Genomic DNA, 144,179 nt, shown 5'->3' on the forward strand with positions numbered 1-144,179 from the left:
CATGTGCAAAACTTAATACACCAAACAGCCAAAACATTACAGATGACTTCTGCACTCATTGTCCATTATATCAGCTCAACTGATCCCCCACGTGCACTTTGTAGTTCTACAATTACAGACTGTTGTATTATTAAGTCGGTACTCCCACAGCACCATTTCAGTGCATGTAATATCGGAATGAATCATTGTGTGTTGCACTCATATGAGTGGATCAGACATTGCTTGAGTCCATCAACCAAAAATATCTACTACTGCAATCTTTATAGCAATAGAAGAATTAAGGAAGCACTGAATTTAAAATCTCCAGCAGCACTGCTGTGTCTGATCCACTCATGAGCACAGCATACACTAACCCACAGCCATCACCTCAGTGTCACTGCAGTCCTGTGAATGATCCATGGCAATAATACGGCTCTGTGGCGGTCTAATGAGTGCAGGATGAAAAGGGGCTTAAAATGTATTCAGAAAAACAGGGGGACTACAGTCTGTATTTGTAGAACCAAGCGCACACACACATATATATAGTCGGTGGAGAGAATTAAATGGACAAATGTATTATCTTTGTATTGTGTATCTATGTATTAGTGTACAAACAATATTATCTTTTTTGGTCATGGTCAACTGGTGTTTCAGGTTTTGTTGTACTGCCATCTATCGCTTCACAGAGATATTGCATGCGTTGTGTTATTTTGTGTACACTAAAAACACTATGGGGCACGTCTCATTCTGTCACTCAGGTTTAAACATCTCACAGCATTTAACTGTATTTTCAATTTTTCGTGGTTTAAACACCATTTCCAAGGGTTAGAAGTACCACTCTGGGATTACCGATGCAATTTTAGCACTACACGACCACCTTATTGTTTTGGCTTTGATTCCTACATTCAATAACAATGGCATATGACATGAACGTGGCTTTAACACCAAAGAATTTGAGCTCGTTGGCTCAAAAAGCTCCTTTTGTTGCCGTGCTCTCCATGTGGCGCTTTCTACGGAGGAGAAGGAGGGCGTGTTCATAAATAATTCAGGAGGCACGGGGTCGGACCAATCACAGGTCCGCTTTTAAGTCGAGCCTCCGTAGAAGCGGCCAATCAGAGTGCGGAAATAGGATCCCTGCCTTGGCCGTGCATTGCAATGCGCGTCATGTGATGGGGCCTCGGAGAAAACGCCAACATGGAGCCGAGACGAGGAGGACACGCTAACGGACAATAACACGGGCAGAGAGCCGCGGGAAGACGCCGTTGACCGCGCATTCACTCGCCGGGAGTTCTATCTAGATCCCATTTAAGGTAGTATAGCATATTGTATGGTTTTTTCGCGCCTTTTGGCGCTGCACGCGGGACGTTGGGGATTTAAGGGCAGTCTGAGTTGACCCTAGCGTCAGCGAGGGCCACGCTAGGGGCTTTATTTACTTCACATGTTCTTTACTCAGAGACATGTTTAGTTTGGTGCTGGACTGAAAGCGTGCTCAGAACTGAGCTATTTTTCTGAGGTTTGCCTATACCGCTGTTTCTTTTACGCTGACGCACTTTTCATCAACATGGCAACCTCGCTCGGGTGTGTTTTCCCGTGCTAAGATACAACTCCCCAGTTTTAGCGCGTATAGTCTATACATCTTTTTTGTTTAATTATTTTGTACGTTTACGTGACAACCTTGACCTCATAAAATAAGTAAATTAACAAACAAATATAAAAAACTTAATATAAACTTGTCAAAAACTTTGTTTTTATTATTTGCTACTCGTCTTTTTAAGCACCTCAGAAATACCTCAGATACGGCTGGACTGATAATAGTTCACCAGAGTCAAATATACTGTAACATATACGAGAAAGTAGGGCATTTAAATTTATGGTAAGTTGATTTTTCTTCTCTGTTACATCATAGACTTTATTAAACACCATTCTAAGCCTGTTTTTCTCTTTCCTTTTCCCCCAGTGGGTTTCTAAGCGTGGGCTTGTAGTGGCCCCTCTCCCCTCTTCCTCCAGCAACATTTTATTTTTTTTTATTTATTTCTATAAAAATCTGGACGTATGGTCTCCATAAGTGATAAAGCAGTGACCTCTGCTCATGATTCTCTTAGGGACCAGGTGATGGTCACCTTGCCCTTTGTGGACATAGGTGGTAGCGAAGGGGGCAGTTCAGCCTCCTGCTCCAGCCCAGAAATGGGCGACGTTGGCACTTGTCTTGGTAGCAGCACCGGAGAGGAAGAGGAGGAGGAAGGGGTGGGTATGGAGGAGGCTCTGGATGAGGCACAGCTTTCGAGGTTGCCTGATTTTATCTCACAGGTCTCCAGTACTTTCTCCCCAACTCTTGAGGACATTGAGGAATTCTTAATGGAGAAGATGGAGCTGGTCAATGAGGCTCATTTGAGCCCAGAGGAGAAGGCTGTGGAGACCGTTTCCGAGGAGCAGTCATCTTCCCCCAGTAAGCAGAACGACACAGAAGCTGGATCTTCCACAGCAAACCCCGGGAGTCAGAATGCTAATACTACTGCCAGCTCAGCTCCTGTGCTCGTTGGCGCTCCACTGGTGCTACAGATTCAGCCAGTATCACTCGGAGATACTCCACCGAGTCCCCAGATTGGAGCAGCCAATGGGCTGCGGGTGGCACACCTGCTCCTGGGAGTCCAAGGTGGTCAGAACATCACTTTGCTTTCTCCACAAGTGCCCTCCGCAGCACTCCTGCCCATTGTGGGGGAGCCAGGCAGCCAAGATCAAAAGTATGTGAAAATTGCCCCTTTGCCTATCGCTGTGCGAGCAGTTGGCATAACTGGCACCAGCCTGGTCAAAGCCATCCCTCCACGCCCAGCCAGACCATCCACAGAGACTCTGCGGGTGCACAAGTGCTCTCACCCAGGCTGCGAAAAGATGTACACCAAAAGCAGCCATCTCAAGGCCCACTTCCGTCGACACACAGGAGAGAAGCCGTATTTGTGCAGCTGGCCCGACTGTGGCTGGAGGTAAAGTGTTGAATCTCATATTTCAGTTTGTTTCATATTATTGTACTAACATATTTAACTCTTAGAAATCAAGAGTTATTGTTTTTCCTACAATAATGTATTGCTACATTATTTCGCTTTAGTTATTACAATTTTATTACATTGCTCTGTGAATTAGATTTTTCATTCTATATCAGCAGACGGTTTACAGTGTAAAGAAATAACAAACAGGGCACAATTAGTTGCTCACAACATGCTGCCAGCCATTGCAGGCATCTGTCAGCTGACAGTCCTCCAACACATGGGGCAGTTTAATGATGGAGCATTAGGGGCAGGGCATAAAGAGATGGCAGTTTACATCACATATTGTGAAAGAAGCACTTGCCTGTCGTCCTGGTGCTGATGGCATTGTGTGTGATGGGAGTCCAGTTAAAATCTTACAGCGAGGAATTGGAGGCAACTAATAATTTGGTGAAAAATCAGCAGAAATTGGTGTGTGGAATTTTTTAAAAAGGAAAAAGAAAGATGTAAAAAAGTGACAAAAATACACTATTAATTGAAAACAACTAACATTTAATTAGAATTAATTGTACTTTTTTTTTACTTTTAAACATAAATGTGGTGTGTATTGAAAGTTCTGCTTGTTGACAGATTGTTTCAATAAAGTACAAGTGAGAAACAGTTGTGGTTAATTACTAATCTGACTGCAAATTAGTGTTTTTTTTTTTTTTTTTTGTTTTTTTTTAAACCTTCCACCATTTTAATGGCTTGAGTGTCTGGGCAATGTCAAAGTCATCGGAAAGTCTTTTCACATAGCGTCCAATTTGGAAGTGCCCCAGGGCAGTTATGTCCAGTCATTCTAAACCAAGCTCCTATTTCTTTGAATGGGGAGAGACAACTGATCCTGGAAGTTGAAAGTTCTTATGAACAACAATGACTTACAATGATCCTGGCTGTGCCATTTAAAGAAGGACAGTATGGTCATGAGTGCTGGCTTTTACAGAAATGTTGTCATTTTTAGAAAGCTAACTTCTTAAAGCACTATTGATCTGTTTATATTGCTTTTTCGCCTGTGTTATGGCCACAGATTCTCACGGTCAGACGAATTGTCCCGCCACCGTCGGTCTCACTCTGGAGTCAAGCCTTATGAATGCACGATGTGCGACAAGAAGTTTGCCAGGAGCGACCACCTGTCCAAACACACCAAGGTGCACAGGAGCCCTCGTGCCAGCAGACTAATCCGAACCAGCTTCTGACGCACTGGGAACCCCCACCTCTCCCACTCATATCAAACCTGGAGCCCTGAGGCTGACAGGCAACTTTAGAAGATCTAAAGAGACTCACGAGCTACAGTCTTCCTTCATTTTTCTTCACTCCTGTTTTTTTTTTTTTTTTTTTTTTTTTTAATGGTTTATCCAGATGTGTGCTTTTCTTGGTGCTACAGTAAGCTAACTCAGATCTCAGGGATGTGATTCAGCTCAGAGCAGATTTGTGGCGATTGGCTAGGCTAAGCCCCCCAACCCAAGCCTAGATGATTGCTATTTTTTCGATGTTGGTGTACAACTGTAGGCCATTTTCTGGAGGATAATGTGGGTCAACTGAGATTTGTTTGTCTTGAGTTTTAACTCAAGTCAACTGAAGAGATTAAGGGTGTTTTTGAAGGCAGTTCAATGCAGAATCTAGCGAGAGGAAGATAGAATGTCTCTATATGTGTGAGTATTCCTTAGTTAGTCCAATCAGGTGGGAATAGCATATCAAGCACGTGCAGTTTGTTTTAAAGGTTTATGCAGCCAAATATTGGGTGGTAGCACAAGGTAGCGCACACTTGAGCTAAATCATTGGGTTCATATACAGTACTGTGCAAAAGACAGAGACCACTCTTCAATTACCAGGCTAAACATTTCACTTTATTTCAGTTTTATTCCAGCATCTATTCAGCAGTATCAATCACTTTTCTTAGGAATGTTTAGACACTTTCTCCCCAGAGTTCAGTCTTAGAGATTACATTTTCTGTTTCTCACGATCTAAGCACTTAATCCTATAAATATTAAATGATGCTGAGGCTTGGGGCAGCCAATCCATTGTACTCAGTACCTCAGTTTCCTAACGGCTTCACGTCATTTCAGACTCAGTGTTGATTTCTCTTCTCACAGTAGAAGTCTGGACATAAACGCGGTAGGATTTATTCAGATCTGAAACCAGAGTGGAGTTTGAGTTACAGTTGAAATCTTTAAGCACTGTGTATCTCATGGTGGCTATTTTGAGTGTAATGGAACTTAATGAAGGGTGCTCAGCACAGTATACCTCCAGGTAAAATGGAAGAATAACAGTGTCTTGTTCAGGTGTTTTGACGCTGAAGCCAAGATTATTCTGGTTCTTTTAAATTGTGGCAATATAGCACTGTAATGTACGTTTTGATAATAATGTGCAAATATCTCTACTATTGTTGAATAGTATCAACGCTTTAGCACTTACAGTGCTTTTCTGCCAAAAGAACTCTGGTTCTTAAACTGGTTTTGTTCCTGATTCTTGGAACCTTGGTTCTTTCCAGTGAAACAGTCTGCAGTCCTACAAGTTTAGAGGGGACCCAAGAATACGTCATCAGCGGCTCTGAACTTGGCAGCATTTACACACGTATTATCTCACTCTGATCAGACTCCAAGGTAAACAAAGAATAAACTCTGACAGTGTTTGTGGCTCTGGTGCTGTATTCAGCCACAACGATGCCCCCCCCCTTGATGATGTATCCTTGGTTATCCTCTAAACATGTAGGAGCTCAGGAACCAAGGTTCCAAGATGCAGGAACAGAACCAAGAGTTATTTTGGTGGAAAAGCACCATTACATTTTGGAGTACCACACTTTGAAATTTGATCCAGGATAAGGTCCAATGCCATTGCATTTTCTTGCAAGTAATATGTTACAACATATCTCTGATTTTCTTTTATACTGGAGTATGATAGACCTGAACTGCTACATGCTACAGCTAATGCTTATGTATTTTCAGCCGTTTTCTTGGCCCAATCACATCCCTGATTGAACCAGAAGATACTTTTCACGTTGAAGTATCTTCCCACGTTTTCCTGTGCCTCATGTGTCTCTGTCTTTCTTTCTTCCTCTCTCTTTCTCTTACTTGGTCAAGAGAAGCTATGCCAAACCAGAGCTCAGTGTTATCTCTGGGACTTTGAGGAACTTCACTACGTTCAAGGACGTACCGCTCATGTACTCATACGTGTACTGTAAAACACACTTATAAGCTATAGGAGCAGTTTCTTTTCTCAATGTAACATGAAATCATTTTGTTTTTGAAGAAAAGCATTGTTCCTTTTGAAGAAAGCTGCTTCCTTATGTTATTGTAGCGTGCTTTGCTTCTGATCAATGCATTAATTGTTTAATACTCAGTGCACTTGACATCATTAAGCTACATTCAATGAGGACAGCTGTACTGTTTTGTTTCCCAAAGGGGGCAGCTGATTGTGTCTATTCGATATGAAGCTATTGGTCACAATGTAAATGATGAATCATTGAAGACTTTTATTCTTTATCCAGATGGCTGTCCTTGAGTTTTCTTTTAGAGGATGTTCCTTCGTTGTTAAAGGAGGAGCACCAGCTAATGATTTGTGCAGCTGAATTATCCGTACTCCCTTGTTTCCTTTGGAAGTCTTCTGCTCTGCTGCCATCTTGTATTTTATCTTTTACCCATCTGTTCTTAAATGTAGTTTTTCTTGTTGAAAATTCAGTGAATGGTGTAGAAACACTAAGATTTTTCAAGATTAATCATAAACACATTCTGTTCGTTTGCTATTAACTTCAGCTGTTACAATGTACAGTGGTATACAGACTTTTCATAGTCCTTGGTCAAATGACAGGTTTTACTGATTTTTAAGTAAAGAATAAGAATATGATTCTTCAGAGACTCCCAGTCTATTGCATATGCTGTTAATTTATGTATTTGTCAGCAGTGGGTGAGAATAGCAGGATTCACTCAACAGAAGAGGTATCTGCCAGAAATAAAGTATACTTTTTTTAATGCACAACATTTTAACGGGTGAATTTGGTGATATTATCAGAGGAAAGCTCAAAATGCCTGTGTTAAAGCTGTCCCACATTGGTTTTTAAATAATATATTCTCCCAGCAGTATGTTAGGCTCATATTCCATGGCTTTTTTTTTGCTTGCCCTGTTGCCACTGTGACCCTGAACCTAGGTTAAGAGGATAATAATTGAGGAGGTATCTTATTTAAAGAGTGCATTCTATAAACACGTTCCTTTTTATATAAAATCAACAAAGCCTGTCATTAGACCAGGAATGTCCAGACTTTTGCATGCAGCTGTAACAGAACTGTAAAATGAATGATGGGTCACAGTGTGGAAAACACTGAAAAGAAAAAGCACGTTCAGCTAAATGCTGATTTTGTCTCATACCTTTTTGGCCATCTTTCAATGTGTTAATGTTGTTTTTGCCCCCATTTTGTCTTCTTTTTGGAAGAGATGTGTACTGCACAGGGATTTGTATTCAAGGGCTGTCCTTCCCCTGGTCACTTGCCTTACAGAAAACACATTAACAAACTAATACTGTTAATTTACAAAGCCATCCAGCATAGCTGCTCGACTGTATATGTGGAGAAGTGTAGGTTATATTTTTTTGAATAACTGAAAAAAGCTATTTTCCTATGTATGACAATAAAACGAGTAAGAAACTATTCGCTGAACGCTAATTTGACATGTATCATCTTGTCTTGATAAACCTAAAGCCACCACAGATCTTTCACACAACGTTGGAAATGATTCATGGATGAACAGGTTTTTGCCACTGAACTGAATCGTCTGACAAACACCGGTTACTGTTTTGATTCTTTTGACAGTCAAAATACAGTCAAATACATTCAAAGTACAGGCATTCAACAACCATCTACACTCTCTTTCTGTAGATTGGGTGGGCTTTCTGAACTTCAGGCTACAAAGCATGTGGGAAAGGAATCTTAGCCTGGGTTATTGAAGCTGGACTGCCTGTACAACTGGAATGTCTGGCCCTCTGTACTGAATTTTTGAGTGTTGCAGTGGGTTTGGGAGGCGTGGCAGCCTCAGGATAACTGGCATGTTGAGAATTCTGAGGCTACTGTAGGTTAAAGGGTAATCTCTGATTTTAAAATTTAATTAAACCGAATCATCTACAGCGATGCTTATAGGAAGCAGACATCTGAAGTATTTGATCCCTCTAAAACTTCCTTGGATGAAAAGATTACTCATGGATGCATCTAAAACATGAAGCAATGCAATAATAACAGCACAGAATAGCTGTTAATTAGGCTATTTCTGTCTTAACAAGAGAGCAAGTGATCCTCACTCAACTCCAACTCAGCTAAACCACTCAAACTCATCACAAAGACACTGTATGGTCAGGATCACTCCAGAGAACACAGTTCTACTGTTCTACCTGGCAGATCAGGGGGTTTTATACCCGTCAAGAAAACGTAATTTTCTGTTTACGTAATGACTGTTTACTTTGGAGTACCTGCACATGAACTGACCACTTAGTTTCATGCTTTTCTATGGACACAGTGTTTGTCATTGTCCACAATGAGTCCATACTAAAGTAAGAGAATTCACTTATTATAAGTGTCTTTAATTTTTTGACAACTGGTGTGTAGGAAAAAAACAAAAACATTTTCATATGAATAAAACCAGGTAAAATAAGTCAGACACTAAATCGTTACTCTATCTGTGTGTTTTTTAGAATAGTTCAACTGATCTGTCTTGGAGAAGTAAATTAAAATGTATTTCCTGAAATGTTTCTTCTTCACTTTAGGAAACAGCCATTATACTGACACTTAGTGGTCTGGGTGAGTCAGAGAGTCTTCTGCTGAACAGACCTGATCACGTTCATGTAGTTTGTGTGGGAATTAAAATAAATAAATCACTGTACAACATTTTGATTGCTATTAAAAATGAAGTGTATATTTACTACATCTGACCTTCCGTACCATTTACACAATACTCTGTTGACATAATGAAAAATTATTTTATGTAATCAAAATATAAAATATATAAGTATTTTAATATATCAATTAAGGTTGTGCCATATTGTATCGTGCGCAATAATATTGCAAAATCAATTTTAAACAAGCAATGTCGTGATAACTTATATTCTGACTTGTTTACGTAGTGACGTCATGCAGTTTCAAGTAATACGGTATACATTTATTACGTGAGTCATTTAGGCACAGCGACAGGTGGAATTATTATTTTTTGTACAATTTCAGAACCTTCGTAAGTTAGTTGTTTACAAAATAAGCAAATGCTTACACATTTATTTGTTGTTCCTTCTGAATGTTTGAAATTGTTAGCTGTGTATGGAAATATAATGTTATATATAAGAAATTAAATATATTATTAATTGAATATAGTTAATATTAATATAGCATTTATTGTGTTGCAATACTGTGTTCTGGAAATTAATACAAATGTTTTTGAGTGTTTTTTTTTTTTTCATATCACGTCAAGAATATCATTATCGCCAAAATACCCTGAAATATCGTGATATTATTTTAGGGCCCTTTAATTTTTTTTATTTATTTATATATTTATTTTAATGTATGGGGCATCAGCTTTAAAATTTAGAAGGAACACGAATAAACTGACATGATTGTTTTAAACGAGTGCCCCGCTCTGGAGCATTAATTGATTTATTAATGGACTAGGAAATGATCTTTCGTCTCATGTCACTGGCTTTTTCTTTCTGTTGGGTGGATATGAGAACATATATCCCACATGGATGCTGTGTAATATATTTTCTTTTTTTACATACTGCATTTTCAGGGTGTTGATAGGGGTCTTGAAAGTAAATTCTCCCACACACACAGACAGACATTTTAACTTCCTGTTTTATAGCCGAAAACACGGGTGGGATTAGCCAGAACTCTTTTAATTCCGAGTTCCACTCTCCACTACTGACCACCTAGCGTTCATTTTATGTGTCGAAACGTGACGAATTAGACTTTCTTGGATGGATCTACTTTGGAAGGTAAGCCAAATGATTGAACATTACAATACCAAACTATAATGTTGTGAGCTGGCTAGCATTAGCTAGCTGCTCCTTTCCTCTCGAGATGATGTACTCGCCCACAGGAGTACTTGTTTTTGTTTACGTTGTAAAAGGATTAGTAAGGTCGTCCCTGAAAGCTTTAGTCTATGAGGTACGTTGAAATAAACAAGCAAACACTTTAGCATGCGAGTAGCTTCCAGCTGGAACTGTTTAACAGAATTAAGTTGCTATTTAGCTAAGTTAGCATGAGACTAAAATTGGCTACTTTATAGAATTTTACGTTCCACCTTAAATAGTGCAGCAGTTACATTATGGCGCCTGAGGCGCCAGAATGTAACTGCTGACGGTTTAAGGTGGAAAGTTTAATTTGAATAAACTGGCGTAAAAAGAAAGCTACTTAAACTACACTAAGCTAGCGGCATTACAACAAATTAAAACATTGAAATACTACGTTTGTTCATAATTTACCAGTATGAAAAGGCGACGTTTGTAAAGAATTGAATCTAAAAGTTGATAGACCTGTGTCATAAATCTGGAGTTATTTTTATTTTGCTGTCTGTTGTATTTCAGGCTGAGCATTGTTTTAAGAATTTTATTTCTTCCCGTAGTTAAGGAATATAACTTTATTTAATAGTCTAGACCAGTTCTTCACACTTTCAGGTCTGTGAATTTATCTGAAATTAAGTTAATTTGTTATTGCAGTGTATAGTTGAACAGTTCAGTGTTTCATAATATACATAATATGCAGAGAGAAGCATATAGTCATGATTAAAAAATGTCATGTTAAACAAAATATTATTATTATTATTATTATACATACCTTAATATTAATGCACATAGGGGTGGACAGTGTGACATAATACATATATAATATTGTGTAAATAAAGTATTTAAAAAAAGTATAATCATAATTTATGGTCACTGTACAATAGTAAAGCGAAATATGACCTCAGTATTTAACCCATCTCTAGCAGTGAACACAAGAAATTGGGCCCAGTGAGAAAACACACACACACACACCCAGACCAGAGGTCATTCAGTGGGGGAGCATTTTTGGCGTTAGGTGTTTATGGATATTCCTGCTGGTTGTGGGGATTGAACCAGTGACCTTCCAGTCCCAAGCCCATATTTTTAACCATTAGCCCAGCTACTATGCAGAATCAGGAGCACATTAATTTTAACATTTAATGTCCTGTGCTGCACTAAACACTTGCTTTGTGGTGACCCTCTGCAGTGCTTTGAATATGTAGCCGAAGTGCTGATTTGTGTTTCACCTGCTTTAGGATTTAGTTTAAATCAAGGAAACAAATCAGAGAACCAGCGAGACCTGCTGCTTCTGAGTGCCTGTGGCAAACTGTGGCGCGTTTTCATTTAATGTATTTCTTATGTAAAGGAAAAGGCTCTAAAACCAGCCGTTCTGAACAGAGCTCTTTAGCCACGGTGAGAGCGATGCTGTGGCGCTTGATCCTTGAATCATTTTTTTTACCAAACCACACCACAGACCCCAGTGAATTGTGTAAACTTGTGGAAATTGGTTATAATAGGTTTCCTTTAAATGTTTCACAGTGATATGGGAATGTGTGATCTTAGTTAAATAATATTGCCGTTTAAGTAATGGTTTAGATTTGATCAGCTCTTCAACTCGGGTGTTAAGAAATAAAAAAAATCACCTGACCAATGAACCTACCAAGCCAAACTAGTCCTGTACCCAGGATGAACAAAAAATTTTTAAAAATAAGCTGTTTTGTGGTGACCTATTGCTTTTTCATCAAATTATTCTTTGATAAATTCTGTTGTCTCCAACCAAGAAGGTTCCTTTTTAAAAGGAAAAAATGCAGAAAAAATAATCTTCAAGGAATGTATCCATTCAAGCAACAGACTTTGTGGTCAAGGGTAAAATGTTGTGGCCAGGGGCCCTGGTCAGGGGGGATTGCTTTAGAACAGTTATTGAGGATGCATTTACTGTGCTCTAGAAGACTTGAGTTTGTGGGGAATGATTGGTGGCTGTGAAGGAAAATAATATATAGGTACGTTAGACTTAATAAAGGTTATGAAACAAGTACATTGTTTCATACAAACAATCCTGGTCTTTGAGCTGAATGTGCACCTGTAGAGCCCGTGTCCAATATAAGATGCCACTTCCGTCTCTATTGTACAGTTATGTCTCAGTTATGCTATTTTTAATGGGTTACATCTCTGTCAGACTGTGTGTGGGTGACTTTATCTTTTTAGTGCGCAGCTTCCAGCTGAGAGTATGGGATGATTCCAGGCCTATTCCATTTTCATTTAAGCCGCTTACTCACAGACAGAGCAATAAGGCTGCAAACTCCCACCACGCCGACAGGATTCGGTTGAAGTCATTATCATGTTGAATTTTAATATGGCATAGAGTTTTGTTTTATTCCATGTATGGCGTTGGCCAGAAGCCTTATGAAAATGTTGGGCTGATCAGACTGGGCATGCACGTTTGGGATTTTTATGTTCCAGGACATTAAAACATGTGCTTTGTCTTGTTCTTTGTACTATACCTGAATGTTAAAGCTTGTGTTTTTATTTTTTCTCTTATATAACCTGTATGCTCATCTGCACTGGGTTGTAGATGAATGGTGGAGCTGCTGAATAAATACAATGTATGAAGTCTTCTGAACCTGTCAGATATATGTGTCTATTTGGAACCCTGTGATCTAAAGTATTTCTGTACTTTTTATGTGAATATTTAATATTGTGAATATTGTCTTCATGCTCTTATTTTGTAATTTAAGGATCAGTGTGGTGGTTAAAAACTTACATAATGTACTTCTTTCCAATCTAATAGTCCAATTTCAGCATTGTGTAAATCTCTTCATTAGAGATTGTGTAAGGAATGTGTAAAGCCGTCTACATTATGTAACAGAGCGGATATTTGCTTTCTTGTTCTATTTATTTATTTTATTTTTTCTAGAGGAGAGCATGGACAGCTCAGTGACCCTGTGGCAGTTCCTGCTGCAGCTGCTCCTGGACCCCAGTAATGACCAGCTCATCTGCTGGACCAATGAAGATGGGGAGTTCAAGCTGTTGCAGGCGGAGGAGGTGGCCAAACTGTGGGGAGCTCGCAAGAACAAACCCAGCATGAACTACGACAAACTGAGCCGGGCCCTGCGTTACTATTACGACAAGGTTGGTCTGTCTTATCGTTTTATTGCATCTTCATCTGGATGGTTTTGAGATCCGTTGTGCTGGGTGATTAGATCATATGTAACTGCAGATCAGTGTTTGTGTCCCACAGCAATAGTGATTTATTCTCAAAGGTTTTGGCAGATGGATATAGATAATTGAACAAAGCTTTAAAAACACACGCACAAAAATTCTGTTTCTATACGGTGCATATTTACAATATGGTGCTAAGTTAATAACATTGTTTGTAAAGGAAATTCATTTTGCATATTTTATACTGGTAATCTGATATACTTGGGAAATCTAGTGATTTTACCGCCTAGAACTAAGGCAGTAACGCCAATGATTTTTTTTTTCTCCCTAAGCACTAATAGAAACACTGAAGTTTTGTTTGTTTTTACTGTTCACTGTAGGACATACTGTCCTCCAATCCTCACTGATAGGTCTTTGTGACCTAATGAAAACCTGGATGTAATTCAAGTGGGTCAAAAAAGGCTTTGGGGATATATATTACTGAAAAGATTAGAGTGAACATTGAATTCTGACGTTTCTGTTAGACTTATTGCACCAGAAGTAAAGTTTAACATGTTGTTTCATTTGGAGTAAATAATTGTGCAAAGATTTACTGACTGTTATTTGGTTATGCTTCTACTTGGATTTTGGCAGTTTTCCAACTCTGTATTATGCAGCTTTATTCAAATCAGAATGTTTACGTTTATGACGGAGTACTGTGGGATAAGCGTGAGCAGGTTTTTGTTGTGTCTTTTGTAAATAACAGCAAGGCGCAAACTTGTTGCACATTCCTTCCACATTCCTTATGGTGGCTAATTTATTTAATTGCATGTTTTGCAAAACTGAAAGAGAAGCGTGGAATAGGGCTTTTCAAATGGTTTATTTTAAGGACCAAAAAAACAAGTGTGTGCACCATCATACTTTTTATATAACATTTGGAATGTTCTAGTTGTTCTTCTGAAGAACTAATGCCACTGAGGTGTACTGTTTCACTGCTTAAGGGCCCTAATTGAACATTTACATTTTTGCTTAGGGACATCCTTTGACTTTCAGTGTTATGTACGAGTTGTTGTAATTCCCGAGGATGTGTAAAAGTTCCTAAGAGTACTACAACAAATAAGTCTCAAACCAAACTGTACATGTGAACAAAAATCTTTTTTTTTTTTAATTACCTTTTATTTTATTTGCTGTGTGTGTTTGTTTATATACAATGTACAATGCGGTGAAAAGGTGTAGCCCCTCAGACTTTGCTTATATTGCTTTTGTTGTGTTCTTTGTTCTTCTGTGGCTTGCAGTGGTAATAGGTAGTGTCTGGAGTAAAGGGGAGAAAAAATACCAACGTTTTTTGGCCCCTGTCATTTTCCTTAGTTTGGAAGGTAATTAAATATATTCTTTAGGTGTGACAAAGGGTAATTGCCCCCTCTAGTGAACAACCCAATTATAGGCCTAATTAGAAGACAGCTGTTGGTCTACTTTAGTACGAAGGTGAAATTTGGATAAGCCTGGCTTCTGTCTAAATTTGACTTTGTCTTTTACCTTTGGCAACTTTGAGGAACATCTTGCATCTTTCATGGAATGTTATTTATTTTAAATATATTTCGATTAAAGTTTCCTCTGCAAAAAAATATTCTTATTTGCTTGAAATTTGATGTAGCCAGTTTATTTTACTGTCAAACGTAGGAGCATCATGTTGAGGTTGAAACAGAGGAAACAGAAACAGCAGAAAACTACGCCAAGAAGAACTAGTATTCTGCTGCTTCTGTTTCATGTGTTCAATACTCAACATAATGCTTCTACACTGGTTTCTCACACACAGGAAAAAATTGTTGTTGAAATTGTAATAATAATTATACGTCCAACTCAGGCCATATACACAAAGGTTGTGAAATTTTACTGTGGCCCTTTTTCATTGTGTGGTACCCACACGTCTCGGCATGGCATCTTTTTTCAGCCCTTATCCCTTTTCCATTAGAAAATCTCTCCGCAAAATGTAGTTGGTGAACCGACGCTTTGAATCCACAACAATGGCAGCGGTAAGGTTAAGCAATGTTTATTTGTATGGTTTTATTTTATTTTTTCATTTTAGATTGAACACAGATCAGCCAAGTTTTTCCGTTGTGTGTACATGTCAACCTCTTGCTGGAGGTTTTTGTTGGCCACCAACCCAGGCAGCATTGGAGCTCTTCAAAATCCCCAAGTGTAATTTTACAAGCTGCAGTTTTGAGTCAGATTTTAAAAAAAATGTGATTGCGGCTGTAGATTTTCCAGGTGGCTAGTTTGTGCTGGAGGTATGGCAGGACAATAATTCAATACCAATATATGGCGCGATATATAAAATATTTCAATAACAATATGATAATATACATTATTGACAACACCTGTCACTGACTGAGGGTCATTTCAGTGCATCAGTTCAACTCACTTAATTTAAAATCCATCCATCCTTCCATTATCTGTAAGCGCTTATCCAGTTCAGGGTCACTGTGGGTCCAGAGTCTACCTGGAATCATTGGGCGCAAGGTGGGAATACACCCTGGAGGGGGCGCCAGTCCTTCACCGGGCAACACGCACACACTCACACAATCATTTACACACTCACACCTACGGACACTTTTGAGTCGCCAATCCACCTACCAACGTGTGTTTTTGGACTGAGAGGAAACCAGAGCACCTGGAGGAAACCCACGCAGACACAGAGAGAACACATCACACTCCTCACAGAGAGTCACCCGGAGGAAACCCACGCAGACACAGGGAGAACACACCACACTCCTCACAGACAGTCACCCAGAGGAAACCCACGCAGACACAGGGAGAACACACCACACTCCTCACAGACAGTCACCCAGAGGAAACCCACGCAGACACAGGGAGAACACACCACACTCCTCACAGACAGTCACCCGGAGGAAACCCACGCAGACACAGGGAGAACACACCACACTCCTCACAGACAGTCACCCGGAGGACACTCTTCGCAGACACAGGGAGAACACACCACACTACTTTAATTTAAAATAAAAATTAAAATATTAATTTGTTCATATTGATATCAGAATTATATCGCACTTTGTAGCAAGTTGTGATAAATGTTCTCTGAGGTTCTCTTTTCTTTCACTTCCAGAACATCATCAAGAAGGTGAATGGCCAAAAGTTTGTGTACCGATTTGTGTCCTACCCGGACATTCTCAAAGGCGATGTCATGGCGAGAACTGAAGGGGCTAGCGAGGGGAGCACTGGCTACTCTTCTCTTCCATTGCCCGACAAAGCCACCAGCACCATGAGGGAAAACAAAGACAACAAAGCAGCAGGAGAGCGTGGCTCTGGAATACTTGGCCAACAGAAATTCTCCAGTCGGAATGACTACATCCACTCAGGTCTGTACACCTCTTTCACCCTGACGTCTCTGCAGTCCGGAACACAGCTTTTCAGGTCTGTGAAGATAGAAAACCCCGGAGAGAAGGTGGTTGAGAAGAAATTGGCTCAGGAGGCAACACAGCCACCCTCGGTCATTAAATTTGGGACAATTCCTCAGAGTAGACCAGTGCAGGCTACAATGAAGATAGGGGTGCCTGTACATCCCCTCCAGACCCCACTCCCAACGTCTGAGCACAAGCAGCAAGCGGTGAACGAGGTGCCCTCAGCCACAGAAACGGCTTCAGCGGCTGTCTCAGGGATCTCCCCTCCACTCCCCTGTCGCTCGCCCTCCCCCACCATACTGACCGATTCCCAGGAGCTGGTGATTGATACAGACATCGAGTCCATCTCCTCCCAGCCGTCTGAGCTGCAGTTGCAGGTAAAAAAAAAATTGTAGATGTTTCTTTAAGGCTGACTGTACGCTTGGAACACAACCGATTGCTTGAAACCTATGTATTCAAACTTAAATTTCATAATGTAGAACATCTTGCAGTTTATTCAAACTCAACTCTCTGTATCTCTGACTTGAAATCAAATTATCTTCCCTACCCTTCACTAAGTTTAAGTGCTCTTAATTGTGAAATATAAAGAGGGCTGTTGTGTACATATCTGCAAAGATTCTTTAGGCAATGCAAGAAATTGATTGAGTGCTGGTGAGACAGGAACCTGTGATCTCACTGTTATAGCAAACAGTGTAATGCTTCGCTGACTTATAATAGGAAGAGTAGAGCCTCTGTCACAGGCTCAGCACAGCAGAAACGGCACTATGTATCTTTCAGAGGTGGGCAAGTAACCGATCTTTCCTTATGTTGCTATAAACATAGTCCCCCCCCCCCTCTTTTCTCTTCTCCCCGTGTTAGGTTCAGCCCTCCTCTGTGTCCAGTGACACCATTCACACCTCAGAGTCGGGGGGTTCTGAGTTGTCGCTGTCTCCAGCACGCAGCCTGAGCGGAAAGTCGAAAAAGCCCAAGGTCCTGGAGCTGATGCCCACATTGCTGGTGACCAGCTCAGACATGAGCCCTCTCAATCTGTCCAGTCCCTCCCTGTCTGCCTCGCTCACACCAGCCTTCCTACAGGTCAGTACCAGGAATGTATCCCATTCAGGGCTTGCACTTAAAAGAACACTATATTAAAATTACAGATTCATCATTGTGATGCTCCACTGACCTGTAATAGTGAGAATGGAGCCTCTGTCTTAGCTACTCTGGGCAAAATAATTGGAATTTTAGGAGGAATGTTGGAAAACTCCCCTCGCTTTTCACTCTCCCCATTGGTTTCAGTACAGTGCTTTAAAAAGTAATTACACTAGGGGGAGCCCCAGGAGGAAAAACCCACATTTTACATAGTGTTCAATTCTTTACAGTGTGTGTGTTAGCTGTAAGTGTGTTTAACAATCAGTATGAGTGTTTATCCTGCTGTTAAAAGGGTTAACTCTCTATTGACAGGTTCTAAGATTACAGAAGTGCATGTTTGCAGTGAAGTTGTGAGCCCTTTCCATGTAGCTTTGTGGATTTGTTGCCCCCCCCCCCCCCTTTGAGAACCCTCTGTCTATAGACAGTAGATGGCAGTAATGCACCAGGAATGGATGTTGCTTTTGCTTGTGGATTTGAAAGCCCCCTCTGGATGGGTACTTACACTGATAGGGTCATATGATGAAATTTGGCTGAATGTAACTTTGATGGATGACCTCATTAAGGCCGCATAATGCCTGCATTTATGAGCAGCTATACACTCAGCTTGGAGGATCATCCTCTGCTGTCTTTCAGCCATCTTTTGAGTTAGATGAAGGATGAGGGGCTGTATTTTCTTTGATTTTTGCTTTGTCATGATGCAGAGATTCCTTAATTTTGAGTTTAGCCTGTCTAAATTTCCACTGTTGCGCAGAACTTTTGTTTAGTAAACTTTCCAACCATAAACCATTGCGGTTCCCTCGGATTGTTTCTTTCACGGTTTTGTGTGTTGTCCTTTAGTGTATTTTTATTATTTCTATGTTTTGCCATAGACACCTCTGCTCCTCACACCCAGCCCTCTGCTTTCCAACATTCACTTCTGGAGCACGCTCAGTCCGGTCGCACCTCTCAGTCCTGCTCGCAGACAGGGGGCGCACACGCTCTTTCAGGTGAGTTCAGCTTCAGTCCACCTGCTGCCTTCTTCCTTGTCAGTGTAGTTTGTCTTTTGTTTTATGTTCTCTTATCTAATTGTCTCTTCAGTTCCCTTCGGTCCTGGGCTCCACCCAGATACCCATGCCAGTGCATAGTTTAGACGGCACCAACACACCAGGACCTCTCTCTCCAGATCCACAGAAGACCTAGAGGGAAAAAAAGACTACTGGTGTCTGTGGGTTTGCATCTACACACATGTGTATCTTCTTCCCCAGCCCCTGCTTTTTGTACATTTTAAGATGCAGGTACAACCTCAGCCTGTTGACCAAAATTGTCCCTCGTGCTAAAGAGGACAAGTATTCAAGATATTACTTGCAGGTGATGGGTTCTCTTGTGTCTGAAAGGGTTATTTTACATTATCTTTGCTCAAAACCATGAGGCAATCAGAACATACATGTCTGTTGGACACACACTTCCCAAAGGATTCTCATTAATAGTTTGGCTGTCCTTATAAGAGCAGAGACTGGATTACAGGGAAGAGCCATACTGATGATATTGTGCTGTAGTTGAGACATGAAAAACATGGTTGGCATTGTTCTCACTTTCTTTTTTTTCTTCTCCTTCTTCCCCCCGACCATGGTTTCAGTGCAGTTCAATGAACACAATATTCAGTCAGGATGCGGATGGAGCGTCTTCTTTGTGGTTCTTTGTTGGTAAAGAGTTCCTTTTATGTATTCCAGAGATTCTCATGAAGTGGGACTTGTTTTCTTTCTTTTGGGTAGTTTTACATTACGAGGTATTTTTGGGGGGGATTTTAGTCGTGTTTTCAGTCAAATCATTTAACCCCTTTTATTTGCCTTTTGGGAGAAATTGTCTTTGCAAAGCCACACCTCCCCTTCTTTGCCTTGTAACGTACCTAGAGTGAGACTTGCTCATTTAGAAACAGACTTTTTCCTTATGTTGCACCCGTTGCCATATTTTTCCAAGCACCTTGACATTACTGCCACAAGAGCTTAGATCAGTCAGGCAAAGGATGCACATACAAAAATAACTGCACTAACACCATCTCAAGGACTTCTAGAAATCTCTTTAGAATGCCTAGGTTAGAGATTACAGCCTATAGGGTCTTTGTGGAGTACCACAGATTTATATGCTTATTTTTATATCTCTAGAAATGCTTTCACGACTGTTCAGTCAATATCTATGTTATAGGAATTACAAAATACTAAATGAATGTGAGCATCCAAATTTAAAAACAGACAAAATCCATGTCATTTACAATTTTTTCCATTCAAAAGCTATTATCATAATTCATCTTTTAAACGTCAAACACCCAAATCTATTTAACCTTAAAATGGTGCTTTTATTTAAGAAATGTGTTAATTGTCAACAAAATCACAGATTACTGCTTGAGTTTAGCTAATATGCGTGCAGTGTTGTCTCTGTTGCAAACTTAATTATTTTCCAGTAGGTAATCAAGGAAATGCCTTTCGTAATACTCCTTTGGCATATGATCAAATACAGGAAATGGATTTGTACTTCTTGCACAATGCAAAACCCTACCTCTGTAACTCAAATTAGGATATCTGCAAGCCATGCTTAAAACTGACAACACTTACTAAGAAATGCAAAACTGGATAAAGGTTACATAAATCATCATGTACATCATTAGTTTCAACCGTCGTAATACACTTGGAAAGCAGTACATTGGGGACAACTCAGCTTTTTTAAAATTCTCCTTTCCGTACTGTGGTCTAGCTTTTAGTGCATTGTGAATGAGGAGGAGTAAAAGGATTTGAAATAAGATGGAAACCATTTAGCATCTCAGAAATTGGTCTCAGGAATTTTAAATATTTTTCCATAGCACTTAGTCAAGCTGCAGAGCTCTTTGGGCACTTTCAGACCTACCTCTTTGGTACGTTCTACGGATCCTGTTGCAGTTGCCTCCTGAGTTAGAACATGTTATTTGAAATTATTGCAGACCAAAGCCCTAACTGAGATGCCCCTAGTGAATAAACAGTGGAATAAACTGCTCGATCGCTTAATGGAGAGGACTGGGTTTGCGGGACTGTTAGGGAAATGTGTGTTGCCACATATAAACAAACTATTCACCTTCTATAGTACAGCCAGAAGGTTGTTGTTTGGCTGTGTTATTCATTTTAAAGTTTGTGGTTTTGTCAGTTTGTTCAAACACATATATCCTAAAATGTAATTCTCGGGTATCTTTCTTACAAAGGGCAGAATCCCTAGATATTTTATTAAAGAAACACAGTGATACAAATCATAATGAGATTGTCTCCCTCTTACAGAGAAGATAGAATTGGATGTTTGTTTTCTGAATAAAGAATCTAACATAGGTTCTGGTCCTACCACTGTCTTTAAGACCAGGTGTGTTTCTTTAATTTGAAATATTTGCCTTGTGCAATTGCAACAATTTAAAGTTTGTTTTAAGCAAAACTCAAACAAGGTCTGAAAACGCCCTCATGCTTGGCTTACACTGTTTTAAATCAGACGTGATTAGTTCTGTCATGAGGAGGGAGCAATGCTTTGTAAACACTTTTGACAAGCTCACGGACCTTTCTGGCAGATTTGCGATGTTTTCGTCACACACCGTCATGTCAGTTTTAAAGTCTGCACAGTGTAAGCCAAGTTTTAGTCAAAATGGTAATAGAGCTGTGAGGATATTTATTCAGGTTAGACATATTTACATCTACCTTCCCAGAAATATTGCATTTAAGGAGGATGAATCTAAAACAGCTTTATTGACCAAGTAATAACTTTTGTGAAATTTACTTTTTATAAAGCACTTTTTGTACGTTTGAAAAATGCAGCTTGAAGTGCTGAAACGAAGACACTTTATAACGGAGCATGGGAGGGGAAGGCAGAAATAAATCAATACAAATGTAACTGCTAAGCCACTGAAGGTGAAAAGTACTGAAAAAGGAAACTGGATAAAGCAGCAAATCCAACAAAACTAAGGTTTAAAAAGAGCGAGATTGAGCAGCTTTTTAAAACTTTTAAGTGGGTGCTTATATAAAGGGAGTGAGTTCCAATTTGTGTCTTGTTTGACTTTCTAATCCGGATATTATTTAAGCTTACACCTTGGAAGTGTGAAATTCAAAACCATGCTAATGCGGTGCCTTAACTGAATCAGTTTTCTGCTGCCAAAAAAAGTCAGGTGATGGAGAGAGAAAAGGAGATTCTCCTTATGCTTTGGGGTCAGGTTCCTGGTCTTTGGTGCTTCGGGGGTTTAAGAAAGATAAGATTACTTGAACGGACAATAGTCATTAGGGATGGGCAGGACAATTTGTTTCATCGATGAAAATGAATGAATTGGGTATTACTTTTTCTACTATAACTCTTTCTCATATCGTTTCATGACTGACCTAAAGCAAAAGACATGCCTATACTCTACGAAAGGGCACTGTAAAAATTAAGGAAAGTACAGAATCCTGGCTATTAGCCAGCATCTCTACACAGAGCTCTGTGGACCTTGCCATGTCTTTGAGCCCAGAGAGGGTGTGTTCAAGGGCAGAGCTTTTTCTGAGATAGCTACATTCTCGCCTCGACCCCGCAAGCACATTGACAGTATTTCTTGACAGAATCGTAAAGCTGTAGACTGGTATATGTTCCTCCAAATGAAGCTACAGACGATGTGGAATTTCAAGTCCTGTTCAGTTAGCCGGTTAGCACAAAAAACCCTAGTGTAGTGTTTATATTAATTGTGTTGTATAAGCCTAACTGTAATGGGTGAAAATTGAAAGGAAGAAGAGAACACGTCCACTTTGCTGTGGACGAACAAAAAAAAAAACAGAACGCTAAGTAAAATAAACGCTAACTTATTTTTCCTTTTGCCCAGAGGTGGGAGAAGGGGGATATTCATCTTTTATTAATTGATTAATGCTGTGAGAAAAAACATATTGTTAAATTTGACTGATATGCCCATCCCTATTAGGAATGTCATGGCTATTATGAACAAAGCTGTAATATATGCTAACTGCTCTGGTTTAAGCTCTGTAGAAACTGGTTGGTAAAGAATATTCCTGTATTAAGTACTACATATAGTTTTTGCAGTGTTGTGGGTCTTTGGGACCTGTGGCAGCTTGCACAAAACATCTTAAGTATTTATCTTGTTGGATGATAAGTTCTGGCCCGCGGTCGTCGTTCCGACTCCTCCCACTGCTCCACAGGCCTGTACTTGAGAGGTTGATCCATCTTAAAAAGGGAAACCTCAAGGCCAAAATTCACTAAAGATGTTTTATGCAGGTGGTCACTGAAGTCCAAATGAAAACAATGCTTACAGATGCTTCTCGTGCTGTTTACCTTGGGACATAACTGTTTAGTTTTTCCCAGTTGTAGTTGTTAAATGGACAGCGCTTTTAAAAAAAATTGTAATATCAGGCCTGTTACGTTCTTTTTTCTCTCTCTCTCTCTTACAACCTGCTGTTCTCCAGAGATGGGATCGTTAAATCCAACAGATTTGAATAAGCGTTCGTTCAGCACGTGTGTGCGCACAGGGCATGAAGCAGTGCGCTGTGCCTACAGATGCCATTCTTCGTGCAGATGTCAAGTTGCTCAGTGCCCTGTGAATGTTAAATATGTTTGTGTGGTGCGTAATGGGAAATAATCAGGGTTTGTGCCTGTGTTGCTTTCTGTTAACGGCTCAGCCGACCATGTTGTACCTTGTGATCGAGAAAATGACCCACCTTCTGACATAAACGAAAAAAGAAAAAAAAAATGGATATTCACATTTGTATTGTTTTTCTACTCTTTTGAAACGGTTGTTCATTTGCTTTGTTTTTGTAAATATTTTAACTGTACTTTCATTGGTCAGTGGTCTGAAGGTTATTTTTTTTCTTTCTATTTTCTGTGATCTTTTCCTTTTTCCATTTGATTCAACTGACCATGGCATTGCCAAACGTCTGTAATTATTTTCTGTGTTTAGCTTAATATTTTCAGTGTTTTCCTATTAGCACTTACAATTATTATAGAATTTTTCAACTAATTCAAATGGAAGACTGGATACCTCTATTTTACTAGGGAAAGAAATAGGAATCTATGCACCTGGTCCTTTTTTTACTGCACAACTGAAGCATTTTCCCACTTTTCTAAGATGTACCAGCAAGAATTGATCCTATATTTTATGGTCCTTGTGCCCTTTAATCAAATAGTAAAAGTATATATTTTCTCCTGCGAATTAAATATTATTCTTAACAGAATAGTTTGAGGAAGCCCTATATATTACTGCAGTGTAGTCAGAGAAAAACATAAATCAAAGTGAACAAAATACCAGCCCCCTGTGGTGGCCAACACTTAAAGAGTTCTGTTTAAGTTCCCCCACCCAAAAAGAAGGATTCCACCTATATTTTAAGAGATTCTGCAGTACACATAAACAGTCATTCAGAGTTGACTAAGGTAAAATGCTCCAATCCAGAGGAAACTACACAAAATCGAAGTTTTCAGTGCTGGTGATGATGATAGGAACCTGGAGGGTGTTCCATGATTGTGTTCTCTCTCTCTCAGCTGCCTATAACCAGGGAGTAGCTTAGAACTGTGTTTCCCCACGATCTGAGATGTTCCCTTCAAGGCCAAAGTCGAGAATATTGCGTAGTATTCTTTCGGTTTGATTTTGAGTTTAAATTATCTGGTTAAACAGAGAAATCCTCATATCCACCAAATATTCAGATGTCGTCAATATGAACTTGCTTCATACTGTGAGTAACCTTTGTAGAACCTTTCTTTTTTTAAGTGTTATTCTGACAGTGGTAAATAAGACAACAGCATGCACCTGTCTCTGCGCCATCTTTAAAATCGTAATCACACAGGTATGAAGCATGTTTAAGACGCAGTTCCATAAAGAACCTTTTTTGCTAATATCTTTAAACGGGTAAAGAACTTTAAGATCACTTTTAAAAGGTTCTTCACACTCACACATCTCTTAAACACGGTTCTTTATGGAAACAGTAGTGGTTCTATGACATCTTTGAAAGAACCCTTTGTAGCACTTTTATTTTTTATTTTTATTAAGTGTACATAGAAAATATAGAAGACACAGGTTGATTGGTCATTTTGGATTGAGGATTTTAGAAGACACACTCTGATTCCTATCATCACCACTGTAAAAAAAAAAATAAATAATAAACAACTCAGGGTTGTTGTCTTTAGAATGAACCGTTTCATAGCAGAGCATTTTGACTGACTTCATTTGTAGCTCAAATGACTTACACAAACATTGAGTTACTGCTGGAATTCTCCTTTTAATATCAGACTTAAACATATCACTTCAGGACAGACCAGAGATGTCCAGCTTGTAAAATTAAAGAAAGGTACGAACTGCATCGTTTGACACACATGCTTTGTTTTTGGCCTGTGTGTTTTGTCTAACAGTCTGCAATTTGTGACACGCAGCTCAGACGTTTACATTCTGTTGATTGGCAGATCTGTTTTACATATTGTGAATGTTAATGAGGATGAAAACGATTAAAGAAAAAGTCTCTAAGCAGCATCTGGGTTTTGTTTTGTGGCCAAAAAAAGGAGCTCTAGCAATTGTGTTAACGTTAGCAGGTTTGACACCTGTGAAAACCAGCCCCAACCGACCCAGCAGCCATTTAATCTGAGACAGGAGGAACATGCTGACATTGCAGAGTCCCATAAGCAGGTCTATCCACCTCTGCTTCAAGGCCAGGGGTCAGGGAGGAGGAGGAGAGGGGGGGGGGGGATCAGTGGACCTGAAGCTACAAAGCACAATGTGAGGAAGCTTTTTCAGGAAGCTAGTAGGATGTCCATTTTATGATCTCCTGTACTCAAACCAAGTGTGCCATTGGCACAGTGACATTCTGGTAGAAGGGATAGCTCTGTTTTGTCATTGCCGTATGTATTTTCAGCCACAAAAAACAAGGCCTGAAATAACATCAGACTTTCCTAGATAATCCTAACTACACCAGCTGAAGCTTCCGGAATTGTTAGAAGCCACAAGTCTGTAGGAGCCTCTGCTCATAGGTGACGGGGGAAAGGCACTTTTTAAATTACAAACTATAGAATAAACCAGAGCTTCTACTCCTGGGTTCTCACACTGAACTGAGCTGTGGTGTGGAGAAAACTGCTGTGGTGTTTGATCCTTGTGGTATTTTGACAAAGCATGTCAGATGCTTCATCAAGAACCCAGAACGGTGTTCACTTGTGATAAAGGGGTAAACTACATCTCAAAGTTGCACCTATTGATCTGTAAATTAATTTAAACACAGGCTGTAAATGAGCAACATCACGACATATAAAATATTTATCACTGTATTTTTATATTTTCACATTGCATTTCATTAGTTTACTCTTTTTACAAGACAATTTAATACAAAAATGATCAACAACTCCAACACTGGAATACAAAAATAAACATCTAGTGCAAAATCTCATTCAGAAAACCGTCAGCTATAACTTTCTTCAAACCAGGTTTCAAACTGTTGTCAGCGGTGAGTTCTGACGTACTGCTCCGGTGTAGGGTGTGTGTGCAAAATACGACAAACGTGGTAAGTTCGTTGCTTTGTTTTGTGGTTTGCGTGACCAAACGACCAACCGTGATCATATGGGCTCAAATATGTGCTCACGTGTCTTCACTGATGCTACATCTGTGACGATATACGTTCCAAGGCAGACTATGGGCAGTGTTCAATTATTTTTGATCTGTTTTGTATTGTATAGTACTGTGCATAAACCAGAGACTGCACCACCGAGTTTGAGAGTGTTCCAGGAGAGACTTTTGAGTAAAACATAAAACACAAGATGTAACTTCTAACAATGAAAGACCTACACTCTTAAAAATGAAGTTTCTTCAATAATGGCATTGTTTCTAGTTAGAACCCTCTAAACTACACAGATCCATTTGAGTGGTGAACTGGTTATTGCGTAATTAAATGGTTCTTGAGATTGATTCATTCTCCATATGAAACAGCATCTCACCACTCAAACAGAACTCCAAATTGTTTCCTCACAAGTGCCTCCAACAAGCGACTCTGAACTCAGTCTCGTCTCCGGTCCTCCTCCCTTTTCGTGGGCACCTTGGTCAGTGTTGATTTGCTTGTTCATCACTGTCTCTCCATCAGTGATTGGCCCCGTTAGCCTCAGACTTCTCCACTACTGAGACTGGACTGGCGGCTGCTGTTCAGAGACACAAATACAGCGTCATCTGTCAGTTTTTAAGGGTAGAGTGCATTGTAATAAATAAATAAATGTTTTCTTCACATTCTGAATCAAGAAATCTGATAGAGACCAGTTATCTACTCTCTCAGTATAAGCACCGTTCCTCTGCTTTCTACAGCGACACATGCTTTTTGGGAAAGAGTAAACACTATTTTTCATGCTTGTAAATAGTTTTATAAAAGATGACTAAGTTGATGAGAGCTGCGGTTGCCAGATTTATAATGTACATGTAAACACACACTAAGACAGTGTTTGTGGGAACCGTAGTCAATAAAAGACATACAAAGTGGAGTACCTCTGCTGTGCGTTTTGTGTATATGATGAACCAAAAGCAGCCCTAGAAAGACTGCAAAGCCCATGACGCCAAAGATCATGCCACACAACAAGAAGCTGTAGCTACCGTGAGAGTTGATGACCTGCGTGAGAGGTGAGAATTACATGTACCCTGTTCAGTCAAGACATAGAAAAGCATTATCACATTCTACACACAGTGATATACTACTCTGTCCTCACCGATCCTACGAGCAACTGCAGAAGCATCTCTCCCATTCCAGCACAGGTCACGAGGACTGTAGTGGCACATCCTTGGAGAAGAAAGGAAGGGTCATTATTTGTGGTGAAATGCAAAGTGACATTATAACTGTACTTCCCCTTACTCTAAATGTACTGTATCCAAAGGTGTGTCTTTTAAAAACACAGACCTTTTTATACACAATCTATATAACGTCAGCAGAAAAGCACTGCACATGGGATGCTCTGGAGCAGCTGCACATGAGCCTAAGGTCACTGCTTAATGCCAAATATGGGACATTGGAGAAGGATACTCTGTCATTTACACTGCTCTGTTTTCTAAAGCTCAGAGGGATTTATTCCACTGACACTGACACTTGGCATGGTGATGTAAGGCTCCGTGCGGTTTATTTTTTTAGACAAGCTTTATTTGGAAACCATATACAGGGGGTCCTCCACTTACGACGTTGATCCGTTCCTACATCGTGTTGTAAACCGAAGGTCCTTGGAGCTGTGTGACCGAGACACCACCTGCCCCCCACCCCCTAATTTTAAATTAGAGTATTCTAATTTTAAATATGTATCAAGTGTGATACAAACTAAATTATGAAATAACAAGGTATTAGATGATGCTCCATTTTAAGTTTTCCTCTGGATATTACAAAAGGTGTGCATTTACAAATTAACGTGTCCACAGTGAACAAAAAGGAGTTCGGTTTTATAACATTCTGTACAATCCTTTGAACATGAACAATAAAAATACTTTGACTCACTATATTTAGGGCTAGGACTGGACATTGCATCCAAAATCTATATCACAATATATTTCTTAATTTTGGTCGATACGATAAAATTCCAGTATCGATATGAACAGTATAAACTCCACTGAAAATACATCCAAGAACAAAAAAGAAACATGACATCAACATCAAACATAAACCTACTGGGTTTGTCGATGTTAATATTTTTTTTTTTTACTAAATTTTAAATTGAGTGCTGAACTGAGGAGGGTCAGTGACAGATGTTGTAAATACTCAAAGTGTTTAAACATCATATGATTGTTATTGAAACTTCTGTATTGCGATGTATATTGATATTGATTAATTGTCCAGGCCTCTTTGGGACACAGAGAAGCTGAACTTTTAAAAAATAAAGTGGGAGAAACCTCTGTAAGAATCTGTTTAACAACTGGATCACTTCTAAAAAACAATATTAAAAGTTGTTTCAAAGAAATCCAACTATCATTTAAAATAAAAACAAAAAAACAAAGAGCTAAACGCAAAGGACTGGAATGAGCAGATACATCCACACTTACAGCTGAATGCTTGACCTTCATATATACATCCAAAATTACAGCTATATTTCAGCACAATATCTGGTACCAAATTCCAAGGGTGAATCGGGATGACATCATATTTAATAGAAGAGGGCTTAGATTAATTGGTCAGAGAGGGAACATGGCGAAGCCGTGGAGAATGAACTAATGCTGCTTTAATTTTACTCCGCTGGATCCGAGATTATTCAGTCGTCCAGACTAATACGTTTTGCATTTGAAAAGTCCAGTAATGTCATTCAAAATTTAGCAGCACAGAACCCTCCTAATTCCTCAGACCTCTGATGAGATCAATTATCATCTGCTTGAATATTGATTGAGTGACTGAGCTTGGGGGAGTTGTCCCCATACGAGGGCCGCAGAGATGAATCAAGAATTAAAAGCCTGTCAGTCTGGCAGCACACGCAAGACCCATACTGTTTCAAAACTTATTTCTTGGCGAATTAAATCAAATTCTGTCTAGTTCCTATATTTAATATATTTCATTTACATTTCTTGTTTATTTTATCAAGTGAAATTATATCACTTTATCGGCAGATCATTTTACGACTGATAATTATCCTCCAACACTGAGATGTCCTTAAAAACAGTACATTTTACTTAAAATTAAAAATGTCTCAAAAATAATGTAGTTATCTTATTCTTAGATTTATATCAAAATTAAATAGATATAGTGATTAAATTTAGGTTGATTTGACTTGTGAAGAGCGTTCGGTCTGTCCAGGCCAGTCTCACAGAAAAGGTAAACACAAAGCTGTGTAAGTGGCAGACAGAAGGGATTTGTTCTGGTGTTCCAAATGAGGGCATTTCCTTTAACCATATCCTTGACCTCGGCACTAAACCTCCAGCAAACACCGCTGCGATCGCTCACTCTCGGGCTGTAATAACGACAGCAGAAAAATGCCTTCACTACAACTATAAATACCTTTATAGTCCAGGATATCTTCCGTGAATGCCAGCATGCAGGGGTAGATGCTGCTGATAAACAGACCCAGAAAACTGGTGCCGACGAACAAGAAAACACTGCTGGTGTAAAGTATGAGCAGAAGGAAGAGGGTGATTATCACACCAACCTGAAAACCACACAGGAGAAATGTTAAAGCATTGTTAAATTGTTAGAAAATCTGCAGTTTATCCAAATACAATGTTAATCACTCCAGGATGTAGGCCGCGTGATCACTCTGGGTAATAACTAACGTGAGCGCCGTAAAATGTTGAACTCAAATGAAGATAAGTAGGCATTTGCTTATGTTGCTTTTATAGGGGACACCTTATGGGGAAATAAAAATCCTGAGCTCTGCTCCTTGTGTGCTCACGTTGGGGTGAACTGTGGGGCAGTGAGGCTGGCTGTTCTGAGCAGGGCTGATTAGACAAAGTGAAGATGTTTTCACACGGAACAAAAACTAATATCACCACTGCTTGCAGTGTGTGAAGCACTTTCCATTTGGGTGTAAAATTGAGGCTACATGTTCAGAAACACATAAAACTAGACTCCCTCCATAATGGAGGGAACTACCAGAAACACCCATGACTCTCCTACTGGTTTTATCTACTTTTACAGAGAACTACATTCCCAACAGGTGTATAAAAGCAAATATTCGTTCGTTCATTCATTCATTCATTGTCTGTAACAGCCCATCCAGTTCATTGTTGCGGTGGGTCCTGAGCCTACTCAGAATCACTGGGTACAAAGTGGGAACACACCCTGGAGGGGGCGCCGGTCCTTTGCAGGGCAACACACACCCACATATTCTCTCACAAACTCACACCTATGGACATTTTGAGTCGCCAAACCAACTACAGACGTGTGTTTTTGGATCGTGGGTGGAAACCGGAGCACCCGGAGTAAATCCACACAGACAGAGGGAGAACACACCAAACTCCTCACAGACAGTCACCCGGAGGAAATCCACGCAGACACAGGGAGAACACACCACACTCCTCACAGACAGTCACCCGGAGGAAACCCACGCAGACACAGGGAGAACACACCACACTCCTCACCCGGAGTGGGACTCAAACCCACAACCTCCAGGCACCTGGAGCAGTGTGAATGAGACACTACCTGCCCCACCCCCTCAAAAAGCAAATATGTATTTATTAAATGAGAGTATTCTAATTTAATTTATTTAATTTATTTATTAAGTGTGAAAGGATGAACTTAATTGGGAAATAAGGTATTAGATGATGCTCTATTTTAAGTTTTCCTCTGGATATTACAAAAGATGTGCATTTACAAATTAACATGTGTCCACAGTGAACAAAAAGGAGCAGAGTTCAGTTTTATAACATTCCCCACAATCCTTTGGACATGAACAATAGAACTGAACATTTTGGAAGCCAATCATGCTGTGGTCCCCACACATGAGCACCTTTAGGACCGTAAAAGTAGAGCCCCTTCTGCTTTTTATTGTTTTAATCTTTGATTTACTCCCAGATGCTACTGATGACGGCAGACTAGTAATACTGGCAAATTCCTGCTTTCACCGTGAACGGGGTGCTGGACCAGTCGAGCCACATTCAGCCACGCTATGTGAAATTGAAAGAGCACAGGCTAATACCCTAATAACATCTTAGCACAAGAGATAAAATGTAATTAGACCTTTGAATTCTTGGTATTGTGTTCAGACCTTTGTCACATGCCAAGTGCTTGGGGCACAGCAGGAACAAGGATGTGTATTTTTGACCCTGCCCTTTTATGGCCGCTTCTATTTTACTGCCCAAATGACCTGGTAATTTGTCCCACACCTTTCTGTTTGCAAACAACAGTTCCAGTGCAATTCAAGACTCTTAAAAATCAAGAGGAATACCTGCCAATAAAGGTCAGAGAATACAGAAGTAAACAGCATAATGTGGGTTCTACTTTTCCTGCTCTTACGGTCCATCATCATAAAATAATAACAGTAATCACTCCTTTTGCGGCCAACACGGCGTCAATTCGTCTTGGGAATGACATATACAAGTCCTGCACAGTGGTCAGAGGGATTTGAAGCCATTCTTCTTGCAGAATATTGGCCAGGTCTCTACGTGATGCTGGTGGAGGAAAACGTTTCCTGACTCGCTCCTCCAAAACACCCCAAAGTGGCTCAATAATATTTAGATCTGGTGACTGTGCAGGCCATGGGAGATGTTCAACTTCACTTTCATGTTCATCAAACCAATCTTTCACCAGTCTTGCTGTGTGTATTGGTGCATTGTCGTCCTGATACACGGCACCGCCTTCAGGATCCAATGTTTGAACCATTGGATCCACATGGTCTTACTGGTGCAATGTGGAGTTAATGAAGATTGGCCACCAGGCTGCTCCAATTTAGCCATGAAACCTCCCACACAAAAAATGACAGGTGTTTCAGTTTCATTGTCCAACCCCTGTAGTTAATAAAATAGACACACGCTCATTCGAACTCCAAGTACTGTCTGAGATCTTTGACCATTAAAGCCTAATTTCACAGTCTTTGAAGGGCTTCCATTTTAAGATGGTGTTTTTAGTGTTTTTTAGTATCATTAGAAAAGAAAAAGTGATATGTTTCCTTCTCCAGTGCCTACAGGACACAATGATACTTACTTGGTTGAAAGTGAGCAGACGAACAGGCTTGATGCGGTAAGACAGGGGTATGGAGGCCAGGCGTCCCACAGTGATGGACGCCCAGAAGACACTAGTCAGATAGCCGGCCATCTTGTGAGGCAGGTTCATTGGTGAAGCCACAGCATATGTGTAGACAAATCCTGTATATGACCCCTGAATTACAAGAGAGGAAGAGTCAGACTAACGTTCTTCAAACTTCCAAACAAATCTTTTTGTTCCTAATTTACTTTTACAGGCTACTTTTATAGTAATTTATTTATATCTTCTGCACAGTACAACACTTCATGTTGATACCTTACCACAATGCCATCGGAAAAGAAAAGCACCATCCCTCCAAAGATATGGAGCCCAAAAAACGACAAAGGGACTTCCCTCAGTTTGCTGAGGTGACAGCAGTTGAGCATATTTGCGTGGCCTGTGGAGTTAAGACAAAAGTATGCAGACATCTTTACACACCATACAATTCCTAGATTTGCAATAGTGGCATCAACTACTACCCCATAATCATTCAAAACAAAAGAAGTATTAGGTGTAAAATAAATTTTAAAGCATTTTTTTGTAACATTCATTCATTCATTATCTGTAACCCTTATCCAGTTCAGGGTCGTGGTGGGTCCAGAGCCTACCTGGAATCATTGGGCACAAGGCGGGAATACACCCTGGAGGGGGCGCCATTCCTTCACAGGGCAACACAGACACACACATACTCACTCACACCTACGGACAATTTCGAGTCGTCAATCCACCTACCAACGTGTGTTTTTGGACTGTGGGAGGAAACCGGAGCACCCGGAGGAAACCCACGCGGACACAGGGAGAACTCCTCACAGACAGTCACCCGGAGCGGGAATCGAACCCACAACCTCCAGGCCCCCTGGAGCTGTGTGACTGCGACACTACCTGCTGCGCCACCGTGCCGCTACCCCATAATCACGCAAAGAAGAGTATATTACAACTGCATACAAACATACTATTGGAAAAAAAAACATAACAAAACTGTGCTTTAACCCTAATGCACCAAAATTGAAGTTCCAAAATGACCTGGAATACAAATGTGTGAACTTACATTAATTCCAATTAACAGTCCCAAGATTTTGTTCCAAGTGCAACAATGTACTTCCTTCGATACTTAAAATTCAGGAGGAAGCATCACCTGCTTTTTGCTACAGACCACAGAAGTCCCTCTCAACACATCAACAATAGTATGGTAGAGTTGATCAGACAATCACTCCAGATATACACTCCATCACACTGTCAACAAACCATCCAAAATCATAGGCTCTGTCCTCTCACCAATCAAATCACTCCATCACAACCAAGAGTCAAAAGAGGCAAGAAAATCATCTCTGACCCCGAACATCCATCACATTACATTTTTCAGCTGCTGCCCTCTGGAAATAGATCCACAGATCATTGTCTATCAAAAGAAACCATTTTCAAACAACAGCTTCTTTACCAAAAGCAATACAAACACACTGTGGATTCAATCTGATAATGTAATATATACCCCGCAGCACCGCTCCCTGATGTCTACTGTGTCCACAACATTTGTGTCCATCAAGATGTGCCTTTGTCTTTGTTGTGACTTCAATGTTCCATATTTATTGCATTGTCTATTATGGTGAAGCCGGTCCCTTATGTATCGGATTGTGCTGCGGTGCTGATGTTTTTGTAGGAAACGTGCTTGAAAACCTAGGAATGGTTTCTTGCTCAAATATTGCCCTTCTGTGGCTTCCATTCACTCTTCTAAAATTCTGAGAGAAATAGCATAAGGCAAAAAGACAGGAGACACATGAAAGTAAACCTCAGCATGATGTGTGACTTCCTTAAGATCTCCACCAAACCCCAAGAGGAGGAATGTGAGTAGTTTTGTTCAGAAGAAATAAACCTTGTCCAATAGTTTTAAGACATCTATAAACACCGGTAGAAGCGGAAGGACTGCATTCTCTGCTGTCAATGAGTGCCATGTGAGGAGATAAGGATGAGGAATAAAATGCAGACATGCAATTTATTTTTAAAAAGGTCTAAGCAAATCTAATCATGAGTAGAATATTGTACATAGGTCTGAAAAATAACTAATTTACTAAGAGACTAACTTTGGACAAAAGTACAGTAGAACCTCGGAAGTTGACGGTAATCCGTTCCAGAACTTGCGTCCACAACTGATGCAGTCAAGTTCCGAATCGAATTTTCCCATAAGAAATAACTGAAAACCGATTAATTGGTTCTCGACCATCAATTTTTTACCATAACAAGTCATAAAAACGCGTAAAATACGCAAAAACTTGGAGCACAACCTCAAAAAGCTTCCGACTTTGCGGAACGACGCCGTTACAAAAGTCGCGTGGGTCTAACTATCATTACACTTATATAGCGCCTTTCTAGACACCCAAGGACGCTCAATCCACAAACACACTGGTGAGAAGCAGCAGCCAAACGCGCACAGCGTACTCTCAAGCAGGAACGACTGTCCACCTGGAGGACTGCATCGGGCACTAGGATTTCACCCAGGACAGAGCGCCAATCCATATCTGGGCACACACACATTCACTCACAAATACAGACAATCATTCACATACACACTCATTCACTCACACACCAGGACATTTATCAGAGAAGCCAATTCACCTACCCTCCATGTTTTTAGACTGTGGGAGGAAACCGGACACCCCGGAGGAAACCCACGCAAACACGGGGAGAACATGGAAACTTCACCCAGATTGGGCCTGAACCCAAGATCCCAGCGCTGAGAGGTGAACGTGCTAACCACTAAGCCACTAACGAGTGGTGTTTGTTTACAAAAGTCGCGTGGGTCGGGTTCCTAGTCGAAATTCTCTTGACATATGGCGTCAACTTCCAATTATGTTGACTTCAGAAACAGTCAACTTCCCGGGTTCTACTGTATAACCAAGAAACCAATGCTGGACAGAGTAAAAGAATAAACAAAATCCTAAGACTAACAAAGGCACAGATATAAATAACAAACAAGACAAAGACAGAAGAAGCTGAGAAGGTAGTTTTTATACTTGCGCTGAATACTTAAGTCTACACCTAGGACTGGACTTATTTATGGGAGGGGCAAATTGTGGTTATAATTATGGAATATCTGGTTTGCTTCCAAACACAGAACCCCATCCATACCGTGGGCAGGCTCAAAAAATAGTAGGAAGTTGCTTCATCCATTTTATGCTTCTCATTATTTAAGATAAAATATTCCTTTATTAGTCCCACAGTGAGGAAACACTGAAGAATATGTATAACTAAACGTACATGACTGACTGTATATAGAATATGGCACATTTTCCATGGATACAAACACTCTTTTGGGATGCACTGCATTTCACCCTTCATTTTCACAGGAGACCCACAAACAAGGAACTGTTCCTCTGTGGTCCCCAAACATCAAAAATGAGCAGGGATCTGTGCTCTGGACTGCTCCTGCGCTCAGAAACCTCACACACATACATACATACATACATATATATATATATTTATGACAGACACCTTTTGGAATGAGTTGGAGAGGATTTCCTGATCCAGACCTAATCATCCAACATCAGCAACTGATCTTGGTAATACTCTTGTGGCTGATCCTTTAAGAAAGTGTGTGTATAGCCTTCCCCAACGAATAGATGCCGTTGCAGTAGCAAAGGACGATAAACTACCATAATGATGGATGAAGAGGCATCACAAATGTTGGGCCAGATATTGTTTTTACATAGAATCAAAAGGAAAACCGAGTGTTCAGCTCTTGCCTGCGGGTTCCAGATGTTCCTGTGAGGTGAGGTCCACCTGTTCTGAGGCACTCCTTGGTGTGCCCAGTTGTCTGTCTCCGTCCAACAGAAGAGGGCTGCTTTCAGAACAGCAAGTCAGCACCCGCTCCCGATACATCAGAACAAGCACAGCTATTGGCACAGGAAGCTGGAGGAAAAATAAGTGAGCACCATTATGCACTGTCAAGACAGGTCAAGTGAAATTGTCATTCCTTTTTGTCAGAAGTGTTTTGAGGAAGGAGACGTAGTTCCTCGGGAGCACAGCCCAACATTTTATTTTTTTCAAAAAGAGAAGCATCAAATAGCTGTGAAGAGGAGAAACTGAAAACTGTACAAGGGTTACAATAAAAGAGACAATCGGTCTCACACAGAATACAAATAGGACGAAAAACAAACTACAAACAACTAATCCTTAGCAGAAATGGTCTCAAGGCATTGCCTAGTGCAAATAAAACAAACAAACAAAAAAAACCCACAAAATTCTGGCGTATTTCTAGAGTTAGTAAACGTGTGGGGGGAGGAAAAAAAGTAAAAACAAAGTGTCTCAGTCTGATCTGCTAGGTTGCCTCTGTCTGTCTCTCGGCAGAGAAACTACATCTGGACTTGATTAGATTGTTTCCAAATGTTGAAAATCATGACAAAAAAGGATATTGCTCTATTCCTGCTCCATACATGGGAAATATCAACTTATTTTGGCTGTTTCAGATTGCGTAAAGTGGAACTAAGGTCAAATTTAGGAGACTGCTAACGACTCGAAAGTGCTACAAAACTAAACGGTTACAAATGAGTTTCTGTGAGCGGGTGCTACAGTATCATATAAGATAAAAATCACATGTAAACAAAGACATTGATATGAAGCACCAATGCTCCTTAAATGATCTCTAAAACACAGGCTATGTATTTTGGACACTACCTTCCCGGTGCTGAAATGCCACAAGACAATTGTACGACAAACTCCATGCAGCAGATGGAGGTCTTGCAAAACTTGGCCTGCCTGGTCTTCATTGGGATGTAGAGAAGCAACTGATATAATACTAATGATCAGTGGCTTGTTTTATATCATGACCACTTACACAGGGAAAGGCTTCCAGCACGTTGCTATTAAAGCAGTTTTAAGGACTTTGGCACTATTTTTGGAACTTCATATATGAATAGAGAAGATGACAGCTCTCCACCCAGCCTAGATTTTTCCTGAGTTGTTCATCTTCAAAAATGAACTTGTCTGTAGGATGTTTGTGAGAAGCTCTACCAACAGGTCCACTCTGTCTTACTGTGACTTAACGTCAACAACAGACTAAACAAACTATGACAAAGCTATTTCTGCCATATTGGAATCAAATATACACAAAAATCATCATGTATAAGCCTCCACCCGTAACTCCCTTTATAGGAGCACCCCTAATAGAAAGTGTCTAGTACATATAAAGTTTTATAAATTACATCTCTCATACAGCAGGTAGAGTGCAATAGAAGAAAATAAAGTATAGGACCAAGGTAGTAGTTCAATGTCAATCTTATGGCACCCAGTGGTATTCATTCCCAGTGTTGGGCTGCCCTTGCACTGAATGATTTAGTTGTTGTCTTTGCTCCAGGACAGCCGTTTCAACTCATCGGTTAACAAGCCAGGCTTCATGAGCTGAAGGGAGGAATCTCGAAACTGAGCCACGTAGGAGTTCCACAAAACTCTGTCCTCTGAATAGTGGACTGAAAGCTGTGTGTATGTGCCTGTGGAACAATTTTCAGACAAAGCAGGCAATATCCTAAACTGACATTTGCATGCAAGCTAATCAACAGTAGCTCCATAATGGTGAATGAGTGACAGAACAGGTCACACTACTTTGGAAATTGTTCCCCCAATTCTATGAAACATGACTCCTTTTTTTTAAAAGGCTTTCCCTTTTAAACCTAAAGGTACTTATCTAGACTTAACAATGTCTTGCTCCAAGACATTCAAAGAAGGCGGGTCCCTTGGGAAATGTGTTTTTGCTGAAGCAATGCATTTTTATATTATTAATTTCATTTTATATTCACACAGTGGGGCTCTTGTTAAAACAATACAAAAAGGGTGGGATTGTGTACACTGTTTGAATCTAGTCTCACAGAAAACCTCAATGCTATTCATGAATCATCATTCGCTATTTGGTCCGGACTTTTAAAGTCTCTGATAAGCCTTAAACTGAACCTGAGAAAGTGCATCATGGTGCAAGACCAAGGATTCAAAGTGAATGCTTCAAAGAATAGGCCTTAAGGGTTTTCTTAAGTCAGTACTTAAAAGCCTTTGGGTCAATTTCTTTGGCCAATTTAAGATGAATCATTGGCTGACTTTAACGAAAGACTCTGATGCTCAAACCAGCTCTCAAAATCTGCCATTAAGCCTCTAACCCAACTTATAATGACAAAATCCAAGCCTAGAGGAAGACAATGGATTCATTCTGATAGAGCTTCACCAACCAGCTATTTTTCCTCTGGTCTGAACATGTGTATTCTCTGTACAATTACACAGTATCCTCTATAAAGAGCAGATTAGTGTTTAGAAAGTAGGCTTTGTGGCATCAGTTGATTCGATTTAAATAATGACCTTATTCAGGCACAGACAACCCTAGTGCATACAGTCTTCAGTGAGTGTATGCAAAAGCCTGGAGTCATAAGGCTGTTGTCAAGGATACAGCCATTACCCTGTTGTAATATTCAAATACCCATCACAATCTTAGGTCTGGTAGAGTTGAACCTGAGTGATATTACAACTGCTCTTTCAGGCAGCTTCTTCAGCAACTGCATACCTGTCTAACACACTTTCACTATAACATTGTGATTTACACAAATTTGCAAACATAGACCACCACTCATTTGCTAAATTTCCAGTCAAATTGGTATTAAAATAAATAACAGAATAAATCAAATTAAATATATATATAAATTCATCAAATTATAATTTTAAAATGACTTTTTGTTTTGCAACTTCTCAAAATTTTGGCCTTTCCTTTTTGTTTACAGCTTTTTAAAAGCTCCACATCCTTTCTGACCTACAGTGTGGACTCACATGGGACTGACTGTAAAAACACCTGGGAGTTTTTTTAAAAGTTCTGAACTAAAAGTGAAGTTTTATTTCCTCTGTGGCATTTTAAGATTGTTTTGCTGGTCTACAAGGTCCTGCAGGCCCAGTAAACAAGGAACGTCCCTGGACGTTCAAAATAGGTCTAAAATTAGTCTGTCCGTCAAGGACATATTTTAAACGTCAACGGACGTCCAAAATCCATCTTAATAAGTTAGTGGTCATTATGTTATTTCAACGTTGAATGAATGGCTAATTGTTTACTGGGGGGTTGGAATCCCCTGTAGGTACTGCCTTTTCCAAATTTCAGATTACACCCAAGATCTAAGACAAATAAACAAAATACTCCTAACAACTGTTTTAACTAGAATTAAGCAAATGAGAGCTGGCTTCAATACATATGTATTATTGCAGGTTCAAATATGTGGCCTTACATTGATGAGTGCCATGATCCAAAAGGCGTAGGAGACCCTGGTGACCACTTCACCCTCAGTTTGAAACTGAAAGTGGGACTCATTGTACACATGTCTGCCGGCTAGTTTGTTCCTCATATGCCTCAGCGTTGATGAGGAATTGGTGAAGTTGCTGGTGCTGTTTCCCAACACACAGTCGGTGTCAGACAGAAAGGGGTCAGCGATAAGGGGGCTCAGCAATGCCCCAAGACCTACAAAGAAGTGGAGAGCCTGGAAACAAGAGTGCAGAAGCAAGACAGAAAATCATTTAACTGAATGATAAAAATAGGAAGGTTAAGCCAAAGGTTTAATCAATAGATATCAACGTGGACATTTCAGAGATAAGGCTTTAAGACGGTTCTTAATCCAGCACTTAAGCCTTCCCTTTGGGCCGACTGACTTTAAGACATATGTAGGGTCAGCTAGCATCAATCTTTAGATCCTATTTGTTAGGACAAATGTTTCACAAACCTGCAGGAAGACAGTGGAGTCTTTCTGGTAGAGCTTCACCAACTGCAGGTTGGATATTGTATCGATGACACCCATGGCAAGACCTGTTATAGCCATGGCAACGGCCAGCATCGGCAAATTCCGGCATATGGGGATGAAGGCAAACACCGCAGAGATGGTGAAGGTGGATACAGCGAGTGATGACAACGAACACGCATACCTGGAGAGAAGGACCGTTCATTTTAAGACCATGCCATGCAATATTAGCAATAACTTATCCAAGATAAAACATTCCATCGCCAAAGAAATACGTTTACGCCATCATACCTACTTAAAAACTCCAGAGCAAAACTCGTACGTTACTGGCCGATTCCCATTCTGTCTCTAAGTAGACCCAAGTTAGATTTAGGCTTATACAGACAAGAAAGAAAGTTTATAATTCCAGTCTTCCTCAATTTGAGATTTGATAAGTATAATAAAATTCATATAAAATAAAACAATTCTGAGAGTTACTCTTTAAAGGAATGAATGGTACAGACGTCAGGTTCCAGTCACCTTCATAACTTCTGGCCCACTTACATCTTTCCCATGTAATTTTACAGAGAATTTAAAAAAGGCAAAAGTGCTCAAGTAAACAGTCTTTATGCGAAATTGGCAAGGACAACACAGAAGTGAAGGCAAACTCTTGATATGTTGTTCCAGTCCCAGCTTTTGATAAGTTAACACACTTAAAGCAAATGTTTTAAACCAAGGTGACAAGGTCATTGCTCCAGAACCACCTCAACCTGAACTGGATAAGCAGTTACATACAATGAATGAATGAATAATTGTATTATGTTTTTACATTTTTGTTACAAAATCTCATGCTGCCTACACATCCTGTGGCACATTCCTGTGGTGATTCAGCTGCAACCAGGTAAAGATATTCAGTTTGGATAGTAAAGACTTTGTTGTCACCTTGGCTTAAAGCATATCTGATTAGCTTATCAAAAGCTGGTAATGAAACACCACAAGAAGCTAGCCTCACTTCTTAAATCCTTCCTTTTAGACAATCACACATCATACATTTTGAAAGTAGTGGTGATTGAAATCTTACATCTGAAACTGTTAATTCCCCAGAAATTTGCGCACAGGATAGTTACAAAAGTGATGAATACACTCCCCGAGTCATGGATGTCTGCCGACCGATTCTGACCTAAGATATAAATTTACTTGAAAGTTATATGGAAGACTGTGTAAGGCATGTTTTCCCCAAATAAAACTTTGTTTACCTGAATGACCCATGTATTTTCATTGCAAACATTACATAGAAAAACTCAGTAAACACACGTAATGGAAATCATGATACGACCTAAACCAGGGGTGGGCAATCTTATCCACAAAGGGCCGGTGTGGCTGCTGGATTTGAGTCCATTCAGGCCAGAGCAAACCTGATTTCACTCCTTTAATTAGTTGGTTTCATTACACCACTGCTCATGTGACCTCCTGGTCGGTTGGAACAAAACACCAGCCGCCACATCGGCCCTTTGCGGATAAGATTGCCCACCCCTGACCTAAACGGTTCATTCTCCAAAGCACCTTGAAATGCAATGTCAATACAATCCTTTATCTACATTTTACAGTACTGCAAACAACCTACACTCTTTCCAAATAAAATAGGTTAGAGGAGATTTGAGGGTCAGAGAGTGACTAACTGACCGCAAACAAGAGGAGAGAACTGCATACATGATGCCTGGGCACTAATATGGCTATCTTTATTCTCCCTACTGTTTAATGCTGACCATTTAGAAGAGTTTCTGGAAAGTTTCTTTGCCCAAGGCCATGTATTGACTTTCAAAACAGAGGCATTTACAAAGGTCTGAGAGTATTTGAAATCCCTCATTAGATCTGAAATACATCAGTTATTGCTTTTATGACTTTATTTAAGTAGCGTCACTAATCTATACTGTGTTCCATTTTGACTGGACAATTGTGGTATATCAGCACTATGTCTGAAAGATTCAAAATTGCAAAAGTACCATTTTCAAATTGCTACTTTTATTTTAACCTACATCATTAAGCTGGGAAACAAACAATACAATAAACCGCTCATGAACCACCTGTAGACAAGCATTTAAAATATAATGGGTTGTATGACATCACAACCACAACCCATAAAGCGTTTAAAAATGACCTGGATTTAATTTATAGAACATGATATCCATTTAAAATTCTTCTGAATAATCAAGATATTTTACACAAATCCTTCAGCTCTAACACAACACTCTGGTCGTGGTCACTTTCACTTTTTACTGAGCATGTCATCTCACATTTAACAATGTTATCTGCTGCTAAGGACTAGGTTTACATTGTTGAATAACACATCTACAAATAATCACTGAGGATAAAGACTGTACATACACTGACCTCCGTGGTACAGTCCACTGTTATGGAATTAGTGTACTGAAATGTTTCTTTACTGTGTAACATTAGTTACTTATTGTAAATGTGTTGCCCTATTTCTCCTGTCCAAGGCAGAATTGTTTAAAGTGGTGCCGATGGGAACCAGGCGTCTGATGCATTTGCCTTATAAAAAAAAAAAAAAAAAAAAAAAAAAAAAAAAAAAAAAAAAATGATGCATGTTGAATGAAACATTGCTGCATATCAGTTTCTCCTTTATGTTTGGTGTAAACACTTTTCCCTCCAGTTTCTAATGGGGGAGACATACATGCAGTCTGATGTAATGTAAAATATAATTCATTCATTCATTATCTGTAACCTCTTATCCAGTTCATGGTTGCAGTGGGTCCAGAGCCTACCTGGAATCATTGGGCACAAGGCAGGAATACACCCTGGAGGGGGCGCCAGTCCTTCACAGGGCAAAACACACACTCACTCACACCTACAGACACTTTTGAGTCGCCAATCCACCTACCAACGTATGTTTTTGGACTGTGACAGGAAACTGGAGCACCCGGAGGAAACCCACACGGGGAGAACACACCAATTCCTCACAGACAGTCACCCAGAGCAGGAATCGAACCCACAACCTCAAGGCCCCTGGAGCTGTGTGACTGCGACACTACCTGCTGCGCCACCATGCCGCCCATAATATATAATTATTTTTTATAAATTTACTATTATTAATATTGCATATAAAATCTCAGGCAACTTGCACACGGATCCGTTTAGTTTTAAATATTGAGATTTTTGTCTGCGTTCACTGATATATCACAGCATGCAGGTCTCTGGCTAAAATGCAAAAACCTCCTCACTCCATCTACAGTGAAGTACATAAATCATTAAACTACGGTGTACACGCACTAAATTTCAGACCCTTCATATGAATAAATCTAAATTATGCTGTAGCAGAAATATATAACACACTGTTAGAATCTAGATTCAGTCATTTCATGACTTGCGTAGTGCGCTACGTAGGGAGCATGGAGTGATTTGGGATTAACACCCCTGTTTCTCTCATGTGTTGTGGTGTTTTGATGCCTCTCTTTAAGAGGTACTATGGCCCTCTAATAGACTGGCATGATAACGCTTTGATATTCATCTAATATTTTAGATGGTTTCAAAAAAAGAGAGAGTAAAGTCTCACAAATAAATGGCTCTGTGTGGATGGGGGCCTCAGAAGATTATGGCAATAGCTATATGTTGATGATTGTGACCCCCTATCACAACCACTGTAAAGAAATGTGTCCTTACCTTTCTCCACAACGACCCACCTCACATCAAAACACTCTGAACGACTTTGCTCACATTGATTTAATTATGCAGCAAATGTGAAAACTCTGTGGAATGTCCCTTCATAACATCCCCATGGAGCTATATTTCGTAACTCAAAAAACAAAGATGGACTTGACTTGACTTGATTGTGCTCCTGGTTGATATGCTGTTAAATCTCTGTGCTTGCCCAAACAGTGTATCACTTCAAAAGGAAATGGAACATGGAAATGGAAACACATTTTTCACAATGTCCTGTGAAGGACAATGATCTCCCTAAACAGAAAGGGAGGTAAATACGAGCCCCTGGAGTGGTGCTTGAACAAACCTGCTCTGCTAATCAAATTTTAAGCTCTCCTGGACAAGAGAAAGTAAACAGTGAGTGACTGCCAATGCCATTCTGGTCTGTCCTCACTCAACAGACCTTAAAGAAACAGAGTGACATTAACAAACACAAGACTACCAGTAGACAGTAATTTCTGCCAGTAAACACCATTGCCGTGGTAGGGCTTGTGCTGGTGAGAAACACTGGAAACTGACCCCTCGCCCAGACAAGGTTTCACTGAGTTTCTTCTGAATAAATTCTGAAAAACAGATGATAGAAAGAAGAGTGCATGCCATCCTTCTGTGTCTTTACTCAATAGCCCTTACAGAAGCATTAATGAACACATGACTGCCAACAGACAGACGTTACCAACAATAAACAACACAAACATAGGTCAGTTCCAGTGCAAAAACAGGTGATTATTACTGAGATCTCTCTAAAATTCTATACATGCAGAAGAGAGAAGGAAACACGTCTTTAAAAAGTCATTACACAAAGCGACACCCAATGTGTTCCTTTCTATCGCAGGATAAAGATCAACCAGTTTTTAAACAGTTGGGCCAAAGCACAAAGGAACATTTATCCACGTCTTATATGATAACATCCTGTACTGTCACACTGTCTTGCAAATTTGATCAAGGATATTTAAGGATGTTGACAATCTAATAGATGTTCTTGCACGGTCAGTTTCTGATGGGAAGTCCCACTGAAAATTATTTATATTTCAGGAAAATCTTAGCAAACGTTCTTAAGAGGTTCATCTCCACATCAACAAGCATTTTCAGAGTCTTCGTACTTGAGGAAGTTCAAAGTTCTTCAAAACAACCTAATGGATATGTAAATAAGGTCATTCAGAGTGGTCTGGTGGGAAACATGAAATTCTTGAAAACTTTGATATATATATATATTTTTTTAAACCATCAAAACTGAAGTGAAACTAGGTGTGTTGCTGGGTTTAATATGTAATTCTGATAATAGTAAAACGGTGGTAAATCTAAAATAACATGTATTATTTGGTAAACCATTGTGGCCATTTTATAATTTTATGTTTTATTTGTTCTCCACAGCTTTACAGTGAAAGCAAACAGACACTGAGCACTATATTTCGCAGCAAACGGCATGTTTCTTCTTGTAGAGAACTTTTTTTCACTTCAGGCATTTGACCAAAAGTGGCCAAAATATTTAAAGCGTGGAATTCCTTTTTAAATTATTTAACGTTATAACTCCTTTACATTAAAGTGAAACGCCATTTTAAATGTGTAAGTGGTAAATTTATCTGAGGTAAAAGTATCAACAGGTGACGAGAGAGAGTGAGAGTGAGAGAGAAAACTTACGACTTGCTGAAGAACCCCCCGACCGAGCTGCCCACGAACAGGCAGAACTGCTGGGAGAAGAAGACCAGGGTGATGCCCTGCAGACTGGCCTGTGTCTGGCAGCGGAGATCCAGGACGGTGGGGCCGAGCAGAGCCAAGCACAAGCCAAAGCTGAAGAAGCCGCTCCAGTAGGTCAGAGTGTGCTGCCAACGGCTTCGGAACAGGGCCCACAACCGCTCGTCCACCACCTTCAGGACAATGTTACAGTTACGGTCCAGCAGCCTGCTGTTCATCTCGACTCAGGCCTAGAGCTCAGTCCCGCACTCTGGAGAAAACACACACTCGGTCCTGCATGGTGTTGGAATCCGCGTGTGTGAGGCGGGGCGTTGATAGAAAGCCTCTCATCAGCTCGGGCCACCCATTAACAACACACACCTCCCACTGAGGACTTCATTAGAGCGAGGAACATTACATTTGCGGTAAAATAAGTTTATTAAGGCAAATCCATTATTAATTTCCTGATACAGCGGCGAGGCCAACACAAGAAATAGTGTTTAAACAGCCACTAACTTCTAAGGTCAGATTTCTGCTGGGACTTTTGTGAGGGTAATTAATTTTTACAAAATAATAATGTTAAACTGGAATTAAAAATGAACTTATATTATAATTATAATTTATAAATATTATTATAATTAAATATAAATATATACATATTATTATAATTATAACATGTCAACACTGAATGTATTTTTATGAAATATATTTTTATGGTTTATCATTTTACTGTGTTGGAAATATTTTTGAAGGTTTAATTGCCAATTAATAGCGCTTTTATTTCTTTAAATAAATTAAAAACTGAGTCTTCACCAACGTTTTTAGCATCCATGCTAATGGCCAGGAAAAGACAAGGGTTTTTGAATGATACACAAATCTATAAAATATTTAATACAAATTTAAATTAACACATTTTAATTTAGGTAACAAATGTATGATTTGAACTTGACATTGAGTAAACTTCACTAATTAAAATAACGACAAAATAATTTTCATCAGGGACATTGGATAATAACGATAATACTATTGAACAAATCGAAAGAATCGGTTCATGTAATTGAATCGAATCTTATTGCGCCCAATCGAAGTGTCATTAAAGTAAGTAAAGTGTTTATTTTTGCATATAGACAAATAACAGCTTCTATCTGCTGCGCCCATCTTATCAAATTGAGTGTAAACCGAAGACTGTATCTTTTACTCAAATTAATCTGTAAATACACTCAACAAACACCAGCAGCAATAAATTTCAGGCGTAATGTCTTTTTTAATCACAGAGTAGAAGCACCATATGGCTTTGTGTAATTTGGACTATACCTGCTATATAACAGCAGACAGGAAATTAACTTTGGAGCCTTTTGGATCCGGGGTGAGTACTTTCTAAAGATATGTATTTCTAAAGGCCACAAGATTTTCAGTGTGGACCTGTTTTTCATTCAAAAAACAAAGTGATATCTGTTGCCACCCCTTTCCCTATAGTTCACCATTATGCCCATTTCTAACCCACTCTCAATCCCACATACTTTTGTCTATCTGCATTTCAAACGTGTGTACTTAAGCCTGCATTTCTCTGGTGAAATGAACATGGGCCGAACACAATATCTTTAAAGTGGAAATCATTTCATGTTTGTTTATTTATGTAAGCAATTAATGTAGTGTACATTTGTAAATAAAATAATTCAGTACTTTGAAGTGAAAAGACGCAGTAATAGACAGGGCTGTTGATAATAGGAATCAGACACTAATGCACCTAAAAGTAACATTATAAAAATTATATATACATATTTAAAATCCATTCTAAGGGGATACACACAGGATGTAGTAGTTCAAATGTTATTCAGCAGCTGTTTTTAATGCATATTGTAGGTTTTGAGTGAGATGTCCTGATATGTAGGTTGTTGATTCATCTATCGGTGTAAAGATGTCCTTGATACGAAATATTAATTAATTCATCCACCTTCTGTAACTGCTTTCTTCAGATCAGCACTGCAGTGGGTCCGGAGACTGTCCAGTATTATTGGAGCTAGTCAGGAACAAACGCTGCATGGGCGCCAGTCCTTCACAGCCGATATAAAATAAATAACTCAATTGGAGGGCGCCTATGCTAAGGCTGTAAGGCCATAGTTTGTTCAAGTAATCTCAGTGTACCTGACATTGCATAGCAAACACAAACACACACACAGACTTGCAGTATGGAGCTTTATAATTTATTTAGTTTTTTAATTATTCAATCACTTTTGGCTTCTTTTTTTTTCAGCAGTCACAATACATTCAGCTTCAGTATATGGAAATAGAGTAGACAGGTCACACAAAATATTTAATATCACATTTCTTACAAAAATCTAAATCTTTTATAAAACATTTAGACATAATCTAAAGTCATTTAATACAGTCATCTCAATTTCCTGGCAAAAATTCACTGAGAATAAAGAAAACACTTGTTAAAATACATATATTAATTCTGTCCAATACATTATTTAAAATATTTTTAATTTACCACAAAACTCACATATAGAAGAACCTCTGTTGCAATGTTGCTAAAAGGGATGAAGTGTCTAATAGTACACAATATATTTTGCTTCTCTTTCTCACACACATTTTCATACATTCTCTTCATCACACACTCTGTTAGTATTCACTTTTGATGCTTTCTGCCTCCTGGTGGCCACAGAAATACAGTGAATCAGCTTTTGTTGTTGTTCACCTCAAATACATACTGAATACAAAACCACAACACCACTACGATTCTCTGTGGTCAATGGCTTTCACTAGAAACATAGTGCTTTGACTTTAGGGCTGAGGATAGGGATAAGGTACAGGGGGAAAGGGCGGGAGAACAACATTAGGACAAACTCGAGGAGCTAAAGAGGACACTTGGATGCCATGTGCAAATACAGTAGCACTTCATCATATCAAACATTAGATTGTGTGCAATTATTTATGAGGAATAAAGTATTCTTTATCATAAAGAATAGTACAACAGTGTTACCATTTCTGAAAACAACGCTGGACCCATCACCACATGTAGATTTACAAGGCACCTTTAGATGCTTGAGGAAAATATTCATCTCTGAGGTAAAATCACAAAGTGACAGTGTTCAGATAATACTACCCCTAAAAAATGAATGACTGTGGCTCAAATCTTGATTCCAGTGTAACGTCTGAATTGAAAGAATGTTCAAAGCCTGGTAGATCCTGTTTCTTCATCTCTACTATATATTTCAACCGTATTTTCGAATCTTTTACCCTGTCTAGAAGGAATCTTGAGTATGTCACGCATGTGCCCATGCAACAAGTTCACAAGTGAAAAATCAAAGAAGGTACACAAACAAAAGGATTTCCACTTCAAGGAACGAGGATGGAGCTACAGCATCTCCCACACAAACACATACACTCACAAATATACTGCAATTAATAGCAGAGGACCTGAAAGGACTACATTAAAGTGAGAGACAGAGAATAAGTCTCCTTGTTGTATAAAGCTTTTCAGCAGTGGGCTACCCATTTTTAATGGGACAGTGACCATATCACTGTACTTTAGTTCTATTGTTATCATTATTACATATTTCCAGGACAACTTCAGTTACAGGACTGTATTGATCAAGCATTTCCAATAAAGAGATCCAGTCAGGTCTAAAATCCACTCCTGGTTGCACTTAAGTTTTCCCTAAAGGGGCAATGTATGTTGTTTTCATGTTCTGCTGTATCCTACTGCACTGCATTACATCCAGACTGATGGAATTCAGTTACATCTATTTTAGATTTCTCTCACTACAACACCCTGTAGGTCTTATGCAAATACATGAAAACAACCATTGGGAATCCCTGTGGTGTCTGCTTAGGGAATATCGTCCTTAGAGGATCATCTTAAGGAAACATGAGTATTTTTATATAACCACGCCCATGCCTGCTAATAAGGGTGGCAGTAAAGCTGCGAGGGACCATGGGCAGGTCAAAAGGCCAGCTACTTGTATAATGCAGTCTAATCAAATACAGTAGTAGGGAATACGATTGATCTGAGGGTGTTGCGCATGTGTAAAATCTGCGTCTTCTGTCTGTCAGCTTTAAGTGTAACACTGAGAGGAGGTTTCAGGACACGGATTTGCAAGTCGGACATGGAAGGGGCAGTTAAAGCCATTTGCTTCAGAGTGATGTTGTTCTTCTGATGTGCACCATTTTCTTTATGGTGGCCAACATATCAGCCTTTAAAATATGCTCTGTCTGCGGTTCTTTCCCCGACCTGAGGAAGCACAAGATGCATGTTTTTAATCGACTGCACACATCCTGATATTTCATTACAGTCAGGACACCCACAGAGCAGGCATTATTTGAGTTTGAGGCTTTCCAAGTACTGTAGAGATGGTAGTGTGCTGGCGGTACGTGTGGATCAGACACAGCAGTGCTCTCCCTGTGCCCTCTCATACTGGCCACTGTATTAGACACTCATAGCTTGTTACAGTGTCGCTGCAGAGCTGAGAATGATCCACCACCCCGATAATACCTGCTCTGTGGTGGCCCTGTGGAGGTCCTGATCAACAAAGAACAGTCTGTAACTGTAGATCTACAAAGTGTATATATGTGGTCAGTGGAGTTTACATAATTATTTTTACTTTTACACACTCTCCAAACTTTTGAAACTGGGTTATATATCTAATCAAATGTTAAGTAATAGCTTCCTTAATATCAACAGGTTATTTCAGAATTGCAGCAGGTAATATTTAGTATTTTTGCTCCTGGGCTCCCCCTACAGTTGCAGAGTGTAATTCACTTTTACAGCACTGGCCTGAAATCAAAGAGGATGCAGGAGGAATGTGGCTGATTTCCTACCCTCCTCCAAAATGTACATAGTGCAGTTTCTGCAGTGCAGAGCCCAGAGTAGCAATGCCAGAGGCACTATTCTCCCTATTACAGTACAGTGGAGCATAACAGTGATTATAAAGCTGTAATTCTAGGGTAAAAATACCACCTAGTGTTCCTTTAAACAGAAAACGAAGTGTGATGATGGATAAGTCTGAAGTGCTAAGTACCTGGAGGCTGAAAAACAGAGCTGCGATGGCCTGGGTCTTTCTGCAGCTGCACCTCCTTTAGTGAGAACACAGAGGACGCTGGAGACAGAGAGATGTTTTTAAGAAAGCTCACTGTGGCCCTGTCGAGAAATGGGTGTGTGTTCGATTACAGGTGGATGTACTCACTGTCTGATAAGGAGTGGATGTTCTCTCCCAGGCCGAGGAAGTACGCGTGCCTCAGAGACGCCTCAGCTGAGATCCTTTTCCTGGTGTCGTACTGTAGCCACAGAATAGGAGTTGATATATTAGGAAGTGTGTTTGCAGTGCAAACAAAGGCAGCTTTAATGAATTAAGGATGTGAAGGAGGCATGAAAGCAAAACAAGTTCATTATAGCGAGTGAATGGCTGTTGTTGATTACTACATTGAGAATCAGCTCCAGTCCTGCCCTGTGCATGTTTGTGTTTTCTTTGCTCTTGCACAGCTGATTCTACTCGTCAGCTCATTATCCAGGCCCTTCAGGAGAGGCGGCAGGTGTGCTACAATAGGGAAAGAATTAAATGCTGCAGTGTGAATGAAGGCTGCATGATTGGGACTGAACTGAACTGATCTGCTGTAACCGAACCGAACGAGGGAAGTCAAAGAACAACTTTTGTTGTTTCATTTCTGCTCCAAACAGCCGTGAAGTTCACTGAATTGTCGGAGGTTATTTCGGAGGATTACGTATAAGAATAGGATGGGAAAAATGAAAAGAATATGTAACAAATGAGACAAAATAAGGAGGGACTGGGAGTCCTAGCAACTAGGTAGAGGAAAACTACCACTGTTAGACAAACAGTACTAAAAGCTTTATCCTCTAGAGAACATCATGCTCCTTTTTCCTGAGAGATGAAGAAATCCACAGGTGTCTTTGGGCATTTTTTTTACTCTGAAAAGACAACTTAGTGCAATGGATTTGCAAGAATGTTGATTGGTTAGGTCATTATGAAAAATAAATAGACAAAAGAAGTATTAGGTGTAAAATAAATTTCAAAGCATTTTTTTGTAACATTCATTCATTCATTTTCTGTAACCCTTATCCAGTTCAGGGTCGTGGTGGGTCCAGAGCCTACCTGGAATCATCGGGCGCAAGGCGGGAATACACCCTGGAGGGGGCGCCAGTCCTTCACAGGGCAACACACACTCACACCTATGGACACTTTTTGAGTCGCCAATCCACCTACCAATGTGTGTTTTTGGACTGGGAGGAAACCGGAGCACCTGGAAGAAACCCACGCAGACACAGGGAGAACACACCACACTCCTCACAGACAGTCACCCGGAGGAAACCCACGCAGACACAGGGAGAACACACCACACTCCTCACAGACAGTCACCCGGAGGAAACCCACGCAGACACAGGGAGAACACACCACACTCCTCACAGACAGTCACCCGGAGGAAACCCACGCAGACACAGGGAGAACACACCACACTCCTCACAGACAGTCACCTGGAGCAGGAATCGAACCCACAAACTCCAGGTCCCCAGAACTGTGTGACTGCGACACCTGCTGTGCCACTATGCACCCTTTATTTTGGTTTTTTTAATTAATTTTAATTTTTAAAATAAAACAATTGTTTATACAACCGTTACCATGACGTGATTAAACAGTGGGATATTATTTGAATTCTGAAATATATTTTTAAGTTAAACAAAAATGCTAACTGAAACTAAAAGCTAGTCTTTGGGGAAAAAAAGAGAGGAATCTGTTTAAAAACCAAAGGGAAGGCATGCTAAATATTAAAACATTTTTTTAATACAGCAAATTTCCTAAACTCACTTACACTAAATACTGGCAACACAGTAAACACACAAAAACAAGGCACTTAGAAGAAATATCAGGGCAAATCCAGGAATCTGAAAAATCTATTTTCCAATTGTTATTACATTTTAAAGGGTATAGGTGAAGGTATATACAATTACATATGCCAAGGCTTTTTGGTGAGTGTGTGTGTGGCTGAATGTTAGCATCAGTGTCTTTAGCTATAAACTCCCCATTCCCAAACAAAGCACTGCATCACACAGCGTGTCCCGTTTGTCACAGTCTAAAACCGGCTGTGATTACTCAGTGCAGCTCCTGATGTGAAACAGGTGCACGGCTCGTGCTCATTAAGCGCGCCGTCACCGTTAACGGATCGCTCTGCTCCTTCATCACACTGACGGCTCACCCGTCACGCTCACGCCGCGGGACACAAGCAGATCTGCAGACAAACATGCACACCTCTACTCGTGCACAATTGGAAAACAATGCAGTATTCATGAGTAGTAGAAATAATAATAATAATCATCATCATCATAATAACCATATTATTATTATTATTATTATTATTACTGTTGTTATTGTAACAATGATAATAATAGTGATGATGATAACAATAGTCTCTGACATCAAGCTCAATCTCAATAAAAATTAAACATGGTGTTCAGGAGTTGCAAGGCTAATGACGTGTACTGATAGACTAGTTGTAATTTCCTTACAGAATCCATTAATCCATTAAGTAGGACAGGTGCCCCTCCAGGGTGTGTCCCTGCCTTGTGCCCAGTGATTCCAGGTAGACTCCAGACCCACCGCGACCCTGAACTGGATAAGCGGCTACAGACAATGAATGAATGAATGATTAATTCCGTTAAATGCTGATTCACAACAACACAGACTGCGTCAAACAACCTAACACTAGCTTTAAAATAAACTTCCAGCTTTTTAGTCCCTAGGCTGCGGAAATGAATGAATGTACAAAACTATCTGTTTACACATTTAGACTCCCTAAGTAAATATTTAAGCTTGGCACAACAGGGATAATGTTCCGTTAAAACAGAACAGACTGTTCCCTCTGCTGTCAACCAAAGTAGAGTCTACTTAACTTTTATTTATGGCCATGTTATTGCTGAATTTCTTCAAAATGCTTCTTTTCAAACCGCCACTAATGCAACAGCACTGAACAATGGGCTGCAGGAGAATGCAAACTGCCCAGATCTGTCACAATGGCTGACAGATGCCTGCTCTAACTAGCACCAGGATGCAGAAAGACAAGAGAGTTGGCTGCCCCCAACAAATACACTGTACCTATTTCAAATTTGGTCTGTGAGCCGGCGTTCTGAAAATCCAGGTAAGTTCAAACACAACAGACTTCTAGACTCATTTTTGTGTTTGTGTGTGTTCTCAGTATCAACTTCTTCAAAGCTCCAAATCCTTTCAGACCCAGCCACTTGTGGATTTTTTCAGATCTGAAGTGAAAGTGAAGCTTAATTGAAGGTTCTGCCACTCAAAGATGAAAGCTGCAAGTCCTAGGTACTTGATTTGATGTGATTCCCAATTGTGATATTCTTCCAGATACTGAGTGGTGCATATGTCTTATTTTGGTGCATATGTCTTATTTTTTAATCGGTATTAACATTCACTTTTGGAAACTGTAATCTTTTCACTTATTGATTCATTCATTTTAACCACTTCATGCTGATCAGGGGCAGAGCGGGACCCAAGCCTACCTGGAATCACTGGTCCCAAGGCAGAACCACAGCCTAGAAAACGTGTTATATTTTGTTTGACATCCTCAAAATACCTTCAGGAAAAAAATGTATTTATGTATTTACTGCCTGTTTTGACAAAGAAGCTGATTAGAATACTAAGAAAAACTCGACTTTCTACACCAAGAGGCATCCTGTCTCTTCACTCTCTCCCTCTATCTGTGTGCGCAGGGGGCCTACGACACCAACAGCTCTTCCTACTCTGCCTCCTTCGGTTTGACTGAAGCAGAATTTAGCAGTGTCAGCTTGCCTTTGTTTACCTGTGGTTTCATAGCGTTATAAACCTCTCCGTCTGACACTTCCTGCCGCTAACTCTAATTGGACTTTGAGAAGCAGACAAGCAGCGAAGAGCCTGCAGCAGACGCCTTCATCAGCCACCCGCATCTCAGCAGAACTCCTCTACTGAGCCCTTCGACAGGATCCTGTTTATACTGGACAGCTCAGAGTGCCTAGCAGGAAGAGTCAATGAGCACGTTCGCATGCACTCAGGAGGAGCCCAAATCCAGACTGAGGGAAAGTACTGGTACCTCAGTGAAATCATGACTTAAGTAAAAGCAAAAGCAAGACACAGAATGAAACGAAATATCTGATCAAAAAAAAAAAAAAAAAAAAACATCTCAGCTTCTGGGTTTTGTACCAAACTGGAGTGGAACGGCTTGGTAGATCCAGCATGTATCAGCATGGGAACTGAAAACAGGCACTGTTCTCCTCTTTTTGGGATCCATAAATAATTTGAGGTCCACAAGAAGACAAAGTTTCAGAGATATGACAAACAACAAAGGAGTGCTGGTGCTGTCACACCCCAAAAAGGAATACATTTCATAACCTTATTGAAATTACTAAAAATGTAACTCAGGTAAAAGATGCTAAGCATGAAAATGAGCTGGAAAGCACAGATACCTTGATTTGTGCTAAGATACTCATTGGACTGAATGTCTTGTCTAACAAGCTTGTGAGACAGTTTTCCATGGATGTTACGCTGTGGAAATCCAAACTGGATTACGGAGGTTTATAGTGTCGGATGAATTCGAGTTCGAGTTCGACTTCGATCACATTTACAAGAATAACGGTACCTCTAAATTTGAGTTTAGCTTATTGCTAGGCTATTGTCATGAATAATGTTGGTTATTTAGCTAGCTAGATACTGTCATAACAGTCAGTCATAACGGTGTTTTTTACTGCGGCGTTGTTCAGCTGTTGTCCACCAGTGACGTCACACGGTTGCGTTCAAGAATTTCCGTAGCGAGTTCGGGTTTTTCCGTCAATTTAATAAAATTGTCAGTTTTAAAGCAAATTAAGCTGCTATTTTCATTTTAATTCATACTTATATATGTCAGTAACTAAAATAATGTGAAATATTCATGGAGGTCCATTAAGTGGTGCTTAGCCTTTAACTTTCATTAACAATAGCCTTAAAATTACACTTAAAACCTCAACATCCAAAATTATGAGAGGAATATAGTTACTTTATTTCTTGAACAATAACATTTTAACATTTCAAATTTGTGCTTTGAATCGACTATTATGCTAAAAAAAAAAATATTCTTTGGGAGTCAAATTTCCCTGACCACAGCAAACCGACAGAGCATTTTCCTGTTTTATTTTCTTGAGATTTTCTGTTTTCAGATCAGAAATAATGAATCATTTATTTTACATTATCACTTTGCTTTAATTAAAACAAAAAAAGATAAACGTATTGTCATAGTGAAAGATAAGTCTTGAACCTATATTTTTCTTCATAATATTCGTTAACAGATTTACCACTGGTCACAGTGGATCACTTGGCAACCCGGCCCATGATCTACACAGTTGTTTTCTACAGGGGTTACGCCAGATGTCCTTCCTGATTCAACCCACCCATTTCACCCAGGCTTATGACCGGAACTAGGTGTCCACAAGCACAACCCCAGTGGCTGGGTAGCAAATGTGGGAAAACACACCAAAATCCACACCGTCAGTAAAGACATATGGATGAGTCATGTTTAGCTATGATCGGTCCTAATGTTGTATCTATCTTGTATTTGGTTTTCTACCACCTGACTGGCTTTTCCACAGTGTCTCTGCTCATTAGGAAACATATGGATCTGTACCTACAGGCAATCAGCAAGGTAATGGATGGGTCGTATGGAAACAAAAGTGTTTATAGGAAAAGTCAGGGCTATTTCTCTTACATGGTTGTCAACTAGCACTATCCTCATTATCTCTCAGGAGCTGTTCTGAGAAGGATTTCTATTGCAGTGAATCCCAAATATAGATTATAAGCAGAGCACAGCTTCGACCCCTGGATATAAATTAAGCTTAGTTGTGGATTAAAAGGGATTTTCAGTGGAAAGTCACCATTGTTAGTGTGATTTGATTCAGGGATATGCCTAAGCTGTGTCTAGTTTCATAGTACCGCAATGAGCCTTTTTATATAGGAGTTTTACATTCAGATCTTTGTAATATTTGAACTTATATTTAAGGATTTTCTGCATGCTTCACTATAGTGTCTACAGCATCACTTAAATTGACCAGCTGATCAATCACTCACTACATCTCTCAGCTCAAGTGACACACATGAAGTATTCATTTTGTGTTATTAAAAAACAAGGTCAATTATTCATGCATTTGGAAGACTTTCTTACCAGTAAAAGTGCTGAGAGGAGGTCAATACCCTCTGTATCCAGCCTGAAAACATACATTGAACAGTGAGACATGGACTGAGAATGTAAAATGGACGATGGTTAAATGAACTGCATTTGTAGAATAAACAAACATGTATATATAGTTCTCCCCAGGTCCTTTCAGAATTCAGCCAGATGCACTGCAAACAATACTACTTACTGTTTTATGATGAAATGATTCAATTGGTTTAATCTGGACTACTAGCTAAATGCTATTTTGTTTTTTGCCGTTACCTGGGAACGTGGTTTATAAGAGCCTGAGCTCTATACTGGGGAAATAAGTAGGACTTGAACTCCTCATTAGTCATAATCCCTGGCCAGGTCTCCTCAGTCGGGGTCCCTGGTTGAATAGAGGTAGAATACATTGGCATTAACTTTACACACGATGGTAATTTAATACACTGGCTACTGCAAAGCAGACTGACCTTGCTAAACAAATACAGAGTTCTAGGGGACTTGGAAAACTGACTGAATGTTACTTCATCTGCCTGAAGGTACTGACAAGTCTTAAAAGCAAGACATTTAATAGGGGGGAAAAAAAACTACGAGTCTACTTGCAATGACACTTCACTCACTGAACTTTCTTACAGAGCGTTGTAGTTGTCAAAGGTTAACCGTACCCATGAGGCGAAAGACCAGGTGCAGCTCCTCCTTGACAGTCGAGCCAGGAAACATGGGTCGCCCTGTCGCCATTTCGTACAGAATGCACCCCACACCCCTGAACCCAAGACAAGGAAGCGTCACTTTGAAGCACAAGGCCATGCTCTACTTAATTCTATTATATTCTGGAAAAAAAAATGAATGCATTCATTCCAAAATAAATGAATAAGTCTTGACATTTACACGCAGCAGGGATAATTTGCATGAAAGACTGGATTCTAATAGATTTTCTGCCTTTGGTTAAGGTGAATTTGAAGACAGTTTCAGCACCACGCTTTGATTCCTAGTCGTTTTGGAAGGCGGCCATGGGAAGTCTGTGAGCTGTAGATATCGGGGAGAGACATGTGGCTGCCGTCACACATGGATTGATTAGTCTACTGGGCTAATCCCAGAGATTACTGAAACACACAGGCTTTTTTTTATTGAACACTGGAGTCAGAGTTTTTTTTTTTTTTTTTTTTTTAAGAAAACATTTGTGTTACTGACTCAACAGCCCAAGTGACCTGAGAAATAAACACTGGCTTCCTATGTGTGAAGAACATAAAACACAGTTCTTATGGATCCTTGAGGGATTCACGGCTCGTCAAGGGGATCTTGTAATCCATTGGTAATACGAGACCATACTTGCATAATTTTTCTCATTAAATAAGACTAGAAATGCATAATGATACTGGAATAATATTTGTATGATCAGATTTTGCCTTTAAAATTAGCACTGGACAGATTAATGTCAATATTTCACGATTATCTGATGAATTTACTATATGCTAAAAGACTAGTAAAGCTAGATTATGCTAATGAGCGTGACTATAATGTTCAATAAGAACAGCCAGCTTTTATCTACCAGAGATTTCAAATCTGTTTTTGAAACATTACTGTGGCTTTTAGTTTGGATTCATGGGTCTTCACCCAAAGAAATAATATCCTGGTCTTGCAGGAGTGGAAATAACCACAGAGGGGCAATGGCAAGACTGGACAAACGTTCCTATAAGGATCTTAATCATTGTAATATACTGTTTCTGTCCAAACCAGTATATCTGGTTTACATGTACATTATTTATATTCACTTTAAAATACTACTTCGTTTTAAGAGATTTTGGAAATAAAGATACAGTTGGCCCTCCGTGTCGGTGGGTTCTGCATCTGTGGATTCAACCAACCACAGATCCATAATATTTCAAGAGATTAGAATGTTCCCAAATGTAAAAACTGAATTGACCTGGCGCTATTCTGAATCCTGGTGGTGCTGGCTTACCCTGCTGTAGCCTCCTGCCATTTGACAAATCCCCAGTCTCCCTCCAGCACGCGCTATATAAGCATTGTTTGTTTCAACTCATTAATTCACTACTTGCGTCTCTATGTTCTCGTTGTTTTCAAACCATTTTTGTGTAACGTATAATTGTAACTTCAAATATAAACATTGTCCTGTCATTTTATGGTAAACTTTACATAGCATTAAAAATGACAATTGTTAGTTTATTTAAAAAACAATAACTAGTATTATTATGGTATGTTCATGAGCGCTAACTTCGAAATCACCAACTTTAAACTGTCTAAACCAAAACCTGCTCATACTTTTGGGTCCATCGTTATTCCCAAGAACAGAAGAAAACCAATACTCGTGATATAGCGTCTTTTCCTTTATGAAAGGCATAACGAATGCTATGACTATTACATTCTTCTCAAAGAACTTAATTTGTTGAATAAAATAACATTTGTCATTTTTAATACTATGCAACATTTACCATAAAATGTCAAATGAATGGGAGAATGTTTGAGTTATGAATGAGATATTTACATTAAATAATGGCAGCTTTAACGCTTGATTGTACACATAATAAATAACCCTATTTCTGCATGCACATATTCTGGTATCCACAGTGGGTCCTGGAACCTGGTTCTCTCTGGACAGAAGGGATATGGTGATAGAAGCCCTTGCTTCTGGCTATTTGTTTAACGGATGGTGCACGGTAGCAGCTGGTGTCTGGATCAGCAGGTCCTCACCACATGTCTATGGGCGTTGAGTACTCCGTAGAACCCAGCAGAACATCAGGGGGCCGGTACCACAAAGTCACCACCTCGTTGGAGTAGGTTTTTGTCGGGACAGACTTTGCTCTCGCCAGGCCTAACGAGACATAGAGGGGGGGATATAAAACATTCTTCAACCGAGAAACAAATGCTGCTTGGTAACCCAGTAATTGGCCCAATGTCATCTTGAGATTTATGTGGTATGAAACTTCTAAAGCATGCTGTTGCTGAGGGGAATAGAATAAGGATCACTGCTATTCCGTGTGAAACTAAAGGCCGTGCTGGTGTAATCTGCTGAAAGACTCGCACCAAAGTCAGCCAGCTTGAGTTCTCCCTTTTCATTGATGAGCAGGTTCTGTGGCTTGAGGTCCCTGTGTAGAATCTTTCTCTTGTGGCAGTAAGATAAGCCGCGGAGAAGCTGGAACATAAATATCTAGGGAGAGGGACAGAAAGAGGGGTGATGCTGTAAACAACAAGAATGATTGTGGAGGAATTATTAGGAGGGAATTAATAATTGAGGAATTATTATGGATTTATATTTAGCTTTTGCCCATGAGAATTGACAGATGAAGGTTTTCAAGGCACCTTCACGTTGTGCATGCTCATGAGGTTTCCACAGTTGTCTAGGTACTGCTTCAAGTCACTGTCCTGGAAAACAAAATGCGTTCAGAACACAATGTTCCAGACGTTTAGTGTTTCACATTCTGTAAAAAAAAAAAAAAAAAAAAAAAAATTGTTCCACACCAGAGGTGAAAGTCTTACCAAATACTCAAAGACCAGAGTGAGACAGCGGTCAGTGTGAATGATGTCATGCAGCGTAACAATGTTGGCATGTTTCAGGTTCTTCAGGAGTGAAACTGGAACAACACAGAGCAGATTGTGCATTTCTTAATCCACAAAAACTTATCAGCCACCACTTCTACACTAAACCATCACTGGATTAGGAACACCTCCCCTGTATCTACACTCACTGCCCATTTTCCAAGCTCTATGTTACGGGAGCACTATTGTAATTGTTGTTCGACAATAAACAAACTGTAGTCCATCTGTTTCTCTGCATAATTTCTTATCCCCATTTCACCCTGCTCTAAAATGGCCAGGACCCACATTGGACCACCAGAGTCGGTATGATTTGGCTGGTGGACCATTCTCAGCACTGTAGTGACACTGATGTGGTGGTGGTGTGTTAGCGTGTGTTGCGCTGATACAAGTGGATCAGACACAGAGGTGCTGCTGGAGTTTTTAAAGCACTCAGAGTCACTGCTGGACTGAGAATAGTCCGCCAACCAAAGCGTCCACTGTCCACTGATGAAGGACTAGAGGACGACCAACACAAACTGTGTACTACAAGGTGGACCAATGAATTAGGTGTGTCTAACAGAGTGGACAGTGTTTATGAACTCGAGCAGCACTGCTGTGCCTGATCCTCTCGTACAAGCACAACATACACTAACACACCACCATGACATCAGATACACAGCAGCACTGACGATTATAGACCCCCAGGCTACCACGAGCCTATGGTCACAATGTTTGGGGCTAAGTATTAGCTACAGGAGCCTAAAGCTAGCACTGTCCTGTGGACCAGAACCTACTACTGTAAAGGCTTATAATAGGCTTGATAATAATTTATATCATTTATTAATATAATAAGACTAATGAATGTCCACAAATGCTTGCACATATAATGCATATCACTCCTGTTGGACAACAGCATAGGATCCCATTCCTAGCCGTGGTTCTTGTGTCTAGTTTGCTGCATATCCACTGGGGGGCAGCCTTGATTCATGTTGAGATCCCTGTTCATTGATTCCTCTCACGTACTCACTCTCTCATTTAGGGGGAGAGATCCAGGCCCGGGGGACAGGAAGCCTGCAGCTCACTGGTCTAGGATTTGTACTCCTGGCTACAATCTAGAGCTTTAACAACCAAGGAGCTTAAAACCGGCAGTTATTCTGGGGAGGAGAGGCGTCTCTGAGAAGGACACTACCTTCCCTGATGGCTGTGCAAGGGGCTCCTTCTTCGTGCTCTAGCCGGATCTCTTTCAGGGCCACCAGGTTTTCTGTCAGCTTGCTGCGCCCCTTGAAAACCGTGGCATACGTTCCCTGTTGTGGACATAAAGGTAGTGTCAGATGTTTGCCCCACTGAGATTCAGTGAATATAGGAACGAGGACGACTTACTTGTCTAACCAATTAAAGTACACATCATTTGCCGAAATCTCGGCTCCTCTTAGACACAAGTCACAAGACACTTTCACTCACAAATTGTGTTGACATCGAATATGGTATGAATTGAAAATACAAGCTCCAACTGTCAGCTACAAGAATGCAATACGGTTTCTCAGTTAGCAATCGAGATGAAGTCACTCCAGTAATATATGTGTGTTCGTGACCGCGTGTGTGTGGGGGGGAACGGAAAGGGTGGGGGTTGAGACAGATGAGGTGCTTAGAAGAAAAGGGCAGATTAATTCTCATTAATTCAAGTCATTTGGGTTTTCAGCTCGTGACCCCTGCCCAACCGCGAGCCTGCTTTGCCAAAAGCGAGAGCACACAAGGTTTCATTAAAAAATAAACGTATAATACATTAAAGCCTTTACTCCGATTTGGTATTCACTTTGGTGTGCTTCAGCTTGTTATCAGCTGTATGAGGCTGTCCATGTCTGATTTTACAGACAATCCTCTTTTTTAGTAAAGCAACCATGAACGAGGGTATTCCTCCAGGCTGTGCGCAGGACATTATTTTCCATGCTTCATAGTGTATGTTTTCATGCAGTTAATGGAAAATTGACAGATTCCGTGTAGCACGCACTCTGAGAATATCAGAGACTGACGAGCGTTCGTTGGTGCCAGTGCTTCGTATTAAGTCAAGGCAGAGTCGGTACACAACAATAATAACATTACTGTTTCGCTGCTTTGCTGTAATCAAGTTTGTGTGGATTGGTTTAGTACACGAACATGTCGTGTCTATAAACAAAATGTGATTGCTTTGCTTTAGCGAACCCTAAAAACGAAAACGGTTCACTCACTAGTAACCTCTTGGACTTACCTCTCCAAGTTTGCCTAATTTCACATAGGTCTCCAGTTTCCCGAAACCGATGTCAGACTGAAAGAGACAAACACACACATTGGTGTACTTTATATATTACATTATTGCTTGATTACTAATGGTGCTTTTCCATTTCATGACCTACTACCTATTCTACTCAACTGTGCTCTGCCAAACAGCGGAAACGTAAAACATTGATTCGTTAGTTGTTCCTTGTTTCACCGTCCTGCTCTCGCTGGATTTATTCGTAAGCCACCAGCTGAAGGATCGTGTGAATGTCTTTAAATGATCGCAGCGTTATATTACAAGCTTCCGTCCGTTTTTTAGTCAGATAAAAACAAATGCAATCTCCACTGCAGCTTGGAGAGTTTATAAACAGCAGTTTGTGCTGGATGTCTGCATTTCCTCGTGATTGACAAGTCTCTGTGGCCAATCAGCACTGTGCATAAATTAAATGCCAGATTACTACCTACTCAGCTCACTTAGAACCACTGGCGAGCACATACTAAAACAGTACCAGGCTCCAGGGACTAAATTTGCCTAATGGAAAAGCTATATATGTTTACATTTATTTTCAATATTCCTACAACACTTCTTCTAAATGAATACAAACACTTAGAGAGGCTTCTATGCTATTATTAGCTGCTTCTTGGATGTGATACCAAAGCATAAGAACAGTTAACTACTTGAAATTATTTAACACTCTTCACCCTTGGATCTGTGGATTAATTACTTTCCTGTTTTGTAAGATACAAACAAAAAAACGAGATGTCAAATGAAACTGAAACCCTCTTCTCTCAAGTCAGGTAGTTCATGGAAGTCATAGGTAAGCGTTAGCACGCGGAGGCCCACAGACATGCTGATGTGCACATCTCTGAAATCTCAACTACACATTGTATGTGAGCTGTGCATTAAGCAAACGCTGATATTGTGTAGCCATGGTCACAAGATCCAAAGATCCTACTTTATCCAAACAGTGTGAAAAACAAAGCAGAGCAGTTGGCTGGATGTCAAAGGGAGTACTATGTTCAGTTGTTTCTGTACAAGGGATTGTGAAGACTTCTTTTTTTGTTGCTTATTTATACAGAGCTGTTCGAATGCTATGTGTTGGCTGACACAGTTGTGAACGCCTGCATCTCGACAAGAGATATTTATGTGGCTTTTCCCAGAAGTATAAACCAGCCTTTAGACCTGAAAAAGGCAACTACTTATTTTTGTGTTCGGTACTAACTTAGAAGCATGTGCTATTATATTTTACAAATCCTAAAAGTAAGTTTCTGCTCATGCGACTAGCTTCTTTTCAGAAGCCATTAACACTGTGCATTTATTTCATGCAGATTCACGTATTTCCCAATAGAAATTGAAGCAATTAAAAGCAAAAAAATAAAATACAATCTGGTTTATCATCATTCATTCATTCACAAGAATGACTGAACACACTGTTCTATCTTTGCAGTGTTTTGGGTGAATGTTTGGGTGTGAGTCTGTGTGTGTGTGTGTGTGTGTGTGTGGCAAGCAACTGACCAGCGAGGCTCGTCTAGACATGCGGCTGAGTGGTTTGCACGGCTGCGGGCTCTCCATCTGCAGCTTCTTCAAAAACTCTGGTGGCAGGCGGATGTCCATGGGCAGAGACATTCGCTTGCTAACATCCTAGACAGAAAAATACACACACAGAGTTAAACATGCAGCAAAGGCATCAGGCATTCAGTACAGAATGTCAAGGTGAATTTGACAGCTTTGAACAGAGGAATATGAAGATAAAAAGACATAGACTCTGACATATATGTTGCAATTTATGGTTAAACTATGTCCTTCGCTGCTGTGCTCGTCCTTCCACGCTGAACTTGAAGAAGCAAAGACGAATCTGTCACATTTTCAAGGGCATGACGAAGTGTGGAAAATGACTTGAATGAGAATTCTTCAGTAATATCTTCAAACACTGACAGCGAAATCACGCTGTGAAAAATGGACTCATAAGCATATAAGATTGAAGAACTAATTCGTTTGCTGGGAGTAGAGTGGTCCACAATCCAAGGATTTATGCCCTTCTGTCCCCTAAGGAGGTTTATGTGCTAGCACAATAAAACTGTCTAGCAATTTAAAGGAAAGCAAGGCTTCTTCCACTCATTCCTTCTCCAGCCCTTTTTCAGCCCGGCCTCTGGGGCCGAAATAAGGGTGCACGGTGCAGATAAAAGGTTCGAGAGAGCAGAAAGGAACCCAATGGATTTGAAAATGGAGAGGGCATTCACTCCAATTTCCCTCCTTGAGATACATGGCTGCCGAACACAAGGGCTGACAGCGGGGCTTGGGAGGACTTTGAATGTGAAGTCTCCACTGCGATATGGGGCTCGACTTAAAAATAACCCGTCGACTGCATTTACCCAAAGCCTCCATCTTTTCGCCAGGCCTCTGGCAGAAGTGACACAGAGGAGAGGGCCCTAATGCGAGGCCAGTATTTGTCCTTCACACACAATCAGGGCTTGGGGGACAGGCGAGTAATGGTGGGTTGGAAGAGAGAGGGGAAGACGAGGAGGAGGAGGAGGAGGAAGATGATGATGATGATGGTGGATGCTGCTGCTGAGGGAGCCTTTGATTAATCTGTTATTCCCCCTCAGGGGTCTATTTTGTGGGAGGTTGTTTGGGTTTGTTTGTTTTCAGCAAGATGAAAGTCACCTCCAGAACGATGCTGATATTTACGGCCGCTCTTGGACTATCGTTCTATCTTTCCCTTGTCACGTCCATAATGAACAACTCCGACATATGGATGTGTTTTCATAAATGCTGAATGACCTCATTCGGATGTGTTCATGGCAGTGTTGGCATTGGTGCGAGCGTTCTGTTTTCGGCCCTCCTGGTGATCTATTGTAAGCATGCTTTTAATGTAAGGGCGACAACGTACAACGTTAATATTACAGTAATATGTTTAGCTTAAAATTACATCTTCACAATCACTGTGGTGCTTCACTGACCTATCATAGGGAGAACGGAGTCTTTGTCGTTGCTACACAAGGCTCAGCACTGCAGAAACTGCACTATGTAACCTTTGAAGGAGGATAGGAAAACACTCTGCCTGTCTCTCTAGTCCCCCTTGATTTTTAGGACAGTGCTGTAAAAGTGAATTACACTCTGCAACTGTAGGGGGAGCCCAGGAGCAAAAATACCTAATCTTAACTAGTGTTTCTTCAACCCAACTGTGGCAGTGAAAACACAAAAATGAGTGAAGTAGGGTAAGTGAGTACACACACAGAGGGGTTTGGGCAGCCATCTCAGGATGGAGAACCTGAGGAGTGGTTGGGGGTTTGGTGCTTTGCTCAAGAGCAACTCAGCCATGGATATTGAAGGAGGAGACAGTGCTGTTTTTGTAGGATTAGCCTAGGATTTTTTTCTGAGGGTCAAGCAGATCTAAAAAGACCCCCTAGTCTCCCTTCTAGCATTCTATGGTTTTAGTCTGTGAATTATAAAAAATGTACATCATAACATGCTTAAAAAGCTTACATATGCTTATATGCAAAGGAACTACGCTTTAAGTGAAGTGTAAACAAGGGTTTAGCTAAAAATCTAGGAGTGATGATGATGATGCAGGACAGCTACTCCAGGGCTTGTTAAAGGAACAGTAGACAGGCAGCACTACTCACCTCCATGGAGAAGCGGCGGTGCTGGACCTTGTTGTGGTAGTGGAGCTGAGTTGGAGATGGAGCCTGATGTTCTGAGGCCAACGGACTGGGCTCTGGGTGTAAGCTGTTCAAGCCCAGGCTGTTTGGTACTATATCTGAGGAATTAAAACCAGAGTCAGTGGTCTCCTATCTCCACGTAGTTTCCGTGAGCGTTCTAAAGGGTGTTGATCTGTGTTGATAAAACTTACCACCCAGTATAATTCTAGACAGTTATATACCTGACAGTCTGAAACATTAGTGTAAGCCCCTTGCACAAGTGAACACAATTGTGGGGTCTTAATGAAATTTCCGCATGGATCAAACACCACAGCAAGGTTCTCCACCATCTAAACAGTGCCTGTTCCTTTAAATGACAATGAGCCACAGCTCAACCCACCCTCACACACACAGTATTGAGAAGCAAGGTGCAGAAGCTCTTTTTCATTTCATGCTCAATTCTCTTTCATCTCTGTACACATTTTTGCCATTTTGGTTTTACCTCATCTCTGCACTCTCACAAAATCACAGAAACCTTGCTTCACAGTTTGTAGGTTGGAAGGCTCAAATCCACTGCATTCAACAAGTGGTGTATTCACATTATGCCCCCTCAAATCAAACGACAGTGTTGTTTCCTGATCATCGTGTGAATCATTTTATTATGTGGGATAAAAAAAGAAATTTAGAGTCTCAACAGCCTAGTACAATCCCATCCAATTGGAGCAAATGACATCTCCACCCCTTTCAGATTGGCCTGCTAACTCAATAAATATGAGGTCAACTTGGCCATATGCTGGTGACGGGAGCTGCCATTAATCAAGAGAGCCACAATTATGGACTCGACGCAATTAGTCTTCACTGCAACGAGTTTCACGCATTTATGGTGTGGCTGTCTAAATACATGTCAATCCAGGGCGCCCCAATTAATACATTCGGTGTCAACAGACTGTCAACACAAATCTAATTACGCCCCTATAAACCACACCTGATGCGAACCTCCGACAGCGTGCCCGACCTCAGTGAGAGTGCCCGCCAAAGCCAGCCGTCAGCCTGGTGCTCTCGCTGGCTGGCCCATGCCTAGTCTCACTTTTTTTTTTATAGGTGAGAGTGAAAATCAAATGGCTTTTCTGCTCCATCAGTTCAATTTGGACAAGGGGGCTTGAAGGGCCTCGAGAGGCACCGTGGCGGGAGCCCTCGGTCCATTTCACAGCAGCAGAGCGGCATAATTGAGATCCAACTCATTATCGGGGCGAGGCCGGCTGCTGAATGAGAATTGGCCGCCAAGCACATCTTTTCTCATCTGCTGGGTTCATCTTCCTCTGGCCCAGGAGTAGAAATCTCTATCTAGACCATTTCGGGCGGAACGGAGCAAAAGGCCCCAGCTGTTCCAGAAGGTCATCAACGTGGATCTCACCCTGAGTTTTGTTATGGTGTGAGTGATGATCAACAACTGTTAACAGGGGCCAGTGATCCTTGTGGGTCATTTATGTAGCATAGGCTTTCCTGATATCACTAGATCATTTGAGACCTCATTAACAGACTGTGGATCATCTGATGTGGCTCTGAGATTTGCTCTAGTGCTTAATCCAAAATGGCAGTGGTGATGAAACCCGATTGGACTTTTGCTGTCTCTGGATCTGGGCAGGAATAACCCACTTTCTTTCTGTAGGACATGGGGGAAGTGGATTTTCACCCTGAGAAAACAGTTTGAATGCAGATATGAATTCTTCAAGCAACTCAACCCTCTGTTGTGCTTCAAAGCCAGTCTCATGTGATCCAGCATGACCCCCAAAGCCTCAGTCGCACAGTGTCTCCCAGGTCTGCCTAATAGCTCTGATCAAAGGTAGAGATGACCATATATATTGGGCTCAAATGGCCTCACTGAGCTAGGCCACAGCACCATGCTCTGGCTGCTGAGCGGAAAGGATGGATCGGATGCTGCTTTGATATCTTCAAAGCTGGAAGAGCAGTGAGAAATGCTCGTTTTTGACATGAGTGGGCGAGCATAAGAGAGAGAGTGGGAGATACTAGACAAATGGCAGGCAGGTCATGGGTGGGGGCTGAAATGAGCACAGTCGTGACTGACACTTTGAGAAAATCAAGGCCAGTTTGGAAAAACATGAAAACTAATAGTGTTATTAAATAGTGTTACTGTTTAATAATAATAGAAGATGACAGAGATGAGCATCTTTGCTTTAAGTAAAATATAGTCAGAAATGGAGATGAAAGTCAGTAACTTAGACTGGAGTCAGAGACTCAAAATGCAGCTCAGGTCAGACAGAACAAAGCAAGCCTGGGCTTAAAGGAAAAAGAAAAACAGTTAGAAAGATTTGGCCAAAGTAGTTTGTATAGCAGGTATTCTAGCTAGCACATTAGCCAACTTAGCTGAATGTTAGCTAGCATGTTGATGGGAATCACAGGTAGAGTCGCTACCACACAACTGCATTTAACAACCTGGGTTTAATCCTTTAGGACTCTGCCTTTGAGCTTGATGTGTTCTCCCTGTGTCTGTGTGGGTTTGCTCCCACAATCCATAAACACATTTTGGTAGGTGGGTTGGCTGTGAGAAATTGTTCACAGGTGTGAAGGTGTGAGTGATTGGGTGAGTGTATGATATTGTACTGATATTGTATTGTACTGATCTTGCACATGCTAAATTATACAAGTGTCCATTCATTCATTTTCTGGAATTTTTGTCAGGGTCCTTGTTGGGTACCTGTCAGGAACACATCAAGAACTGGACAGTCCATTGCAGAGCATCCCTCATTCACGCAGTCACACCCATTCACAGCTGACACCAATGCCACACAGCCAATCTACCTCCCAACGTGTGTTTTTGGATTGTGGTAGAAAACCAGAGCTCCTGGAGGAAACCCACACAGACACAGAGAAATCACAACTCCTCAGAGACTGTGACTTAGCGACATAGCGAGGATCAAACCCAGGACGCTGGATATGTGCGTGAGCGACACTAACTGTAGCACCACTGTGTCTAATTTTAGTTTTCCCTCTTTAGCCGACATTGTGGGTATGAAACCCTGCTTACACAGAATTTAAAACCATTAATGAAACCATATCATCATAAGAACGCGTTCAAGCGTATGACTGACAGAACGAATTCACCAGTGTGTAGTGCAGGTTACGGCATAACTCCACCAAGTGAAACTGCCATTGTTGCTTTTCTTTGTTTCTGTGGTTCTTCTTTTTCATGCCCCCCCACCTCCCCCCACCCAAACAGAAGCACAAAGGATCACTAATGCCTCTTTATTTTATTTCACTAAGAGCCTTGAAAGCATGACGAGACCCTGCCGGATGATCAAAAGGCTTCCATCGCCCCCTCTCTCCATGCTTAATATGACTAATACTCGGCCCTGCAGAGCTTTTTATTTGGGAATATTGAGGATCCCCATTAAGCAGCCAAATTGTGTGGATGATTCACCGATTCTCTCCAGCGATATTTGACGTTTCAGGTATTAAGCTGCGCCTGGCCTCTGTACACTCCAAAACTCCTTTTATTTAAGTGATTCTTCTTTATTGGAGGTTGTGAGTAATGGGATTATGACTGCACAGCTTCTCTAGCCTGTCAAACAGAGCAGCAGGCTGTGGCACATAGTGGGTCTATGAGCTTAGACGTTAGAAAGGAGGAGACAGTTCGCTGGTTCAAATATGAATGGGAACGCTCAACATGGGAAAGTCCCGCCTTTCAGTTCAAAGAACCAATCAGCTTGCTGATAATATGGCAGGCAGGAAATACTGTGGAGATGCTGTAGAGATGTGTAGCAGTGTTAATTTTGGCAGCTGATTTTGATTTAGTTTTAGTCTTAGTTTTACACATTCAATTACTGTTTTTTTAGAGATACATTTCATAACACAGTTTAAAATTATATTACCTTCTGAAACACGTTAACATCCAAAATTATGGAAGGAATATTGCCATTTATTTCTTCAAAAACATTTTTTTTACATTAAGTCCAAAGCGCTGCAGAAGGCACTTGCAAACCGAGACTTTGCAAGAGTCAACTCCAAGAAACTCATTGACCAACATGTAATAGCAGAGCGGCACGGTGGCGCAGTCACACAGCTCCAGAGACCTGGAGGTTCTGGGTTCGATTCCTGCTCTGGGTGACTGTCTGTGAGGAGTGTGGTGTGTTCTTCCTGTGACTGCGTGGGTTTCCTCCGGGTGCTCCGGTTTCCTCCCACAGTCCAAAAACAGACGTTGGTAGGTGGATTGGCGACTCAAAAGTGTCCGTACGTGAGTGTGTGAGTGAATGTGTGAGTGAGTGTGTTGCCCTGTGAAGGACTGGCGCCCCCTCCAGGGTGTATTCCTGCCTTACGCCCAATGATTCCAGGTGTACTCCGGACCCATCGCGACCCTGAACTGGATAAGCGGTTACAGATAATGAATGAATGAACATGTAATAGCAACGATTCAAGTCCCCCTTTAAGAATCGATTCTTTGAGAGTCAACTCTTCACTATTCTGCCTGCTCTCATTGCCTTGACAACAGCAAACCGATGGCGTATTTTCCTGTTTTCGTTCCCTTGTGATTTTTAGTTTTCAAATCATATTATAATTTATTTATAGTACTGTATATTTACAGTAATGTATATTTTTGTTTAAATTTTATCTAGTTTTCATTGTGAAAAATAACTTGTCAGTAAATATTTTTCATTGTAGATTTCATTACTGAGATTAACACGTGTGGAGGTAAATATGTTTTTGAAAGTTCACGCTATCTTTTAGGTGGTAGGTTTGGGGTTTATAGGTCTCTCTTCATTTAAAGAGACAGGAGCTTGGCCTTGAAAGACTGTATGTAACTTCTGAGGGGACATTGTAAAAATAGCCAGAGTGGGCAATCTATCTTCTAATTCCTAGAATAGTAGTCAATGACAGCATACCCAAGAATTGGAATTTATTACTATGCACAAATCTGCAGAATCATTGGCTGTTTATTAATCAAGTGCTGCGCAAGTTACTCTGTGTGTAGCAGCCGATATCCTATACGCCATGAGCTTAGCACCTTTTCAGGGACTTTGAATGTGATCTCAATTCAGGGAGTTGCAGCTTTGCTTGATCGGTTTGGGTATTTATTTTCACACACTGTGTCTTTCTCTCTGATCATCGCCGGCCGTTGCGGATCTCAACACGTCGCCGATGTTAAAATGCATTCTGCCATTTAATTGCCAGTTGCCATGGTGACACAGACTGTTAACAAAGGCAACAGAGGGATGAAGATAACAAGAGAGTTGTTCAATCTCTCAGGTAGCCATCTGAATCATCAATATTTATACCTCCTCCTCCCTTTCAGTACATTTGTAATTCAACCCCCCCCCCTCCCAACCAACTCTCACACACTCACATGTGTACAGCCACACACACACACACACAGTGTTTCATTCTAGCCCTTTGCACTGTTTCTCTTCATTGATCTTGCCTCCTGCACACGTGCATCTGACCTTTCAGTCTCTCCTAACCAGGCACAATGTTGTTCTTAGAGAGTCCAAACCATGGAAAGGCACTTGTTCCATAGCCTTTACATCTTAATGCGAGAGCGAGAGAGAGAGAGAACCTAGAAGGGATGCATAGCATTCGTTCTCATTAATATTCGGAGGTAGACAAGGGAGAGCTGTAGATCTGCTCTTTCTCATGCATGGCATAAAGAGGAGAGAGAGAAGGGAGGGTGGGCTTTAGCTCCTTCATTTGCCGATATGAAAAGCAGAGGCCCTATCCAGGCTCATCATTTAAATATCACAGCAGCCGCTAGCACTTTGATCTCCCTGGCGGTAATTGGGGTCATCACAGGCAAGTCATCTCTCTCTCTCTCTCTCTCTCTCTCTCTCTCTGTGATTGTCATATCTCCCTTGACTCCACATCACTGCCCCTTCCCCAATCCCTTATTTTGTTTATCTAAAGTTAATCATTGACATAAAAACAGAGTCACATACATAAAGCCCACCAGCATCCTGCAGAGAAAAAATACATACACTGAACAATCACTGGATAAGGAACGCCCTTCTATCTGCACTCATTGTCCAGTTTATCAGCTCCACTGACCATACAGCAGCACTAATGTAATTGCAGTTCTACAATTATAGACTGTAGTCCACCTGTTTCTCTGCATACTTTATGGTCAGGACCCTCACAGAGTAGGTATGTTTTGGGTGGAGGTTCTTCCACAGCGCTGCAGTGACTCTGATGTGGCGGCAATGTGTTTGTGTGGATACAACTAGCATTGGATAATTAACAAGGTCCGCTACTGCAGTTTCACTAAGAGCCTTGTCATCACTCCAATCCCACTGTCCAATGCTGGTAGACTTCCTAACTCGTGGGATTGATTAGAGCATTTTTTACCAAGTGCAGGTGAACATCTGTGCCAGAATCAGGCACACACTGCACTTGGTGGGGTGTCCACAAATTGTTGACCATATAATTTACACTGGGTATATGTTTTCCAGTCAATATAGCCATAAGCACCATGCTTCTAACTGACCACCACTGAAGCAGAGTTAGTAATGATTGGAATGGCAAAAGCTGATCACAGATCAGGGGTCTTCCTCCAAGAAATGTAATGGGCATGACCCAGTGCGTAAAATATCTTGCTGTAAGAAGTGAAACACCTTGGTGGAGGCAGTCGACAGCCAGCTCAGGAAAAGGACAATCCAATAACTGGGCCACAGAGAGTCAATTCTTTCCTTTTTTTTTTTTTTTTTTTTTTTTCTTTCAATACGTCTTGGCCCCGAGATAAAAGAGGAGCCAGGGGAGACAGACGTGCTGAAAATTGATGGGACTACATTTATGAGTCATAAATGCGGAGCTAATATTGGTGCTTTAAAAAGTGAACTCAGACAAGTAGCAAAACGGCACGGCTGAAAAAAAACAAAACAAAAAACTAAATAAAAAACACTGTATAAAAACTTAGTAAAATTGCGTATGAACACTGTGTTTATGATATAACCCACATCTTTTTTTAAATGCCATGGCATGATTCTACAGGCTCGTGCATGTTTCTTCATCACACACAAAATTTTGACTTCAGTATCAGATTTCATAAGGTTTTATTCACCTTATTCCACCACGCCCTCAACTCTCTGTTTCTCACACCTTTGTGTTAAGTTTCATACCTCAGTAAAGTGCAGATACATGCATGTAGATTACAGTCTGTGTTTTGTGTGATTTATATGAGAAAGAGTGGAATAACTGCTGTACGTAAGGTGGAAGGTCTGTGAAGTGTGTGTTTTATAAAAAGAGAGGAATATAAGGTGGTATTAAAGGTGTAATATCTTTAAACAAAGAAATGTAGTAATGAGACAAATTTTCCTAAAGACAAACTCAGCCTCTAACAGCCGCCTTTTTAAAGTGGAACAGAAAATTCAAATGGATGACTGTCAAACAACCCCAATATTAGTTCTTAAACTGACCCATTTAAAGGTAGAAATAAACATTTGAATACGAAAATTGAGAATAAGAAGCAAACATTAGCCTCCTAAAATGACATTTAAGGTGGAAATATCGATAATTATTAACACATTTAACACTAGAAGTGCAGAGAGCCGGGTTTTTATGTGAGCGCTGTGGCTGAATGACTTTGCACACAGTGGTCAAACCTGTGGCTGTTTGTGCTTCTGTCTCAGTGGGTCAGATCAGCGTGATGTTTCTAGTGTTCAGGTGGAAATGAAAATTAAAAACTGAAGTTGGTAAATAAGCCAATAAAGCAGTACCTCCAGTGTAAAAATTTTTGCCTCACTGTGTCTTCTCTGGGCGGCACGGTGGTGCAGCAGGTAGTGTCGCAGTCACACAGCTCCAGGGACATGGAGGTTGTGGGTTCGATTCTGGTTTCCTCCCACAGTCCAAAAAACACACGTTGGTAGGTGGATTGGCGACTCAAAAGTGTCCGTAGGTGTAAGTGTGTGAGTGAATGTGTGAGTGTGTGTTGCCCTGTGAAGGACTGGCACCCACTCCAGGGTGTATTCCTGCCTTGTGCCCAATGATTCCAGGTAGGCTCTGGACCCAACGTGACCCTGAATTGGATAAGCGGTTATAGATAATGAATGAATGTGTCCTCTCTCTCCTGGGTTTTCTCTGAATTGGAGCACGTTACTGCAGCGTCCTGTCCGTTTATCACTCAAAAAATGTTTATGTTGGTGTGTTTATTATCACCGTGGTTGTAATCGATATCAGGGGATCTGTTGCATCACTAGAAATGCTACCACAATGAACACAAAGGTGAAAAACACATAAAAACATTGTAAACATTGCACTATATTAAGATTCATATGTATTTGGACTGGAGCACCTGGAGGAAACCCACTAAGACACAGACAGTGACCTGTGGTGGGGATTAAATGTAGCTGGACCTTGAAGCTGTGTGGTAGCGACGCAACCAGCATGGGATGTGTTCTCCCCCAGGTGTGTGGTGGTCCTCCATTCATTCCACAGTCCAAAAACTTGTGTTGGCCACTGTGTGAAATGAGCATGTGAGTGGCTGGGTTGTCGTGTCATGCCCAGAGTGTGTTCCTGCTCTGTGCTCAATGATTGCAGGTAGGCTCTGGACCCACCGGGACCCTGATCAGGATGAAACGGTTACAGATAAAGAATGTGTTGCTTTATATCCACAGGTTGTATTCCTCAAACCTGAAATCCAAATAATGGAAGATCCATTTTTGTGATATTCTTCCACAGCTTTAAATCTCTACATGAGCAAATAACAAAAAGCAATAAAGAGTTCTGAGACAAAGGTCTCCAAGAACTAAAAGAATAAACATATACGACGCATTCTTTGAAGCTGTGCAAATGGTGGCTGTCGTGTGAGAACAGAACGAGATGAAAGAGAAGGCCATGTAGAAAGAGGACCATTGTGGGCTCTTCATTGCCTCCGGGTTTGTATGTGTTTGTACCCTGTTTCTTTCTAGTCATGGGATTTGGACTTGCTCTCAGCATGGGACACTTACCGTCATTTATCTAAGGGCAAAGAGACAAACCCGGCCTATATGTCCAATCTAAATTTTTCATCCTCGTGTCTCTACAGACGTTAATCCACTTCCGCTAGCTCGGGTAATACGGTTTGAGCCTCTTGTTAGCAGAGCTAGCCTTTGATGTTGTGTGGGTGGTACATGCAGGTTTCATATTGCAGGCTGAAAGCCCTTCAATGGAGACTTAAGCCATGCAGTGAACCAGAGGCCGCTGAATGACTTTGATGTTGGAGAGAGTACAAGGCAGAGGAAGGAATCCCTGGAGAGGGGAACTGTGATCTGAAATGTGCCCTTCCCCCGTCATCGGGCCCATGCTTACAGAAGAAACCATTATATACACATAATATTAGGAAGTCCCGCCGGCACGGAGCAAAGTGATAATTAGTCTTTGCGGTGCTACAGGTTACGTGCACGCCCCCACAGAGTAATCCTGCATCGATTTGGGCCGTCTCACTGGGAATGGTCTTGTCAGATCCAGGGCTAAGTTGATGAGCTGAGTGTCTTGATGGTTCCGCCCTCTGGGCCGTAATTGATTAGGTAGGTAGTTAAGCTATCAATGTTCCTTAACTTGAATCTATTAGCGCAAGCTAAACATATACTTCAGTCCTGAGTTAGATTCCCAGATGAGTATCCCCTATGCATGTCGCCACATTGTGTTCAGTCTGCTTTAATGGAGTTGTTGCTAGTAATCTATTTAATGTATTTATTAGTATTTGTCAGTTTTATTCTGCGATAGAGTCATTTGCATTCATATCTGTGTCTGGTGCTGCACAAATGTGAACCATCTTTCACTGGAAACGCAAGCACATTTCATTCACGCCTGGCCGGAAGCCGTGATAGCGCTACACAACAGCTGGTAATTACTGCAATGGGAAAGAGGGACATACAAAATGATGGTGCTCTTGCCGTATTTTCTCATACAGAAATTAAGGCACTGGGGAGTTGGTCATTCGGCCTTAATATACTTTAAAAAACAACCTCATAACTTTTTTGCGTGCGCGCATTTTGCAAATGTATTTATTTCTTTGTGGACATTCCCTCCCTGTCACAAAGTAAGAGCCATTTCGAAGACATTACCATTAAATGTGTCTTGCATCTTTCAGGGGATCAGAAAACACTTGCTAACAAAGTAATGGGCTACAACATTTGCATGATTGCTCAATCATGAGTTTTGCACTACGGGGAATTGCTATGTTGCGACATGAATTGGCAATGCATCGCCAATATAATGAGAATTAAAGCAGACATTCAGACAAGCAGACAAATACAAAACATCGGTCCCTAAAGTGAGTCTTGGCTTTACCCAAACCCAATGCGGTGCTAACCCTGCAGTAATTGAGTTCTGATAATCTACGGTCTTGGCAAACAAATTGAACTGATACATTTTAACTCAGGTCACTTTACGGCATTCCGCCTTCTCCCTGACCCAGTCATCACCGACTTTTCCTTCTTCATGCCTGGCTTGGACCTTAATTTTCTGCTTGTGGGTTGGGGAGAATATTAATATGGAGAAGACGCTCCTGTAGCAGCCCTCCCTCTCCTTCCCATGCTTCCATTTCCACCGCCCAGACCCCATCCTCCTCCAGCTGTCTCCATCAGTGTCTGCCTCTCTGGGGGGAGTTGAGGCAGGAGCGTGCCACCTCCAGCAGCCAATCGGAGTGGCGCTTCATCATTTGGGGGAATCGCCCTGTAGAAACAGCTGCCGCTGGCTGACAGCTGAGGAATCTGAACGCTCCCCAAACAAATGTTCCGTTCACATCCCGCGCCCAGACCCAAATCCCACTCCAATTCCAAACCAGGGCTCGGAGAATTGGGGAGAGTTACGTTGCTTGCTACTGCTTCTCAGACTGATTTATACATCTCAAAGTTCTTGGGCCATGTGATATAGCTCACTCTTTTCTTTCACCGTGTTAGCAAACACTGACTGCACAACAAGTCCAATGGGTAATGTAATATGATACAGATGGATTACAAATGGTCGCAGTCAGAAATTAAACCACACGTCTCTGTTGCTGTCACTGTGTTTTCAATGAAATCTGAAAAATGTTTAAGGTGATGTTCATGATTTTAATCTAAAGCACTTTTTAAAAAATAAAATGTAGAGAATATTTCCTCACGTTTTGCTAGCCCTCCGGTCTGTTTGTTCCCCTGGAAAAAGGCCTGGTGTTTGCACGGTAAATGAGAAACAAACTAAGTGTCTCGATCTAAACCGCCTCAGGCTTTTTCTCTGTGCATCGCTGGCTGAGAAATGGCATAGAAGAGTTTGGATGGAAGAGAGATCTCAGAACTTTAAAATGCATTAAAAGACATGAATACGTTGCTCTATTACTGCTCCATGGGTGGGTAACACTGACTTATTTTTGCTGTTTCAGATGTATTACTTAACTTGAGGTGGAAGTGACTCCAAATGTGAGAGACCAGTCACTTTCCATAAGTGTAAACCCATACTGTGCTACAGATTACCAAAGACATGGTAGAAAAAATGGAGCAGACAATTCAACTTCAAGTACAAACAAGGTAGAGTGAGCTTCTTAAACATGCATAATTTGTTCTACAGTGACAATATCGTAATGTAGGCAAGACTTAGGATTGGCTTTTTAAATCAGGCAAGACCACAGGTATTAAAAACAATTGAAAATCATTGATCCCAGCCTTACACTAGGTGCTGTCTATCCTTAACAATCATTTTATTTAATGCTGACTGACTAAATTAAAGTGGATGGCAGAAGCAGATGGCACCGAGAGACTTCACTATTTCCTCTGCATTAATAATGCAGCCGCCGAGCCAGTAGACCTTGCCTCTGAGTTTGACAGAGGGAAGATTTGGTGAGAGGAGGCAGCCAGCATCTTGCTTCGGGAGGGTCAAGCATTTGTACCCTCATCATTTTCTGCAGAACTGTTCTGACCCTTTGTGTCTTCTGAGACGGGCCAAAATGCCAGCTCAGCATGAGGTCCTCCTCTGCTGTACTTACCCAGCTCTCTAAAATATTACTAAACTTGCTTAAGCCCACTTCCTCTGATCTCGCCTCATTACAAATAGAGCGAGAACAGTGTTTTCTAACCCCAAATGACCAACAGTGTAAGCCCATGGCCTACATAAATTATTACGTATTAAATTCAGAGACCTTTTTAACTAGAAAGGATCAGAGCAGTGGCTGCGAACTCTGGGCCTGGGCCGTAAATATATGGGCTGTTAGCGATATTAGATATTAGAATTAGGATTTCTGGAGGTCTTTATAGTCCCATTGTGAGAAATGGCATGCTGTGCAAAAAGAGAAAAAGCAGTTTCGACACTAGGATTAAGTTACCAAATTTGTAACTTGGCTAAATCTGTTGGGAGAAAAACAGGATATTAGTTTAGTTAGTGCTCTTACCCTCATTCCGTTGAATATTCAGCTGGTTTATCTGCTCCGTGAACTCATTCTCCTCTATCGTCTCTGTTCTTGGCACAGATAGCGAGAAGCGGCGCTTGAAGTTCTTCATTTTGTTCATTTCGTCAAACCCCAAAGTTCCTGAGGAGACAAGAGTAGGAGACTTGCCTTGAGTGACACACCCCAAGTAGGCCTCTTGTGTTTCTAGCATCAATGAAGGCTTAATATAAACACTGCATTTGTTGTGTCTACGCTTCTCTGCCTGCTGTCCTTTCTGGCAAATTCTCTGTAAATTTAACTGGAGAGAACTAGCCGGGAACTAGCATGGAGAGGCAGTTTGACACTTTCATTACTACTGTCATGAGCTGCTTCCAAAAGGGAGTCAAAGCTTGGCATTGGTTAAAGTAGTATTAGTCATGAAATAAGGCTGGCTATCTATGGCCATACAATAGCACAGGGCTAAAGGGAGGTCAGACAGTCTTTCTACCTCTGCTTCAGAGAGGCGGATAGAAAAGACAAATAAAGAATCTCTCCATGTTCCACCTCTTTCTTTCTTTCTTTCTTTCTCTCCTCCAGAGCACCAAGTTGCTGAGCAGCGGAGGCCGATTTGCTTGGTTGCTAGGGGTCTCTATACTGTCTGTTTAATTCTGAGCACGAGTCAGGCTGTCTGCTTAAGTAATTATTCTGAAATCAGACCAGGAAGCTGCGGCAATGCCCTTTATTGCCAATTAGTGTCACATAACTGCGGTAAAGTATGTGGCACAACTCTTGCTTCAAATTACTTTGCTTCCTCCAATTACTCTCCGAAAGGACTAAAGCACAACAATGCAATATTATCTGCATCCCTCTCTTTCTGTCTCTTGCAATGTCTCCATCTGTCTCTTAACCTAGCTGCACTATAGTTCCAGCTGTATATGAATGCCCCTTTTTTCAAATATGAGAAACACTGAACAGAAAATTGTACAGAAATAACAGAACGTACGAATAATATTACTTTCAGTGGGGGGTGACTGTGTCAGTGTCCTGGGTTTGGGGGTCTCCTCTCAACCACAATCCAAAACATATGCTGAAAGGTACATTGACTGGATTGAAAGGTGTCCATAAATAGAGATTGTAAGAGACTGGCTGAGTGTGTGATGTCCTGCAATGGGCTGTTTGTCATTCCAGGATGTGTTCCTGCCTCATACCCAATGATTCAGCACAACGACCAGGATATGAATGTTCAGTATATTATTAATAGAATAAAACAGTGTCTTTGTCACAGATTTGAGTTGTAGATTTTATATATCCTATTCCCAGTGTGAATTCTTGATAGCTCCACGCCCTTTCAGACCCATGTAATTGAGTCATCCTCTCACAGTAGAAGCCTAGACAGAAACACATTTGGATTCTTTTGGATCTGAAGCAAGAGTTTGATGATTGATCTTCTCTTGTCTCTGCTTATCTGGTGGCAACAGTTGTGATAGTCCCCCAGGTCTTACATGTTAGGATTCTCATATCTCTGAGAACTTAATAACTTGCATTTATTGACCATTTTTATGGAAATAAAAGTCATTAAATAAACAAAGGCTGGTTCTGTGTTTTTCAAAATCTATTTAACTTATATAAGAGCCTACAACCTTCTATGGATTTTCCTTTTTTCTCTGAGAAAGCTTGGCACACAGTCTACTTTAGTACTTTAAGTCTGACAGCAATGAATATCCCATCCCACCCACAAGTCTCATCCCACTTGTCAGTGCACATGTGTCATTACGTGCGAACTCTACTGGGGCTCCCTAAAGTCGTAGGAGTGTTGAAAGCACATTGGCTGCATCAGAAGAAAAAGACAGAACCTTATGCTTCCAATTTCTGACAGACCAAGCCTGGCACGCTGTATACGACTGTCCAATGTCATGTCGCTTCATACTGATCATGAAACAGTTCCAATATCATGTCTCATATTTTTATGACTTTACTAAGGCTGAAGTGGTGACTTGCTTGTGGCCAGAGATGATGGACATCCTTTGAGCGAATTGCAGCTTGTGGAGGTTTAAGTTGGAGTCTCATTTGCGCGGCTGCCCTTGCTTCATTTGGCATTTGCATTTGTCGCCTGCAAAAGCCTTCAATTATGGCAGGATCACGGCAGCCCAAAATAGAAACAAGGCACATATCTACATCTAGCATTATGAGCGCCTTCAGACAGGTTCGAGGCAACGGAGGCAAAGTGACTCAGCGAGCACACCAAGCGTGGCGCCTTGAGGGAGATGACTTCTCAGTGATGGGGGATCTATTAATAAGGCTTGCTGTGAGCGCAGTGGACTGGTGGCATATGGAGGATGACTGAGTGTGTTCACGGAGTGGGATGCCTTGATTCCAGACAACCGGAGAGGCTGGGCTCCAGAGACTGAGCATTAGCTGAATAAGATATGGCAAAGCCAGCAAATCCTAAAAAGTAATCCAAGAATAACTTGTGCAGGAAGCATGAGAGATCTTCTTACACCAGACCATGTGTCGTTTTTAGTTTGCCTTTCAAATCCAAGTACGGTGGTGTTTGGGAGAATGCTCTGAATGAATGAATGAATGAATGAATGAATGGTGAGGACATTACTGCCTCTTTTCTGCAGTAGACTAACAGGATTTGCCAAGAGGGGAACACTGCAATTCTCTGGGTGATAACATCTAGGTTCTACCTCGCCTTCTTTGTACATATTGATCATAATCTCTTAAGCAAGTGAAATGTATGGACTGCTATTTCTGCTGCTGCATAGAGAGTTCTACTGCCTGCTCTCTTATTCAGCACTTAATGGAGGGATATAGAGAACGATATGGACATGGGCCCAGTGCTCTTATCAACATTAAGATACATGACTTGTCCATTTCCATTTGCACTTGACCACTTTTCACCAAGTGGCCTAAAAAAAAGCCCATTAACCAATGGCGAGTGAATGTGGAAACCATGATTCACAGCTGCATCTGAGCATTCACTTGGCATTGGCTCAGCCTCGGGAACAATGATAGCAAAGAGATGAAAAGAAAATTTGCTGAGCGTACCAGAATCCCCCATTTGTATTCAGCGTCTGACTGTGTTCTTTCTCTCAGGGTGGATGTTTATGAGGACTGCCAAAGCAATAAAAGACTAAATCAATTGTGATTCTTGCTGTATCTCTTGCTAAATCTCATCTTCGCCTCACACTATAGCGTCCATAGGAGCTTCTCTTTCATTTCCTTATAGATGCAGTGTTCACAGAGTTGCGTTTTAGAGCACTGTACAGTAATCGGGTTTGTCTGCTTTGGACATGCTAGCCTCGAACATGGCAACTATCAGTAAGTAATGAAATGCTAAATTTAGAGCTCTCCTGTTGGCATAGCATAAACATTGGTCTGCGATAATGAGGTACTGACCTACAAATGTGGCAATAGAGAGAGAGAGAGTGAGAGACAGGAGACAGAGGAAAGTCCTCTGGGTCTAAACACAGCTGTGCTTTTTATTCCCTGGCACTAAAAGGGCCCCTGCTGCTGCCTACCTATTTCCATTTTCTCTAGCTAGCGGCTCAGATCAAAGATCAGGCTAATGTGGCCGAAGATGCAGAAAGGTATTAGGGAGCGTTTAATTTCTAGGTGTGCGCTTGTCAACAGGAAACAAGACCTGAAAAAAAAAATAAAAATCTTATCCCTCTCATGCAAGGTGAGGGCCTGGATTTGATCCGTCTTTTTTTTTTTCCTTCCAAAAGCGGATTAATTGCTCATTGCCAGGAACGCATTCCAAATCAGGATGCGCCCCATTTGTCTTGTTTACTGACTACAGATCCGGCTCAGCATGGAGCAAAGAGCATACTGGGGTATTGTTCCACCAGCCAAAGGGCTAACATCCATGTGCGGAGGCAAAAAGAAACCCCGCAACACAGGGCAAAGACTTTCTGGCTCTGCTGCAAGCCAAGAAAGCTCGTCCATGACAAAAGAAGAAGAAAAAAAAACAAAACTAAAGTCATACTAGTGCTGTTCACTTCAGAAGCTGTAGGCGCAACACGCAGCGGGATGCGGCCTCCTTGATTGGTAACATGACACGGCGCATGAAAAGGAGAAAGCAAAATAATGAGATGATTCTGATCTCACTGACAGTGTCTGGCTGCCTCCTTCTCCCCACCCCACACCCCGTATATCTGGCTTACTGTTATCAAATGGCATCTGCTCTCCTTCTGCTGCCAGTCCAGCTTGGCCCAGGGCTGCAGCAGGGAAAACCCACAGATTGGCACCGGGAAGCCCTTGATGGTGCAACAGTGATGTCTCAAGCTGCTTTTCCATGCAGGCATCTCAGAGTCGTTTGTGTTTTCCCTTCTTTCTTCACCTCTCCTCCCACTCTGTGTTCATTAAAGTTTCGGACAAATGTGTAGTAGAAATTTTGTACAGCTCCGCTCATTAAATCCTTCTCTCTCAGGCGCAAGAGCGAGCAGATTGTGTCTGATGTCTGTTTGACCCCCTTCACCCCAGCATGGCTTATAAACAGTTCTGCTGCCTCTCTGGAAAAAATCCTCGCTCCCGACCATGGTAGGGATTGCTGGCACAAGGCGGCCATTGTTCAAACACTGGGGAGGGAGCATGAGATGATAAGAATTTGACCACATTAATATCATGTCACTCAGGCATCACGACTCAGGCGTACCGCTCGTGTTTGGACGCCCTTTAGGACGTCTAATTACGGGAGCCATCCCTGTCACAAAAAGACTTTTGAATAGCTCCATTTGGCTCGGTTGATGCCACCGCTTGAGCCTTTTCAAGAGATTTCACCACGGAGAGTATTATATGGACAGATGTCCTCTGAAGCTGGAGGCTACAAGTCCATTTGGCACGGAATTAGGTACAGCTATGACATTTGCTGACCACCAAACATGGCTGCGATCTCCAGCAGGGCGGCCCCAGCATCCTGCGGGGAATGTGTATACAACTCTACCCCACACTCCCTTCCATTTCCAGTTTTATTGATACTCTGAGATCCAGGGGCTCAGTTAATTCAGGGCAGCAGTTGCTCAAGTGCTAGTTTTTGTCTGAGCACGCCAGCATGCAGACTGCAGCAGAGAGACCCCTGAAGTGAAACAGTGTGATGTGCTGTTGTTTGTCTACTGCAAAAAAAAAAAAAAAATGATCCCAGAGTCTGAGTCATGATAGCTGACCTAAAGAATATAACACCACACTTGGGGAAATACTAGACCTGAAGAAAACTGATCATCCATTCTAGCTCATTGCTTACTGGGGCACTACACCCAAAGGTTTATCAAGCAGTTTTTCTGAAATCAAGGGATTAATAGGGAGTTTGTTCATACTTTGTTGCAGTAACAGTTTCTACACTCCAAGAAGTCAAGACGTTGGAACATTTCTGTGAGGATTTGATGGCTTTCAGCCATGAGAATAGCAGTGATACTGATACTGATGTTTAATGATTAGTTTTGGATGCCACTCCAACACATGGTGATCCAATCTGATAGAACTTCAGCCGCACTGCTGTGTCTGATCCACTCCTACCAGTGCAACAGAGAGTGACACGATCCTTCAGCTCTGCGGTGGTCCTGACCATCGAAGAAACCGGGTGAAAAGGTGCTAACAATATATGCAGGGTACTAAATGGACTGCAGTCTGTAATTGTACAATAACAAAAACAAAATGGACACTGTATAATGATGTAGAAACAATGTCATTTTAAAATTATGGCTGACTGATGTATATATAAACTATATATAATATAAACATTAAACAATAAGTTGCTTGCTTATGGGGAAAAGAGTGAATTTAGACATTTTTTCACCTACCTTTGCAAATTTGTTCTTTAAATAAATGTGTAAAATAATTCAAATTCAAAATCTAAGCGAAGGTCGCCATGCCCAGAGCCTTGAAAAAATGGAACTGTGTTTTCTGAAACATTGGACCTGTGAGATGACTTTGAATGCTATTTAATGCCCAGAACTAATCATACAACATCAGTACCTGACCTCACTTTTCACATCTGCTTTGATGGTTGACTGCCATCCAATCCTCACCAAAAATGTTTCAACATCTAGTGTTCCCAGATAATTCCCAGATAAACAGACGCTGATACTGATAGAACAAGGGAAAACTCTTTAGAAATACCTTTCATTTCTGAAGAACTCCTGAAGGAGCAGGTTTCCAGGACCTTTTGCTCATATACTGTAGTTTTACGTGAAGCCAAATCAATGCTAGCAATTCACCACACACTTTTTTAAAGTACTGGGGCAATGCCCCATCACTTTCTCATTAAGTTCAGGTCAGGTATTTCATCAACAGCAACAACAACAGTAAAACACACTCTCTAACCGCACCGACTGCTGACCTGTGGACACAAACAGACAGACAGTCAGAAGCAATTAAAATCTCCAATTCACCTGGGGTCTGGATATTTCCTTTAAAGCTCAGTTTATTGTTCAGTGAGATGTTTGCCACAACCCACTGACCAGTCTCTACTCTTCTCAGAAGGCTTTTACAAAAGCTATTGGAACATATCTATGAGAATTTGATTTTATCCTGTCACTAGAGTGTTGGGAAGGTGAGTTGCTGATGATGGATGATTAGTTCCGGATTACTAATGTCACTCCAGCTCATCCCAAAGGTACTGAACGAATCTTCTTAACTCCAGAGAATGTAGTGCCACTGCTCTACAGGTGAGCGCTCAGGGGGATTTAAACCTTGGTAGCCAAGATTTGGCCTTTAGGGTCAGGAAAATATGCAACTTGACTACATGGAGTGGACATCTGCTTGGTAAATACCACTCTCGGCAATTTTGCAAAACAACAGGAAAAAAAAAAACCAGAAATCCAAAACCAACATACCATATTTAATCTAATGGTATGACTTGTCTTTTTCCCAAAACATGGAAAGCTGACCTACGTAGATCCTAAGGTGTGTCCAAAGGACTGACCGATCTGTTCATCTGGAAGCTCTCTTTGTACAAAGCATTTGATTTTGTGTAAAACCATACACCTGCATCCTGCCCTCTCATCTTTTCTAAGATACAAATATGATAAACCCTAAGATATATCACAATTAAATTTTCAAATGTAAATGTAATGCAAGCAAATAAACAGCAATCATTAGCTTTAAAATGTGCAGTATTTGTTCTGTATAAAGTATATGAACTTGGATGGTACGGTGGTGCAGCAGGTAGTGTCGCAGTCGCAAAGTTCCAGGGACCTAGAGGTTGTCGGTTCAAGTCCCGCTCCGTGTGAGGAGTTTGGTATGTTCTCCCTGTGTCCACATGGGTTTCCTCCCACAGTCCAAAAACACACGTTGGTAGGTGGATTGGCGACTCAAAAGTGTCTGTAGGTGTGAGTGTGTGTGTTGCCCTGTGAAGGACTGGCGCCCCCTCCAGGGTGTGTTCCTGCCTTGTGCCCAATGATTCCAGGTAGGCTCTGGACCCACCGCGACCCTGAACTGGATAAGAGGTTACAGACAATGAATGAATGAATATGAACTTCTTTTCATATTTTGACCAGGATTGTCCAAGTGTGTGAGTTTACACAGAGACAAATATAATAATATGATCAATGCCATGTTTATTAAAGGAATGACAATGAGTTTTCCATTATACATCACACTTGTTTTGAAATCCTTGGATAGAACCATGTATGATTCTATACAAAAAAATGGACCTGAAGATTAGCAATTAGTGCAGGTTTTATATCAATTTCCTTTGCCCTGGGCAAACAATGCACAAGCAGCTTGAGCTTGTTGCCCTCAGGCAAACAAACAAGGAAAGTGTGCAGTCTTGTCTTCTTTTTTTTTTTTTTGGCCATTTACCCAGGAGTGATGTTCAAAATCATCCGAGCTCAAAACCGCATGGTTAGAGAAAATGAGGCCTGTGAATTTCTGTAGGGAACGCTTGGATGCGGCCTTGAAGATATTGTTTCACACTTCGGCGAGTCTCAGGAGCTGTTCTGAGCTCCTGAGATAAATAATAGTCGCCAAATTTGAAAAGGCCAATACTCTCCCAGTGTCCTTCAAAGAATAATGCAGGAATGCTGAAAAATTGGGCTGAAAATGTGGCGACGGAGACAAATTGCAAGTTTATTCTCAAAGATGCAAATCAATAGAGGAAGGAAATGCATGACTGCATTTGAATTTATTTGTTAGGAGGCTGAAGCAGAAATAGGGGAGTGACTAACCAAGCACTGGTGTTTAAAGAACTATCTCTCTCTATTCCCTATCTCTCCCTCCCTCTCTCTTCTTCTCTCCTTCCCTATCTGTCTTTACCTCCCTCAGTTTCCTTGTCTCTATTTGTATCCTCCTCCTCCTCCTCTCTCTCCACCAGAGTGGGAAGGCAAAGTGGACATGGAATAAGCAGCAGCAGTCAGGGGTCTAGACAGATTAATGAGACCCTCTCCTGGCCTCTTGGCCCTTCGCTGATCCGCGATAGGAAGATTAAAAGGCTATATTACTCACTGACTGCAGATTGGCTAATGGAACGTCCCAAGCCTTACGCTGGGCTTATTTATTCAATATTAAATATCAGGGAGCCAGCTGTGGCCCAACGTCTGGATCTTCTCCAGCAGTGGAGATGACTCATGGGTTGTTCATGGACTGGCACTCGAACATAATGTAATGTAATGTTTTTTGATACAGAGTAAACGCAAGCTGTGGTGTATCTCCACAGAAAGCATCATAAATGGTACATAATACCACACCTGTCTATGGCTTCAGCCTTACATTCCTCCTGTTCAGGGCAGCGGTGGGACAGGGCATAACAGGGCACCACACACTCACACAGTCACTCACGTCTATGGATTATTCTGAATAGCCAATCCAACTATTTATTTTTCCTTTGGGAGCAAACAGCAACTCCTTGCAGTGACTCAAGGTGGTGCTTGAACCCAAAACCCAGAACCCTGGAGCTGTGTGAGAGTGACAGAGCCACAGCGTTGTGCCCAATCTCACCTCCCCATCCTGATTTCACTCCCCAAGGAATGTTGAAAACAGGGGAGGTGAAGCCAGGAATGGGAGATGGGAGGGAGCTCTGCATGGCTTACATGTGTGGCTGTAAAATTAGCAGGTTTAGTCATTTTGTTTCATTTCTAATGACAAACAAGGTCTGATACAAAAAAAAATGCATTCTAGCCAGACTTACAAACTCACCGCCTGTTCCACCTTAAATGGACTCATAATTACATTTGAGGGCTTTCTCTCACACCTTAGGATGTTAAGAAATTTTGAGATTCCCTCTACCTTAAACAGAGCTTGGTAACATTAACATTAATGTCCACATTAAATGGTTTAGAGTTATGTTCAAACACAGTTCTCTTTGGGCTGTAAAAGCTACAGGTTTTGCAAATATTTTGCAAGTATTTCCAAAATAAACCAACAAAACTAGGGTTTATAAATGTATCTTTATAAATTACCTGTTAAACAAACCTAATACAAATGTTTACTATCTTATCTCACATGATGAACACAAGGCAAAATTAAAAAAAAAAACAAGACTGCAGAGTTTATTGTATGTTTATGTCCATTTTTATGTCTACATTTATGTCTATTAAATATGTACATAGTGTGGCTAATTTTGTGTTGTTTAAAATGAAACATATAATAAAACTTAAATTATTTTAGTTTGTTGTTTAGTTTTGCTTTGAACATTTCATCACTGAACATTTCCGTATCTAAAAAATACAGTCATCATTCAACTCATCATTTTGTCCACAATAATTGTGATATTAAATTGTCATTCCATTTCATATCCATACCTGACTTGACAAATGCTCTTGAATCCTCACAGCAATGTTAACTATTGTGATAGAGTGGGGAGAAAAACTAACGCAGGTGAAAAAGGAACCCTGAATGTGAGATGTTGTCCGAGCCTGACCTGAATAGCCTGGTCCTGTCGGGTTTGGGTGAATATTTCAAGCTCTAATTATACGAGCAAAGGATGTTGTTGACGCACAGGCCTGTGGTCAGATGAGTTTCCGCTCTGCTGCTTCATACACTGGACCTGAGCGCTCATTCACGTACCCGCCTGCTTTCTGCTCTGGCCAGGGGCAAGTGCAGCGCGTGTGGGGCTCGGCACGCTCAGCTCGGACGACCTTGCTGCTTCCATTCACCACACCGCAACAAGCTAGCACTGTGCTTTTTTTCTTCTTCTTGTTATAAGAAACAAAGTAAAAAAAAAAAAAAAACAAAACAAACAAAAAAAAACATTCTCCACTCTCTTTTCTTCACGCTTTCCCAGCTGTATGCGCTTGATTAAGTGTGAATTATAAGTGTGAGAGGGGGGTGGGGTGGGCGAGGTGGAATAATGATGCCTTTAGAGCACATTAGCAGAGCCTCAGGTGGCATCTTCACTTAGTGTGTTGGAGTGTAACTGACCTAGAGTGCTGTATTCCATAAAAGCCCAATAGCTGGAAAATTGAGATGTCTCCAGAAGATGGATGGTCATCCTGACTTGAACGTTCCCTCAATACAATATTCCCGCGCCTGTCAGATTCGCCATTCGTGAAACGAAACCAAGACAAATGAGGAGAGCACGCACAAGAACAACTTAATATTAGACCCCGGCTACAAATGATGGCGCGAGAAGACGATTTGTCATCGCTGTCATCGCTCAATGTGTGCGACAGACACAAATAAACATGCATATCACCCCGCCGTCGCAGTATTAGCCTGTTCTTTGTCGTATGCCGAAGTGTGGCTCTGGTGTGAGTTTGTGCTTATGAAATTCCCCTCATTTTGTGTCCTGTTATTTTTCCAGCTGACATCTTGTCATGTGTCCAACATCAAAAAAACCAGGAGAAGCATGCATCATTTCCAGGCCGTTGGCGTCCTCCGAATCTGCCCCTCCCTCCTCCCCATGCTGCAATAAACATGACCTTTTGTTTCATCCCTCTCTTCTACTCACCCATGGCCAGTGGCGGAGATGTCTCAGACCACAACAAGAGGCTCTTTCTTCACTCGTGTGAATGGTAAAAAACCTTCTGTCTTGTGGTCATCACGCCCCAACAACAAACCCAGTGTTTAAAGCCAAACACCAGGAGCCATAACTTAAGTCTGCTGCCTGGGTCATGCACAGTATGTGTGCTCTCTCAGCAAGCCAAGTGCAGTTTATTTTAAAGGCCCAGGGGCAGCTAAGTGGTCACTTTGTTATTCAACGACCCTTGAGACTTGCACAGTAAGTATGTCCTTGCTGTGCTAGGTGTTAAGGGCTGAAACGAAAAAGACCACCGTGAAGATCCAAACTGGATCTGCCAGAACTAGAGGAAAGCAGATGTCAGAGCTCTGAGCTTTATTTACTGGAAACACAGCTCGTCAGCCACAGTAAACATTACGCAGGAGGAACAGCACCTGAGATAATCCGATAATCAGGTCTGGGAAATGGGATAGTCGGGTACCTCATCGGTTCTTATCTAGAGTCGCTGCCAGAATAAAACTTCACATCTCTTAAAGTAAGGCTACGGAAAACGGTATATTCTTGAATTTGAATGCAAATTTATTCAAAAAGAATCTTCTGTAACAACTTCATGGTCATGGTCCCGGAATTACCAGGACCAAAATATGTGCAAGGAACACAAACTGAAAAGGACATTCTTTTCAAATTTACTGTTGCTTTTGTCAGTTTGCTGCTCATTGCTTTATCCATAGCTTTCCTTTAAGAAAACATCCCCCAGTGTTAATTTTACTGAAAATACTCATAGACTCTATGATACTTAGGTTAAAGACTTGGATTGGTTTTCACCAACTGGGAATAGCTCTGTTCTAATCAAGAGAACCCTCAGTGAAACTTGCAACATAATTATTTTAAACCTGTTCCTGTGATCTAAAATTTGATATCATAACTGAGCAATTTATTTACACACATGGTCCTCGTGTCACAATAATCTACAGGACCATATCTATCCAACCACATGATTTACTGTAAAGTTGCTTAACATTAACATAGCACCCCAGATTAATCTAGCTTGGAAAAATACTACAAATTTAATATTTAAAACTCACAAATATGAGAACAATCAACATGAACTCATCTATCCAAACAGGAATATAAAAGACCCAGCTCCAAACCTCATCCATGATAACAGCATCATCATGACACAGCTTAAAGCCAGCATTTTGTGTAGCATGATGATATTTATAACTAACTGATAACAGTTGAATACAACATGGCATATGACTTAAATTACAAAAATGTACCCCATAACTTAAACAAGAAGGCTACAGTCATGGAGTCATAGGACCATAGAACCCTGCCTGGAGCTACTGCTGGTCAAACTAGGGTCCAACCCAGAAAGCACATTTAAATATGAGCATTGTTAAAATACGTATTGTACTGACACATCTGGAACATTATGATACTACATTACCTTTTATTGCATAATCTGAAAAGTTAAAATAGCCAATTTAGTGCTGTATCAAGTATTTACAGGGCTCTGTTGCCCATGGTAGCCCGTTTCCACACCTGAAATGTCTTGATGATATCAAGTCCACAAATTATATTCTTAATGACATGCCCCATAACTCTGGATGATGTCAAAAGGTCACTTTCTAATTTATGTTAGTTATTATGCTTTGATTTCACCAAATGTCCTTAGTAATATTTCTGACAATATTTTACTGCAGTATTACCATGTCAATGCCCACTTATTAACCATTCATTCACTCATAATCCATAACCACTTAACCCTGATCAAGGTGCATTATAGGGTCACACCTTGGGCATGGTGCCAGTCCATTGCAGTCAAACACTGACCCTGTGACTCACACTTGTGGACATTTCAATACACCTACCGACATGTGCTGTTGGGCTGTGAGAGTAAACCTGAGCACCTGGAGGAAACCTATATAGACACAGGAAGAACACACTAAACTCCTGAGATCAGAGTTATGGATCAAAGCCAGAATTCTGAGATCCTGGATTGTGGACAATGCAATACTAAAATGAGGAACTACAAAAAAATATTTGATCTTGACATTATGCATTTTTTTTAAAAAAGTTCCCAAATTATTAGTTTTTAAAACTTGTTCCATTGCCTTCATCAGTCCAAACTTATAAACTAATAAAATGTTTAGTATGATCATATCATAGTTGCCATTTTTGTCAATTTTTTTTATTTCCACATAATTTGAATTCAGCAACTGTCTTACAAATTGTGTAAAAAATCCATGATGAACGGACCAATAGAAATGCTCCAAAATTACTTGGAATAACATCTTTTTATATTGACTTCCATTGAAATTTAAGAAGGGTTTTTTCCTTCTGTAAAGTTGGTATTTTGGAGATACATGGTTTTGACTGGACAGTGGCAATATCCAAATTCAAAAATTCATGCATTAAAAACACACACAAGTTTTGTTCTCCTCTAGTCACTGAAAATTCCAGCCATTAACAAAGTCTAGGTCTCCCCTAGTCACACTACATCACTGAACCGGGAGGATAAAGTCTTCATCTAGAAGATGTTCTGCATCTTTTCAAACTGCTGCCAATATAGATTTATGACACAGTTTAAAAACGCTTGGAGGAGAACCCTAATGAGCATCTGAATTGGTGAGGGAACGAGTTATCCTACCCACCCAGAAAGTGTGAGGGTAGTTGTGATCTATTGGCCATAAATATCTGAAGCATCACCAGGAGTTAGTTAAGCCACTACAGAGCCAACTAATTAGTTTCCATGTGCTTACTTGTGTGCCTACCAGTGAACATGGAATTATACATTCTGTCTTGGCAGAAATAACCGCTGTTGGCCGAATAGGTTTTGGAACAGCAGCATCACTTTTGAAGATTAGTTCTTTTAATGAAGTAACAAAAGGAGGACACTCTGTTTAAATATTTATTAATTTATCAGTCTCTACATTTCTCAGAACGCTCAGCTTTCTCACTCTAGATTAAGGTTGGCCTAAAACAGTAACTGAATTCAGCTACTTCAAAGTGTACTCACTGTGGACACAGATGTTCAGTTATGCAACGTAAATAATCCCCATACAACAGCATGAAAGAATATGGGATGCTCTGCTGCATTGCCTCTTGGGCTTGGTCACCATGCTCAATGCCAAGCATCAGATAAAGGAGTGTAATGTAAAGTGTTCATTTTGGCAACTGATTTTTGATTTTCTGTTTTAGTTTTTAAGTTAAATTGTGTATTAGTTTTAGTCTCCTTTTATTCACTTAATTATTGTAAATGTTAGTCTAGTTTTAATCCATTAAATAAAAAATAGCCTATTTTAGTCATGTATTTTTAAGTTTTACTATTGTAGCTGTATTATTTATCACTTATTGTACATTACATTTAAAATCAGTAACATCTAAAAATTATAGGAAAAAAATATGGCCATGTTTTCCCTATAATACATTTGGCATTTATTTAACTTTCTTTCATTATACATTCATTATACATTCAAAGTGCACAGCAAACTGAGATTGAGTCGACTTCTGTGCAGCACATACCTCACGCCACCTTCCCTTCACACAAACTACCTAATATTACCCTTTATTTTAGACAAACTGTTGGAAGAGCATAATTGTCAGACCATAATTTAGATCTGTTTCTTGCCATTTGAGATAATCACTGTCCTACTACATTAACTCCTATTATAGCGTTCACTTGACTGGGCGTTTAAACTTTGTTGCCATTCATAGTGAGTCTGAGTCAGTTTAGAGTCTGATGCAAGTACAGCCATACCATAAAATCCTCCAATATATCACGTATACAGCATATTTTGCAGCAAGCGGCGAGGCTGTATGTCCTCCGCTGAAAGCACAGGTCTCCTGCTGACAGCCCAGAGACCGTGTACAAATTTTATGACCTGTAAATGGCCTCAACAAGATATGATTTAGTGAAACGCAATTGTGTTGACAGTTTAACGACCAGCACCACTGCTCCATGTACGGCTCTGTTTGCACTGGGGTGTGACTTTTAGCACATATTCCCCTTGATGTCCTCATACGACCTCGGCAGGACTGGTTTTTTCCTGTTGCTCTGAGAACAGTAGGGTTGCTGCTTCTGATGGAACAATGGAATTTAGTTTATGGAAACAGGTCCTAGATCAGGGCAAAATGGCTCATTAAAAGAGAACAGTATGCAGTGTGATTCATTATAGACTCTCATGACTCATAAGCCACAGTGACCATTCGTAATTACATCTAGAGGTGCTTTTCAAAAAATAACCTAGTTTACATTTAGGAGCAAACACTGATACAATTTAATGACTCTAAATTCAGATGTCTGTGCCGCTTTTGCTGCAGTATCAGCTCCTGATAAGGCTTTAGACTAGAGGTTGGAACACTGCTGTGAAGGTACACTGACGTTCAGCCACAAGAACAATGGTGAGGTCATGTACTTATCTTGAATGGCAGGTTTTGGATGGAATTCCACCATTCTGTTGCCCCATAGCCCAAAGCTTGGGGGCTCGGTACCACTCTAGCTGACAGCTGGCATTGCACGTGGTGACTTTAGGTCATGTGCTGCTGCTTCAGAGACTCCCATTTCATTACATGCATTCCTATGCAGACTGTACAAGCACAACAAAGGCTTAACAAAGTATGCAGAACAACAGATGAACTACAATTTGTAATTACGATATGACAAAAGGAGCTATAAAATGGACAATAAATGTAGGAACAAGGATTTAATTTTTATGTTGTGGCAGAGAGGTGTACAGTGCAATTAAGTAATGACTGGTGAACACAAAAGACTTGATAAAAATGAACTGAAAATGGTCAACTTTTGTTCAATAAATCTGCATGATTAATATTTCAGCCCTAGAGGAACGTCTAAACGAGGGGGGAAAACAACAAAGACTTTTGATTTGGTTAGTGTGGGGTATGCCGCACTAAAGCAGGGATTCAGAATAAACAGCTGCAGAAACATCAGCTTCGCTGTGAAGGTCCAGTTTGTTATGCAGGCAGAACATCTTGCGGCACACTGCGAACCTGGATTTTAAGAGTAGTTATTCATTTATGCATCTTATAATCTGCCCTGCTGTAGATTTGTCAAAACCAGACGGTTAAAATCCATGCAGGACATGGTAGGCCACCACCAATCCTGTCCCTGTCAGATGAACAGCACTTAAAGCTTTCATCTTTGAGAGACATCAGAACATCAATCTCCACTCCTGCTTCAGATCTAAAAACAATCCACAGGTGTTTGTAGCCATCCTCCCACTGCAAGAACATAACTCAACACTGTGGGGCTCTAAGGAAGTGGTGCTGGCCAGAAGACGTTACTGTGTGTTTGAAACTATGTAGATCATGAAAAGCTGAAACTGAAAAACTGAAAGCATATCTCATAAAAACAAAGACAGCTTTGGTACGTGAGCACCGTAAACACTGAAGAAATAGATGCTGAATTTAGTTGTTGATGTAACATTCGAGTAAATATATGTTTTATGGTTTCTTTCCTGATGCTGGAGAATGAATCACTTGTACATAATGGATTTTTGGCTAGGAAATAAATAGAAAAATGGTTCTTGACTTTTCCTCTGTGTTGCACTGTATATAACATAACACAACCAAAGTTACAGATGCTAGACCTGGTCAGCTTCTTCATTTCCTCTCCTGATTTGAAACCCTGATAAATGGTGTTCACTTGACTGATTCCAGATATTGTTTGCCAGTCCAGTCTTCTAAATCCAGCCAGAGGAAAATATGGGCAGTAATGTGCACTATATGTGCTAACATTACTGACATTATATTGACAACAAATGCCAGTCATCAATGATTACCAACATCTCAAAATATTAGTAAATGTTTACAATGAAAAGAAGCACCCTAGAAGTTCATCTTTATATAGATATAACATTTATGATATGATTTGGTATGATTCAGTTGTTTTACAATCACTAAGTGAGCCCCCGTCCACTGGTGGCGCTGTTTCACTAAATCCACTGAAACTCCTGCACCTGAAGAAGAATTACAAAAACAGAGCTGTACCCTATTCACTATTCCCTATTTACTCATTATAGAGTGCATCATTTTAGGGAACTGGACTCTGGAGGGTAGTAAACATTTTCAGACTACTACCTCATGTGGGTTTTTACAAGATGATGCAGTGGATTATGGGTATCTGCTATCCACACGTGTACATGGCTTTTTATAAAACTTTTTGCATTGCACTGTAGGTTTGTTTGAGTGCACTGAAAGTTGTCGACTTTTTTTTGGACAAAACTAGATGGCAGAACCCCAAAAGAGTGCATCATATAGTGAATAGAGGATACACTGTTCTTGGAGAACAATGTACATGAGAAAATCCCACAGCTTCTTACATTTTGGATTTAAAATGTAGGGTTATACCCGAGTTTGGATTAGATTTATTAAATAGTATTAGAATACAATTTTAAGTTTAAGGCTGATTTTTTTCACACTATGTAGGCCTCAGAAATCCTTGTGTACATCCAAGAAGTGTGAACTACACTTTATAAGGTTTACCTACCCTGTATCTACAATTATTGTCCCTTTTTGTCAGCTCCACTTACCATATAGGAGTACATTGTAGGTCTACAATTATACGCTGTAGTCCATCTGCATACATTGTTATCCTACTTTCACCCTATTCTTCAATAGTCAGGACCCCCACAGAACAGGCACTTTTTCCCACTTCCCTCCATTTTGCCCTATGATGGATATAAGGCTGAGACGAAATTATTAGAGGCTAATTATACATGCAATTATGTCTGCATTCACTTCTCTCATAGATTTGTGCTGATGTCGCCAGGACACAGCTGACCGCTCGATAACTTCTAAGCTTTCCAATTACTTCCAATGCATCTGCAGATCTCACGTAGAGAACCAAAATGCCATAATGACAATCAATAAGTTACATAAACTGTGTGGAAGACTGGTGTGGAATCGTCAGCCATGCTAGTTGTGCCACCTAAACAACTCTACCATAAAGAATTGGCAGGTAGCATCAAAGCTGTGGGCTGCAAATGGGAATCTTATTCCCAATCAACACTGACCTTTTTCCTGCTTTGTTATTGATCATTCTTTCATTGACTCATGCCCACAATCTGGGCATGTGTTTCTGCACAACCAAATAGATTCTGTTGCTGTGGCCCTGCTTATCCAGCATTATCTTCCCAAATCCAGGATATTATATGGGAGTTTGTGACCAATTTTGATGAAGTAGCAATTTTTAATCACTCTTAAAATAGGTTTATTCTTGGTTTCTTTAGTTACGATGTTGATTCTAGTTAGAACCAGGCGTTCTTTAAAGAAGTTTCCATTATGGAATGGTTTTTCCCCATTTTAAAAAGGGTTAAGTGGTTCTACCCAGCACCTTTTGGAAAACAGTCCTTTATAGCACCACAAGTGTTCTGTTGTTACAATGTCCAGCTTGTTACAACAGAAGATCCCTTTTTAGTGCTATATAGAACCACATTCTCCATGAATCTGAAGAACCATTTCATTATGTACCTAGTTCTATACAACACTCATGGTCCTAAGAGGATTTGATTACACTCAGCTACAGCAGCAGTAACTAAACTAGACAGTTTCTTCACATACAGCTGCTCTAACTGCATCCCCTTCTATAGACTAGTGCTGTTCCACTTACACTTTATGGAAAACTATTATACAAGTTGTATGTGTGCAGTCAACCCCCTGGTGTGGCTTAAAGTATCGTAATCCACTTATTATAAGAGGTGTCTAAATTTTTTATAGTTAGGGCACAGTGTAGATAAACCACTCTCAGCTGGGTGATCTCAGCTGACAAAGTTACAGTCCATGTCATTAAAGGTCCTGTCAAAACAGAGCACGCTTGTTAGCATTGATGAACAGCATTGTGGGTTTGCGCTGAATGTCAATCAGTAGTGTGCTGGCTGTAGACATGAGAGCTAGCATTGTGCGGGGGTGAATAGGGGCCATTAGTGCACAGGGCTGTGAGCGCTGATGTCAGTGAAGCGTGAGAGGACGGACCGGGGACAGATGGTGAGGAGGGCGGCCTGAGAGATGCTCACCACCTCTGGCCTGCTCTCTGATGGTCATGTTGATTTGACCTTATTTCAAGCCTCATCATGGGCTCCGAGTTAGAGAAACAAATCACAGAGTGGGCAGGAAGCATAGTTACTGGAAATTCTATTCCCGGCTGTAGTAAGGAAACATGGAAACCACATACTTCTACATGTTTCTTCTGAATTTAAGAGTATTTTCAGATTGTTTTTCTGCACTTTTCTGGTAAGGCTTAACAGAAATAATGAGGTCACTTAACAAACCTGGGAGGCTATAACCTTTAGCTAACACTAGGAAATGGGCATGGTACAGCTGCTCCTCTGAGTATCCTCTGAAATGTGTCAATTTTCTAAATATATGTGGTCACTTGAAAGTATCACAAAGTACGGATTCTAAGGGATAATAACAAACAAACCCCTGGTAACATACTGCCATGTTGCTACATGGCTAATACCTTTGCCTGTTACAGTACTGTACTCATTCATTTTCTCATTATCATTCATATTGTTGTTCAACTGTTGTTTACTTCCAGAAGGGAAGTAAAAGTCCTTCCATACCATGCTTCAGTGATCAATCATCTCACTGTATTAACAGAGACATTAGCATGAACACTGCTCAAACATGCACTGTACACACTGCCGCTAATATTTGAGAGCCTCCCTCTCGCTAGTTGACTTTCCGGTTCACCCTCAAAACCTGTGGTCTTTTAAATAGCTTTTTCATTTAGGAATTTACCCATTTCATTTCTCCAAAGTAATTTCTCCCACACTCTTCAGCCAGCTCAGTGTGTGGTGCAATTTGTCTCCAATAAGCAATAAAGCCCTCTATTTGTCACTGTTCGACCGAGACTCAACGGTGCAATTATCCGCAATCACCTTCTCAAGGAGCTTCAGTTCAGCTATGGAAGTGAACTGCTTGAGGTAGAAGAGTAAGCAAAGGCCAGGGAAAAGCCATTTTGTCACACTTCCTTATGCAAGACTAGACCCACAAATCTAGACCTGGGTAAGTAATGTTTTAGATACAGGGACTGCACTTACCATCTGATTTAGAATTCAGTTTAATCTGCATAACAGTATAATGTTCCAGATCTGAAGTTTGCCTTACTCAGCCGATTACTTAGGTTATCTCTACCCGTCTGGAGATAAATTTAGTCTGGAGAGTTTGTCTGAGGGCAAATGTTCCAAGCAACGCTACAGAGATAAATGCAGAACACAGCTCATATTTCAAAGCCCAACTTCAAACAGAGATGCTGATCAAATGTAAACGGTACATCTTCAAACTATATAAAGCCTTTTTCTGACTAGTCCTTCAAGCACTTTTTGCTTAAAGTCGCATGATAAAAGATTGTACGGTTAAAACAGAAAGGAGGATTGCTGAATATGCTGCTGGGTTTCTTTTTTCAACGTGTTTTTACCAATTAAATTTGCATAAATGATCTATTTGTAAGATTCTGATATATCGCCCTTGTCCAATTAAAAACCATGTATCTCCAAAAAAGTAACTTTACACAAGACGTTAAAAAAACCTTCTTAACTTTGAACGGAAGTCAAGAAAATATTTTTTTCTATTGTTTTATTCACCATGAAATTTTCACACAATGTGAAGAACAACAGTTGTGTTCAAATAAAGTAGTAAATGTAAAATTGACAAAAATTAAAGTGTATGTTTTTCATTGGAGAGTGACAATATGCAAAACACATTATTCTGATGAAGATGTTAAGCCTATACTTGATCATTCACCTCCTTTAGAATAGTCTTCCAGGCACCAGATTAATCTGCTCAGGCAAGGGTTCAAAGCACAACTGACGTAACAAACTGTTCTTCCACCTGTTGCTTGCAGTTACACATTTCCACCAGAGGGTTCTCCAAATCAGTGCAACCTTAAACACCTGCTATTATTTTGGTCACTTTGCAGTGATGTCCTACTCTCAACCTTGCCATGGCATATGTGAAAAGTTAAACTCACTTCACTTGCTTCGAAGTTGGGGACAAGTTTGTCGGTGCTATCTTTGTTTGTACTTCCTGAGTCTCACATTTGATAAATACCCTGCTTGGTTATTTATAGCCATTCTCGCTTACTGTTACCCATACCACTGGTTCCTCTGCCTTTCCATTACAGTGATTAAATGATGCTGTGTGGACGAGTGTCTCTGGGAAGAGTTCATTCAGATAGGGGCCAGGTCATGTAAACACAGTCATGTGTCTTATCTCAGCTTTGTGATGAAACTGCACAATAAAAGACTGAGCACACATTCATCATCCCAGCGCTTTCTGGAGGCCATTGCAGCCAAGCATGAGGCTGTTTGTGTCAAAACAAATAATGCTGAGCACACATGACAGTGTACAAGTGTGTTTGTTTGCTTTTGTGTGTGTGTGACTGCGTGTCTATATAAATATACTATCATTGGGACAACTTTGGAAGGGCAAACTGTCTGTTTTGTTGACTTTCTAAGTGGCAACAAGAGTACAGTTTAATGTAAATATACTGTTGACAGTGCAGAAGTTTTGACAATATGCATTGTTTTATTGTTTATTCCAATTTGTTAAACACATTAATATACATTATACTACATTAGAGGATGTGCCAGCTTGTTCTGATGTCCTATAGTAAGTTAGCATGTCCTTTAATGTGGCATAATGGGTTTAACAAACTGGGATAAACAATAAAACACTGCACAAAGAGTATCAATATATTTCTATGGACTATTGTTTATTCACATTTTTTAAATGTAAACACATTAACATAAGTGATGCTACATTAGAGGATGTGCCATTGGTTTTTCAACACACAAACAAACACCAACTAACTGCCAAACTACCCCTGAACTTTTCCGCTAGAACACAATGTACAGAGCCCAAAACAAGCTCCAACAAAGTACCAAACAAAGCCCACATTATTTGGGCATGTCTGAAACTACAGCAGCAGGGTCTAGCTTCACTTAACACTAATGGCTATTTCAGTGTCTCCACAGACAGCTCATTGAATTAGTCAACAATCAGCAGACCATCACACAACACATGTCCATCCTGACCCATCGTGATCCAGCCTCACACACACACACACATACACACATACACACACAGGCAGGAATGACTAGCCCTAAACCAACAAGGAGCAAGTTCCTCTTTTAGATGGCAGAGCCGGTCTAGAGCAGGTTGAGTACTTACAGTAGTGGAGGCGACTGCAGGAGAGAAGAAGCAGCAGCAGCAGCCCGTCTCTCGTTGCTCTGCTGCCACTGAGAGAGGGAGAGGGAGAGGTGTGGGGGAGTGGGGAATGGGGGAGGGTGGGCTCCAGCTCTGTGGCAGCAGCAGACGCAGATAATCCACAACTGGACGCGTCTTGTTTAGGAGGCGTGAAGTGGATGCAGACTCGTGCTCACTCTTTCCGCCTGTTTCCACAGCCTGCTGCTTCTCTCTCCTGCTTCTCATGCAAGGACCAGCCCCCCCTCCACCTCCCTCCTCCTGTCAGGAGAAGAAAGACAGAGAGAGAGAGTGAATGAGAGAGAGAATGAGGGGTGAAAAAAGAGAAACAACTGAAAATATAAAAGGGAAAAAAAACAGGAAGCAAATGTGTCTCTCTGAAGGATTTTATAATCAGGCTCAGTCTCCGCCTACATTCAGCTTTGGCCCCGCCCCTATTGTTATAGCAACGGCCAATAGCAGAGCCTCGTTGCACGAGCCTTCTCTGCCTGCAGCAAGGCTGTGATTATCTCACACAAGCTAATACAATACGGCTGTGTATGTATATGGGAAGTGTGTGTGATGTTTGGTTGCTGTGGCTCCTTTAAATAGCAAATGTAACCAGTGAAGGCTAAATCGACTACAGCCACTTTTCACACATTCACACACGCAAGCCCTAGAACCCCTCCTAGAGGTTACACACAGCACTGTGCAAATGTCAGAGACCACCCTTCATTTATTTAACTTCCAGTCATTTATTCTCAAGAGGAAAAGTCACAAAGTACATACAAATCTCCTATAATATTTAAATGAGCTGTTTCTGTACACATTTGGGTGGTGAATCACTCTCAGCGCTGCACTGACACCGATGTGGTGGTGGTGGTGTGTTAGCGTGTGTTGCGCTGCTATGAGTGGATCAGGCACAGCAGTGCTGCTGGAGTTTTTAAACCCTTTGCGCACTCACTGTCCACTGTTTGAAACATAACCTTGTTGGTCCACCTTGTACATGTAAAATCAGAAACAGTTGCTCATCTGGTGCTGCAGTTTGTGTTGGTCATCCTCACGTCCTTTATCAGTACACACAGGATGCCGCCCCTAGGATGCGGTTGTCTGGATATTTTGGGTTGGTGGACTATTCTCAGTCCAGCAGTGAAACTGATGTGTTTCAAAAACTCCAGCATCACTGCTGTGTCTGATCCAGTCTTTCCAGCACAACCCATGATCCACAACCCAAATAATGCCTGCTCTGTGGTGGTCCTGACCATTGACGAACAGTGTGATAACGTGTGCAGAGCAATTGATGCACTACATTCTGTGATTGTAGACCTACTAATATTGTACAATTGGTCAGTAGAGCTGATAAAATGCAGCGTGAGGACAAACAGTTGATTTTAGTTTTATGGTTTACAGAAAAAAATATATACAGAGGCTTGCAGCACTAAGCTTGTACAAAAGCTGTTCCCAAGGTTCACTGAAATACTCCTTTTCACACTGACCACACTAATCATACACACCTCAGCTTCCTTACACATTTCTGTTGCAAATGTGTCTACAGTGATTAAAATAGATATTTCTTTGGGAATGCTAACAAGAATTTCCAAAACAGGAGCTCAAAAATGGAATTCTTCATGTTTCTAAGAAAGGAGGAAAACATGATTCATTCTCCTTTCAGTTCTAAAATACTCCATGTGTTACCATCCATCCTTTAGCTGTGAGGACACTGTGGCTCTGAAAGGACATGAAGCTGTTGAGAAGTTGTCACTGAGAATAAGAAATGGACAGAGAAAAAGAAATTTGCCAATGAAACAAAGAAGCTACAATGGAAACATCCCATAATGTGCTTGGGATTACTTCTAAAGCTTATAAACACTGAACTGTGGAGGAAAAATAACCTCTGGAAAGTTTCTCCCTGAACAAGTAAAATATATTAAAATTAGAGGTTGTAATTAGTTATTGAGGTTTTTGGGTATCTTTTTTATGTATCGTTTTGGGTATCGTTTTTTTATTTTTCTTTCCTTTGGCCATTTTGACTCAAAATTAAATAAATAAAAAAGGCTCTTTAGATTCGCACAGTACTTTATGTCCTTTAATTTAACTGCCACCATGTAATTACACTAAAAGAATGCATATTAGACATAATAGCGCAATGAACAATGAAAGCCAATGGAATGATACGGATGTTTTTCTAACAAAAGTTATCATTACTTTTGGAGTTAGAGAACTGTGGAGATGTGAAAATATCCCATAAGAGATTATCATCAGTGATAATTAGCCAAAACATTTTATAGCCTATTAGTTCTGAGTACAAAGAAGAATGACTAATTATGAGAGATAATCATATTTCCTCGGTGCTCCTGTGAAGCATCACATGAAAGTGTTCAAAATCTGCAGATGACATTATGGCAGGCAATAAAACCTCCCGTCTGGAAACCATAGCTCGCCGGCACAACACTATAAGAGTCACGTTGTTCCATAACCTCTGAATGAATGCATCTGAATACAATATTCCTGCATAAAACAAGACCTATCACCTGTAATACAGGGTTAAAGGGTAAATACACCCCCTAGATTCAGTACGAAAGTATTATGTGTGAGTGACTGAGTGAGCATGTGAAATTGTCCACAGGTGAGTGACTGAGTGAGCATGTAAAATTGTCCACAGGTGAGTGACTGAGTGAGCATATGAAATTGTCCACAGGTGTGAGTGACTGAGTGAGCGTGTGAAATTGTCCACAGGTGTGAGTGACTGAGTGAGCGTGTGAAATTGTCCACAGGTGAGTGACTGAGTGAGTGTGTGAAATTGTCCACAGATGTGAGTGACTGAGTGAGTATGTAAAATTGTCCACAGGTGAGTGACTGAGTGAGCATATGAAATTGTCCACAGGTGTGAGTGACTGAGTGAGCGTGTGAAATTGTCCACAGATGTGAGTGACTGAGTGAGTGTGTGAAATTATCCACAGATGTGAGTGACTGAGTGAGTGTGTGAAATTGTCCACAGGTGTGAGTGACTATTTAAAATTGTCCACAGTGGTGAGTGACTGAGTGAGTGTGTGAAATTGTCCACAGGCATGAGTGACTGAGTGAGTATGTAAAATTGTCCACAGGTCAGTGACTGAGTGAGCATATGAAATTGTCCACAGGTGAGTGACTGAGTGAGCATGTGAAATTGTCCACAGGTGTGAGTGACTGAGTGAGTGTGTGAAATTGTCCACAGATGTGAGTGACTGAGTGAGCATGTGAAATTGTCCACAGGTGTGAGTGACTGAGTGAGTGTGTGAAATTGTCCACAGATGTGAGTGACTGAGTGAGCATGTGAAATTGTCCACAGGTGTGAGTGACTATTTAAAATTGTCCACAGTGGTGAGTGACTGAGTGAGCGTGTGAAATTGTCCACAGGTATGAGTGACTAAGTGAGTATGTAAATTTGTCCACAGGGGTGAGTGACTGAGTGAGCGTGTGAAATTGTCCACAGGTGTGAGTGACTGAGTGAGCGTGTGAAATTGTCCACAGGTGTGAGTGACTGAGTGAGCGTGTGAAATTGTCCACAGGTTTGAGTGACTGAGTGAGTGTGTGAAATTGTCCACAGGTGAGTGACTGAGTGAGCATGTGAAATTGTCCAGGGGTGTGAGTGACTGAGTGAGCGTGTGAAATTGTCCACAGGTGAGTGACTGAGTGAGCGTGTGAAATTGTCCACAGGTGTGAGTGACTGAGTGAGCGTGTGAAATTGTCCACAGGTGTGAGTGACTGAGTGAGCGTGTGAAATTGTCCACAGGTGTGAGTGACTGAGTGAGCGTGTGAAATTGTCCACAGGTGAGTGACTGAGTGAGCGTGTGAAATTGTCCACAGGTGAGTGACTGAGTGAGTGTGTGAAATTGTCCACAGGTGTGAGTGACTGAGTGAGCGTGTGAAATTGTCCACAGGTGAGTGACTGAGTGAGCGTGTGAAATTGTCCACAGGTGTGAGTGACTGAGTGAGCATGTGAAATTGTCCACAGGTGTGAGTGAGTGAGTGAGCGTGTGAAATTGTCCACAGGTGTGAGTGACTGAGTGAGCGTGTGAAATTGTCCACAGGTGTGAGTGACTGAGTGAGTGTGTGAAATTGTCCACAGGTGTGAGTGACTGAGTGAGCGTGTGAAATTGTCCACAGGTGTGAGTGACTGAGTGAGTGTGTGAAATTGTCCACAGGTGTGAGTGACTGAGTGAGTGTGTGAAATTGTCCACAGGTGTGAGTGACTGAGTGAGCGTGTGAAATTGTCCACAGGTGTGAGTGACTGAGTGAGTGTGTGATGCTGTGTGATGGACTGGCTCCATGTCCAGGATGTGTTCCTGTCTTGCACCCTAAGATTCCAAGTGGGCTCTGTATCCACAGTGATAATCATCAGAAATAAGCGGTAACAGGAGATGAATAAATGAACAAATTAATGAATGAATGCTTTACTTGGCTTGTTAGAAGCAGAAAAGGCAGTCTTCTATGACTGATTTCTGACTGGGGACACTCTGTACAGCCAAAATGTTTTTTTCCGTTTTCAACTGCTGGACTACAGTAACATGTGGAAGTATGTGCGTGTGTGTGTGTGAGCACGTGTTTGTGACTGTACTTATTAAGTGCTTTGTGTCTGCCCTTAAAAGCCTTAATCATAGTGCAAGCCAAAGCTTGGAGTCCAGTGACCTGTCGAGGCACAGCATAGGTGGGAAGCCAGCACTGTAATAAGGGACCCAGGCAGCGGAGCATGCCCAAAGAGGGAGAAGAAGTAGTTAGAGAGAAGTCAGAGGGAGTGAGGCGTCCCCTTTAACCCTGCGGATGGCACAGAGGGCCTAATTGAGGCTGGTGCTTCTGCTGGCTCCGGGGGGGTGAGGAGGAGGTCGAGCAGGAGCTGATGCATGTCCTTGGTGCCGTGAGGGCAGCCATTAGAGCAGGGTAACAAGTTTGTGCCAAGCTGCATTTCTCTAAAGGCTTGGAGAGAAAAACAGCAGCATGGTTGTTTGGGATATTACATGGATGTAGACTACTGAGCAGTTTTGTCTTGCAAGCTATTGCAATATTCTAAGCACGGAGCTATGCAATCATTCAAAGCACTTACGTCAGCGGTAAGTGTGTGCTTTATCATAGCTGTAGAATCAATAGGATATTTACATTGCAACTATATAATTACATTAATTACATGATTCTAGGCAATTTTTTTTACATTTCCTGCTAATTTTAAGTATGAGTTTTGACCAAATGTGGACACCCTGTCTTCCAACATCTAAACTGTGAAATGTATCAATACTTTCTCCGCTTGGCTGCCATGTGTGTTTTGGACAAATTTTAGGCTATGGCAGGAAACCAGTGCAGACACAGGAAGAACACCCCAAACTCTTCACAGACAGAGACCCCAGGACAGTGACGCAAATGGTCAGTGTGCCACCCAGTGTACTAGGTTAGCATTAGTTGTCATGTGGCTCTGGCCACCTTCATGGGAGTCTGACTCAGGCTTTGTAGTTGGCAGCACACTGACCTGCTTGCTACAGGGCAGAGGGCAGATAAGTATCATGTGATGGACTTAATTTAGCTGAATATACTTATTCAACATTGTTTAAAGAAATATGGATAGAGCCAAAGGGGCGTTCTTTGTGCTAAGCTGTTTAAGTGAATGTTAAAAGCCTGTGGAAGTTTTTACGGAAAGGTTCTGTTGACCCATAATCGGGAAACAGGGTCATAAACAGCTGATGATCATTGGATTAATTACTCTGAAACGGAATTGAAACAAATCACTCTTTGTGGATTTTAAGCGTTGAGCCACAAAGGAAATTAATCACGGAAGGTTGGTCAATGAGGGCATGGGCAGTCTACTCCGTAGTATTACACAATTACAGTATAGCTCCAAAGGTTTTTAGATACCTCATCTGATATTTCTTCAGAGTTTACCTCCTTTTGCTGTGAGGATTTGACGGCATCCCAAAATGATACTATGTCCAGCATGTGATGCACACTACTGCCCACTAGGGCCGATGTGTCTGTGTCGAGTTGTTACACTCACACTTAAAACAAGGGTTTAGAAAGGTCCTTGATTAAAGGAAAGCTTCAATAACCTTTTGTATAATTAACCTTCCTCTTGTGTTAGGGTCTTGACCTACCTGTTTGTAGGTTTTAAACGCATACAAGTGCTCCATTGATTTGTTTATTGCATCAAGACTTTTTGACTTTGTCAGGAACTTCTATTTAAACAAAATAATAAATGTTGTTAGGGTCAATTTCAGGTATCATTTTAAATCAGAAAACAAAAACAAATCTGGAATCATAAACACATTATACACCAGCAGCCTACAGCTGGCTCCTCCTACAACCACTTGAGCTTCAGTTAGGGGCTTCTATCTTTGTCTGTTTCACAAAACAAGGAAAGAGAGACATGTCAGGCCAGGTCAGTTTATTCATTCATTCATTCATTATCATAAGCACTTATTCAGTTCAGGGTCGCGGTGGGTCCAGAGCCTACCTGGAATCATTGGGCTCAAGGCAGGAATACACCCTAGAGGGGGCGCCAGTCCTTCACAGGGCAACACACACACATTCACACCTACGGACACTTTTGAGTCGCAATCCACCTACCAACGTGTGTTTTTGGACTGTGGGAGGAAACTGGAGCACCTGGAGGAAACCCACGCAAACACACAACCTCCAGGTCCCTGGAGCTGTGTGACTGTGAGACTACCTGCTGCACCACCTGCTCCAGGTCAGTTTTGAGTGTGTTTTGTAGAGGATACATCTCCAGTTTACAGTCTGCAACAATGAGAAATCAAAACCAATCTTTTCATGGATAAGGAAGACTAACAAGGTAAACAAGAGATAAGAAACAAATTGGTTGATAATTAATTGTTTTTAGGGGAACTTTGTGGCTGATTTAAGACATGGGTCAAAGCCGACCCATTAACATAAGAGGTGGTAACAGAAAGCTAACACAGGAGGAAGGTTAAAGGCTTCTTTGCATCATGAAAATTGTTCTTCAGATTGATAAACCATTTCCTTGTAGAAACATCATTTTTACGTGTGATACAGTGAGAAATGCGTGTTGCTACTGATCCTACACATATGCCACAGGGTCATGGTAAGGGTTAGTGTTAGAGGGATGTCTAGTGTTGACATTAGGGTTAAGGTTAGGTGTTGGTTCAGGATTAAGGCTCATGGTCGAATTTAACATTCTCACAGCTGTATGTGCTTTTCACGCTTTACTGCATTTTCACACTTTTCCTGAATACTTGAGTCTGAACCCAGGACCAATTCTGTGCTCATTTGTGGGCAGGGCTCATTATCGCTGGTTTGTTTTCACGCACAACAACTCCATTCGAGCCGTGGCTCGAGTGCACAATTCCACATGTCGCTGTTCTGTGTGTAGTTTCCAAAAATTGTAGGAAGATGCTTCAACCGTATGCTGCTTTTCATTATTTTCCTTAGATAAAAAACACTCCAGCTGTGAGGAACAGCACTTTAGTGATGCATGGCATTTCACTGAGCACCTGCAAACAAGGAACCCTTCTCATAGGAGAATATTTTATCCATGCAGGCCAGCGCGAGATGTGTGTTTTTCTCCAAGCTCTCAGCACACACACTGACTCCAGAAATCAGAGATTATTATAGTTACCCTGGCAGCAGATATCTTCCACATCTGCAGAGGACCATACCAGAGTCCACTAGACGTGAACCCCAAACCCCTGCTTTTAAAAAGGACCAGAGATTGCTGCTCTAGACTCTGCCTGGGCTTGAAAACAGCTTTCACACTTGACTACCAACACTTTCACCAACATTTGGTTTGAGCCTAATGACTTTAAGATCATGTTACAGTTGTTCCAAAGTATTCCAATAAAGGTTAAGTTTTTTAAGGAGATAATTCTAGCTGAATATCTGTGTCCACAATGGGTGTGTTTTAAGGTTGAATTCAATACAAACAATACTGCACTTACAGTAGCACTAGGTAAGATTTGGTGGTTTTGCTCCTGGGCTCCCCCTACTGTTGCAGTGTGTAATTCACTTTTACATCACTGACCTGAAATCAAGCGCGAGGTGGAAGGGAGGTGGGGTGGTTTCCTACCAGTGGCGATTGCTCTAAGACTACAAGGGAAGCTCAGCTTCCCCTATAATGTCAAAAAATAAGTGATCAAATATATACTGTTGTGTGTACATGTCAGTGAATAAATATGCACTACAACATGCTCAACTTTTGTTCACAATCAGCTCCTTATCACTGGTAAAGACGCGGCTTTCCTCTCAATCATTCCCGCAGCCTCACAGTGCTTTAACCAGTGTGGACATCCACAGAGTTCAATAGCGAATCAGCGAAGTGTAGCGAAACGAGACGGGTCATTGGATAAATGCTGGGCTTTGTCCCGCCCATCGGACGCTCAGCGTCTCTGGGGGTCTATGGGGCAGTGGGCTGTCCTCGGCTGGCCCGGACGCTCAGCTTCTGCATGATGATTGGATGATCTGTCTGAGGCTGAATCCCTTTTTGATTGACAGCGAAATGAGCGAATCAGCGATCCTTTGGTGTAAAGATCCGTGGGAGCACAGGCGGACACACTTCACATGGGCCAAGGCTGTTTAAGCAGCCTAGCTCTGCTGGCCATTGAGAGGACACTAGTAAAAGACGCCTGGAAAAGACGCCTTGTTGGTATGACAGGGTCACAGATCATTTTCTTAAAAAGGAACAGAGGGTAGAATTTACGTATAAATAAATTGACAAATTTTATGATGTAAGCCGAAATTGAGCTTCCCCTCCTTGAAAGACTAACATCCGCCACTGTTTCCTACCCTCTGCCAAAAGCTACATAGTCCAGTTTCTGCAGTGCTGAGCCCAGAGTAGCTTCTTATTAAAGGCCAGTGAAGCATCACAATGCGTTTGAAGCTGTAATTATAGTAAAATACCACCTAGTGTTCATTTAAACTAGAAAGTAGAAAAGTGAATGAGGGGGCTGCACTGAGTAAGTCATTTAGATTCTCTGTGAATAATCATCAGAGTGTAATTAAAGACAAGCACCAAAAATGGATTTGATCAGCTGTGACCTTGAAGAACAGTGGCCTGAGAGATGGGAAGACTGAGAGAAAACAACGTGGAGAAAGTGACTGGGGCAAAAAAAGTTCTCTCTGTCTCTCTCTCTCTGTCTCTCTCTCTCTCCCGACAACAGGGCGAGATCTGATTAGATCAGTAATGCCCTTCAACGTGGACCAGCGGCCGAACAAACGTTCCAGAAAATGAAAATCTATTTCAGGAGGGTGCTGGCACCGCACGGCCGGGTTAATATTTAATGAACAAACAGGAATGTGATGTGGAGGCAGGCTTTAGTGGCCCACCGTGTTTACACAGGAGCAATCTGCAGCTTTTTAAAGAGCTGGTTTGATTTATGGCACAGACGGGGGTTGGTAGGGAGGGAGAAAAAAAAAGGGAGAGAAAAAGACGGAAGACGAAGGGACACCCTGGGATAGGGACACTTCTGATGGAGCTCTTTGCTACAGAAATGAGGAGTCAGCACATTGACTGGATAACAAGACACTTCATCAAGGCGTCCCTCGCGCAAGAGATAGAGATAGCGCCTCTGTATCGATTCTAGTACACCCTCCACATTCACACCACTGTTGTCTTTGTGGTGGGGTGTGCGGTTCTGAAGGCGCCATATGGAGGCCAACTTCTTTGGAAGTAGCAGGGACATATGTACAGTACTGTGCAAAAAAATCCCATCCAAAACCGCCTGTCAAAGCAGTCAGTAAATACAAGTACACAATCTGTGGGATGTCTCAAATCAGACTGTATATATACATACATATATATATATATATATATATATATATATATATATATATATATATATATATATATATATATATATATATATATATATATATATATATTTTTTTTTTTTTTCTATTGGTTCATTCATCATGGCATTTTCACACAGTGTGAAAAACAGCTGCTGTGTTCAGATGATATCCACAAATAACAAGATACATGTTTTCCAAAATAGGCAAGAATATTTAGTTTATATTTCAGTAATTTGGATGCCGCACAGCTCCAGGGCCATAGGACACTGTATTCCAGCTTCTCCAGGGGGTCTCTATGTGGAGATTGGTGTGTTCTCCCTGCTTCCACTGCCTAGTCCTAACCCTAGATGAAATATGAGTGTTGTGTTAGGAAGGGCATCCAGCATAAAAACCTGTGCCAAGTCTATTGTGTGCATCTCTAGCCAGGTTGGCGCCCCTTGTGGTGGCAGGTGAAAGTGCAACAACACTGAGTTTATAAAGCTTGAAGGAAAATATATTAAATGTAGTGTTCTCTCCGTGTCTCTATGGGTTTACTCCAGGTTCTGAAGTTTCCTCCCACAATCCACAGTCAGTGGTAGTGTCCACAGCTGTGTGTGAGTGACAGACGGAGTGTGTGATGTTGTGTGATGGACTGGAATACTCTCTGGGTGTGTTTCTGCCTTGTGAGTAGTAATCCTGGCGGACCCACTGCAATCAAGATTAAAGAAGATGAATGAATGAATAGTTCCTTAGTAAATTAAGTATTCTGCATCTGATTTGGCTGAAAATGACAAATCAAAGTGTGGTCTCCATTTTTTTTGTTGTTGTTACAAATTAGAGCAAGCTTTGAGAGAATAAATTAAAACATTCTGAAACTTTTTAATTTATTCATAAAATATTGATCTAGTGATTTACTCATAATTTACGACTTAGATTAAGAAACCCCAACTGAAAACATTAGCATACCCATGAAAAAGCAATCGTGCGCCTCTGCTGTGGAGAACCCCCTAAGTGAGTAGATTCAGTTCACAGTAAGACCCGAGAGCATAATCAGACTGAGAGTTAAAAACAAAACACAGTCCTCCAAATGATTATCCTCTAGTTGGAAATTCTATCTGAACCCAACTGTGAGGTGAGCAGGAGTGAGAGCAGTGACACCGGTCTCTGGGGGTTGGTGGGTATCCGTGCTGGCAGCAGGGATCTGGACAAGCACAGGTCCACATTAGTCAGGCTCTCAGTATGCGAGCTGCAGACGAATGTAGTTCAGTGAGGGCCAATTACTACGCCTCTGATGACCTTGGAGCCAATAAAAGGGCCTTTATCGCACCGTGATGTCATCTTTCGGTTACACTGCGTGAAGCTGATAGATTGTCGCACTCCTCAACAATGGTGATTTCACACTCAGAGCTGCGGGTGACCCCAGCTTTTCTGGAAATCAAACTTGAGTTTAGTCACCCTTTCTGTTAAAGAGGGAATAGAAAAAACACCAACTTGTTTCTACACTCACTGACCATTGTGATATTGATATATATTTATATATTTACCAAGGTTTAGGACCACCAAAGAACTGTTATTATTTGTGTAGTGGATCATTCTCAGTGGTGTGTTGTGCTGGTACGAGTGGATCAGACACAGCAGTGCTGGTAAAGGTTTTAAGACCCTCAGTATCACAGCTGGACTGGGAAAAGTCCACCCAACAAAACAATTAAAAATAATCAGCCAATAGCAGGAGAAGAGTATGACCACAAGCACCACGGTGGCGCAGCAGGTAGTGTCGCAGTCACACAGCTCCAGGGGCCTGGAGGTTGTGGGTTTGATTCCTGCTCCAGGTGACTGTCTGTGAGGAGTGTGGTGTGTTCTCCCTGTGTCTGCGTGGGTTTCCTCTGGGTGCTCCGGTTTCGTCCCACAGTTAAAAAAAATAACACATGTTGGTAGGTGGATTGGCGACTCAAAAGTGTCTGTAGGTGTGTGTGTGTGTGTCTGTGTTGCCTTGTGAAGTACTGGCACCCCCTCCAGGGTGTATTCCCTCCTTGCGCCCAATAATTACAGGTAGGCTCTGGACCCACCATGACCCTGAACTGGATAAGAGTTACAGATAATGAATGAGTATGACCACCCTTTGCCCTTGAAACAGCAGCGATTCTTCTAGGTTCATTTGCACACAGATTTTGAAGGAACTCAGGAGGTTGTTCCAAACTTCTTGGAGAACTGACCACAGGCCTTCTGTGGATGTAGTCTTGCTCAAATCCTTCTGTCTCCACGTAACCCTGGACAAGACACGATAATGCTGAGATCAGTGCTGTGTGGAGGTATTACCACTTCCAGGACTGCTTGTTCTTCTTCATTCTGAAGATGGTTCTTAATGGCATTGGCTGTATGCCTGGGGTCATTGTCCTGCTACAGATATCCATCATACAGTACCATCACAGAGCAAATCAGATGCCTCTGTGATGGTACTGTATGATGGATAAATGTCAGCCTGTATTTCTTAGCATTTCTTAGAGGACACTATTCATCAATCCATAGCACCAGCTGCTATTTTTCTGCACCTCAGAACATATGGTTTCGTGCATGTGAGTCTCATGGCCTTGCTTTCCAAGTCGAGGATATGACTTTTTGACCTCTTCCAGGAAAACCACTTCTATCCAGATTCCTCCAAACAGTAGATGGGTGGACCTGGGTCCCACTGCTTTCTGCCAGATTTGAGTTGATGGCACTGCTGGACATCTATCGATTTTAAAGAAATTCATCTGCTGCACTAGGTTTCCTTAGACCACAGTGTCTACAGTCCTCAATGTTGCCCGTTACATTGTGTTCTTCAAAAGAGCTTGAAAAGCACATCTTGAAACCCCAGTCTGCTTTGAAATCTTTACCTAGGAGGGCCCTTGCTGATGCAGTATAACTACCTTGTGTCATGTTGCTGTGCTCAGTCTTGCCATAGTTTATGATCTGTGATATTAACTGTCTTCCACAATCTCACCTTTGTAGCAGAGTTTGGCTGAGCTTCATCCAGAGGTTGAAGGCTTTTACCCAGCAGTTCCTGTTTCAGTTAATGAGTGTTTCAACCTTCATATGAAAAGGATGATCATTATCACCTGTTTGGTATAATTGGTTAATCATACACTGCTTATAATCCTATGAAATCCCTGACTATGTGGAACGTTAAGCTAGAATATTTCATACTGTTTTGAAGGCAACTATTGATTTGATTTGGATTTCTCTTTTGTTGATTCTCTTTGCATTTTGTTAATTATTAATACTTCTATTTTTACTTTGCAGCTTTTTTTCCACACCTTGATTTTTAGAGCAGGGAGACGGAAAAGGGGCTTGCTCTGTCCGCTCCACACATCGACCCGGTATTGCAGTACTTAAAGAAACAGTGCAGTGGGGCAGCCGTGGCCTGGTGGTTAGGGAACAGGGCTTGTAACTGGAAGGTTGCTGGTTTGATTCCCAGAACCGGCAAGTCATGACTGAAGTGCCTGTTCCCCAGTTCCATTCAACCATAGAATTGTAGAGAAATGAAACTGTTTCCTGGAGTAATGGGGCACTAATTAATTAATTATTGTGTGGGAATTAATTTGAATGTCACTGGTAATACATATGCCCTGTGAAGGACTGGCGCCCCCTCCAGGGTGTATTCCCACCTTGTGCCCAATGTTTCCAGGTTGGCTCTGGACCCCCCGCGACCCTAAATTTGATAAGCGGTTACAGATAATGGATGGATGGATGGTAATACATATGCCCTGTGAAGGACTGGCGCCCCCTCCAGGGTGTATTCCCACCTTGTGCCCAATGTTTCCAGGTTGGCTCTGGACCCACCGCGACCCTGAACTGGATAAGGGTTACAAATAATGAATGAATAAATGGTAATATATAGCTGTCCCATATTATAACTGACTTCACACCTGAACGCCATCAAACCCTTACAGCAATGTTTCAACATCTAGTGTAACATATCCCAAAAGAGTAAAAGCTGCTACTAAATAAACAGGAGATAATCCTTCTGTTAATACCCAAGGAACAGAAAATGCAACCAATATCTCAGACTGAACTTTGGAGATGTGGAACATTATCCCTGCAAATGCACAGCCTGAGGCAGTTGAAATTATAATCTCCATTTAATATCAGAAAGTTGTAAACTGCTTGCCTCAGATGCTCTGTACGAAGGAAGAAGGAAAGAAACAAGGCATTCCCCGTCCTTCTACCTCTGTCTTTTTCCTTTCCATGAAAAACAAAAAAATTCCCTCTCATCTTTATTGTGACAACAGATGGCACAATATGAAAGTTAGAAGAGTGCAGAGCTCCCAATCTGCCTCCTTAGGCGTTTGTTCCCTAATCTCTATCATGACTTTGTGGCTCACTCGTCTTCGCTCTGTTCCTGGGTGACAGCTCTCGCGAAGCTGCTGGATAAAAGGTAGTAGCTCTGGCAAGCTCACTCCAACAAAGGCATCAGCTGTGCTTTGAATTATGCACGTTCCAGCCTTAATAAAGGAGCTCTGAATCGATTTAAGACGAAAAAGACAAAGGACAAAAGAGATGAAAGACAGATCCGCCCCTGTGAAGACAGAGGTCTATTCATAGGCCGCTCTGCCATTAACACTGTAGCTCTCATCCAAAGAGGTGGCTTTACTGATTAATGCTAGCTGTGCTTACACCAGCGAAAGTGCGGAATTCTATTCTAACTTCAGTCCTCAGGGGTCCACACTTGTCTGTCAAGTCTAACAAGTGGGGGACCAACGCCTTTTCTTTTTCAACACACCTCATTCAGCCTGAAAACCATAATGATGGTCGGATTGGGCAACAGAATGACGTGTTTCACTTGTCTGATGAGTTATAATATAAGGTATAACCTAGTATAATGCAGTCCAGATGTTGGAAGACCCTGAAGACCCAGACTGCAGCATTCTCCATCATAAAACTGTAGCCTAGAACATTCCTGCATTGATTAACATAAAACCAGACACTTTTTTTTTTCCTTTTCTGAGGTAAGGAAAGCAATTCTGAATTTATTTCTCTTTTCCACACATTACAGATCCTCTTAGATGCAAAGAAACATAGCTTACTGATGTGAGTCAAGCCCTCTCCGTCACGCATGAGGCAATCTACCAATCAAACTCACTCGGCTGATTCTGCAATGAAAAAGACTCCCCACTCAGACCCCCAAACTCATTACCCATCTCATCTCAACTTCTGGAACCGAAGCTGGGTCGAACAGCAGTGAGCTACAGACTGACCCAAGTGCTACAAATGCTTAGCCCAATACATGCAATCAACATATGTGCTAGCGTGGAGCACTTCTGAGTCTTTTTTTTAGAAGTTATCATGGCTATATGTGGTCTCTTGCGTCACAAGGACCCTACTTAAACTCATTCAGTTTTAGAAGTAGGCTGCATTTTCTGATTCTTATGATTCAAGTCATTCCAAACACAATCAGTGATGTTGTGGTTTGGGCTCTGCGGCAGCTCTGAGAACATCACCAGCATTTTCTTCCTGGTCAGGGTCGCAGCGGGTCTGGGGGCTACATGGAATCATTGGGTGTAAATTCATTCAGAGGGCATCAGACACTCACCCAGTCACTCACACCCATAGGCAATGCACCTACCAATGTTTTATAGTATATACCTGGAGGAAACCCACGCAGACACAGGGAGAGCACCCTAAAATGCTCACAGACAGTGATCTGAGCTGAGGAAAGAACCCAGGACCTCACAAGTCCGCAGCTGTGTGGATAGTGACAGTATAGTGTGTGGATAGACCCTATGGCGCCTAGTAATGCATGTGCATCATTTTAAGTTTGAAAGTTTTTTGCATTGTATAATTCAAACATTCTGCTGGTCTTTTGTCCATCCATTCATTATCTGTAAGCGCTTGTCCAATTCAGGGTCATGGTGGGTCCAGAGCCTACCTGGAGTCATTGGGCGCAAGGCGGGAATACACCCTGGAGGGGGCACCAGTCCTTCACAGGGCAACACAGACACACACACACATTCACACCTACGGTCACTTTTGAGTCGCCAGTCCACCTACCAACGTTTGTTTTTGGACTGTGGGAGGAAACTGGAGCACCCGGAGGAAACCCACGCAGACACAGGGAGAACACACCACACTCCTCACAGACAGTCACCCGGAGGAAACCCACGCAGACACAGAGATAACACACCACACTCCTCACAGACAGTCACCCGGAGGAAACCCATGCAGACACAGAGAGAACACACCACACTCCTCACAGACAGTCACCCGGAGGAAACCCACGCAAACACAGAGAGAACACACCACACTCCTCACAGACAGTCACCTGGAGGAAACCCACACAGACACAGAGAGAACACACCACACTCCTCACAGACAGTCACCTGGAGGAAACCCACGCAGACACAGAGAGAACACACCACACTCCTCACAGACAGTCACCCGGAGGAAACCCACACAGACACAGAGAGAACACACCACACTCCTCACAGACAGTCACCTGGAGGAAACCCACGCAGACACAGGGAGAACACACCACACTCCTCACAGACAGTCACCCGGAGCAGGAATCGAACCCACAACCTCCAGGTCCCTGGAGCTGTGTGACAGCAACATTTTAATTTTACAAAAATAAATACATAAAAACTATTAATGTGCTATATTCATGAACGCTAACATCGAAATCACATTTTTTGAAATCGTCTAAACCAAAATTCACACGTAGGTTTGGATGCAATATTGTCCCTGGAAAAGAAAAAACAATGCACATGCTTTTGCAGTGCAATATAGTTTATGGAACTCACGACGAATGCAGTTATGAATACTTTTTACTCGCTTTCCATATTGAAACTGCTGAATTATTTTTATTTTATTTTTTTTGCTGTTATTTTTTATATATATATATACATTGACAATGTTTGACTATGCAACAATTGCAATAAAATGGTAAAACGCTTCTGCACGGCTAATATGTATAGCCTTCAGAAAAATAGCTCATATTTAACCGCAGTTTTGCCTGGAAATGAAGTAAATAAAAGGGTGCAAGACTGATTTGTTTTAGTGTGTTGGGGGTAGGGTTGTGGTTTATAAAAAAGTGAAGCGTGTACGGCTTGGCTGTGCAGACGAGCTGTTATTTGGAACCATCGCTATGCTGCTGTTGTTGTTTTTCCTGCTGCAGTGCTAAGAGCTAGCTAGCTGGCTTGTGCTTTGTGATTGAAGGTTTAGAGATCCTATCTCCCCAGTGTGCCGTCTGGATTTCGACTGTGCTGCCTGGTTTGGCTGCGTCGGCGGTAGTTCTAATTAAGCCGAGAGAACTCGTGGCTTATTATAGCGTGTGTGTGTGTGTGTACAGCCCCATGCCTGCTACTGTGTGAATGGTCTGAACGGTGAGATAATTATTGCCAGCTTCACTGGAACGCTCCTTTACAGTTTTTCTCCTTTTAGCGCTGGAAAGGAAGATGAAACGACTCCCCCGGAGACTGCCAGGCATTTAGTTGCTTCTGTAGAAAGTTTATAATCTACTCTGTTCTGAACTTCCACGCTCCACGGCAGAGAGAATGGCGTGACGTGGGAGGGAGGCTGAGGTTCAGCTCAGGATCCCAAATCAAATTCCGTTGCGTAAGTGTACCTCCAGAATAAAGTGTGCCAGAGCTACTGATGTTCTTTAAAGGCTGGCTCCCATATGAACAGCAGAGTGCAGATACAGCTGTGTTCATATCTCATTAGAGCCTAATTATTCTGCGAACAGGATGTCTTCATTTCTCTGTTTCAACCTCCGGGTGAGCGCTTCCATCCTTTTTTTTTTTTTTTAGGCTATAGGTTCTGTGGTCTTTGAAATACATATGTTACTATAGGCCTGGGGGCTGCTGCTGCTGCTTCTTCTTCTTGATGACGAATTACAAATGCATTATGCATGCACTCCTGGGTTGCTCCAGTTTAACAAGAGCACAACAAGAGAGGACAATCCCTACGAAATGAAGGAAGTGTGTCTCATTGTGTGGAACACCTTTCCCTCTTAAATACACCTCCCTACGTCTTTCATGCATCAGTAGCCTTTGAGCTTTCTCACTCCCTTTCTCTCTCTCCCTCTCTCCCTTCATTTCTCCCCCGCTACCCTCTTTCAGCGCACCTCAAACCCAATCAACAGCTCTGGCTGCGAGCCTGCTAGCAAAATGGCTGACCTCAAGCTTGAAAGGGAGAAAGTGAGACACAGAGAGAGAGAGAGAGAGAGAGAGGCGGAGGGAAGGGATGGGATGAGTGACAGACAAGAGGCAGAGGGTCAGTGGGGTACATAAGAAATGAAGCGAAATGAGAGCACGATGAAGGGTTTAGGCAAATGAGACGAGGGAGCGGCAGCTATTGAAAACTCAGAAGGACACAGGGCACGATAAATACAAGGATTTTTAGCCGAGGCACTTGATGGAGGCGCTGCGTAAATAGCCCAGGCAGCGGCTGTGTTTGCAGGGACTTTAATAAGGTTCCAGGGGAAAGACCAAAAGGGTTGAGGCTGACACACACACCTGCCTCACACACAGACAAAAGCCACCCATCCAGGGAGTTTCATTTCATCAGTGCTATTATCCATCTGTCATAATGAGATCGGGGAATTTCAGGCCAGATATCAATTTCAATTTGCAGCTCCCACAATGCGCCACTGTCGATTTCACACCGTAACCCGAGCTTCTATAGAATCACACCTTTTGAAGTAATGTACAGATGGTGTATGGAATACATGATCACCTTTGAGTGTCATTGTAGCAACTGAAACATCCAACGCCCAAGATTCTTCTACCAGCCCCACTGCAGTCACCAAACGGAATTGGATCTCCCATTTCTCAGTGGGTTTCTGTGCTAATAGCCCTAAAACACAGTAAGGGGTTGACAAACAAGTCACCAGCACCGTACTGTGCTGTGCTCAGTCTTTGGAGTGAACACACTTTCCTTAAAAATAAAAAATAAAAAAGTATAAAGAAAAAAAAGTTGGATATTCTATTTCTGATGAAGCCTTCTAACATATGTGTAGCACAAAGAGCACAGGCTCACCTTTGCATACAGTGTAATTTTAGCAGCTATCTACATCCTCACTCAAGAAGGTTTTTAAGGTGGATTTCCTTCTTCCGGTGAAGCCTTTTAACTGTGGTTCCTCCTATGAGTTGCCACCGAGGCGCCAAAACAGATTTCCTTGCTCACTTCTGATACAATCATATACGCAGCTGCATCCGTCTCCTCGTCTTATCTCGCCACGTATCACCTTTCAAAAGTTCAAGCAGCGAATTCCATTTCCACGATTCCCCAGAAAGGCCCATCCCCGTGGGGAATTGAGTCTTTTCACAGTGCCTTTGTGCGGTGTAGCAGTGGCATCATCACCTTACTCCTGCAACAAAATGCTCCTTTGTGCTGAAAGGGGAAGGCTGTGTGAGGGTCCTCCACTAGATGGCATACCAGTGTCGTGTCCCTTTTTCTCTCTCTGAGAAACAAGTCAAACACCTGCCCTGGAAAAGAGCAAACCGCAAACTTAGTGTAAGAAGCAAGTGATACACAACGTCGCCAAAATTACTGCACACAGGAATGTTTTCTAAGCTGATGCAAAGCTTCTTTTCTTGACGGTGCTGAATACAGTGAGATATTTCCCAACACAGTACAGAAGACCTAGGCCAGGCTGGAGAATGCCTCAGGGGTCTGGGAGGCAGGGGGGTGCTTTTCATAGTTGGTCTCCAAAGAACCAAAGTAAATAAATAAATAATTGAAATACGATGTCCATCAATCTGAGCTGTCAGCTGAGCATTTCCAATCATGAAATGACATCCAGGGCCTATGTCTGCTCCACGTTTGATGGACAGTGCTTGGACGTCACCATACCCCTGATCCCATTCACAACCCCCATTCCCAACAGTACAGGTGTCAGTGCACTGTGAGCTACCTTCCAACAAAAGCCTTTTGAAGCGAACAGTGTAAACAGTTGAATATGAGATCTGTTAAATACCACCCCTTCCTTCCCCTTTACCACAAGCATGACAATCGTGAACCGTCCGTCGGAATAATTTCAGAGGTGCGGCATCTCGCTAAAGGCTATTTAATTTCACAGCTTATTCTCTGGTTGAAATTGATTCTGGAAAGGACCTGATCTGTGTGGCGGAATACAAATTCAGGCTTTCCGCCTCTGTCAATAGAGTGCCAGCCCTAATTTGAGACGAGCCGTTTCATTAAAACGAGAAATTTAAAAAGCCGGGCACTTAATTCTTTGTATCTGCTGAGGCTTGTTGTGGGATTATTAGCGTACGGGTGAGAATTAAGTGCGTGAGGAAGAGCAGAAATGGCGTGGCTTGCAGTCGTTAGTCTGAAATAACTTTCCCCTGTCAAACAGGGCTACCTCACACCACAGCTGTTGGCTTGGAAAAACAGCATATTTTGTGGATGCTGGGAGTTGCTTTCTGTCCATTTCTATCTTCTGCTGCTACTTTTCCTCACAGTCGCCACACTGAATCTGAACTGCCATTTCTCTGTGGGAACATGGGTTAATAGTTCCAAAAGCCAGTAAGGGGTTGACAAGAAGTCGCTATATTTTGTCTGTATCTCTGAAGCCACATCTACAACTTTGGAGTATACACACATCACCTCTGGAGCCACACACACTCACATACGCACACTCCCGAAACCCACAAAACTGGCCCCCGTCTTTTTATCCTGTGAAAGCTGGTGACATTTGGGGCTGGTGGCCACGTCATTAACTGATCGACCTCTGTGGGAGCAGGTGGGGGCCGAGGAGGAAGAGGAGATGAGCGCGGGTCTGAGTCACACTGTCAGGGGCACTACTGCGGCAAGAATTTTAATAAAGCTAACTCCTCAATGTGTCAGCAGGCCCTCCTCCCCGTCGTCTCGCTCTCTAAAAGACCATGACACACAAAGTCTGCGTCCAAAATGTCCCTGTCTGGGGTTTGTCACTCGCACCCCCGCCATCCGCCCCGGCAGCCAGCGTTTTGTCCATCCTCCGAGGAATCGGTCAACTCTTCTCTCTCTCTTTTTTTTTTTTTTCACTGAGCTTCACTTGCGAACCTGGTCACACTCCTGTCCAAGGCCCGGCACGTCGCGCTCTCCATTTTTCAAGAGCCTGAGTTCAAGTGAAAGGAGTCGATGTGTTGAATTACAAGTGAGTCGTCGGGGTCGTGTCAAGCGAGATCTGTCATGTCTGAGCCAGTCAGTTCAACTTAATACTGATTAATGCCGCCCTGCCGCGTGGCAGCTTTGATCAACTTGTGCGCGGTGGGAAGAGAATAAATGAGAACCTCAGCCAAATAGGGGAAGCACAAAAGAGATGCAGTATTGTTACTCTCACCTTATCGTCCATTAGCGATATGATTGATTAAAAATCATTATGGAGCCCTGTGGGAGGTCTTTAAGGCCCCTCTGATAATGCATCATCAAGCTCTGCTACACCACATCTCCAGAAAACAAACCCAAATGCACTTAGGAATGCTGCAGTGCTTTTCATAAGGCTTTTCGGAAATGAACCCAAGCTCGGTAATTGACTTTGTAAAGAATCCTCTCATTCAGGCAGCTGCGTGGGCAATAACCAGGACTTTACTTTGCTTTAATTCTTTGTGTAATTTCTACAAGCATTTACATATTGTAGTGGTTATCTGCATAAATTAGGGTTTCCTGCTTACCTCCTATGAAGCTATCAACATATTCACGTACCTCAAAATATACAAACAAATTCATAACATGAAATACCAGGCAACTGTACACTCACTGCAACTCCAGAACTCTTCACTGGCACTACTCTTACTTTATATACTGCTCTTTGTTTGCCATTTTGCTCTGGTGTCGACTGAAGTTGGATGGGACTCCATTTTGAGTCTTGGTTCCCCTCAAGGTTTTTCCCTCCCACTCCTGCCTCGGCTCATTCACATTTTTTTTATTTACAGGCATCATACCAATTCCCTGCCCAACAGCAGGGCCTCCACAATATCACATCAAAACATATTTTAAATGTGACTTACACTGACGCAGTGTGGGAACTGCTTTGCCATGGCTTCTATGAAATAAATCAATAAGTCAACAGCAAGTGTGTACCATTTTGGAGGCAGCTGTCTAATTAGTCCTCAAACTGATAATCTATACACTGACACACACAAAAAAAACACAGATAATCAGCAAATAATCAGTCTTCTAGACTGGGTTATCTCCCACCCTGAGTAGCCAGTGTACAGCCAACCGTCAATTTCTGCCTGCCTACGTTACCTTAATATACTGCATTTCGAATGCAGCCCTGTCAGGTCTTGGAAAAGTAAATATGTCTGAAGGAGCAGTGAGTTATTTTCTATATTATAATCGGCCATTATCCTGTCATCTACTGGTGCTGATGTTTGAGAGATGCTGGGTATTAAACCCATTTTTAAAAAGGCCACCCCCATTTGGGAGACTCATTTTATGAAACATAAACTATTTCAGGGACTACAGAGCAGTAAGAGTTGCCGTCTCTTATGTAAGTTGCACTGTGTATAAACAGATTTCTATGTAATTGGGTTTTGGTAAAATAACACAGTTCTGTTCTATAACTAAAGGTATATAAGACAAACCCTCGAGGTGGTCAGATCTGGGACAGTTAAGTATGACAGGAGTGAAGGCGGTCTGTTACCTACATTAGGCCTACTTCTTGCTACTGTGACTCATTTAAATTTAATTAATACTTTCCATATAATCCTTATAACACCGTTTAAATAAAGAAAGGGTTCATTGACTTGTGGTTGCTATATAAATTCTTAGTGACCTTTAAAAACAGCAGCAGATCACTGTGATTTGATCTGAGAGTGTGACAAGGTCTAAACAATTAAATGAGCCTGTTATATCTGAGCTCATTTGACAGTGCAAAAGAATGTCACTGTGTGTGTATGTGTGTACATATATATATATATATATATATATACAAAATATAAATTATAATTTATCTCTCATGGACATGTGATTTTCTAATGTTAACGCTAACCCTAATCCTAAATCTTACCCTAAACGTAGCCTTAAACCTAGCCCTAGGCTTAAAACTGGTGCATTCATCTTCATCATATATTTACTAATATTTTGCAAATACTGCAAAAATTGAAACTTTTCTAAGTGAAAATATAAATGCTAAATATTTCTCTTATATTTTCTCTTTGTGGTGTTTTGAGTAAAACTATGACAATTTAACCAATAACCAATTCCCTCGGGTGTTCTTTTTATTTTTAATATCATGTTTTCTTTTGGTGATTTGATCTACAGGAAATGTCTCATTCCAGGGGCAGCATTATTTTTTGTAAGATGAAAAATGCAATAAGATTCTCACCCTATAAAAAATGATTGCCTGGAAATAAGTAGAGAGAAAGTATTATTCCTACTACATATCTTACACTGAGGAATATGAGATATATTGACCAGATTTAAGAGGACCATATATTCCATATCCCAGGAGCCATAGAATGGTTTACCTTTACTGGATCCAGTGACATCAAACAAGCAACAATGTCTGGAAATAGGTTGAATAATCTGGTAATATTCTGATAGCCATCTCACAGTGAGGAACATTGGTTACGTTGTCTAGATTTTAGATGATCTTAGGATATTACAATATTGTTTTTTGTTTTTTTTTATCCCCTCCACTCTGAGAGTTTTCAGTAAAGTTTGGGTTTGGGTTTGGACTCGATTTGAAGTAGTTTTACTGTGATGGACACTCGAGCCCAGTTCTTTAAATAGACAAGAGTCAAGCGGTCATACACAGCTCTGCTACAGTCTGGATAAGTAAGTGAGATGACAGAGAGTGTCAGAATGGTCCACATCTGCCACATGACGGCTAGTGTGTGTGTGTGTGTAGTGGCCTCAGACTGGTAACATCTCTCAGAATCTCTCCGAATGTCATTTCACAGCAGCAAAGTAGATGTGTTTTCACACCTCCTGTCCCCTCCACCCCCGTACAACAAATCAAATCTCATAAAATCCCAGTCAAACCGTATAGAACCCCAACCTCCATTCATCCACGCTTATCACATTCCCTCTACACACTGATTGTAAATGAGTATTTTGCGACAAGCCAGTTTTAAACGGCTTAGCTCTGCCTATACATTACGCTTCTTCTCTGAGGCTGACGTTCCATAGAGACAGAACTTGGCAGAAACTGTCTGGCTTTTCTGAGACATGGGAGCGGATGAGAGAAACAGAAAAAGAGAAATAGAGTGAGGGAGAGCGAGAGCAAGAGCGATAGAGAGAGACGGGAGCGAGGGAACAGATGGAGGCAGAGATACAGAGAGAAGATGGCTCTCTCTCCCTCCCTGTGTCCAGCAGAGAGAGAGGGAGAGATAGTGAGTGAGAGAGAGAATGATTACGGGGAGCTGAAAAGGGGAGCGAGACGAAGCGATACGAGGGTTTGAAAGAGGGAGAGCGTGTGTGGGGGAGAGATAGCAGGAGACGGTGATGCGGTCGAGATGGATGGAGATAACGACGGAGAGATAGGGAGTGAGGGAGGGGGAGAGAAGGAATGGACAGCAACAGCAGGAGGAACACAGACACTTGCTGAAACCTGTCGCTGGCCACACTCTGGAAAATAAAGGGTTTAAAAAAGGGGTCTGGGTCAGATTTGTGGTTCTAGGCCTGGTTTAAAGTCTTGCAAATAAAATTTGCCTGGTGACAAACTCAATCTCAGTTCCTTTCATGATCATAATTCAAGAGCCTTGGAAGCGAGCCAGTGGATAAAAAGACTTGCTCTCTTCTTTTGGGACAAACAACAGATTTACATTTATGGCATTTAGCAGAGGGTATTCTCCTGATACTTCTTAGTCCATAGGCTCTACATGTCCAAAAGATCCCATGCCAAATGTGGGTAGATTTGTAAGATGCCCCTCAGCATTTGCTTTCTCTGAAGTGATGGAGCACCATTCAGTACCCTTCGAGATGAATATGAGTGGTGTATGTGATACTACACTAATCATCTTATAATTAGTAGCTGACCTTTATAATGTTCTCATGGCTGAATTCCATCAAACCCTCGCAGGTATGTTCCAAAACCTGCTCTAAAATCTAGGAGAAGTGTAGACAAAACCTTAATTATTACACTTTCAAGACTCCACGGTCATTCCTTGAAAACAACAGGACCACCTCATTTTTGCTCCAAAGAAGAATATAACAAGGCAAGAGTCCACTGCAAGTGTTGCATAATTGGTATAGGACCTTTAAACTTTAAAAAGATTCTTTAACACACTCCCATTTCTTATCTAATACATGGCTCGGTGAAGTACTATGTGTTCTACGGGTTCTTAAGGACAGTGGCTCTTAAAGTGGGGTGCATGATTGTAGACAGGGTCAACGATTCTCTGGTGAATTAAAGAAAAATATAACAAATATAATACTGCCCCTATTACACACAATGTAAACAACCTAGGAGGATAATGCCAAGTACAGGCTTCCTCCGAATCATGTAGAACAAGACCAGTGGACAACTCTACATAACTAACAAATGCTACAAATGCTAACTTTCTGGCCCAACCTGGCTAACAACCGTGTTAACTGAAAGTGGTGAAAAAATAATTGTTGACAACCTGTTTTTCCAACAAAAACTAGATGACAAATAATAGTAATAATAGGGTGACCAGATCTGAGAGGATGAAAAAGAGGACACGTCTCCCTGGTGGGGGGGGGGGGGGGGGTTGGTGTAGCTCTACAGTCATTGAAAATCGTTATGAAATAGCTCGTTATTTCTGTTTGAAAGCAGGAAATCGCAAGCACAAAACTTTGTCTGCTGATGTCAAGGCAACGAAAGCGAGAGATTCGTAAAGAGGAGTCGACCCCCAAAGAATTGATTCTTCGAGCGTCCGGGAGCTTCTCATATCAACTGTTGGCCAATGATTCAAAGATTCAAAACTCTTGGAGTCGACTCAGTTTACAAACGCATCCTGCAGTGCGTTAAAATATTAAATAAATAAAATTAAAATATTGTAAATTAAGGCGGCACCGTGGCGCAGCAGGTAGTGTCGCAGTTACACAGCTCCAGGGACCTGGAGGTTGTGGGTTCGATTCCCGCTCTGGGTGACTGTCTGTGAGGAGTGTGGTGTGTTCTCCTCGTGTCCACGTGGGTTTCCTCCGGGTGCTCCGGTTTCCTCCCACAGTCCAAAAACACACGTTGGTAGGTGGATTGGCGACTCAAAAGTGTCCGTAGGTGGGTGTGTGTGTGTGTGTCTGTGTTGCCCTGTGAAGGACTGGCGCCCCCTCCAGGGTGTATTCCTGCCTTGTGCCCAATGATTCCAGGTAGGCTCTGGACCCACCGCGACCCTGAACTGGATAAGAGTTTACAGATAATGAATGAATATTGTAAATTAAAATATTGATGTTAAAATAAATGCAAAATGTATTTAAAGAATAAAGTGGTCATAAATTTAGATTTTAACGCCTTTAAATGTAACATAATTTTTAAGCTATTGTTTATGAAAGTTTAAAATATATAATACATCAGAAATACTCAAATCTTTAGTGTTAACTTAATGGACTAATTAGAATACAATGATTTTCATTTTCATTCACTAAAACTAACTAATTCAATTAATTATTAGATTATTAATAATTAAATTACTAAGATGAGACAAATCTTTGTTAAAAGACTACAACTAATTTAAAATAAACTGCCGAATCTAATACTGGCAAACACTATGCTTGGTGATGGGAGAGTGGAGGGGCCAGCCTCAGATGGCTGAGGCATCATCAGGGATCAAACCAGCAATCTCATGATAATAGGGCCAATGCCTCAACCCCTGCGCCACCCAGAATCCCCTGATGATGTGTTCTAATAGGCATCACTTCTAAGTCTTTAGATGTTTGGGAGTTTCTAGTTTGTCTAGTCTAGTCTGTGGAATTTTCAGATCACTTGGGAGAGACTCTGGCTTCAACAAATTTGAGAACCACTCCTTTAGGGAAGAAATCCAAAGTGGTTCCTCTATGGCATTGCTCACTTTATTTGGGCAGCTTCATATTTTAAGAGTGTGCAGAGGCAGACTGCTGAGGAACAGTGTTGGCTTGGTAGGCTATTTAGTGAGAGTGGATGCCAGGAAAGTGGTACAGGAGTCATGTGGCACTGTAGCCCCACTTTCAGACACTTCTCAGAGAAAGAGAAGTGGAGAGGACAGGAAGAAGACAAGCTCTCGACAAGTAATGAAAAGAAATGTGCGCGGAGGGGAGAGAGAGGATGGAGAGATCGGCAGAGAGCTCTCATGATTGACAGCGAGGACGCTAGAGACAGAGAGAGAGAGCGAGAGAGAGAGACGGGTAACTAGAAGCAGTAAAGAGGACATAGAGCATCTCCTGCTGCTGCGTAGTCCTCTTGTCCTCTTCTGTCATCAGTGCCCACACTGAGGGGGCTGCTGTGCCCATATTCATTCATCCAAGCAGGCGAGGGCACTGTTGGATTTACTCATCAGGCTCACACACGCGCGTGTGTGTGTGTGTGGTACACACTAGGGAAAAAGCTCCCCCACCGCCCACACTCAAATAAGAACCCACTCCCACTGCTATGTGTCACTCAGCCAGTCAAGCAAGGACATTCCAGCACAAAATGTCTTCAGCCTGGCAGCAGAGACGGAGCTCCTCTCACTCCGGCATCTCAACAGCACGGTGAGGCTGGGAGTGAGCGCGTGTCACATTCCCTGGGAAAAAAAGAATGCCTTGCTGCAGGTTTGGGAGTCTACACACTCACACTCATAGCTTTTCACAAAGGCAAAGCAAAGGTAACTGCAAACACAAGGTTCAGGCCATTTCTGTAATTTGAAGGCAACCTAGGAGAATTAATGAAAGACCAAAAAAAATCACCTCCTGTTAATGTAATCTGCATTTTACTTAATATGTATGGTCTAAATAACAAAAGAGTCGTGGAATATCTACTTCTAGACCGGGTGGCATTGGTGGCACTGCAGGTAGAGGCACAGACAGTGAGGAGCGTGGTGTGTTCTCCCAGTGGCTGCATGGGTTCTGTCCAGGTGCTCCAGTGTCTAGGTCGGTGGATTGACTGTGCCACCGTGTCTGCAGGTATGAGTGTGTTTTCCTCATTTCATAATCGAGTTTCATGTTGGATTTCTTGATGAAGCAGGAGGCTGTGATAAAGGACCAACAGGTTCTGAGCCTATGTGGTTAGGCATTTTCGAATGCAGTGCAGTCTGAGGGCTTGAAGGTCGTGCTCAATCTACAGTGATGTCAAACTTCAAAATTCGATATATGTTCCACCATTCTTTTGCTCACCCCCAGCTGTTACAGAGTGTAGCCAGCATCAAGTTTGTATATTCTTTCAATATTTTTATAAAATATTGGTCAGTGGAAACACTGAAACTCTTTCATTCTTTAAAAATAAAACACTTTATGTGTCTAGAAACACATTGTCTATGTTTAATAGTAATTTATTATTCATCAGCCTACACAAACATCTACAAAACTCTTTATAAAAGGTGTTTAGTGGATTCCACGCTAGAAAGCGTTCACAACTGACACCTGTTGGAGAATGGTGTATGTCAGCTGTCGTGAAACGTTAATGCAGGCGTCGTGTAGCCTCATGACAGGACACCTATAGTAAAGTGCTCCTGATTTTTGCACTCTATTGTCCTGGCACTGGTGTCATCCCTTCATTAAAAAATAAACGTATTCCCAGTAAAAGAGTATAGGCATGCGTGCACTTCACCCTCCTCTGTGCTGCTGTTCTCCCTCAGGCCTAGTTACGCTCTGGAGTGCTTGTCAGCAGTGAGTGAGGGAGTCTTGTCTTGTTGGACAGGCCTGCTTCAGATCTCCGGCAAGCTCTGGCGTCAATTACGTCGCTGACACCACCATACAAAGAAGTGATCTGTGTATCTCTCCAGGCAGCTGAATCTGGAAACATGTAGCCAGCTAGCGTGCTGTATTTCATCATGCGTCTTAATTAACGGACCAATAGTTGAGCGCTTCAGACGAGAAGAGGAGCTGTCACTGTTGTTTATTCACAGTCTTGTCCTGATATATTTTAATATATATATATTTTTCCCCTCCGTCGTGTGATAGCCCTGTCACCCAATTAGCTTTGAATGATCAACGTGGGAAAATAACAGCAGCGAACGCTCTGAGGAGAAGTGATGGGTGGCACCAGGCTTGGGAGAACGTGCTCCCATGATGCGCCGCTCTCTTCGGGGATTTCTGTGTTGCTTTCCTAATGAATAGTTTCGACTGATAAGGCCCATTTGTCTGTTTGTTGCTTTTTCCTAATGCGCGCCTGTCTATTCAATATCCATTAGGGGCCTGGCGAGGAGCGCTCGGCGTCCAAATGCAAAGTGACAAAAACACCTTGATGTGGAGTTTGTTCTCCCACGTCTCGCTGCTCGCTTTTGTTTGGCTTTAAGACACGCGTCCGTCTTTGTTAAGGCGGCTAATTGCTTCTGTGCTAGAGCGGCTAGCTCGGCCTGTCTGGCCGCTGATAAAGTATTGATTGGCTGTCCGCTACGAGGAGGAGAGAGCGGGAGAGGTTAGGAAGGATGAAAGGGAATTAGGTGCTTCTACCTACAGCAGAGCCACCATCTGATTCCTGTCAGAGTGGAAAGCATGGGCTAAACTTAACTACAGTGGTATGAATAGAAGATTCTGATCTGGAAATATGGGGTATGGTCCAGTTACATTGTCAGAGACTTGATGTGATGTGATTTTCACAGAAAGATGTTACCAAATCAGCTCAGTTCAACTTTAGAACTTTTTTCCAAATTCACTATTTGCATTAAAGCAACTCTAGGTAGTATGCTTACCTTAAAATTTCAGTTTTAAAATCATTGTGATGCCTCAGAACACTGTCAAAGGGAGAACTGAACCTCTCTCGTTGCTACTCCAGGTTCAGTACTGCAGAAACTACACTATGTAATTTTTTTCTCTAGGTTCTGCCTTTTTGCTTTCATTTGATCACAAGGTCTTATGTGACTCACTTCTGGAGTTTATGGTTGCCTTTCACTGTGTGAAGTTGATGTATTTGTTCTAGGGTCATGGTGGGTCCAGAGCCTACCTGGGATCATTGGTCGCAAGGCAGGAACTCACCCAGTCACTCACACACACCTGTGAACAACTTCACACAATCAGTTGACCTACGAACAGGTGTTTTTGAACTGTGGGTAGAAACGGGAGCAACTGGAGGATATCCATGGAAACAAAGGGAGCACACAACCAACTCCTTAATACAGTGACCCCAGGATTGAACCCAGGACCCCAGGATCCTTGAGCTGTGTTGCAGTGACACTGACCTGTTGTATGTAACATTCATGGCTTAGTTTTCCCAATTAATTCAATTAAATTAAACAAATGAACAGGACACAGAAATAAGTGGTTTTGCTTTAGATAATCAATAAACCGTATCCAGTGACAATGGGTGCTCCAGCTTTTTCATCTGACTATCACAATTCATTTCCATGTTATGGAGGTTTAGCTGGTGATGTACCACAGTAGAAACAAAACTGTGCACCTGCTTCTCCTTATGTTTATAAAGTCTGAATCACAGAAATAATGTACGTACTTAACTAGTTGAAATGAATGTACTGGTTTCAGTGTCTTGGCAATAAAAGACCTTAAACCAGCTCCAAACTTTTGGTCACTGCTGGAATTGTATTGACCGAGATAATACGATTGGAGCTAATAGGGCAAAGAGTTTTAGATTGCTTCTGTAGGAGTTACCACAGAGCTGGAGCACCGGGGTCATGACATCTAATGATGGGGGGAATTTCAGATCTTTTTCTCATTTTTTTCAGCCAGGCGTAAAACCCAGGAGGAGACCAAAACACGCGCTGTGCCTTTAAACCAATCCTGAGCTTTGGCCACTTATTCTGTGCCCTTTTTGCCCTTTTCTGGGCCATTTTCCTTTGTCTTCCTCTGTTTTGCCGCATTGGCTGATCTCTGGATACTCGAGGATCGTGGAATATCTGATGGTGTAGTGGAGGGGGAGTGTGGTGGTGGGCTGGCTTCATCTCTGTGCAGAAGACAGCAGCACAGCAGGGTCTGGCTCTGAGCTCAGAGATGGAACAACAGGATGAGACCAAAGCCCACCTAACAGGACTTGATAGCCACACACATACACATTCATACACATATACATACCCTCACACATGCATACACAAGTCTGGCGTCTAGCTTGGCCTCCGTAGGGAGAGCAGGGGCCAGTGGCAGTGATTGTAGGGATGGATATTTCATTTATTTATGTGCCGGTGTTGGGGTCAGCTAGAGTTAGTGTTAGCGGCTGACATTAGCGAGGGAGCAGCCGCGCCGGACGATTGTTTGTCGGAGAGCAGTGGCGGTCACTGGCATTTGTCTAAGCTCTGAGTCAAGGAGCGGCGTGACGTTGCCGTTGCCAGGGGGATAGGGTGACCTTAGCAAGCCCATACATCAGCCGTAATGGGGAAACAGTGGTCACCCAGGCACATCATAAACATCTTAAAAGAGCAAGTTATTTTATCACAAACAACCAACTACTGTCTTCTGGGTCGTATGTATTTTCTCACAAGCTCCCTGGCATTTATTGTTGAAAATGGACATGCTCGAAGAAATAGATACCTGGCAAGCGCAGCATCATAAAAAGGGACATCGCCATTTGTTCATTTCTCTCAAATGAGAGCTCTTAAAAAAGCTGTTAGTGAAAAAAAAAGAAAATAGACAAAAAAGAAGACAAATGCAAAACCAGACCAGGACAGTGATGGTGTTTGTATAACCGGTGTTTTCAGGGCACTGTAGCCAGTTGCACCAGCTAAACGCAAGTTTAGTAGTGGCCTAGTAGCAACATTCACATTTACAAGCTACTAGAAATGATAATAATAATAAAAATAATAAATGGAATTTTTAAAGCGCTTTTCAGTAACCCAAAGACGCTGTTACAATCAGATGAACACATAAAGACAATCACATCCATAACACTACATAACATACAATGATACAAAACAGGAACAAGGGTAAAAACAAACAGGGGCTAATCAAGAAACAGAGAGATTAAATGCAGCCGCAAACAGGTGTGTTTTAAGTTTGGATTTAAATAGCGATAGAGATGTTGACTGTTGAATTTCTGGAGGAAGGGAGTTCCAGAGGCGAGGGGCATGTCTGGAGAAGGTTCGATCTCCAAGACTACGCAGCTTAGAAGGGGGAATGGTGAGTAAACCTGAGATCTGAGAATTCGATTAGGTGTGTATGGTTGAAGAAGGTCCGATAAGTAAGAGGGAGCTTGGTTATTGAGAGCTTTGTAGGTGAGAAGGAGGATTTTGAACTGAATACGATATTTAACAGGAAGCCAGTGGAGGTTGTGGAGAACTGGGGTGATGTGGTGGTGGGACCGGGTTTGGGTGAGGAGACGGAAATGAACCAGTTAAATATATTATTTGTATTTGTCATATAAAAAAAATCATATAAAACCCAAATGATAATTCAGAGCCATTACACAATTCATGACTGCATTCACAATACATATTTCTCATTCAAACAGATATCCTCAGATATAAAGGCTCCCTGAGACAGAGCAGTTCTCTCTCTCTATCTCTCCCTCCACCTCCGTGTACTCATTGGACCATGTGTCTGTGTTATTCTCAGCTCAGTTAGCGAGCGATGGAGCCCTTCCTCAAATTGAAATTAAACAAATTTTGTTAGCTACAGCTTTGCTAACGTTGCTGAGTGTTAATGTATAAAATTACATTAAAATGTTGTGTTCTCCAGTTTAAATATCAGAAACTCCACGCAGCAGCAGAACAGAATAACCACACATACAAGAGACAGAGGTTTTATTTTAAAACACATCTGTAATAAAAGAAAATACAACCTTAAATGAAGAAGATGCAGCCTGTCCTGTTTTTATCAGGTAGCATAACTGATTGGCTGTAAAGTGTGAAAAGGTCACTCTGTGTGAGTTTTTTGATCTTGCCATCGTTACGCACTATTAGTTAAGATGTAGCATAAGTGTCTGTGGTGCACCAGCATTCTGTTTTACTACACACTTAAAAATGGTGGTTCGATAAAAGGGTTCTTTATTAAAGGAAATGGATCTATAGATCCCTGCAGACTTGAAAGACATTAAAGGGTTCTTTGCATCATGAATGGGTTCTTAATATTAATGGAGAATATGTACTTGGTGGTTCTATACAGTACCTTTTAGAAAAGGGTTCCATGTGGTTCTTCCATTGTAACAAGCTTCACACTGTAACAGTAGAGGAACCCTTTATGGTGCCATATAGAACCATCTATAGCACATTCTCCATCTATCTGTGGAACCCTTTCATCATTAATTCATTCATTATCTGTAAGCACTTATCCAGTTCAGGGTGGCAGTGGGTCCATAGCCTACCTGGAATCATTGGGCACAAGGCGGGAATACACCCTGGAGGGGATGCCAGTCCTTCACAGGGCAACACACACACTCACACCTACGGACACTTTTGAGTCACCAATCCACACCTACCAACGTGTTTGGACTGTGGGAGGAAACCGGAGCACCTGGAGGAAACCCACACAGACACAAGGAGAACACACCACACTCCTCATAGACAGTCACCCAGAGCGGGAATCGAACCCACAACCTCCAGGCCCCTTGAACTGTGACACTACCTACTACTGTGGGAGGAAACCGGAGCACCCGGAGGAAACCCACACGGACACAGGGAGAACTCACCACACTCCTCACAGACAGTCACCTGGAGCGGGAATCAAACCCACAACCTCCAGGCCCCTGGACCTGTGTGACTGCGACACTAACTGCTGCACCACCTTGCCACCCCCCCTTTCATCATGATACAAAAAATCCTTTAATCATACAAAAGGTTCTTCAAGCATTCAGGGTTCTATATAAAACCATTTCCTTTGATAATGAAACCCTATAGTGACATGATTTTTAAACTAACTTCTCCCAAAGGAAGAGGTACACCCCCAGCTTATGAAAAGTTATGAAACTTATGGTCGAGAAGAAAGTTCTAAGACTGAACTTACTGAAGATTACTTTGAAAAACTAAATACGAGGCAATGGCTGTTTCTCAATGCCAAGAGCGCAAAGCAGGGCCGTCACTAGAGATTAATGATTAGGGAGCTAAAATTTAACCAGGGGTGTCATAGCAGCCAATTTCTTTGATGAGGTACAGATTAAGCAAAGCCACAAGGAGCTATGATAACATTAGTTCTATCTAAAGCAGAGCTGTAGTTCCCGGTTTTTCAGCTCTGACCTGCTGCTCTCAGCACCGCTGTAGGAGGGACTGTGACTCCATTGGCTGCACACTGAATGATGTACAGATAACTCTGGCAGCTGATTGGCTAAATAAAGACCAATGAAAAGTGTGTTCTCTGTTTAGGAGCCGTGAAGAATCTGCCCCTTGCTCCAGCAGAGAGAGTGGTGTTTCTGTCTCAAACAGAGAAGTGTGGCCTCAAAAATACGTAACAAAACGCGTCCCATATCAGTTCAAAACGAAATGCATATTTTAGTGTCCAAATATGGGACAATTCCGTATTTTACGGGACGGTTGGCAACACTACTTGTGCGTATTCGGTCAAGAAAGCAATACAGACCGATAGCCAACGGCAATCTGGAGACTTTGCGTCTATGGCGCAAAGATATAGAGTGTGTTCTTCCGAAGAACGTTCTTGAGAAGTCTCCTCGCAAGTGCCGCGTTGAATTATGGGATTTACAGGTCGTTCTCAGTGGCAAGTCATGATCCTAGTTATTTTGAGCAGAACACGAACAACATCCGAGTATTTTCACTATATTTGCCATTTGTGTTCTTGAGTCTTGCAACATAACGTAATAAGGGGAAGAAGACGTCAAGCAAGAACACATATTGAGATAAGGCAAGTTTTATTCTCAATTAAGTAAATATCCTTGGCGTGTTTTCCCGAGTCTTAAACAAATACCTTGTGCATAATGGCCCTCTGGAAATGAAATGAATGAGGGGTGGTCTCTGAGTTGTTCACATAATGATTCATTCACATCTGTTGTGGTGAAGTGAATAGTGCTGAGGGGAAACACACACACACACACACACACACACACAAAGAATGAACAACACACCGAACTCCTAAAAGGGTAATATGTGAGGATGAGCCCTGCAGTGAAATTAAAGTGAATGGGCAATGGAGACTGTGTGGGAGTAAAGCTTTGATGGCATTTATACACACACACAAACACCTCTCCCACTCTATCTTTCAATCTCAATCTCTCAGGATGACATTGAGGTGGGTGCACACACACACACACACTCACACACACTTGTACACACATTGCTCCAACTCCCCTCCAAAAGTCAGAGCCCCAGTTAGAATCCCATCAGAGTAACAGGTCGAGAGGGTCAATTATTTACAGCGTCAAGCCCAGATTGCAATTACCCGCACCGAGCCGGCGAGGAGGCAGCAGCAGCAGAATGGTTTGGGATGAGCTGTGATGCGATACCCCTCCCTCCCCACCAACCCCTGGTTCCCTTCCCCAGTGATTGCAATGCGCCCTATCCTCCAGTGTGGCTAACACTTGTAGAAATTACCTGACAGAACCAATATAATGTTATTACCCAGCCACGTGCATCCAGCTGTCTCTGAGAGGCGCGCTCCCTCGTGATATTGGAGCATAGCTTCCCCACCCCATACCCCACCCTGCCCCAATTTATTTCCTCCAAATGAAAATGAATTATGCATTTTTCAGTGTCACTCTCAAATATAAACCACTGGTACAATGTGCACTGCTTCTATTACTGGTCAAGCATATGGAGCAGAGCTTTGCGAAATGGCATTCCTTAAAACTATAAACTTGGCCCCAAGTTTTAAAGCAAAGGGTAGGTTCAGTGTGGAAAGTCTTCCTGCAACAAGCTTTGGGTTGGTTTTTGCCTCTGGTTTCACTCGCTACCAGCTCAATTGAGGTCTTAGGGAAATAAGCCATCATGAAGGCGACAGGGTCTGATCTGTGGGTCTCTGTGAGATGTGGAATCAACAGTTGTGTACAGTGTTTCTGAAGCCGTCAAATGGGAAAAGTTGGTTTTGACATGAAATGGGTCTGAGAGCACTTCATGAGAGCCTTCGGTGTGTCAGTCATGAGTCCAATTCCAGGCCTGAGACACTGGAGTGTCCATGAAGTTCGAGCCCATGACAAGTTACATTTACACACCACCAGTGCATCAATGTCACTGCAGTACTGAGAATACCTACCATCCAAGTACTACCTGCCCTGTGCCCATTGAAAAATAGAGTAAATAACAAACTCTGCAGAGCAACAGATGAACTACAGTCTGTAATTGTAGAACTACAAAACTCTGCAGTATGTTCAGTGGAGCTGAGAGAATGGACAGTGAATGTAGAGGCAAAGAGGTGATAGAGGTAAGACAATGGCTGGATGGTGTATATAGTCAGTAGAGCTGAGTAAATGGGCAATGAGTGAAGCATAGAAGTAGTTTTAGTGATATATCTGATTGAATTTTGTAAACAGTAACAATAAATTCTCATTAAAATGAAATGTATTAAGACACTGTGTAGTCATTATCTCACTGCTGCTGACAGTATGGAGTACAAGATGAGTAATACAAGAAAGTGGTTATTAAAGATTTAATATTGTGGCATATCATATCAGGTGGTGATTTCTGTTACACTCTGTGTGAGATATTACTTAGTTTTTGGGTTTGTCTCAACACTAAAACGTGATCTGATTGGCTGGCATTCACTTTACTGATCACGAACGAGCTCTCACTGTATCTATCTTGACATGTGGCCTCTCCAACCTTTGAGATAAATGCCACATCGTAAATTATGCATAAATCTATGGCCAGCATTGTTGCCACATTAACTGATATATTATTGCACTGGTGAATCTAAAGAAGAACAAAAGTTCTTGCCCGGGGATCAATGATGATAATATTTTCAATGCTTGGCCCACAGCCTGAATATTTCTGAATATTTCCCTTCCTTCTCTGTTTCTGCAGTGGAAAATATGCCTTCAGCCTCACATCTCTCATTTGAAATAAACATTAAAGGCAAAATTCAGGATTGTAATCAAAAAAACACTTTTTTCCTCACCATTTGTTAGCGTTTCAGTCCATATGTGTGCTCAAAACCAGTGTAATGTTTTTACAAAGCCTGGTTGTCATTAAATGGGTAAAAAACAAGCTGTCTCTTGTCTCTTGAAGTGTCTCTGGGGTTTCTCTCTCGTTGCTCATGGAAGAGAATAGGCACATGAAATTGTAGACAACTCCAAATTTTGGAAAGCGCAAACTGGGATGTGGATATTGCTCTATTCCTGCTTCATACGTGGGTAATATTTACTTATGTTTGCCATTTCATACAGCCATGTGCAAACAACAGTGTTTTTTCCCCCCTCAGACATATAGTGTCACCTTAAAAGACATGGAGCTTCTGTACGTCAACAAACCAGAGAACAGCATTTCCCCACAATCGTAAACATCCCCTTTAATGTGGTACTATTATACAGCATGATGACCTGATGATAATGTAGTAGTTTTATTAATGCATAGATAATGACTAATCATTCAAGGGAACATATTATAGCCCCTTTCCCCTGTACACAGCAGGGAGGCTTGGGGAGCAGAGGCTCTGATTTTTAGCCATATTTGCTTTGTTCTCTTTCTTTTTCGTTCTCATGTTCTCCATATTTAATCAGTACTCTTATTTCTCCATGCTCATCATGTTTGTTTTACTCAGTTTAACCTTGTCTTTGTCCTTTCACATGAAGGCGGGCCCAGTGTGGTGAATGAAGGGTCTGCTGTCTATGTGAGATGCAGAACAAAATCAGAATAATTTGTTTCACCTCACGTTTTCTGAATTAGGCAGACTTATTTCACAGTTTGTTGTCGGTGGGTTGGTAGGGTCCACATATTTAAATTAATATGCTAATACACTGAAAAAGTGTTTTTTTTCTTCATAATGTGTCCCCTTTAAGTTGAAGTTATGCATGATTTAATTCTTAATTCTGAAATTTAGTCGCCTTCTCTGTCTGTAACAGTGACTTATTCACAGTGTGTGTGCTGAGTCCCTGCACAGTTTAAAAAAAATAAAAAAGAGAAAGAATAAACAACGCAGTACTAAAAATGCCAATGCAGTCATGGCATTTTTCCTTTTCCCCATAAGGTTAAAAAGTTTTCCTCACAAAAGTTTTAGAAGATTTTAATGTCCCACTTCTCTCTGGGACATTTCTGTATCCTTGGGGTCTTAAAAACACTTAAAGGAAAAACACTTGAAAGAACTACTATATTCTTCACCATACATCACAGTGTTACAGAAAAGCCATACAATTTAGAATGCTGAATTATTTCAGATCAAGGGTATTCATTCATTCATTCATTATCTGTAAGCCCTTATCCAGTTCAGGGTCGTGGTGGGTCCAGAGCCTACCTGGAATCATTGGGCGCAAGGCGGGAATACACCCTGGAGGGGGCGCCAGTCCTTTACATGGCAACTCACACACACTTATGGACACTTTTGAGTCACCAATCCACCTACCAACGTGTGTTTTTGGACAGTGGGAGGAAACTGGAGCACCCGGAGGAAACCCACGTGAACACGGGGAGAACACACCAACTCCTCACAGACAGTCACCCGGACTGGGACTTGAACCCACAACCTCCAGGTCCCTGGAGCTGTGTGACTGCGAGACCTACCTGCTGCGCCACCGTGCTAGTTACAGCTAGTAGGTCGCAATAGGTCCAGAGTTTACCTAGCTTAACTGTAGGGGGTGCCCGTCCTTCACAGGGAAACACACACTCACACATTCACTCACACACTCGCACCTATGGACACTTTTAGTCATCAATCCACCCACCAACCTGTGTTTCTGGACCATAGGAGGAAACCGGAGCACCCGGAGGAAACCTACGCAGACACAGGGAGAACACACCACACTCCTTACAGACAGTCACCCGGAGGAAACCCACACAGACACAGGGAGAACACACCAAACTCCTCACAGACAGTCACCAGGAGGAAACCCACGCTGACACAGGGAGAACACACCACACTCCTCACAGACAGTCACCCAGAGCAGGACTCAAACCCACAACCCCAGGACACAACCTGTAGCGCCACCGTGGTGCCCTTATTTATATTCACTTATTATGTATAAATTCTTCCTTGTATTAATATATGTGATGGACCCACCTACCCCTTAGGTCCATCTTTTGCAAATTGTGTGTTAACCTTCCTCTAGGTGTTCATCAGTGGTCACGGGACGCTGTCACTGGATATTTTGTTTGGTGGACTATTGACAGGCGTGCAGTGACACTGAGGTGTTTAAAACCTCCAGAGTAACACACCACTAACAGGTTAGTGTCACGGCAGCGCTGAGAATGATTCAACACTCAAATAATTCCAGCTCTGTGCTGCTCCTATGGGGGATCCTGGCCATTGAAGGACAGGGTAAATGCAGGGTAACAAAGTGTGCAGAGCAACAGATGGACTACAGTCTGTAGATTATCTGAAATTAATATGTTTATGATTATATTTGTAACTGATGGCATTGGTTGAGCAGTTGTTTATTTGTTGGTTAGTGGTTTGCGTCCCACTGTGCAATCAAAACCCTTTGTGTACATTTTATGTACACCATCACCCAATGCCATGAAGCCAATGGTTAATGAGCATTCACACTCACACTCTCTTTCTCTGTCATGCACACACACATACACACACACACACACACACACACACACACAAATGGACACACGCACTCTCATATACACGCTCATTAGAACCTGTGAGGCCTCATCACCCTCATCAATAGGAGCTGGACATGCATGTATGAATATGTGATATTATTCATTATAGCCATCTCTCCGCTGCAAATGGCTGTCCTCATCCTCCTCGCAAGGTCACAGCACATCCGGCTGCCTTGTGCATTCCCGTCACATTCCCCATAATCCGAAGCATTTGAGCCTGCAATACAAACACGTTGGAGTCGGCCCGTAACAAGGCTTTTTGTAATACCCGGCAGAGTGTTTAGTATTCTCTCCGACACGCGTCCTTGAATCCCTATTCCCAGCGCCTCTCTATTGTATGGCACTGGATGGGCCAGGAAAATACTCACACTATAACTGGACTGAGGGGGGGGGGGAGAGGGAGAGAGAGAGAGAGAGAGGGAGAGAGAGAAAGCAGCCAGAAGAATTACTTGCCCACTCTTTTCCAGCCGTCGGATCGGAGGGCTATTATCTGTCTTTAAGCCGCATGAATGGAGTGTGGCAAGCCACCAAACCGTCATAATAATAATAGATGTATGAGATGGGGCCCATGTGTGCTCAGGCAGTAAGTAGCTATTATGGCTATGGCATTTTATTGGGGTCTTTCTGAGTGTGATGCACACATAGCCAGGCTAGCCTAATGAGTGTCGAGTACAGGTTTTGCCGTTTGGCTCACATAGGGGCAGGGTGCCTAAAGACCGTGTCTGAAACCATGTGCTAAAGCAGGGTGGAGCGATTCATTGTGTTTATATCGAAATCACAATGTTTCAAACACCATGAGCTGCAAGTTTAATTACATCTTTCATTATTCCACACAGGGAGGCACGGTGGTACAGCAGGTAGGTGTCGCAGTCACACAGCCGGGTGACTGTCTGTGAAAAGTTTGGTGTGTTCTCCCTGTGTCCACGTGGGTTTCCTTCCATGATCTAAAAACACATGTGGTTAGGTGGATTTGGATACTCCAAAAGTGTCCATAGGTGTGAGTGTGTGTCACCTGTGAAGGACTGGTGCCCCTCCAGGGGATGTTCCTGTCTTGTGCCCAGTGATTCCAGGTAGGCTCCGTACCTACCGCGACCCTAAACTAGATAAGCAGCTACAGATAATGAATGAATGATTATTCCACACAGAGCTAGTTTCACTCTCTCAGTTTTCCACTGCACAAAACCTACACTACTTGGCTCTAATCACTTTTTGGTAGAAGGCACCTGGTTCGTTTTCTACTACCATGGTTGTTCCTCAACATGGAAACAGGACGCTTTGGAAACCACAACAGTGTGGCAGCAGTATAGTTAAAGTTGTTTACTCATTGTGTTGTTTTTGTTTATAGGGACTGAACACGGTTCCGTGAGGCAGATCAGTATAGTTCATTAGCTTCTTGTTCCACCGTCTTTTGTCCAATGAGTCTTTCGTCAGCCACCAATCCAAGGACCATGGTGTAATTTTACAAGCTGCCATTGTGAGTCGATAAAAGCAAATGTGATCAGTACTGTAGCTTTAAGATTTTACAAATGGCGAAGTCGCGTTGGACGTCTGAATTTTGTGTTGTGTACTCTCAGAAAATTTGTGCCTGTGGTTTTACCTTTTGCTGTTTCTGTGGAGGTAACCTCAAGGGTACATGTGCATTCATTCTGGGCTTGTAACCGGAGGGTTTCCAGTTCTATCCCCAGAGCCGGCAGGTCATGACTGAAGGCCCTTGAGCAAGGCGCCGGACCCCCAACTGCACCCGGGGCGCAATGGCTAGGGCTGCTCCTGGCTTGGGGCATGTGTGCTCACTGCCCCCTAGTGTTCACTAGTGTGTGTGTAAAAGTGTGTTTCACTGCACCGATTGGGAGCCTATCAAGAATCATTGGGCGCAAGGCAGGAACATACCCTGGAGGGGCAGCAGTCCATTTCAGTCGCCAGTCCACCTACCAATATGTGTTTTTGGACAATGGGAGGAAACCGGAGCACCCAGAGGAAACCTACACGGACACAGGGAGAACACACCAAACTCCTCTCAGACAGTCACCCGGAGCAAGACTCGAATCCACAACCCCACGACCCCAGAGCAGTGCGAAATCAGCACTGACTGCTGCACCACAGTGCCATTTGGAAGTACCTTGTGTCCTGGGACTAAATTTACCTGATGGAAAAGCAAAAAAGCAGAGTAGAGTTGAGTAGTGTAGTGTAGGCACCATGAAGTGGAAAAATGCCGTTCCTATCACTCTTATATCCTTAATTCTGTCCATTTAATCATTCTCTCTCTCTCTCTCTCTCTCTCTCTCTCTCTCTCTCTCTCTTTCTCTGCACTGACTGGATTTTTTTCTTTTTTTTAATAAAAATTTAAAGTAATAGCATTGAAATCATAATTGCAATTCTCGTAAGGCAAAATCAGTCAGTCCTGGGATAAAATGGCACCATTTTTGCCTGCGGGAGTTTCAGCCTGTACCATGTTATACATGTTTCTGTAGCTGGCGCTCAGAGACAGGACATAGATCAGCGTTTGAACGCAGTGGTGGCGAATGATGTTGTCAAGGCGAGGGCCTGTGATTTACACCCAGGCAGAGGTGTCTTGTTTTGGGTGAAGCGCAGAGGCCTGGGGGCCGGAGGGGTGGGGGATGGGGGGGTGGTGAGGGTGCGGTGTGGTAGGCAAAAAGTGAAGCTTTTCTGGTGACAGGCAGTTTCCTCGGATGGGTTTTGCCTTGCGAGTGGCTGAGGTGGCGGCGGTGCCACAGGCTATCAGAGTGTGAAATCGTGTGGAGGTTATCCCATTACGCTTCATTTAGCAGCGCCTTGCCCCATCTCTCATTTTTGACAAGTTTCTTAACCGCTGGAAATGCGCCGGGAAGCTTGTCTACCCAAGTTGGGGGGAGAGGTGGTAGGGGGAGGTGGAGGGGGGAGCTGTTGCTTGCTCGCTGCTGGTCAAAATGGAGAGAAGAGCAGTGGAGGGGGTGTGGTGATGGTGGAGAGGCTGGCATTGGCAGGAGTGTTGAGAGGAGGGAGGTAGGGAGGGAGGTAAGGGAGGGGGGTGTTGTGCCGCATCTGGAATGGGATTCTAATAAAGCCAGCCGCTGCCATGGAAACAGGGGGAGAGGCACCCCTTCCCTGTATGGAGGGAGAAACCCCAAGGAACATAGTGAGCTCTCTCTCTCTCTTTCTCTTTCTCTCTCTCTCTCTCTCTCTCTCTCTCTCACACTCCTTGCCCCCGTTCCTCTCTCTGAGCGTGGCAAATGGCCCACCGCTTACGAGCCATGAGGAAGTAGGTGCCTTGCCAGAGAAGGGGGCCAGATAAGGGTGCATAAAATTAGCTGTGGCTCCCAGAAAAAAAGAGGGGGAAATGTGCAAGCTAGTCCCCCATGAAAGGAATTTCACACAGGCCCTCCTATCGCATTCTGCCGCTCCACACACCATGACTGCCATTTCCCCGGTTAGACATCCACGGGTGCAAAGACAGAGAAAGGGTGGGGGGACGACGACAAAAGGGGAGCAGCAGGCAATTGAGCAGCAAACCGTGTCTGCGGCAGCGTGCAGCTGTGGGAGAGAGAGAGAGAGAGAGAGAGAGAGAGAGAGAGAGAGAGTGAGAGAGAGAGAGAGAGAGAGAGACCACAGGTTGCGGGTAGGAAGCTCTGTGCAAGATGGGATTGGGTGTCTCCATACATCCCAGCTTCAGTTCCTTTTGACTTTGCCAGTTCTAGAAAGAAAGCGAGAAACAGAGAGAGAGAGAGAGAAAGAGTGAGAGAAAAGTGAGGGAGCAAGTGAGCAGGGACCAGGGCTCCCCTCCACCTGCCTGCCGCCTGAATCCTTAACGGATTACTGTTCGATTCACTTGGTTAACTCCCCGCACTTGGGTTTTTATTCATGTAGCGCATCTTCTGAAGGAAGCCCCGCTATATAGGCCTCCTCTTTCCCCCTCGTCTGTAGCTGCTGCCTTTCAAGTGACACCAGGCTGATGAAAGTGGATGAAAAAAAGGGAGGCGGCAGAGGAGGGAGAAAGGCAGAGCAAAGAGAAAGTGTTGCGGAATGAAAGGGAACTTGTCTCCCTGGAGGGGGGTTTCCCCTCGGCCGGCCTGCGAAGCGAATGTCCCCGAGTGATTTATGGGAAATTTACACATTTGAGTGCGGGTGTGAAAATGCCCCTCGGCCCACATGAAAGATAGGGCTTTAATATCTGTCTAATACAACGCCTTAATGAGATCCCTTTCTTGCCTTGCCTTCCCTCTGTTTATTAGAGAATTGATGAAAGAGGCAGACAGAGAGAGAGAGGCAGAGAGAGTCTGAGCTCATATTTATCCAAGAATCAGTTTGGAAATTACTTCCATGCAAATGGCTC

General features: G+C 41.8%; 4 protein-coding genes across 13 annotated transcripts; 2 read left to right on the forward strand and 2 right to left on the reverse strand.

Moving 5' to 3' along the window:
• Window positions 1–1,153: 1,153 nt before the first annotated feature.
• Window positions 1,154–4,312, forward strand: si:ch211-117k10.3 (Krueppel-like factor 15). 2 transcript variants are annotated; one of them, XM_066673074.1, is made up of 3 exons: window positions 1,154–1,289; window positions 2,082–2,960; window positions 4,027–4,312. In XM_066673074.1, exons 2-3 carry the CDS (start codon window positions 2,092–2,094, stop codon window positions 4,193–4,195), a joined length of 1,038 nt encoding a protein of 345 aa, XP_066529171.1. In that variant the 5' UTR covers window positions 1,154–1,289; window positions 2,082–2,091; the 3' UTR covers window positions 4,196–4,312. The 2 variants fall into 2 exon arrangements, with proteins under 2 accessions (XP_066529171.1, XP_066529170.1); XM_066673073.1 differs by having other exon boundaries at window positions 1,158–1,289; window positions 1,937–2,960.
• Window positions 4,313–9,676: 5,364 nt separating this feature from the next.
• elk4 (ETS transcription factor ELK4) lies at window positions 9,677–25,353 on the forward strand. 3 transcript variants are annotated; one of them, XM_066672992.1, is made up of 7 exons: window positions 9,677–9,960; window positions 12,923–13,137; window positions 16,271–16,942; window positions 17,424–17,639; window positions 18,566–18,682; window positions 18,774–18,900; window positions 23,120–25,352. In XM_066672992.1, exons 2-6 carry the CDS (start codon window positions 12,931–12,933, stop codon window positions 18,873–18,875), a joined length of 1,314 nt encoding a protein of 437 aa, XP_066529089.1. In that variant the 5' UTR covers window positions 9,677–9,960; window positions 12,923–12,930; the 3' UTR covers window positions 18,876–18,900; window positions 23,120–25,352. The 3 variants fall into 3 exon arrangements, with proteins under 3 accessions (XP_066529089.1, XP_066529087.1, XP_066529088.1); XM_066672990.1 differs by having other exon boundaries at window positions 18,774–25,350; XM_066672991.1 differs by lacking the exon at window positions 9,677–9,960 and adding an exon at window positions 10,013–10,132 and having other exon boundaries at window positions 18,774–25,353.
• A 456-nt stretch (window positions 25,354–25,809) lies between these two features.
• On the reverse strand, window positions 25,810–45,779 carry mfsd4aa (major facilitator superfamily domain containing 4Aa). Of its 2 annotated transcripts, none has more exons than XM_066672989.1 (10): window positions 45,385–45,779; window positions 40,036–40,234; window positions 39,547–39,795; window positions 36,043–36,208; window positions 32,587–32,702; window positions 32,267–32,440; window positions 29,627–29,774; window positions 27,372–27,442; window positions 27,154–27,274; window positions 25,810–26,813 (listed from the first exon to the last, which is right to left on the reverse strand). In XM_066672989.1, exons 1-10 carry the CDS (start codon window positions 45,654–45,656, stop codon window positions 26,758–26,760), a joined length of 1,572 nt encoding a protein of 523 aa, XP_066529086.1. In that variant the 5' UTR covers window positions 45,657–45,779; the 3' UTR covers window positions 25,810–26,757. The 2 variants fall into 2 exon arrangements, with proteins under 2 accessions (XP_066529086.1, XP_066529085.1); XM_066672988.1 differs by having other exon boundaries at window positions 25,810–26,816; window positions 45,385–45,777.
• A 1,838-nt stretch (window positions 45,780–47,617) lies between these two features.
• On the reverse strand, window positions 47,618–100,818 carry cdk18 (cyclin dependent kinase 18). 6 transcript variants are annotated; one of them, XM_066670677.1, is made up of 16 exons: window positions 100,446–100,818; window positions 78,377–78,514; window positions 66,019–66,152; window positions 63,908–64,033; window positions 62,384–62,440; window positions 61,328–61,442; window positions 60,100–60,194; window positions 59,923–59,985; window positions 59,647–59,770; window positions 59,314–59,434; window positions 57,270–57,367; window positions 56,884–56,989; window positions 56,611–56,653; window positions 50,607–50,697; window positions 50,442–50,519; window positions 47,618–49,654 (listed from the first exon to the last, which is right to left on the reverse strand). In XM_066670677.1, exons 2-16 carry the CDS (start codon window positions 78,492–78,494, stop codon window positions 49,620–49,622), a joined length of 1,404 nt encoding a protein of 467 aa, XP_066526774.1. In that variant the 5' UTR covers window positions 78,495–78,514; window positions 100,446–100,818; the 3' UTR covers window positions 47,618–49,619. The 6 variants fall into 6 exon arrangements, 5 of the variants coding, with proteins under 5 accessions (XP_066526774.1, XP_066526779.1, XP_066526777.1 ...); XR_010802609.1 differs by lacking the exon at window positions 47,618–49,654 and adding an exon at window positions 51,531–51,678 and having other exon boundaries at window positions 50,443–50,519; XM_066670679.1 differs by lacking the exons at window positions 47,618–49,654; window positions 50,442–50,519; window positions 50,607–50,697 and adding exons at window positions 52,654–52,684; window positions 52,940–53,054.
• Window positions 100,819–144,179: the final 43,361 nt, after the last annotated feature.

This window comes from Hoplias malabaricus, chromosome 5 (assembly GCF_029633855.1).
Source record: "Hoplias malabaricus isolate fHopMal1 chromosome 5, fHopMal1.hap1, whole genome shotgun sequence".
In the NCBI taxonomy this organism is placed as follows: domain Eukaryota; kingdom Metazoa; phylum Chordata; class Actinopteri; order Characiformes; family Erythrinidae; genus Hoplias; species Hoplias malabaricus.

Bases quoted from the DNA above. Each gene is read 5' to 3' on its own strand.
- si:ch211-117k10.3 (XM_066673073.1), top strand. From the start codon at position 2,032: ATGGTCTCCATAAGTGATAAAGCAGTGACCTCTGCTCATGATTCTCTT. The intron at 2,961-4,026 runs GTAAAGTGTTGA...TTATGGCCACAG, and splicing joins TGGCCCGACTGTGGCTGGAG to ATTCTCACGGTCAGACGAAT.
- elk4 (XM_066672992.1), top strand. From the start codon at position 12,931: ATGGACAGCTCAGTGACCCTGTGGCAGTTCCTGCTGCAGCTGCTCCTG. The intron at 13,138-16,270 runs GTTGGTCTGTCT...TTTCACTTCCAG, and splicing joins TGCGTTACTATTACGACAAG to AACATCATCAAGAAGGTGAA. The intron at 16,943-17,423 runs GTAAAAAAAAAA...TCCCCGTGTTAG, and splicing joins CGTCTGAGCTGCAGTTGCAG to GTTCAGCCCTCCTCTGTGTC.
- mfsd4aa (XM_066672988.1), bottom strand. From the start codon at position 45,656: ATGAACAGCAGGCTGCTGGACCGTAACTGTAACATTGTCCTGAAGGTG. The intron at 32,703-36,042 runs GCAAGAGCTGAA...TTAACTCCACAG, and splicing joins GGAACATCTGGAACCCGCAG to GCCACGCAAATATGCTCAAC. The intron at 26,817-27,153 runs GTACTCCACTTT...GTCTCTGAACAG, and splicing joins ACACAAAACGCACAGCAGAG to CAGCCGCCAGTCCAGTCTCA.
- cdk18 (XM_066670677.1), bottom strand. From the start codon at position 78,494: ATGAACAAAATGAAGAACTTCAAGCGCCGCTTCTCGCTATCTGTGCCA. The intron at 60,195-61,327 runs GTAGTGTCCTTC...GTGTTGTTCCAG, and splicing joins TTGCACAGCCATCAGGGAAG to TTTCACTCCTGAAGAACCTG. The intron at 49,655-50,441 runs GTACTTAGCACT...GTGCTTCCTCAG, and splicing joins CTCTGTTTTTCAGCCTCCAG to GTCGGGGAAAGAACCGCAGA.